Below are 141,687 nucleotides of genomic sequence, written 5' to 3'. Positions count from 1 at the left end.
GTAGTAGTGTCGATACTATTACCGATCCTGTCGAGTTATGCAACAACACTAGTGGTATTGCGATTCTCGGTGAAATATGCAATAGAGCCATCTCTATCACTTTTCTTGCTCGAATCTGTAGTTGTAGTAATGCTATTGCAGATTTCGACTAACTGCTGTGGACACTCCATCCAGAGGTAGCTTGGCATGATCAATATCAATATGTGAGTGTGGTAACACCAAGGTCTGGTGTGAGTATCTTGTTGGTGATGTGATTGTTGGTGTTGACACAAGTGTCCAGTGTGTTGACTATCACTTGAGGTGATCCCCAGACTGCAGTGGACTACTGCCTTTGGTTCTATCTTAATCTGGACCACTGGTTTGCTAGGAACCACCTTTGGATGTCAGTGAGCAGTGATACAACACATGTGCTACAATGAGAAGCAACCTATTGATTACTACTTGCTGGCTGAAACTAATGTATACTTTGTCATGGGCCTGGATGCTCAAGAAGCAGGAGGGTCACTGGTTCATATGGAAGGAGCACAGGTATCGAAGATCTAGTCGATACCAGTAGAGAGCATGGTCGTAGTGCAGTCTCCATGGAGACCATGGACTCCTATGGACTCACATGCAAAGGAGAACCGAGCCACATGCGAGGAGGGCCAGGCACAGCCACAAGGAGGACCAAGCTCAAGGAGCAGGCACAGCCACGAAGAGGACCAAGCTCAGATGGTTACCACTCAGGGGCTCGAGAGACAAGAGTCATAGGACACTGGCAAGCAGGTCCTGAGGAAGAGGAGCAGTGTCGAGGGAGTTGACACCAGGTCATGAGGAGGAGGAGCAGTGTCGAGGGAGTCGACACCAGGTCATGAGGAGGAGGAGCAGTGTCAAAGGAGTCGACACCACTCAAGAGGCACAGGGGCCCCAAGCAGGAGAGGCCCCTGAGCAGTACTCGATGAAGAAGGTACTCTCTGGAGAGAGAGCAGGAGCAGCATCGCTGGTGATGCTGTGAAGAGGTATATAACCATGCTTTCTCATCATCATAGGTCGAGTGGATCCTCATCCACTCTACTCACCATAACTAGTTATCACTTCAGCATAAGTATATATTAGTTTCAGTCAGCATAGCAGCAATCTATCAAGGTTGCTCCTCATCGTAGTGTGTGTGTTGTATCACCACTACCTGATGTCCAAAGGCGCCCATAGCAGGTTAGCGGTCCAGATCAAGATAGAACCAAAGGCAGTAGTCCACTGTGGTCCAGGGATCACTTCAAGCATCAAGTCAACACACTGGACACTCATGTTGACACCACCAACCTTATCACCAACACCATCAACCTCATTATCATCAACACCCACCAACCTTATCACCAATGTCATCAATCTCATCATCATCAACACTCACACCAGACCTTGGTGTCATCATAACATTGATATTGATCATGCCGAGCTACCCCTGAACGGAGTGTCCACAGAGGTCAGCCGAAACCTACGATAGTATATACAACGAATGCCACCTGCTGTCACTGTGCAACTTGATAGTCACCGATACTGAGACAATAGCTGTTGCACAGTTTGATAGTCACTGAGTATCTCGACAGACCGACCTGGGTTTCAGGCGCGAGACCCCTGACATACTTATGCTTGAAGTGATAACTAGTTTATGGTGTGTAGAGTGGATGAGGATCCACTCAACCACTTATGGTGAGAAGGTATGGTTATATACCTCTTCACAGCATTGCCAGTGACACTGCTCCAGCTCTCTCTCCAGAGAGTACCCTCTTCACTGAGTACTGTACAGGGGTCCCTGATGAAATGCCTCCTCCTCATCGAGCCCTGCTTGCCTGTCACTCCTGTCTGTCCTTCTTGAGCTGTGTGCCAACTCCTTTGACACTGCTCCTCCTCCTCATGACCTGCTTGCTGGTGTCCTTGGCACAGCTCTTCTTCCTTCAACTGGCAACAGTTCCCTTGACTCTTATATTGTGAACCCCTGAGTGGTAACCATCTGTATGCTCCTTGAGCTTGGTCCCCATCTTGGCAGTGCTTGATCCTCCTTGCATGTGAGCTTGGTCCTCCTCACATGTGAATCATTGTATGAACATCCTTATCACTGATCTCTGCAGAATCTGCCATATGATCATGCTTACTACTGATCTTGGCAGGATCTGTGATATCATCCTTGTTTGTACCAATTGCACTGAGATCTGTTATAGAGCCAATTCTTCTGCAGATCTTGGCAAATTCTGCTGCAACTCCTACAATCTGCCTGATCCCCTGATTCCTGCACTCCCTTCATATGAACTAATGGGTCTTCCTGCTGCCTGTGCATTCAGGCCCATGACAGCCAGGTCCAGAGCATTGAATGTGAGGGTAGTTGGAACAAAGGTCACCATCTTCATAAGGTGGTCAACCATGACAAGGATGGCAGTGAAGCCCAATGACAGGGGGAGTTGTTTGATGAGGTCCATGGAGATGGACAACCATGGATGAGGGGGAATGGGGGGAGGGATTTGAGGTGACTGTAAGGTTTGTGCCAGATGGCTTTGATGCACCAACATGTCTCACAGGAATTGACAAAGGCATTGACAAGTTTGGACATGCCTGGCCAGAAGAAGGACTGGCAAACAAGAGCAAGTGTCTTTTGGCAACTGGGGTGTCCTACTGAAGGCAAGTCATGACAATCTTGGACAATTAAGAGCTGGAGGTCCTCAACATCAGGTATGCATACCAAGTCCCAGTAGGTGAGGAGGTCCATTGAGTTGATCACAAAGCCAGGTGGGGGTGATAATGAGTGGACTTGCTCCAGGAGCAATGAGGTCCATGGGTTGTCAGGAAGGGCATCACGGATCTTGTCTGTAATGTTGGACTGTACTGTGAGGATGCCAGTAGTGGCAAGTCAGAGCTGATGAGGTTTGAGGAGGGTCTGGAAGTTGTCAGGGTTGTGCTCTTGTATCAGCAAAGGACCCTTGTCAATGGATCACATGTCGGGATGATGAGTGAGGGCATTGGGAAGACCAGCCTGCACACCAGGTTGGTACTGGATGACAAAGTCGAAGTCAGCAAGGAGTTCTGACCAGTGAGCTTGCCTATGGTTGAGTTGCTTGGTAGTAGTGAAGTACTTGAGACTGCAATGATCAGTGAGAACTTGCACTGGGAACTTGGTGTCACAGGAGCTGGTCAGCTGAAATGGAGTCTGCGCCATCAGCTGAAATGGAGTCTGCGCCATCAGCTGAAATGGAGTCTGCGCCATCTGCACAGATGGAGAGGTTAAATCGGCTGAGGGCCAGTGTAAGAGCCTGGCTCAGCAGATCCCAGGGAGATCCAGTAGATGACCATAGCTCACTGGACATTGGGGACTACTGGTGGCAGGAACAGATGGGAGGGTTGTTGAGCAGTGCCACCCTGTTGGGCATGTGGGAGGTCAATGTTGTCAATCGATGATGATCAGACACTTGATGAATTGCTAGGGAACAATCACTCTGGAAGTGTAGTCGGCTTGGTGGCTCAGAAAGGTGCTGAAGTCAGCATTACCAAGCAAGGCCTGGGCGATGTCACACACAGGTTGTGTGATAGCACTAGATTGCGATTTTGGTACAGTTTTGTATATATACTATCTTTCCATGCTACTGGATGAGTGGAGACTCATCCACTCTACAAAACCCTTCACCGTTATCATAACTGTACATTATACTACATGAACAGCAACATTCTTTATATGTTGCACATCACAATATCATCTATTGTGATCAGTACAAGTCTGAGTCTTCGTTGTCAAACAAAGAGTACTGTAGACGACATCATCGACACCTACATTGACACTGTAGCACCTCAACTACAGGTGGAACCTCCACTGCAGGCCTGGAACCTCTACCAGTCCCTATAACCTAACTGCTGCCAGCAACATCAACCAAGCACTAGCTCCATCACTAACAGTGCTATGTTGACGTCTCAACACTCATGCCGGCATTGCACTACACCATTGCTAGGAGCTGAACTTGCCACATTACCTCTGTACAGAGTGCTGACAGCAGTTAGTCGACATCCATTCCCCAGGCCTCGGGTATCATGGGTAACCATTCAGGAGAGCCTCCTCACCGGTTCTCTGAGAGGTACACTCAGTCTACCCTTCCTATCGGAACTTGCTGAGTTCCGCTGAGATGGCCCATTCCACAGGGAGTCAGGTGTTAGGCACATGACCGCTGACACTTGGCACCCTTGAGGTACTGCCACCAGTGTTTGAAGGTGGCAACAATGGTGAACATCTCTTTATCAAAGATGGGGTAATTGAGTTGTGCCAGGTCGAGCTTCTTTGAGAAGAATGCAATGGGGTGTCAAGTGCCATGATGAAATGACTGGGAGAGGATGGCAGTGACTGCAAAGTCCAATGCATCGGTTTTGACAATGATTGGCTGGGTGGGATCGAAGTGGTGCAGGATGGTGTAAGTGGTTGCATGCCTGAAACCAGATTGGGTGTTTCTGATTGGTTTCAGTGAGATCGATTGAGTAAGATCTACTCAGTATGTTTCAACTGAAAGTAACCAGACAGTTGTGTTCTGGTAGGTTTCAGCTGACCACCTTGAACACTCCATTCAGAGGTTATGCAGCACATCCATTACTCCCTGGGGTGAGAGTGTTACACTCTCCTATACAGCACAAGTGTTTGCAGTACTGTCACTTGATACTCTTTGACATTGCCTGGACTGCAATAAGCCTATCACCTACAGATGATGGGAGTTACTGGACTGCAGGTGTTTAGACACTGCCTACAATAACTGACTGGACCACAGGTGCTGAGCAACACCACCTACAGTGATGAACTGGACTGCAGGTGTTGAGAGAACACTGCCTACAGTTTGACATCTGACAGTGATACAACACACACATTCAAGATGTCATTGCAAAGGCTTCTTGCTATTGCAATGATATGTAACTAAGTAAGAGTATGTAAAGTAAAGAGTAGAGTGGATGAGGATCCACTTGTTTGCTATGGTGAAGTAGTAGTAGTATTTATGTGTTTTAGAGGTGCCACCTGTGGCACTGCTCCTACTCCTCTGGAGGAGTGTTTCCATCCTCCTCATACCCCTCCTTTCCTTGGGCTGTGTGTTGATTCTTCTTGACACTGCCCATCCTCCTCATGGTACCAATGCCAACCCTCTTGGTCTGACTCCCTCTCCTCTCAATCCAAGGTCATTCCTTGCCCCTATCTGATGGCCCTCTCTGACTGTGTGACCATCCTTATTGTCTTGTTCCTGTCCATGCAGTCTACCTTGTGACCAACCCTTATGCAATCAAGAGCACATCCCCCTATGTGGTAACCTGCTGCTTGCTCCTGAGCTTGGTCCTCTTCTTGGCTAAACTTGGACCCCCTTTAGCACATGAGACCCTTCCTTGTGCCCTATCCTACCTTTGATGATGGTGGCCTTCCCTACCAAGTCTCCCATTGCCTTCTTGTATCCTGTTGGTCCATTCCATACTGATGGGGCTTTGTGCAACATGTTTTGGTGAAATCAACCTGATGAGTGTGTTGCACTCAATTTCAGCAAAACTGATCAGAAACCCTCAATGTGGTTGATTTCCCTGAAATCAACCAGAAACCTGTGTTACAGTTGATGTCACATTTCATGCACCTTTTTTGGTGCACCACATCTTCATCTTCATCTCAGATCTTCGTGCACAGACCCGATCTTCTGTGCAGGTCCTGTGACAGATGGTGTCAGAGTTGAAGGAAGAGCAAAGCTGTTCAAAGGCTTGCTGGGCATCACTGCTCCAAGTGAAGGGAGTGCTCTGAGCCTCTTTATGCAATAACTGTGTAAGAGGGTATGCAGTTTTGGAATACTGAGGAATGAACTTCCTATAAAAGTTGCAGAAGCCAAGGAACACCTGTATGTTGTGCACCAATTTGGGGACAGGCCAGTTGGTAATGACTTTGGTTTTACGAGGGTCCATGGAGACACCTTGATCCATGACAACAAACCCAAGGAACTTGGTTTGTGCAGTGGAAAACTGGCACTTATTGGCCTTTGTGTACAGGCCCACTTGGTGAAGGCATGCCAGCACAGCAGAGACATGTCCCTGGTGCTGTTCAAGGGTAGAGGAATATATCAACAGGTTGTCAAGGTAGATGATGAGGGACCTGTCTAGCATATCCTTGAATGTGTCATTCATCAGATGTTGAAAGGAGGCAGGAACATTGGTGAGGCCGAAAGGCATGATGTTGTACTGGAATAGGCCATAACAAGTATGGAAGGTGGTCTTCCATTCATTGCACTTGGCAATGCAAAGGAGGTTATATGCACCTTGCAGATCCATATGGGTGAAGAACTGGGCTTTGCGGAGGCAGTCCAGTAGTTCATCAATGAGGGGGAGTGGGTAGCAGTTTCAAATCATGATCTGGTTGAGCCCATGATAGTCAACACAAAGGCAGGGGGAACCATCCTTCTTTTTAACAAAGAGGATGGGTGAGGCAGCTGGCAAGTCTGATGGAGATATGAATCCTTTGGCAAGGTTCTCTTCCAGGTACTCCAAGAGAGTCTTGAGCTCATGTTCTGAGAGGCTATAGATGGGTCTGAAGGGTGGAGATTTACCTTCCTCCAGTGGAATTTGATGATCATATGTGCAATGAAGCAGTAGTTTGTTGGCTTCAGTTTTGCTGAAGATGTCGAGATACTGGTGGTATTCTGGGGGGATGATATTGGAAAGGCCAGTATCATAAGTGAGAGCCATTGTGGCAACAGAGGATGTTGTAGTGGTGGTGAGAAAGTGCTGTGGCTGACTATCAGAAGGGTGGAGCATACCTGAGGTGATACAGTGAGATTGGTGAGACTTGTGGGAGGCCGTGGCATCGATAACACCGATATCGAGTGATGCAGATGGTGCCAACTGCGAAGGAGGTGGGGTAGGGCTCTGTGTGGTGATACCACCGGTTTGCCAATCTATCTTGGGATTGACTCTTTTGAGCCACAGCAGCCCCAAGATAATGGGGCAAGGACCAAGATTGGTGACTTGGAAGGTGATGTCAGAGGAGAAGAGCTCTGCGACAAGGCAGGGAAGTTGCACTTCCTTGCTGATGGTGACTTGGGTTTTGCCTTCTGCGAGCCAGAGGGTCTCAGTGAGTGGCTTCAAGGTCAGGGGCAAGGAATGGAGAGTGGCAAAGTGTAAGTCTATGAAGTTGGTGGTGGCACCAGAGTCAATCATGACATCATGTGCTGGCAAAGAGGGATGTGACAGGAAGCAAAGGGATGTAGACAGGTATTGATTGTTGGGAGGTTGTGCATCTACAGGAGTAAGTGCTGTCAGTTGGTGCTTAGCAATTTGGGCTTGTGGTGCTAAGGCAGCTGTTTTTGACAAGCCCATTAATTTTTTAACTTGATAACAGGACAGTCCATGATGATGTGCTCTGAAGGAGTGCAGTAGATGCACAAGCTGTTTGCTTGACAACACTTGTATTCATCTGGGTCAAGCTTTCCAGCAGTGGTAAGAGGAATGCAAGGGGCAGATTGGACGATTGTTGGAGCAATGGGAGGGTTGGAGACTGCCATGAGTGTGGTGTTTGCTAACCAGGTGCTCACCCTCTTTTTCTCATAGATCTGCTCAGCAATATGGTTGTCGATCTTGAGGGATCTCTGGATGAGGGCTTCTAGCTCAGTTGGTTTGCCAGAGCATCTGAGGTTGTCCTTGACATTCTCCTTGAGTCCTTGATAGAAGAACCAAGTCATTGTGTCTTCACCCCAATTAAGGGTCATTTGCAGCCAATGGAAGTGGGTGAGGTAGTTTGCTACCAATGTGGTCTGGGATAGAACCTTGATCTCCCACTTGGCAGTGGCAATACAACCTGGGTCCCCAAAGATGATGCATAGTTGGTTGACAAATAAGGAGTAGTTGGAGAGCCAGGCAGGAGGGTTGATGGCGCTAAGGTGAGGGTAGAACCACTGGTGAGCAACTCTGCACAAGAGTGTGGACAACCAGAGGATCTGGTCGGAGTTGTTGATGAAGCATCCATGGTTGAGCCATAGAAACACTTCAACCTGGGCTAAGAATGGCTCCAGGTGACCTTGCTCGCCATCAAAGGCCTCTGGTTCTTTGGAACAGAACCCTTGTTGGGCTGAGGTGTTGCCAATGGGTGATTCCTGAGCATTGTGAGCATTGAGAGCAGCGAGTAACGATTGAACTTGAGCCTCCAGGGATTCAATATGCTTGGAGTGGTTAGGAGGGGGCATAGTGTCGGTGGCGGCGCCTTATGAGGAGGAAGGGACGTCTGGATGACGAACGAAGAGAGAGGTGTGTCTTGATCGAGTGTCAAGAGGGGAGGAGGTAGGGAGATGGAAGTGATTGCGGAGAGAAAGGCAATAAAGGCAATGAGCGAGAGTGAAAGCCTGGATGGATGGGAAAACGCTGAGACCAGATGATGAGAGAGGTGATGTTGTCGAAGGCTGGTAGGGAAGGAAAAGAGATACTATCATGAACCGGCTCAGCAGTTGGCAAGGACAAGGGCGAGATGGCAAGGCAGAGGAGACTACCAGACTTCGGAAGGAGGATAGATGATCTGTAGATTGAGACAATGATTTACAATCTCTTTTCCTTAAGGGAAAAGAGGAGAAGGAAGGAGCTAACTATGTGATCAAAAGTACAAGACTCAAGGTGACAAGTCTAAGACTCTTTTTGTAGGGAAATGCCAAATCCATGTTAGATCTATGATAATTATGAGAGGGGTCATGACCGAGTTGTGACAAACACAGGGAGTGCGTCAGGCTTTGATCGCAGTGGCTTTACATATGCGAAGCTAGAGGCATCGTCTACTACTACCAGCAGGCAGGTAAACACAGTCTTTGTTCAGAAATGTGTTGCTAAGTCGACATGTATGAGTTCCATTGGAGACTCAGCATGTTCAGTGGTGCTTCATCCCATCTGAGCCTTTGTCATTTTGCTTGCCATGCAGTCTTGCCATTCATGTGGTCTGATCCTAAAGTTGTACACTCTTTCAATCATATGGCTCTTGTTGCAGCCTGGGTGGCCACATCGCTCATGGATGAAATTGCTAGTAAATTTTTGTGGGTTAGGTGGTTTGTCAAGGTCAAGTCATTCTGGTAGATTGTTCATTTCGTCATTGATGTTTGTGATAAGGGCTTCACTGTTCATCTGGCATATTTCCCAATGCCTCATGTTGAGATTAGCATATCCAATTGTTTCATGGCCATCAGGCCATTTGAGACATGCAATATCTGAATTAAATGTCACATGTACACCATCATTTGTCAAAGCTTGTACTGACATTAGATTCACACTAGCATCTGGAACATAAAATACATTGTTTAGATATACTTTGTGTCCATCATTGTCAATAATGGCTTGACCTTTAGCTTTGATTCTTATTAACATCCTGCCAGCAGTCTTCACAAAACCAGTGCCTGGGATGGGGGAAATAAGAATTGCATTATCATTTGTGATGTGATCTGTTGCACCTGAGTCAATGATCCATGCATAGGACTGTTGATCTATAGATGCTCAGTATGCTGAAGCGACAGTGCACCAAATGTCCTAGGCGGGCATCTCATTGTTGGTCAGATTGGTGGTGGTAGTGTTGTTAATTGTGTGGAGCTTGTTGTTTGGGTTCTTCGGGCAAAATTGGCTGATATGATTTTCACCTTGGCAGTAATAATATTTCCTTTGTCCATCCAGGCCTGGTTTTCCCATGCTATAGGTGTCCTGATTTGTGAACTTACTGCTGACTGCAAAAGCTTGAGTGGCCTTTCCACTGTCAATCCTATGATTTGGCTTTGTGACCATATCATCCTGTTTCTTGAAGAGGGCTGCACAGATCATGTTGTAGTTGGTTCCATGGCCATTATCATGGAGATTCATGATACAGTTGTTATATGCTGTCATGAACTTTGCTTGATCAATGAGTGTCTTGATCTTGAGTACTTGCATTAGGTTGAATCCCATGGTTTCAGCCTTGGCCCATTGCTCATCTAGGTTGGCAGAGAATTTGCAAATGTCTGCATTAAACATGTGAATCCTACTGGCTTTGTAGAGGAGGGTCAATTCTGCAATGTGTTCCATCTTGGTGAGGTCTCACTTGAGTCAAGCATATAACTCATGAATCCTCCAGGATTTGGCATTTGTGGGTTGCATGAACAGGTAGTTCATGTTATCCTGGCCAATGAGCTTGGCATTGCTTTGGATGATTGTGCAAAGTTTTGCATCCAGTCTCCAGTTGTATTTCCTATCACCTGGTTTGGTGGTGCTGTCAAGTTGCTTGAGGGTCAGGGACCATGAGGCCATTATGTCCTGGAAACAAGGGTTCCAGGCATACCAGTTCTTTGTGGTTAGCTTGGGGGTATCCTTTAGTGCATTGTTGAGTTGTGTCACTTCATGGAGGTGTCAGGGGTCTCGCGCCTGAAACCTGATATCTGTAGTAGAAACTCGTCTATTACAGATCCTATCAAGATCTGTGGTAAACAGTGACCTATTATTATTCTTGTCAAGATATGTCATAGAAGGCCTCTATGACCTTTCTCATTTGAATGTGTGATAGATTGATTGCTATTGCAGGTTTCAACTAACTGCTGTGGACACTCTGTCCAGAGGTAGCTTGGCACAATCAATAAGATGAATGTATTACAATGACACCAAGGTCAGGTGTGAATGTTGTTGTTGTTGGTGCTGGCATGAGTGTCCAGTGTGTCAACTGAGTGCTTGAGGTGATCACCGGACCACAGTGGACAACTGCCTTCAGTTCTATGATCAAGCAAGCCGGACCACAGTGTGAACCACCTTCAGTGTCAATCTATATCTGGACTGCAGTTAATACCGCCTTTGGATGATGTAAGTGAGCAGTGATACAACACACACGCTACAATGGAAGCAATCTTATGTGATTGCAACTTGCTGATGGAAACTACTAAGTATACTTATGTGAAGCTATAACTAGTAAGGTATGGTGTAGAGTGGATGGGGTTCCACTCAACTGTTATGATGAGCAGCATGGTCATATATATAGGCATGTCCCCCCAGTGTCACCTGCGACACTGCTACTGCTCCAGGAGGTCCTCTTGACACTGTCCTTCCTCCTCATGTTCCTCCTGGCCATCATGGCTATTCTGTGAAGTCACTCTTTGGTGCTGCTCCTCATCCTCCCTGTGGATGGGAACTGCTTCATCCTGGATAGGGGCCACTCCCACTTCATCTGAGTGGCAACTCACCCCCCTACTTCATCTCTCCCATCCTCCTGCTCTGAGTTCATCATTGATCCAGCCCCCTGCTTCATCAGGGTGACAGACCCCATGCTCCCACCATGTCATCCTGCTGAGGTGTCTGTGCAATCGGCACCCACATGGGATCCATTGTACAATCACAATACTACAGATCCTGGTGGAATTTGTGATACAATCCTTGTTTGTGCCAATCTGGGTGAGATCTGTCATAGAGCCTTCTCTACTACAGATCTCGATGAACTCTGTTGTAAAACCCTCAATTTGCCCGATCCTCGATTCCTGTGCTCCTCCTCATGAGGCTTCCGCTTCTCATAAGGCTTCTGCTTCTGCGCTTCTAGTCCTATGACAGGAGCAAGCCATGGCGCTTGGAGGGTAACTTGTACAAGGAGGTCTTGGCTCATTTGCACAGGGTGGATTGTGTAACAATGTTCTGAAGGGTGTTGATGTTCATTTTGTTGATGTCATTAAGGTCAAGCAGAGGTTCATTTGGTTTGCTGTTGTTGCTATTGGAATTGTCAGATGAAACAGTATCATGTTCAGCAATTCTTTGATGATCTACAGGTGCCGGGATCGTTTTGGCCTGGTCATCGGAGGAGTCCTCGAGTGAGGGGTCATTGGCGGTATGCGGTGTCATGGGACAGGATGCGCAGGAAGTAAGAAGATCCGAAGGCATATGAAGAGGAGTGCAGAAATCACATGATTGGGCTAAGTGAGAGCTTAAGGCAGAGTTCACTGAGATTGGTAGTAGAAATGGCTCTATGGCAGAACTCATCAGGATCAGTAGGAATGAGGTCATTACTACAGAGCTCAGTGGGAATGGTAATACCATGCTCATATGACAGACCTCACGAGAATTGGTTTTAGAGGCACCTCCATTGCCAATATGGCAAGAGGAGGATACTGAACAAGGGAGAGGACACCACTGAATGAAGTAGGGGCCTTGCACAACAATGAAGTCAGTGCCAGCAGGTGGGTGCCAATGACAGGAGGGTGATGAAAGGGTGTGAGTCACCACTCAGATGAAGTGGGACTGGCCCCTGACAGAGATGAGGCAGCAAGAGGTCCATCCATCCACAGGAGACAAGGCAAGTGGTGCCAATGAGTGGCATCACAAGGTGGATGGGGAGGATAGGAGGGACAAGGAGGAGGAGTAGTGTCATGGGCAACACTGCAAGAAAGGTATATAACCATGTTCCCCATCATAGTAAGTGAGTGGATCACCATCCACTCTACACCATACATTACTAGCTATAACTTGACATAGATATACTTATTATTCAGTCAGCAAAGAGTTGCAATCACAGGTAGAATGCTTCCATTGTAGCATGTGTGTTGTATCACCACTCACTGACATCTGAAGGTGGTTCTTAGTAACCAGTTGTCCAGATAACAATTAGAACCAAAGGCAGTCATCCACTGTGGTCCAGGGATCACTTCAAGCAATCAGTTGACACACTGGACACTCATGTCAGCATCAACAACATCATTCACACCAGACCTTAGTGTCTTCACAATACAATCATTGTTATTGATCATGCCAAGCTACCTCTGGATGGAGTGTCCACAGCAGTCAGTCAAAACCTGCAATAGCAAACACACTACTACATCTTCAAGTGGGAAAAGTCATAGAGTCCTTTCTATGACATATCTTGACAAGAATAATAATACACTGCACTCTACTACATATCTTGATGGTACCTGTAATAGATGCAGTTCTATTACAGATATCAGGTTTCAGGCGCATGACCTCTGACACTTCCCTGACCCTGATGCTGACTCATGGCCCAGATGGCATGACAAGCACAACGACATCCATGTCATTCTGACCAAGACGATGCTCATCATCATGTCCGTGATGCTGTGGGCTCAATGGATCAAAGGGATCGAAAAAGCGTGCCCCACATCATATGAACATTGACAAACTCAAGGCGCACGGTCACGAGTGGTACCTCAGGCATGCAGGTCAGGCTTCATACGTGCTCGCGTCCATATCTAGACTACTAATTCAAAGGGTCTCGTCACTAAGGATCGATGGAGCACACTGGATCAAGAGGGGGTGCTGGAGATTGTGATCCAGTGCGACGCCAAAGGATGACGCGGGGCCGACCGTTCTGATTGGAGATCAGGCAGAGCCGATCTGGTTAGATGACCGAACTGACCAGAGATCGAGCCGAGCTGATCTCACAAGAGATCAGGTGCAACAAAGTCCTGCTCGTTGTCATGGTAGATCATTAAGTAGGAGTACTCCCACCTTTGGCATGTGCCGCTCACATGTATATATATCTCACAGAGAGCACTAGGCTCTTGCCACATTCTTTTAGTCAATTGAGTATATACAGTATGTGCATAAACTGTCCCAAGAGTTTACATGTCACCATACATCACTCTAATGCTCAATAGCTATAAGTTGTATTGCCACACTGTCTGATATCATCTGAAAGTGCTGCTTCTTCTCTCCAAGACTGTGGAATTGATATTGACATTGACTAAAAAAATTGTGCTATGAAGAAGAGCTGAATTTTTTTTTTATTGTGGGACAGTTTATGGAGTGCTCCTTGACAACACCTTAGTACTTTGTATTCCCTCCTTTTGCCTTCAGAAATGCCTTGATGCAGTGTGGCATACTCTCTATTAGCATCCTACATGTCTCTGGAGTGATTGCTGTCCATTCAGCTTCATATCTCTTGAGCAGTTCATCCCTGGACTTTGCAATCATACTATACCATGAAAGTCACAGTTTGAGATGGTGCCAGAGGTTTTCAATCAGGTTTAAGTCCAGCAACTGCACCGGCCATTGCATAACCTTAATGCTATTGCTTTCCAACCATGTTATTGTCTTCTTTGATGTGTGTTTCAGGTCATTGTCTTGCTGAAATGTGATGTTGGTGTATGCATGCTGAAGCTGCAAATCTGAGATTGTTTTCAAAAGCTTGTCATTCAGGATATCAATGTATTGGTCTGAATTCATTGATCCCAGCACCAAGCATATACCTCCAACCCCTTCCCACATCATACAGCCCCAGATCATGATGGAGCTGCTGCCAAACTTGACCATCGGCCTGACAAGCTTGCTGTTGAAGCTGGCATTCTTAATCCAACAGAACTGCTTCCCATCTGGTCCAAAGAAGTTGATCTTTGTCTCATCAGACCATACCACATTCTTCCAATCCTCAACAGTCATGTCCTTGTGCTCATTAGCAAATTTGAAACAGGCTTTGCAATGTCTCTTGAGTAGCTTCAGTTTTTTCACTAACCTTTGTGCTTTGTAATGACAGTAATGAAGTGCTTTTCTTACTGTCATTGGGCATGCTTTGATGTGAAACATCTCCTGCAGTGCATGACATGCTTTCCTGACTGTGGACATTGAATTGAGCTCAAAATAGTGGTCCAGGAAGTGAACATGACAAGGCTGGAGTTTTCTTGGCTGGCCCCCCTTTGACTTTGGAGCATCGGCAGAGGCACTTTTGCTGATGCGAGACACCATAGACTTGCTCAGACCGAGTTTCTCGGCAACTGAATGGGTAGATTCTCCATTTTGGAGGTGAAAGAGTGCCAATCAGCACTTCTCAGGAGTGGTTTTTGTCATGATGGTATAGATATGATGGTGTCAGACTGGAAGTGCTGCCAGATCACTCACAGTCATCTGATTGAGCTGAAACTTTTTACATCACTACTTTTGATGTGTATGAAGGTGCCCACCAAGTTACATTACAAGTTTCATTGTAGTCAAAAGCCCACAAGGTCAGGAATGGAGTGGTGTTGCTATTTGGGAGCATGCTCCATAAACTGTCCCACAATAAAAAAAAATTCAGCTCTTCTTCATAGCACAATTTTTTTAGTCAATGTCAATATCAATTCCACAGTCTTGGAGAGAAGAAGCAGCACTTTCAGATGATATCAGACAGTGTGGCAATACAACTTATAGCTATTGAGCATTAGAGTGATGTATGGTGACATGTAAAATCTTGGGACAGTTTATGCATGTACTGTATGTTTCTGTCTTTTAGCAGCAATGACATCATACTTAGACTCTCCCCGATTGCCAGTATCGGGACCCAAAACTTTCACATGAACAAGTAAACTCGATGTTGAAAAGGCCGTATTTCCTGCAATGTTTCCTGCAGAAGGATGAGCAGCTCGGCTGGATGGTATGCAAACAGATCTGAGAGTGGAGAGTCTCGTCGGAAGATTTGCAAGCATGACGATGTGGATGAACAGAAAAAGAACACGAATCTATGCCCATGGATGGCGCCCAAGAAGGATCAGAGATGACTTGCGAGCTCGGTGAACCGTCGGAGAGAAAAACGGTATGACGGCAGCACAGCAGGCGAGCAAAAGCGAGACAGACGCACGTTCCATCATGTTGCTGACACCTGTCAGATCTTCGCGTTTCGTTTGGAAGAGAGGCAAGATCGGGAAAGCCGACAAAGTTTGAATTGAACCGCTGCTCCATCTTTGAACGGCTTTGCCGAGATCGAAATCCATATTAGCGAAAAAGCTTCCGTGTCACGCCGGAGATGCGCTGCGTGGTTGTAAGACATGCATCTCATCACACTCGAGCAGAACGATAACTTTGTTCACATGAGAAGGACCGGCAACAGGAGGCGATGATGGAACGAGATAGGAAGGAAATTCGGCCAGTCGGCATCTGCAACGCTATTCAATCGGCCGCAATAGAGATAAAAGAGAAGCTATCACTCGGACTAAACATGACATACTGGAGAACATGTCATCAGCGCGGCGGAAGAAGGGCGAAGCAACGTGTTCCGTTTATGCGATGTCCCTCGCTGCTGTTGGACTCGACTTGATCGAATCTGAATCCGAACCTGTGTGGTTGTGGATTGCGGACTAGATCGTCAGATCTGTCTTGCCTTGCTTCACCGAAACGTCGGCGTGGTCTGGTGTGGCCGTTGGTCGGTCTGGGCTGTGGGCTGGGCCTTGAGAATTGGCTACGGAACGCCGGACATAGTCAGGGCAACGAGCCACGGGAGTCAGGACAAATTCGAATGGAGAATCACCACATTTTTCGGCCATTTTTCGACTCGGCGACAAGGCATTGATTGCTTCAATACCTAGACCTGCTGTCACCACGGCAGCCAAGCAGTTCGAAAATGCGGAAATTTCTTGGAAAATTCAGCCCAGGCAAATACAGTAGCGCCATGGTGCGATTTTGTATTCACGACGCCCACAGTTTGTATTGCTTTTGCGATCCCTGCTGCTCCTGAGAGCGGCCTGTGCCAGCTTTGACTCCTTTTCGGACTATCTTTTCATTTTGAATTTGGATTCCTGTTGCTCGCTGGCTGAACGGCTCGAGTCGGGCTGGCTTGCTTTTTGCTTGGTGCTTGGTGGACTGCATTTGGAAATGTGTTTGTGTGTATTTGTGAGCAGACACAATCGACATGATGCGATGTGGCTGGCTGAAGGAAGGTAGCTGAGCTGCCTGCCATTCAACTGCTCATCGGAAGCGTTCAAGTCGAAACTGGCTAACCGGCCAGCGCGGCCTGTTCAGCGAACAGCAGCCAGACAGCAGAGAGACACACACACAGCACAGCACAGCACAGCACAGCACAGCACACGCAATTGGTCTGCCCACCTCTTTTCCTTCAATTCCCAGTCAATTCAGCCCACACACAGGGCAAGACTGCGTGCTGAAGCCTCCTTTTTCGTCAACTCTCACACTGCAGAGACACTCCGCTGTTCCACTTGACCGATCGCTTGCTCCTCTCCACCACCCACCACCACCAACACACTCACCTCCATTTCGTCATCATTATCATTGTCGTCTGCCCCACCATCTCCTTCTGGGTCTACGACTGATTCGACGAAACATTCCTACGCAACATCCCGCTTTCTCTCGCATCGATACCGGTGCCGATACCAACTCAAACTCAGCATTCGCAACGTTCCGCCAGCGACTCTCGGACTTTGGTTCTTTTACGCCGCTACCTAGCTTTCCGCAGCACTACCATCTCCGCATCTCAGCTTGATCTACCGACGCCTGCTCTATTCGTCATTGTCATCAGCACACTGCTCAGCACCACCATCATCATCATCGCCGTGCAACACTCAGCCAGCCGAAACATCCTGTCCCACTTCGCAGGCTGAGCTGAACCAACATCACCACTTTCCGCATCTAGTCTTCCGCACTCCAGCGAAATAGCCAAGATGGATCTTCGTGTCGGCGGCAAGTACCGCATCGGTAAGAAGATTGGTTCCGGTTCCTTCGGTGACATCTACCTCGGCATCAACATCATCTCTGGTGAAGAGGTTGCCATCAAGCTTGAGTCCATCAAGGCCAAGCACCCTCAGCTCGAGTACGAGGCCAAGGTCTACAAGACCCTTGCTGGTGGTGTCGGTGTCCCCTTTGTACGATGGTACGGTCAGGAATGCGACTACAATGCCATGGTCATCGACCTTCTCGGCCCTTCCCTCGAGGACCTCTTCAACTTTTGCAACCGCAAGTTCTCGCTCAAGACTGTCTTGCTTCTCGCTGATCAGATGGTATGTATATCACGTACCTTTCTCTCTTCTCGTCGCCATCATGCAAGCATGCTCCGCTCGACATCACCCTACCGCATGCTGCATCGGTCGATCACGACAGCCACGGTCCACTCAACATTGCTCTGCTGATCCACAAGTATGCTGACTTCCTTTTCCCCCTGCCCTTTCTTCCGCACCATGCCCTCTTCTTTTGCAGATCTCGCGAATCGAGTACATCCACTCCCGCAACTTCATCCATCGTGATATCAAGCCCGACAACTTCCTCATGGGTATCGGCAAGCGCGGCAATCAGGTCAACGTCATCGACTTTGGTCTCGCCAAAAAGTACCGTGACCCCAAGACCCACCTTCACATCCCCTACAGAGAGAACAAGAACTTGACCGGTACCGCCCGTTACACCTCCATCAACACCCATCTCGGTGTTGAACAGTCCCGACGTGACGATCTTGAGTCTTTGGGATACGTTCTCATGTACTTCCTCCGGGGCTCTCTCCCGTGGCAAGGTCTCAAGGCTGCCACCAAGAAGCAGAAGTACGACCGCATCATGGAGAAGAAGATGACCACCCCTACCGAGCTCCTCTGCCGAGGCTTCCCCTCCGAGATGGCCATTTACCTCAACTGCTGCCGATCCCTCCGCTTCGATGACAAGCCCGACTACTCTTACCTCCGCAAGCTCTTCCGCGACCTCTTTGTTCGTGAGGGCTTCCAGTACGACTACGTTTTCGACTGGTCCATCCAGCAGCGCAGCGAGGACGCCAAGGCCGAGCCCGTTGTCAATCAGCAGCAGATGAAGCAGCAGCAGGCCGCTCAGCTTCCTCGCCGCAAGGTCCTCGCTCAGGAGGGTGACGAGGCTGTCAACAACGGCATGGACACCACCCGTGCTGCTTACGGCACTGCTCGCCCTGCTGACAAGGCTTACCTTGCTTCGCAGAACATGCCCAGCTCCTCTCGCCCGCTCAAGCGCGAGGACCAGCCTGGCTACTACTAAGCAGCGCTTCGAAGAGGTCTTTCAGCGTCTCTGAGGTCTTGATGATCTCGTGCGCGCTGGTCAGTCATTCTCGCTCGAAGTGGATGACGCTGGAGAATCGGAAGGCGCGGCGTTGCCGGTCATTGCAGTTGGAGCAGGGCAGCGTTGCAGACGGGCCATGATGATTGGGTACATCAACAAAACTCAGCCACTGGCATGCTCTCCACACACTCTATGACTCGACTCTCTTTACAGCTCTTCCACTCTCAAAACAAACACACACAATCTTGACACTACACGGATCTTATTCTCTTACGGTACGGACGGTCGGGCAATTGCTTGGTTAAAATCATGACACTCTTTCTTCACATTCAAAAGTTGTGAAGATTTTTCTCAATCCATCTTTTCCTCGCGGATATGCGAGAGGGCTTCATAGGAAATTAAAGGACAGGTGTCCACAGTCATGATTTACTCAACAGACCAAGCAACCAAGGTGGTTACACGCTGCTGCTCCAGCTACAGCGACAGCAGCAACAATATCGTTTCTTCCATCCTCTTTGGCGCAAGGCTCGACGTCTTCGATATCATTCTCATACAAGATCCTAGTCAAGATCGTCACTCCTCATTTTTGCAGCATGTTTTCCCAAATCTCTCAAGTCTTTCGACTCACCGCTCGAATAGAGCTTTCCACTCAGCACATGCTTTGCATTGGCGTCTGGCCAATGCGAACAACGCCGTGCTGGTCAAGGAAAGCTTCTGCCTTCCGAAAGGACGTCGTCAGAAACCAACGCCAACTGTCCACGGTCTTTACTCCAATCACTTTTATCCACCCCGCTCCTCTCTCCACTTCCCCTCACGCGGCACTCTTCTCCCGTTCTCGTCGTCATCGCATGTTTTTGTTCTTCTGTCATCACGATGTTGATCTCTCCACTCTCAGCTTTTTCCATACTCATATGTGTTCTTTTCATTCAGTATTGCGTCTGAGGCTGTGTTGCTGAGCGAATGTGAGAACGAGTGGATCTCCACGCTGAAGTCTCTGCGTCTCCCTCTCCAAGAACCGTCTCGGCTCAAAAGGAAGTTGGCTGATTTGCGAAGAACTGCTGGCAAGGCACAAACTATTCTTCACCGCAGATGGGGAGGTAAACTCGTACATTGTTCTTGTTTCGTCCGCGGAGAACGTCAAGCGAGAACGAAGGTTTCTCTCACTCGCACAGCCTCTCTTAGCCACCGTCGCCAGTGACAAATTGTAGATGCTGCTCTCACGCACTCTTGCGGCAAGGTCAAGCACGGACTGGCACCACACACGAGAGAACAGAAGTTGAATGCATTGCTACCATCTCGACCAAAGGATCCCATCATACGGCTGAGAATCACTGCCCCCTGATCCCGGCACGGTGAATAGCCCACTCCTTCTCAACCAAATGAGTAACCTTTTCCACCGTAGCCATCAACTTGTTCGTATCCGCACTCCAATCGTTGAGCACATCTGCATTGCTTTTTTTCTTTTCAAAGTTGACCAATCCTGATGGGCGATCCATCTTAGCAAAGATTGTACCTGAGCTTACCAGGTCCGCCAACGAAGACTCCGATTGTGCTGGCGAGAGGTCCAACAACTCGGAAAGACGCTTGAGAGTGATTCGAGTGTAATATTGGGAAATGACCCTGATGTTGTGCTCGACAACACGTTTATGAAGTTCTTCCCAGCGATGGTTACCTTCTTTGGGCTTCTCGCCTTCCTTGCTAGGGGCGATCTTGGGTTTCGAAGCCGGGTTGAAAGTGGGTGATTGACGAAGGAGAGGTCCGTAGAGAGTTTCGATTCCAGGCCAACGCATCAATTCTGGCGTAGTAAAGCATTTGAGCAGGTTCTTGTGCTCGGGTACCTGATCTAGCTCTTCCATTGCCTCAACTCTCGCCATCAAGTCGCTCTGTTCGTTATCGAACTTCGCCAGCGCAAGGAAAACGACAACGTTTCGCAACGCCTCCCTTCGCTTCTCTTCATCATTTTTGACCATATCGGTATCGTAGATCTCGCGATAGTACTTGCAAATATCGAGGAACTTGTCTTCGCGCAGCGCATACTCAATCATCAACTCGTAGTATCGCAACTTGAGATCGTGATGCTTGGGGTTGTCGAAGAGTTTTGTGTTGATCTTCTTGCTGACGATAGCCATTTTGGCTAGATCGTTACGTTCGTAGTTCAAACGCATCTGTTCCAAGATGAACTCGGCTTTCTCCCGCCTATCCATGCTACCGAATGTCTCGACGGCGAGATCTTGCAACGCATTCGCAGCCTCATTCACCTTCCCTTTGGTATAAAGCATTTTGGAGAGGAGTAGGGTAACTCTAGCCCTCTCAACCTCAACAAAGATCTTTCCCTCCGTAACCGTCCTCAACAACTCAACAATCTTCATCCTCTGTTCCTCCGTCACCCCCTCATCTCCAATCCTCTTTCCTGCATCCATAAGTTCCAACACCTTTGCGTTTTGCGCACCAACCTTCTCCTTCTTCCTCTCCTCCGCAGCTTCTTGACGCTTCCTTGCATCTTGAGCTTCCTTGGACTCTTTCTTCCCCTCCTCTTTCTCCTTCTTCGCCTGTTTTTCAGCATCCTTTCTCGCTTTCTCCTCCGCAAGATCCTTCATCTCCTCATCTTTAAGCTCTTGCTCCTTCCTCCTCTCCTCTTCCGGATCAACTGCAGGGTACAAAAAGCACATTACCAACTGAACCATTCTCGTGGTCGCCATCTTCAGTTGTCCGTGCTTTTTAGACAGACTAGTCACCGTCATCGCGAACAGGTCCCAGTTTGTCTTCGCCGGAGAGGGAGTATTGCGGACCAGGAGGATAGCGAGAAGGAGAAGCCGAGTGGTGGAGTTTAGATCGGCTGCATTACGAGATTTCTTTTCGAGTGCGAAGACCTTCTCGAGGGCAAGAGGGAGCTGGGAGGAGGAAGCGAGAGATTGAGTTTCAGGGATAAGGCTATCGACTTCGGAGGTGAAGTCCGCTTCTTGTTTCTTTTCTGGGGCCGACATGTTGGGCAATGAATGCGCGTTACGATGACGTGTTGCTGTACAGGTCGGATACGTAGAGTGTGGCTGGTGTAGATAGAGAAAAGCGTGGTGTGGGTGCGGTTGGAAGTGATGAGAAGAGCAAGCGAAGAGTTGGGAAAGTGCTGGTTGACGCTGAGGCGTTTGTTCGTGTGGGCTTGTGCAGCTGCGAATTTACTTGAGAAGTGGAGAAATGGAGGCGGCGTGGCCTTCGATCACAATTCCAATTCGCCTCTCACAGCTCCAGGCTGCGACATTCCCTGACCTCAAGACGCGTCTCAAGCTCACTATATGTGTTAGTCAGCATGTGTAATCCATGTCCGACAGCAGCTCTTGCTCTAGTCATTCGAGCTTGCTCACTGCTCGTCTTGGGTACACAGCCACCGAACAGCCTCACGACGGAAAGCATGCTGTCAAAGTAAGTAGTTGAGAACGCAAAGATATTGAAAATACATGATAGAAAAGGTCAACAAGATCAAGAGACTGGCGTTTAGTCCTCCTCCGTAGCATGATACCCGGCCTTCCTCATAGCACCCAACACCCTCCTCGCCTGCGTCAACTCCTTCTCCAACTTCAATACTTCCACCTGCTGTTCCATTTCCTTCACCTTGAACTCATGCGCAGCCATCGAGGAATAATCGAAATCAGCTGCACCGTTACTTTGCCTATCAGTAATGGTCTTAACCTGCTTCACCAACGCCCTACAAGCATCTGTAACCGCCTTCGCTGCTCTCTCCAACCTATCCTGCGTCTTGGACATGAATTCAGCCTTAACCCTCGATGCGGCAACCACCTGCGCTGTAGCAGCTGAAACCTCGTTCGATGCCACGATGAGCTGTTCGAGCGAATGAGTGCCCATAATCACTCCATCTGCCGCTTCGATCAACATTGTTGTCGCAAACGCAACCGCACGGGCAGCGGAAATGAGACCTTCGGTCCATCGATTGTTCTTCTTGTAGAACTGTTGGTTGGTCGATGAACCTCTACCCTTTGCAACGATTTCTTGTTGCGACTCGGTAGCGGCTTTGATCAGTCCTGCGATAGCACGTGTGATGGCCAACGAAGCTTCGAGGATCGCATCGTGAACTTGCAAGTCGACAGCAGAGTACTTGTTGTGATCCCTCGGTCTGGAAAGCAATGCCTGCAACTTGGCAGTAGCTGCATCGATAGCGGAAGCAGCGTTCATCATCTCGCGCTCAACAATGTCTCCGATATCACCGTTGGCGTTGGCAAGCATGGCATTACCAGCCTTGAGCATGGTTTCGACGACACTGTTGAGGTTGGCGAATGCAGAACGGGCTTCCATGTTCTGGCGTGCAACAACGTCACGACGCTGAGCAGGGGCAACACCGGCCAAACGGTACGATTGGAGGTTGCCAAAGAAGCGGAGCAGAACATTACCAGTCTCGCGACCAGTACCGATGAGTTTGTCTGCTGCATCATCGCTCTGTGCGAGACGAGTGATGCCCTTGGTGCTGGTAAGCGTGTCACTGATCGTCTGAGCAAGCTGGTTGGCACGCTTGATGACTTCAACGTGCTCGCCTCCAACCTCGCCCGACAAGTAGAGCGAGAAGACGGCAGCAAACTCGTTGGTCGAAGTGGTACCCTTTTCGATCATCGACAACACATACTCGGGCGTAGCAGTCGTGTTACCGGTGCCAGAAGGCGACTCGAGCTCGTAAAGCGCATCGTCAACCTTGTCGGCACACGCCTGAAGGATTGAGTCGATGATAGCATTGAGCTTTTTGGTGTTGTCGAGGATGAGAGTATCGATTTGGGCATTGACGGCCTGATCGTTCTCGCCCTGGTTGAGCTGCATATCGTTGAGCTGCTTGATGGTGGCATCCATACCTTCCTGCATGATGGCCAACTCGGCGTCCTTCTCGTCGCGAATGCGGGCCAGCTCGGCATCGCGTGCATCCAACTCTATGCGCTTCTCCCTGAGCGAGTCCTCAAGCTCAGCAATCTGTCGGTTGAGAGTCGACATCATACCTGACAACTCGGAGCTCTTGGCATGCGTAGCATCCTCTGCACGCTCATTAGCAAACATAAGGTCACGCTTCAGTCGATCAAACTCCTCCTTCTGACTCGCCTTGATCCTATCAAGATCGAAACGAGCACGGTCTCGCTCGCGTATCATATCGGCAAGTTCGAGGTTCTTGGCCTTGACATCGCGCTCCATACGCTCCATCTTGTCGACGGCCTCTTGTGCACTACCAGCTTTGATCTGCATCTGCTTGTATTTGCCAAGCATCTCGAGGTGCTCCGTACGCAGCTGGGAATAAAGTTTAGCGAGCGCCTCGTACTTGTTGCGCCAGAGCGTGACCTGGTCTTGAAGCTGCTTAATGAGGTCATCCTTGCCTTGCATCTGTGCGCCAAAGTTCTGCCCGATGTTGACGAGTTCTGTCTCGAGAGCCTTGACACGTCGATCGTACTGTTCGAGCATGAGCTGGTCCCGTTCGTACTGTCCACGCATAGCCAGAATCTCTCGTTCGAGCTCGGCAAGACGACCACCGTGCATCTGCACCATTTGAGCACGCATGAGCTGTTCCTGTGCAAGACGTTGCTGTTCGGCCTGTAGACGCTGCTGTTCGGCAAAATCACGCTCCTGCTTGGCGGCCAGGTCGGCTTGTCTTTGCCTCTCCGCTTCCTCCTGTGCTTTGAGAGCAGCCTGCTTGTCTTCGTACTGCTTGAGCAAACGTGCCTGCTCATCGATCTCGGCTTGTGATGGACCTGGGTCTGGTGTTGGTGCCTTGGGCGTCTGTCGGGGTGGAAGGTAAGGACCTTCCTCGGGCAGCTCGAAGAGGTTGGGTGGGTCGTGGTTGAGCTTGGGAACGTTGATGAGGGAAGTGAGGAACTTGAGATTGGCGCATTCGTAGTAAAACTTGCGAAGAGAGTGATGCTGTGAGTCGTAACGCTCTCGCAATGGCTGAAGGGCATCACTGGCATCGGTACGTCGGTGCATAGCACGAAGCATAGACGTCAAGAACGTGTAGATACCGTAGCTCTCCTTGACAAGGGGTACAAGTGCCGATATACGGCACTCGTTGCTGGCCGAGCCGCGGAAGTGAGCAAAGACGAGTTTCTGGAACTGCTCGATCTGATCCTGAAGGTTCATGAGATCCATGATGGTCTCGTAGCCCTCATCCGGGTTGTCGATGTTCTTGAGAGAAATGTACTCTTCATACTCGAAGAGACCGTTGAATTCCTTGTGGTGACGATGGAAGCGGAGCTTAGCGAGGATGAAGTTGACATAGGCACGAATGAGCGAACTGTAGCCACGCATGCTATCGGCACCGACGGTACGTGCGCATGTCTCGAACCATCCGATCTGGGCCTGTGCTTCCTTGAGCACAACCTGGTGGCCTTCCTGAAGGACCTTGTGGACGAGAATGAGGGCTTTGAAGGTCTGAACTTCGTCGCTGAGGATAGGCTGTACACGGAGACCGGTCCAGATGGATTGAGATGTGCGGTAGTCCCAGGTGTAGACGATACATTTTCGAACGTGCTTCTGCTTGGGAGCTGTCTCTTCGGTGCTGGTGGCCTTTTTGATGTTGATGGAGAGCTCGGATTCGGCTTTGTCACGGTCGACGGGCCGCGTAGGCATGTGGTTGTCGTCGAAGCGGGGCCTGCGATTGCGAAGCGGCAAAGATCAAGGAGGAGTTGGATGTCAGACCAGACGATTGGCTGGTATCATCGAGTCAGGCTGGATGTACTTACATCTTCAGATTCCAGTGCCGGCGTTACGATGAGAACTTGACTTCCGCCGGTGTGGAGAAGAGGCTCGTTGAGCTACCAGTGTCGTATGTGCCGAAGCGGATAATGCAATATGATGTTGATGAAGGAATGGATTGGAAGGAGCGAAGGCGAAGTGAAGTGAAGTGGAGATAGAGAGAGCGAGGATCGTATTGAGTGCAAGGCTTGCTTGCTGCTCAGGCCAGGGTCGAGTCGAGAAGGGTAAAGGAGAAGAAGCGGTGTGACGCTTGCCGATGCTCCGATGCGATGGGCTGGGGATAGGCAGAGCGTGGATGCCAGATCGGTGCTCTTCGGTGCGTGTGCCAAAGCGAAGCGAAGAAAGGGTTCTCTCTCACACACCCTCTCTCGAGCACAAATACAGGCAAACGCGTGTTGAAAATTAGCAGTTGAAGATGCGTCGGAGTTGAGAATTTTGGTGCTTAGTTACTAATGAGTCATTTTTGAGTGCTATTTACATAAGCATATATATATGTGTGTAATTAGCAGTTACCTTCAGCCTGTGCCCATCTATGACTAGTTCACCCCTCACATCGCTCCTAAGTTGTCATGGTAATGCCTATGCATCCCACATGTGTAGCCACCAACATGTGGTTTCATATCAACAATGGTTATTTGCCCTCCATGGACCCTGTAGGCTCTGTCCAGTTCTGATGCGTCTCCAACTATAGTTACGTTTCCCTCAACTGTCTCCCTCAGCAGGGAAGCGGGGAACTGCTGAGCCACTGTACCTTGTTGTGGTGTTAGTCCCAACCCCTGCCATGCACATCATAATACTTCCTTGCCTACTGGCTTGGTAAAGATGTCAGCCAAGTTGTCCTTGGTGCCAATATATTTGATTTTGACATTTCCATCTTGCATGTTATCTCTGATAAAGTGGTACTTGGTGTCGATATGCTTCAACTTCCAATGTTGTGCTGGATCCTTACTAACCTGAATGGTGCCTGTGTTGTCTGAAAAGATTGTGGGGGTGCTGACATCAATTCCAATAGCTTTGAAGAGATGCCTGAAGAAAAGTATTTCTTGTGCAGCTTCAGTTGCTGCCACAAACTCTGCTTCCACTGCTGACAAAGCAGTGCAGCGCTGTAGTGCTGACTTCCATGTGACCAGGTTCCTGTGTACAAACACTGCTGAGCCTGATGAGCTTCTTTGTTGTGCGGTAGCATCACTTGCCCAGTTTGCGTCACTATGCGCCATTAGAAACTCTTGTTCCTTGTTGCCACCATATCGTAGATGGACATCCTGGGTGCCATCTAGGTATTGTAGTACCTTCTGCACTGCATTGCAATGCTCTTTTGATGGTTGAGTCATATAGCATGCAAGGACCCCTACTGCTTGGCTGATATCTGGGCATGTTCCATTCAAGAGCCATAGGAGCTTGCCAACAATCTGCAGGTATTCCTTTTGTTCGGCTGTGCTCACTGCTGTCTCTGGGGCTGGTATGTCTTGGAGCAGTATGCTGGATTTTCTCCTGCATTTGTCTAGGTGTTTGTCCAGTAGCTGTTTAATGTAACTGGTCTGCCTGAGGTCCATTGTCTTTTCTTTGCAATCCCTGGTGATCTTGATTCCAAGGAAGTGAGACACGTTGCCACCCTCCTCCATCTTCCACTTCTTGCCTATTTCCTCCTTGATGCATTTGACCATTTCTAGCTTTGGAGATATAATCAATGTATCATCAACATAGATAATCACTATTGCAAAGTTGTCCCCTTTTCCTCTAGTGTAGATACATGGTGTGCAATCAAGTCTATGGAAGTTCAAGCACTGCAGGAACTTATTGAACTCCATGTTCCACTCCTGTCCTGATTGCTTGAGTCCATATAACCCTTTCACTACCCGATAAGCTTTTCCTTTTGGTACCTTTGCCCCTTCTGGCAGTTTCATATAGATAACATGCTTGAGTGTGGAGTTGAGGTAGGCCATCATGATGTTGAGTTGATGGACCTCCCAGTCCTGCTCCACTGCCAGTGACAACAGGGCTCTTATTGCACTAAGTGGTGCCACCAGTGCAAAAGTTTCTTCGAAGTCTATGCCCTCTCATTGTGTGAATCCTTGTGCTACAAGTCTTGCTTTATGTCAGACAGGTACCCCATCAGCATCCAGCTTGAGATGGAGGATGATCTTAGAGTTGACGAGTTTGGTGCTTGGTGGTACATCCACGATTTCCCAAGTTCCCATGGCCTCCAGTCCATCCAACTCCTTGCATATGGCTTCTTGCCATTGCTGTGCATCTTCACTGGCGAGTGCTTCTTTCATTGTTGGTGTGAGGTTTAGGGTGGTGGTGTTCGCTCCCCTGATCATGTCTTCAACTGCTATCTCTGATCGGTTGTCTTCAGTATCATTGATCGGTTGTTCAATGGGTGCATGTTGGAGTGAGTCTTGCATGTCAAACTCTTTGATTTCTGGTTCAGGTTCGAGGTTGTTTGCCTCTGGTTTGGCACTTTCTGCTTCGAGGCTCTCAAAACCGATTTGCAGTGGGCTTTGTACTTTGGGTCGATCATGCCAACCTTTGTGTTCATGGAATGTAACTGAATTGCTCCACTGGATGGACGGCATGTGGTCTGGAGTGAAGAATTTCCATCCCTTGTGCTCATCATCATAACCAATCATGATTCCTGGTATGGCTCTTGCACCATGCTTACCTGCATGATCTTTCTTTGGGAGGTGAACCCATGTGAGGCAGCCAAAGACACACAATTGTTTTGCCAAGCCATGAGCTGTCATGTGGTGAAAGTCTTCGTATGGAATTCTGTTGGCATTTGCTGATGGTGTCAAGTTAAGTACATGTCCGGCAGCCATGATGGCATAGGGCCATAGTCCTTTTGGCACCGATCTTTGGACAAGCATTGCATGCATCTTCTCTTGGAGTGATCTGATAGTGCACTCTGCTCTCCCATTCTGTATGCTGACATATGGGGTGGTTTTCTGCCACTTAAACCCTGCTTCCCGCTTCCATTCCTCTGCTGCTAAGCTTGACCATTCCATTCCATTATCACTGTGAATACACTTTAATGTGCAATCTGTTGCTATCTCTGCTGTTTTGGTCCATGCTTTTAGGGCGGGGAATGCTTCTGCTTTGCTTAGGAGCAGTTTCATGTACATGTAGGATGAGGCATTGTCAACAACTACCAGTGTGTGGTGATAATTTGGATGTCCTTGTAAGTCTGTCATTAAGTCGATGTGTATCAACTCTAGTGGCTCCTGTGCTCATTCCGTTTTGCTGCTTGCCATTCTTGTGCATGTTTGTTTTGCTTGACTGCAACAGTTGCAGTCTCTTGCATTGTGCTTGAGCTGTGTGTCCTTTCCCAAATAATGAGCCTGGATTTGCTTAGTTTTGTTTCTGCCAGGGTGGCCGAATTGTTCATGCCATAGTCTGCTTATCGTGTGGCTTGTGGGCCTTGCTGGTGTCATGTTGTCATCAATGCCCTCAAGGGGGTCATTGAACTGTGCTGCTAGGGAGTTGCTGTGAACTTCCCATCGTTTCTGGCATCGGTTGGTCTTGCTCTTAACCATGCTTCCGTCATGTTGGAGGATTGTGTCATGGGCCTGGATGCTCAAGAAGCAGGAGGGTCACGGGTTCATATGGAAGGAGCACAGGTATCGAAGATCTAGTCGAGATCAGTAGAGAGCATGGTCGTAGTGCAGTCTCCATGGAGACCATGGACTCCTACAGACTCACATGCAAAGGAGGGCCAAGCACAGCCACGAGGAGGACCAAGCTCAAGGAGCAGGCACAGCCACAAAGAGGACCAAGCTCAAGGAGCATGCAGATGGTTACCACTCAGGGGCTCGAGAGACAAGAGCCAAAGGAACTGTCACTGATCAAAGGAGAAGGAGCAGTGTCGAAGGAGTCGACACCAGGTCATGAGGAGGAGGAGCAGTGTCGAAGGAGTCGACACAGTTCAAGAGGCACAGAGGTGCCAAGCAGGAGAGGCCCCTGAGCAGTACTCGATGAAGAAGGTACTCTCTGGAGAGAGAGCAGGAGCAGCATCACTGGTGATGCTGAGAAGAGGTATATAACCATGCTTTCTCATCATCATAGGTCGAGTGGATCCTCATCCACTCTACTCACCATACAACTAGTCAATACTTAGAAACATAAGTACTCATTAGTTACAGTCAGCATAGCAGCAATCTATCAAGGTTGCTCCTCATTGTAGTGTGTGTGTTGTATCACCACTACCTGACATCCGAAGGCGCCCATAGCAGGTTAGTGGTCTGGATATAGATAGAACCAAAGGCAGTAGTCCACTGTGGTCCAGGGGTCACTTCAAGCATCAAGTCAACACACTGGACACTCGTGTTGATGCCACCAACCTTATCACCAACACCATCAACCTCCTTATCATCAACACTCACCAACCTTATCACCAATGACATCAACCTCATCATCATCAACACTCACACCAGACCTTGGTGTCATCATAACATTGATATTGATCGTGCTGAGCTACCCCTGAACGGAGTGTCCACAGAGGTCAGCCGAAACCTACAATAGTATATACAACGAATGCCACCTGCTGTCACTGCACAACTTGATAGTCACCGATACCGAGACAATAGCTGTCGCACAGTTTGATAGTCACCGAGTATCTCGACAGACTGACCTGGGTTTCAGGCGCGAGACCCCTGACATTAGAGTGGATTGTTCAAGCAGCTCCTCACGATCACCATGACAGACCCAGACCTCAACAATAAGCTCGATAGACTACTCACTCTATTGGAAGCACAGCTAGAGCTTACCAGACAGGGTCATCAAGAGGAACGATTACAACGAGCTCAACTGAGCAGGGAGGAGACAATGGACCTCTCTCACTCAGAAGACCAAGCAGGAGGAGGAGATGAGTCTATGATAGGAGACCCACATACTCCTACTCCGGCTCCACGACCAAGACGATCAGTCTCATTCAACCTGGATGAGCAGGAGGACATCAACTATGAGTAGTATGCTTCACCTAATGGGCCAAGATATGTCAAGACTAAGCTGGACCCCTACAGCAGGACCAGGACAGACCCTTACCCCCTGGACCAAGAGGAGGACTTTAGCATCATGGCAGAGCTTAACCAGTCAAAGCCCATCGCCACCCCCTTTCCAAAGTTCAATCCCCGAGACATGGAGATCTTCATTCTAGAAGCCAAAGCATGGTTTAAGTTCAACCAGGTGTATGAGCAGTCTAGGATGATCAATCACATGGGTGCTCAACTGGAAGGGACAGCAAGAGAGTGGTGGACCTCCAAGCTCCATATTGATAGAGCTAGAGAAGGAAGGTTGTTCAATGATTGGCACTACTTCACAGGGTGACTGTCAGAACAGTTCAACCCACGCAATGCTAGGATGGAGGCATACAACAAGCTGTTGGCTCTCAGACTCACAAGTGATGCTCCTGGTGCTGCCACATGTCATGTAGAGCGGTTCAGAGACTTGGAGGGACAGGTCAATCTAGATGACAACGAGCTAGTGATTGATCTCTTCAGAGGAAGTCTCACTCACAGCATACAGGAGAAGTTCGAGAGGAATCCACCTGGGAAGAGATGGGAGTGGTACCGAGAGGTTGAGGAGATTGATCAACAGAGGATGTTACTACAGCAGTCCTCGGCTAGACACTCACTTCCAAATTCCACGTCACCTCCACTAAGAACTGGGTCTCGGCCAAATCAAAGTTCGATCCCCATCTGTCAACCCACTCAACCTTATCCAGCTTGATCACCAGCACAAGCAACTACACAAGCAACTATACAAAACCTAAACTGACCAACTAACCGACCCCTTCCTCATCATCCCACCCAACCCTCGAAGCAAGGAAGCCCTGCTCCATCTGGTATCAACACCTGTCATGTATGCAAGGGTATCGGCCATTGGGCCAGAGACTGCCCCAGCAGGAGGGTAGACCCTCTTAGCTCTTGACCCATGGGACCAAAGGTTATGGTCACCACAGCAGACCCCTTCGAGGAGGCCACCGACTCAGGAGATGGCCACACAGGCAGCACTGAGACAGGTGACCCCGAGGCCATGGACCTCAGCTCATACCAGCAACCCATGGACCCCAATCACGAGGAGGAGCATGATGATGATGATGATGAGGGAAACGTCAGTGGGGTGATGCACTGATGGCATGCATTGCTCTACAAACGTCCTCGCCATCACTCTGTATATATCAAGATTGTCAAGTATGTTTCTCTACCAGTGGAGGCAAAGCAGTACTGGAGCTCTCTGGAATGGTTCAAGACCATCCTGCTCAGATACTAGCTGATACTGGTGCTGGTTTGTCCATAGTCTCAGATTCTTTCATTAGTAAGTACCAAATACCCACAAAACCCATAAAAACAAGATCGATCCATGGTGTCACCGGGCACCAACTCTCCATCAATAGTTCTGTGAGCATGCAGGTATCTATTGGTACACACAATCTGGGTGTGGTTGAAGCTTCAGTGGCCGACACTGCTGACTATGACCTCATCCTGGGGTTCACTGAGCTATGGAGGCTCAAACCCACCATACAATGGGATACAGGCCAGCTGGAGTTCAAGACTCAGGAGCAGGACCAACCCCCAAGGAGACCCCCTGAAGCAGCAAGAGCAGGGGACCTAATCATGAGGAGACCAACCCTTCATGGTAATGAGTTTGTCTCAGCAGAGTGCATACTACAAGCAGCTCTAGAAGATGGACCCATAGGGTTCATGCTGTTGGAGGAGCCACCATCATCACTCCTGGCCTTTGGTTTTGTACCTACAGGTGCAGACAAAGGAGTTGAGATGGAGGTGGAGGTAGACAAGGTGGTGATGGCTGCAGACATACCAAAGCCATACCAACACCTGTGAGATGTGTTTGATGAGGTGGAAGCAGACAAGCTGCCCCATCATACCGAGCATGATCTCCACCTCGAGTTGATAGAAGGAGGTAAGCCACCTCAAGGGCCCCTATACCTTAAGGGACCCAAGGAGATGTCCGAGTTGAGGAGGTACTTGGATGAGAACCTCGAGAAGGGGTTCATAAGACCATCAAAGAGCCCAGCATGATCACCAGTGCTCTTTGTACCAAAGAAGGATGGAGGTCTCAGACTCTGTGTGGACTACAGAGGTCTCAACGAGATCACTGTCAAGAACAGGGCACCATTGCCCCTCATTGAGGAGCAGCTGTTCTTACTCAGGATGGCAAGGATCTATACCAAGCTAGACCTTAGAGCAGCATACAACCTCATCCGGATTGCTAAAGGAGATGAATGGAAGACAGCTTTTGGCACTCAGTTGGGACTCTATGAGTACCTAGTGATGCCCTTTGGCCTAGCCAATGCTCCAGCTCACTTCCAGTCATTCATCAATGACATCTTCCAAGACATCATTGGGATATATGTGGTAGTATACCTAGATGACTTCCTGATCTTCAGTGACACTGAAGAAGCACATGTGAAGCATGTCACTGAGGTCCTCACTTGCTTAAGGAGCAACAGGCTCTTTGCTAAGCTGTCGAAGTGTGAGTTCCACACCAAGACAGTCGAGTTCCTGGGGTACATCATCAAGCCGACAGGCATAGAGATGGACCCAGAAAAGGTGCACACTGTCAAGGAGTGGCCAATGCCAGAGTCAATCCATGACATCCAGAGGTTCCTGGGTTTTGCCAACTTCTATCGAAGGTTCATAGCCCACTTTGCTCGCATAGCCAAGCCCTTGACATCACTGGTAAAGCCTATAGAACGGTTCAAGAAGTTCGAGCTACCAGAGGAGGCCCAACAGGCCTTCCACAAGCTCATCCAGGCATTCACATCAGCAGGAGTGCTTCAGCACTTCGACTACCACCTTCCAACAAGGTTGGAGACTGATGCAAGTGACTTTGCTATAGCAGGAGTACTCAAGCAGGAGCATGAAGGACGATGGCATCCAGTGGCTTTCTACTCTAGGAAGATGTCTTCTGCCGAGAAGAACTATGAAATCCATGACAAGGAGCTCCTAGCTGTGGTCGTCTGCCTTACTCAGTGGCAACACATGCTAGCTGGACTACCAAGCCAACTGGTCATCCTCACTGACCATGAAGCCCTCAAGTACTTCAAGTCACAGAGATGCATCACAGGTTGACAGGCTCGATGGGCCATACTACTAGCAGACTTCGACTTCATATTGCAGTATCGACCAGGAGACAAAGGTGGTGAACCCGATGCTCTCACCAGAAGGACAGACATGCAACCAGCTGGTGAAGAGCAGGATCACAATGTGAGGCAACTACTGCCTCCTCGAGTGTTCAAGGAGACAGCAGACCATGACTCGACCCTGGTGGCCCCTATGCTCTCGATGGAGTCCATAGCATCAAAAGGTCTCAAAGACCTGGTCAAGATCTTCCAGCCCTTAGACCAAGAGCTACAGGAGATACATAGGAAAAAGCCCTTCGAACTCAAGGACGACCTATGGTACAGTGGAGGAAGGTTGGTTATCCCCAAAGTAACCATGCCAGGGAGGACCAACAACCAACACTCAAGGAGTGCCAAAGAGGTAGATGGACAGTCCCTCTCTGTAGAGCATCTGCGATTCATGGTGATGACCCAATGCCATGATGGTATCACTGCTGGACATGTGGGAAGAGATGCTACCATCAAGGCAGCTCAACGACATTACTGGTGGCCAAACATGACAGCTTGGATTGCAGACTATGTAGCAAGTTGTCCTGTATGTGCTAGGTACAAAGCTCCTCGTCATCATCCATATGGTTTGCTACAGCCACTAGCAACCCCAGACAGGCCCTGGGGCTCCATATCCCTTGACTTCATTGAAGGACTACCACCATCGAAGAAGTATGACTCCAAGACCTATGACTCTATCTTAGTCATTGTCGACAGGTTAACCAAGTTTGCCATACTAGCTCCAACCCATAAGACAGTCATGGCCAAACAGACTGCAGTGTTGCTATATGGACACATGGTTAGACTCTTCGGAAACCCAGATCACATGGTCTCAGACCGAGGCAGGCAGTTCATATCAGGAGCATGGAAGGCATTTGCAGAGCAAATGGGTGTGAAGCACTCACTTAGCACGGCTTACCATCCTCAAACCGATGGTCAGACAGAGAGGGTCAATCAGATCATAGAGCAATACCTCAGGATGTACTGCAACTATGAGCAGAATGACTGGGCCAACCTGCTGGACACTGCAGCCTTTGTATACAACAACACGGTCCACAACAGCATTGGTGTCTCACCATTCTTTGCATGCTATGGATGGAACCCCAAAGCTCATCCTGACATCCCTCAACGACTAGGAGTCAATGATCCAGGTCGCTTCGAGTACCTCATGGATGGAAAGGAGCATTGCAAGTACCTCCAGGAGCAGATCAGAGAGGCACAACGTAGATCAGTAGACCAGTATAACAGGAAGCACAAGGACATCGAGTTTAAGGTGGGTGATATGGTCTATATCAACCGTTGAAACTGGAAGACACGGAGACCCACACCCAAGTTAGATACCCGGTTTGCAGGACCCTACCCAGTTCAGGAACGGGTAGGACGCTGAGCTTATCGAATCACATTGCCAGCAAACCTTAGGGTGCATGATGTGTTCCATGTCTCCATGCTCGAGCCAGCAAGAACAAGTTCTCTTCCTCAACATGCTGAACAGCCCACCATACCATCACTTCCAGATGAGGACCTCGACTTCGAAGTCGAAGCACTCATCGACAAGCGTTCACACAATGGGACTACAGAGTACAAGGTGTTGTGGAGAGGGTACTCAGAAGAAGCTGCTTCATGGGAACCAGTAGAGAACCTCCACTGTCCCGACCTCATCCAGGAGTATCAGGTGTCGGAGGGGGGACGAGTGAGTAGACAAAGTAGAGAAAGGAGGAGAGAACAGGAGGAGTAGAGAGAGGAAGAGAGAACAGGAGGAGTAGAGAGAGGAAGAGGAGAGAACAGGAGGAGTAGAGAGAGGAAGAGAGAACAGGAGGAGTAGAGAGAGGAAGAGGAAGGAGGATGACGTTGAGAGAAGGAGGAAGGATGATGTTGGCGATGTTGTCGAGGAGGAGGAGGAGGAGTCAGTATGAACCAGACCAGAGCATGCCTCGATGGAGCTCGGCTCTTAAGAGGGGGGTAGTGTCATGGGCCTGGATGCTCAAGAAGCAGGAGGGTCATGGGTTCATATGGAAGGAGCACAGGTATCGAAGATCTAGTCGAGATCAGTAGAGAGCATGGTCGTAGTGCAGTCTCCATGGAGACCATGGACTCCTACAGACTCACATGCAAAGGAGGGCCAAGCACAGCCACGAGGAGGACCAAGCTCAAGGAGCAGGCACAGCCACAAAGAGGACCAAGCTCAAGGAGCATGCAGATGGTTACCACTCAGGGGCTCGAGAGACAAGAGCCAAAGGAACTGTCACTGATCAAAGGAGAAGGAGCAGTGTCGAAGGAGTCGACACCAGGTCATGAGGAGGAGGAGCAGTGTCGAAGGAGTCGACACAGTTCAAGAGGCACAGAGGTGCCAAGCAGGAGAGGCCCCTGAGCAGTACTCGATGAAGAAGGTACTCTCTGGAGAGAGAGCAGGAGCAGCATCACTGGTGATGCTGAGAAGAGGTATATAACCATGCTTTCTCATCATCATAGGTCGAGTGGATCCTCATCCACTCTACTCACCATACAACTAGTCAATACTTAGAAACATAAGTACTCATTAGTTACAGTCAGCATAGCAGCAATCTATCAAGGTTGCTCCTCATTGTAGTGTGTGTGTTGTATCACCACTACCTGACATCCGATGGCGCCCATAGCAGGTTAGCAGTCCGGATATAGATAGAACTGAAGGCAGTAGTCCACTGTGGTCTGGGGGTCACTTCAAGCATCAAGTCAACACACTGGACACTCGTGTTGACGCCACCAACCTTATCACCAACACCATCAACCTCCTTATCATCAACACTCACCAACCTTATCACCAATGACATCAACCTCATCATCATCAACACTCACACCAGACCTTGGTGTCATCATAACCAAAGCATTGATATTGATCCTGCTGAGCTACCCCTGAACGGAGTGTCCACAGAGGTCAGCCGAAACCTACGATAGTATATACAACAAATGCCACCTGCTGTCACTGCACAACTTGATAGTCACCGATACCGAGACAATAGCTGTCGCACAGTTTGATAGTCACCGAGTATCTCGACAGACCAACCTGGGTTTCAGGCGCGAGACCCCTGACAGATTGTAGCTCCAGATTCTTCAAATATCACTCGTGCACCATCTTCAGTTAATGCTGGGACAGACAATAGATTCTTGCTAAGGTTGGGAATGTAAAGTACATCTGTGAGGGGTATTTTGACATTTCCAACTTGCAAGGTCGCATCTCCTATTGCTTGTACTCGCAACCATTCATGTGTGGTGGTATCTATGGATCCTTTCTTTGGTGTCAGAGCAATGAGCTTATCCTCATCACATACCATGTGATGTGTAGCTCCAGAGTTGAGGATCCATGTACTGCCTTGATTACAGTTGCCAGTGTTGCTTATGAAAAGGGTGCACCCAAATTCCTATCCCTGCTGAGTAGAAGTTCGCTCCTGGTTGCTGATGCAATTGATTGCAATGTGCCCAGGTTGCCTGCATTTGTAACACTTAGCCAGCTCATTAGGGTTTGTGGGATCATGTCTGCCCCTGTTGTAGCCTTCTTGGTTTAGGATTTGGCTAGGTCCGCTGGCTTGGTTGGTTATATTCTTGTTGCCAGCGAGTCTGGTTGTGGCTCGGATATGGCCTGAGAGTTTGGCTTCTTGATGTTTCTTGGCAAGTGCATGGTAGGCATATTCATAGCTACAGCCCGGCTGTGCAGCTTTGAGGGAGTCTACTGTCTGAGTGTAGAGCCAGTCATCTTTGACACAGCAGTACAAGGTGGACTTCTTGAGCTTTTCATCCATGTGACTGCCCAGCCTCACAGTGTCATTCCAAATTTGATCTAGTTCCTTTCCAAGGTTGACAACATTTCAGTGTACTAGCTTGATCTCATGCACTCAGTCATGAATTGCAGACAGTTTGACTTTGTCATTGATTGTGAGCACTGCTTTGAGTTTCTTATACAGTGTGGAGCCAAGTTGTTCCTCTTTGCCTTGTTCTCGAATGGTGTATGTATGAATACTGCTCTCAGGACTGTGGTTGCATGACGACAGGATGAGGCCTAACAGATGACTGTTTAGTTCTTCATCATATTCCATTTGGTTGCTAGATATTTCCCTGGTGAGGATTTGCTTTGTGTTCTTGATGGGCCATATGCAGTCCATAAACATGGGCTCCCAGATGGCCCAGTTGTTCTCGTTGAGCTTGACAATCTGCGATACAATGCTGAGTACTGACTTAGGAATCTTTTCGACTTGGCTGGTATTTGGTTGGAGATTCATCATAGAGAAGGCACACTCCAAGATTTGGTCTTCATTCCAGTCAGTGTGCACCTCTCTGATCATTTGCATGGTGTGTTCGAGTAGAGCTATGCTGTCTACTCTGGGTGGCATCTTGATGGCAAAGTGCCTTGAAGCTGCCAAGCTTCAGACTCTTAATCAGTTGAGAATTTTGGTGCTTAGTTACTAATGAGTCATTTTTGAGTGCTATTTACATAAGCATATATATACATGTGTACTTAGTGGTTACCTTCAGCCTGTGCCCATCTATGACTAGTTCACCCCTCACATTGCTCCTAAGTTGTCATGGTAATGCCTATGCATCCCACATGCATAGCCACCAATGTGTGGTTTTGTATCATCAATGGTTATTTGCCCTCCGCAGACCCTGTAGGCTCTGTTCAGTTCCGACGCATCTCCAACTATAGTTACGTTTCCCTCAACTGTCGGCATTCCAATGGGATTCACAGGGTCCATGGAGCACAAGTGAGACATTGATGAAGCAAAGCCATGCATAGACTGTATGCATGTGGGATGCATAAGCATTGCCATAGCAACACTCAGGAGTAGTGCAGGAGGTGACAACTCAGGAGTGATATGAGAAGTGGTTCATCACAGTCCAGTATGCCTTGGAGGCAATGATTAGGTATATATATGCTCACATACATAGCATCCAATGATAGAAATGATAAGCATTATCTAGAAGTCATATGCCTGTGTACAAGAGCTTGCTAGTAGCTCAGGACAAGCATACTGTACATTGTAATCTTCAATTGATTAAGAGTCTGAAGCTCTATCAACTGAGCTGAGGAATCCACCAACAAACTATGGTAGAAGAAACCAAAACCCAAACCAGCACAAGCAGGGCCAAAGGAGGAAGAAAGGGTAAAGCCACCCAATCACAAGTCATCGATAACAAGGCCACCAACAAGACAAAAACCAAGGTGCCTGACAATGATGCCAATGAAGAAACTGACTCCAATTCAGACCTCAACAATGGTGGCAAGCAATACAACTTCTGCACCTTGGTGAAACTCCTTGAGCCAGTGCCCAAGCTTACATCACACAACTACTACAGTTGGAATGCCCACATCAAGTCTTTTTTCCAATGTGTTCCTCATGCTATGAAACACCTCTATGGAGTATATATGACAAGAAGCATCCCAAATGGAATCACACATTTGATGACACCTTGACCAATGCACTACATGGCACCATTGATACCACTGGGGAATACAATGTCAACTATTTGATCCTCGACATCATCAGGGAGCATCATGTCAGGGGTCTCGCGCCTGAAACCTGATATCTGTAGTAGAAATGCATCTATTACAGATCCTGTCAAGATATGTGGTAAAATGCTGTGTATTATTATTCTTGTCAAGATCTGTTGTAGAAGGCCTCTATGACTTTTCTTGCTCGAATGTGTGATAGATTGATTGCTATTGCAGGTTTCGACTGACTGCTGTGGACACTCTGTCCAGAGGTAGCTTGCCATGATCAATAACTACTATGAACTGATATTAACACCAAGGTCTGGTGTGCTTGTGATTGCTGTTGTCAACACAAGTGTCCAGTGTGTTGACTGAGTGCTTGAGTGATCCCCGGACCGCAGTGGACAACTGCCTTCGGTTCTATCGTGTCACAGGATCAGCGGATCAGCATATGAAGTGTGCGCCAAATTGATCTGTGGCAATCATCAGGAATCGACAATCTAATCGGGTTGGTAGTGCATATGACTTGCGAGATCAACTGCACTCCAGGATCCTGGTTAATCTCACAAGGATTGATTGAAATCAGCCTGATCAGCATGTCTCAGCAAGTTGGCTGTCATGAGCAAGCATTGGGAGATTCAGGAAGGAGGATACTGGCATTAGGAGGAGAAGCGCATGGTAATCACCACATGCAGGAGTGGGGACTGAGCTCAGCATCACATGGATGGTTACCACTCAAGGGGTATGTGCATACAGCCACATAGGACCAAGCACAGGGGCGACCACATGATCAAGGGGCTTGGCGATAGGGCCTGACATGTGGTTAAAGGATTCACAAGATAAGGTCAAGAAGATGGTCACCAGTGAAGAGAGAAGGAGCTGTGTCAAGAAGACCAGGGATTGTCTACAAGGAGGAGGAGCTGTATCGAAGGGGTCTTCACACATCACCAGGCAAAGAAGGGTTTGGAGGCAAAGGGGCAGTATCACACAAACCAATATGCTGTGTGAGCAGTAGAGGCGCAGCATCAAAGGGAGTGACACCAGCAGGAGAGAGAGTGTTGAGAGGAGGTGAAGGCCTCTCAAAAGGAGTAGGAAAGGTGTCGCAGGCGACACCAAGCGAATGCATAAATACTCTCATTCTACTATAGCATACGAGTGGATCCTTATCCACTCTACTCTATACTTTACATATGTAAGCGGTCGCGCGCCAGAGACTAGTTTTGGGTGTTATTTGATTGGTATAGATGGGATTGATTGAGTAAGATCTACTTGGTATGTTTTGACTAAACATAACCAAATGTCTCTGACTGGTAAGTCTCAGCTGACTGCCTTGAACACTCCATTCAGAGGTTGCACAGCATGTATGCTGTTCATTGGGGAGTGAGTGATACACCCTCTCCTACAGTATGAGTGTTTGTAGTACTGTTGATAATGCTCTTGGATGTCATCTGGACTGTGATATGCTAATTGCCTACAGAGGATGGGAGTTACTGGACTGCAGGTGTGAGTCACTGCCTACAATAACTGACTGGACTGCAGACATCGAGCAACACCACCTACAGTAAGGGACTGGACTGCAAGTGTTGAAGAACACTGCCTACAGTAGAAGAACTGGACCACAAGTGTTTGGAGAACACTGCCTACAGTTGACACCTAATGGTGATATGACACACATGTTTGAGGGTTGTTGCAAAAGCACTGCTATTGAAATGATATGTAACTAAGAGTCAAGTAAAGAGTAAAGTATAAAGTAAGTAGAGTGGATGAGGATCCACTTGTATGCTATGGTAGAATGAGAGTATTTATGCATTTGATTGGTGTCACCCACAACACCTATCCTGCTCCTCCTGAGGGGCCTTCATCTCCTTTTTGACACTATCTCCCCTGCTGGCATCAACCCCTATTGATGCTGCACCTCTACCATTTGCACAGCATAATGGTTGTGTGACACTGCCCCTTTGCCTTCATGCCCTCTTTCTGCCTGATGATGTGTGAGAACCCCTTCAACACAGCTCCTCCTCTTCATTTAACCAATCTCCATTCTTCTTGACACAGCTCCTTCTCTCTTCACCAGTGACCACCTTCTCGACCTTATCTTGTGAATCCCTTTAGCCACTTGTTGGGCCTCATGACCAAGCCCCTTGGTCATGTGGTTGCCCCTGTGCTTGGGCCTGTGTGGCTATATGCACATACCCCTTGAGTGGTAACCATCCATGTGATGCTGAGCTCAGTCCCCACTCCTGCATGTGGTTATCCCCATGTGCTTCTCCTCCTAATGCCAGTATCCTCCTTCCTGAATCTCCCAATGCTTGCTTGTGACAGCCAACTTGCTGAGACATGCTGATCAGACTGATCCCAATTGATCCTTGTGAGATTAACCTGGACCCCAGAGTTTGGTTGGTCTCATAAATCATATGTGCTACCAACCTGATTAGCTTTGTTGATTCCTGATGATTTGACACCAATCAATTTGGTGCACCCTTCATATGTTGATCTGCTGACCCTGTGACATTACCATAATTGCTGCTGGTCAATTTGGTGCACCCCTTCATATGCTGACCCGCTGACCCTGTGACAACATACTCTTTACTTGACTCATAGTTATGTATCATTGCAATAGCAAAGCTTTGCAATGACACCTCAAACGTGTGTGTTGTATCACCATTAGGCATCAACTGTAGGTGGTGTTCCTCAACACCTGCAGTCCAGTTCCTTACTGTAGGTGGTGTTGCTCAACATCTGCAGTCCAGTCAGTTATTGTAGGCAGTGTCCAACACCTGTGGTCCAGTAACTCCTGTCCTCTGTAGGCAATAGGCATATCACAGTCCAGATGACATTAGAGAGCATTAGCAACAGTACTATGAACACTTGTACTGTAAAGGAGAAGTGTATTACTCTCTCTCCAGAGAATAATGGATGTGCCATGCAACCTCTGAACAGAGTGTTCAAGGTGGTCAGCCAAGACCTACCAGTACAAAGCTGTCTGGTTACTTTTAGTTGAAACATACTGAATAGATCTTACTTAATTGATCTCACCGAAACCAATCGGAAACACCCAACCTGGTTTCAGGCATGTGACCGCTTACACTACTCAAGATGGCTAAGAATCGCGAGCAAGGGCTTTTAGAGCTCCAAGGCAACACATGGCAAGAAAATGCAATGATCACATCAACATCATTATTTGAAGATGTTGATGAAGATTTCAAGCAGGTTGAGGGCAAAGCCAAGATATCCAAACAACAACTATGGCATGAGCATCTAGGGCCTTCATGCTGAGACAAGACAAGAGCCATCATCAACCATTTAAAGGGCAACAATGTAGTAGACTTGAACCCAGATACTGCTCTGATATGTGAGCAGTGCATCTGTTCCAAGAGTATGGCAGCCTGAATGGGGCAAGGCAGTGGAGAGAGGTCCATTTCTCTGCTTGACCTCATCCACATCAACTTGATAGTCAATTCATCACACACAACAGAATACATGTGCACATTGGTACTGGTTGATGACCACAGCAAGTATGTGTATGTGCAGCCTTTGCTACAAAAGAGCCACACATTTCCCAAGCTCAAGACAATAGTGTTGTATCTCAAAACACAGACAAGAAAGAGCTTAAAAGCAATACAATCTGATCAAGGTACTGAATGGAGAAGCAATGATGCCCTTGAATGGACACACAATAAGGGTATAGATTGGCAAATAACAGTGGGATTCACTAGCAAACAGAATGGACATGTGGAGAGGATGAATAGGAGTCTGGGTGAGAAGATGCAAACACTGCTCATGCAGAGGAGGCTGCCAAAGAGATTCTGGCCTTATGTGATCTGGGCTGCAGCAATCAAAATGAATCTCACCCCAAGTGTCAACAACAAGTTCCCATATCAAGCCATGTTTGGGAAGTTGCCAGAGTGGCTCATGAAGCTCTTATGCATGTCTGGATGCCTAGCATGGGTAAACATCCCAAAGGTTAAAAGAGACAATAAGAAGCTAGACCAACAGGCCATAGCATCTATATTCCTGGGATACAGTCTGGAGAGGAGAGGATGGCTCTTCTACAGCCCAGACTACAGTCTTAACATATTCTGGAGCAACTCAGTGAGATTTATGGAGTCTAAATGCTGGTCCAATAGAACAGAGTGGCAACTGGTAAGCATGCAGCTGCCACCAGCACTAGCAGATGAAGAAGACCTCAATGACCAAGGGTACACAGATGAGAACCTCTTTGATGAAAGAGAAGAAGAGCCACTAGACAAATACATGGATATGGAGACAGTTGTTGGAATGGATGAGGAAGAGACCTTAGGTGAGGGTGTGGTGAAGATGATTGAGTACAGAGCCAACACTGAAACATGGGCTGACAGTACCCATTTTGGACTTATGGCAGCAAATGATAGTAAAAGACAGAACCTGGATCTGACTGTCAGCAAGGCACTGTCTGGAGAGGATAGGAAACACTGGGAGGAGGTGATGTGCAAGGAGCTGGATGGGCTGAAAGCCATGGGCACATGGGAGATTGCCAACCTTCCTCAGGGCATGAATGCTGTTGACACACAATGGGTTCTGAAGATCAAGACAGATGTGAATCTAATCCCCACAAAGTTCAAGGCAAGGCTAGTAGCACAAGGCTTCACCCAAAGGGAAGGCATTGACTACACAGAGGTGTTTGCACCCTGTGGCACCCATTCAATCCATTTGAGGAGTCCTAGCTATAGCAACTGTGCAAGACTGGGAAGTGGATTGCATTGACATCAAGCAAGCATATCTAAATTCAACATTGCACCATGATGTTTACCTGAAGCCACTGGTCAGAACAAAGGTCCCCCCTGGAAAGGCCTTAAAGCTGGTGAATGGACTGTATGGACTAAAGCAATCAGGCCAAGAATGGAACATAGAGCTGGATTCACACCTGCAAGAGATAGGTTTCCATTGCATGCCAAATGTGCCATGCCTATACTCAAGAGGAACTGGCAGCAGCATGACTGTCATCACAGCATATGTGGATGACATGCTCATTGCATCACCCAGTTGTGAGGAAGTGGATTGCACCAAGAAACAAATAATGGCTAAATGGGGGACAGAGGATAATGGACCAGTGAAGGAGTTCTTAGGTGTTAGGATCAACTGAGACAGGGCACAGAAAAGGAAGTCACTCAACTTGACAGCCTACATTAAAGTGATGGTTAGCAAATGGCTACAAATGACTGATCAGAAGTCCTGGGTACCAATGCAGGGAGTAACAAGTATTGCAGGGGACAACAAGTGTGATCCACCACAAGTGAAGTGATGCCAAGAGCTGGTGGGACAGCTGTTATGGATATCAAACACTGTGTGACCCAACATATCATTTGCCATAGGAACACTGGCAAGGTATATGTCAAGCCTGACCAATAGTGCATGGAAAGCAGCCATCCACATGGTGAAATACCTCAACCAAGCCAGTGAGTACAAACTACTCTTTGGGGACAGGTCAAGGGAGCATTCAAGACAGCCAATTGTTACATACACTGATGCAAACTGGGCCTTGGACCTGACAAACAGACATAGAAGCATGTCAGGAGCAGTGATGTATGTATATGGGTGCCCAGTTAGCTGGAGATCACACATTCAAAAGTGTGTGGTGTTGTTGGCAGTGGAAGCCAAGTTTGTTGCTGCCTCAGAGGTGGTGAGAGAGGCACTGTTCTTTTTGTACCTCCTCAAGAATCTGGAAGTCAAAGCCACTCACCCAGTATTGTGCACAGGCAGCCAAGGATGCATCCAGGTGAGTAAAGATCCTGCCAAGCACTGGAAACTGAAACACATAGACACCAGGTATCACTTCATCAGAGATCACCTTCAGGAGGGAGAGATAGCAATCAAATTTGTTGGGACAGCTGACAATGTTGCAGATATCCTAATGAAACCATTGAAGGAATTGGCCACCTCCTGGCTAGCTCAGTTGATAGGGTTGGCAATGCTGTCAAAGGGGGGAGTTGAAGATGTGCCAGCATTCCAATGGGATTCACAGGGTCTGCAGAGCACAAGCGAGACATTGATGAAGCGAAGCTGTGCATAGACTGTATGCATGTGGGATGCATAAGCATTGCCAGAGCAACATGCAGGAGTAGTACAGGAGGCAACAACTCAGGAGTGATATGAGGAGTGGCTCATCACAGACCAGCATGTCTTGGAGGCAATGATTAGGTATATATATGCTCACATACATAGCATCCAATGATAGAAATGATAAGCATTATCTAGAAGTCATATGCCTGTGTACAAGAGCTTGCTAGTAGCTCAGGACAAGAGTACTGTATGTCGTAATCTTCAATTGGTACTGTGCTCTGACTATCGCCAATCGTTGATCATCGAACCTCCTCACTCTTTATCACATATGCGCGTCAACCAACACTTACCGATTTTATGCAGCCAACGATTACACGCGTCACTCTGCGCCGCTTAGTAAACTGAGCTTCCTCTATGTCCCTCAACATCATTGCTCACGCAGAATCAAGGCCATATAGGTGCGCGCTACACTGATTACGCTGGATGATCCAGTCAGATGGAGAAGAGTTGCGATGCTACGTGTATTGAGCTGTGTAAAAGTACAAATGAAGAGTTCGAGAAATGCAGGTGCAAAGATGCGAGGGTATCGATAGAAAGATGCAGCAGTAAGACGTTACAATTCAGACGAGGTTGCGACGAGGCTGCGCAGACGGCTGCTGAGGCTAAGGATGGATCAGACAAAGACCTCCCAAGCCGAATACTTGCTGCCAGGCTCTTTGGTGCATCGCTGTCTACAGCCTTGAACGGGACAGGTGAATCGCTTGGGCTTCTTTGGCTTCTTGGGTGTGACCTCTTTCGCCGTAGCAGGGGCAGAAGCTGTTGGTCGATTGCGTGAGGATGTTCTGGAAGCCTTTGCCGGTGGCTCATCCTCTGGTAATTCAACAGCCTTCGCCTTGCCTTTACCCTTGCCTGAAGTCCTTTCGGCGACAACAGCATCTGGACCCAGCGGTGGAGCGATTCCACTGAGCTTGTCAACACACCGCCCGTCAATCACATGTCCACACGGCAACACCCAAATCCTCTCATCTCCGCTGGCGCCTGTCACAAGTGCATGGCGACAGCATGGGCAAATTGGTGTAGTATCCGGCAAAGGTCCCGTCACAACAGCCTTGTCGTCAAAGTAGGTATCTAGGTCGACCGGCGGCTCAATGATGTTGTGTGTGAAGCCAGATTCAACCTCATATGGATGAGTCCACTTTGGATCGTAATCTTGCGGAACTTTGCGTTCTGGACCCTGCTGATGACCGGCACCTGCGTTGCTTTGTAGTCCGCGTATCAAGTTGCCTATCACTTCCATGCTGTATGATGGACCAAAACCAAATCCTGCCATGCCTCCGAAAGAGAACTCCCCACTGAGGCGCGGCATGAAACCCCCATCTGACCTAGTAGGCGGGATAGCCCCACCGCCCCTCCTAGCTGCTGTTGCACTGGCAGATGGTAAAGCAGCACGATGTTGCGGTAAGAGCGGGTGCTGCGCTGCTGAAGAAGAACCGAGCATACCGATGCTTTGCGGGATGCGCGAACCTGACCCATGAGGGCCTCGGCCGATGCTATCGTGGAATCGAAGCGACGAGCCGGCGGAAGCTGATGAAGGACGAGTAGAAGAAGCTGCAGGAGAATTCAAGGGTACAGAGCGTTGAAGATGATATGTGCGTCTAATCGGCTCGGACTGTCCGGTGATGGTGAAGCTCACGTCTTCTTCATCCTCGTCATCGCTCCCAACTACGATGGGGTCAACAGCGGGCCTCGCTGCACGTTGAGCGCTTGATGATGAGGCGGTGTCTCTGCCAAAGCTATCGGAGGGATATGGATGCGCATGCGATCCGAAAGACCATTCAAGGATATGGGTGCCGGGTCCGGGCGCGGCTCCAAAGCTAGAGAACCAGTGTCTCGTGTTAGCTGGAGGTGATTCCTCGGTAAGGTCGATAACAGCACCTTGTGACCGACTCATAGTGTACAGCTGGTAAGGACGAGAAGGAAGACGTAGCGGTGATTCTGGTGGTGGTGGCGGAGGTGTGATAAGGTTCAGTTGATGCGGAAAGGTGATTTCCGAGCCGTAAGTTTGATGGATTCCCCGCTTTAGGCTGTATTGCAGTTGCGAATTGTGACCTGGCCAGAAGCTTGCTTGCTTGCTTGCTTGCTTGCTTGCTTGCTGATCGATGGAAGCTCCTAGAGGCTTGCTATCGGATGAGTTGCGAAAGATGAGTCGTGAGGAAGGACGAAAGTGATGATAGAGAGTGACTTCATTTCCGTGATGCTAGCTGGTCAAATCGGTCACCGAAGCGGTTCTTGCTTTTCCGCAAATCCCACGCTGTCTGTCCCTGTAGCGAGCCGTGAGCCGAATTCGCTTGCTAGGAAGATATTGATGAGTAGGTCTGGGAGCCTTGAAAGTTGACGTGAGAAAGAGCGGATGATGATAGCTTCGAATGTTGATGTTGTTTAGTGTATAGGCTTCAAGGTTTGTAACCCTTTGAGTGGTGGCGCGCTCGGAAAATCTCCAAGCAATTAAGTTAATGCTGCGAGGCGCAGCTCAGTTTGACTTTAGAAAGCGGGTTCGAGAGAGTGGGGTTTCAGTTTTTTTTTTGCCCTCGAAAACTAGAGTCTTCGAATAGTGAAAAAAGGCCAGAAAATTGATGCCCCCAAATGTAAGCTGTGTTTTTAGAGGGTTAATTTTCAAAGCCAACAAAGGGAGGGTAGTGTCAGCTGAAAAATGAAGCAGTTCCAAAATCCGAACCACCTGTTCCAGAATCCAAACCACCTTGTAGCTCCACCATCTTTGACACTCTCATTGCACAATCAAAGTAGATACAGTCATTATTGACACTGTGGGTTCATGCAAAACAAGCTGTGCAGGAAAAGTGGAGGCATTTGCAGGAGTACATCATGTGCAACATTACATGCAACATCATGTGAGTGAAGACTCAGGTCCAATTCTGAAAACTCTGCTGCAACTGTCCAGCTGAAGCAGTGTTTTCAAAAACTAGAGTATTTTCCAAAATGGCAGAGCTTACATAAATAATGAATATTCAACACAAGTGAAAACTCAAAAACAACTTGAGTTTCCAAAAAAAAAAAAAAAAAAAAACTGAAACCTCCTATTCTTGCTGAAATCTGTAGTAGAAGCCTCCTGTCATGGGGCCGGATGCACAGGAAGCAGGAAGAACCGAAGTCATATGAAGAGGAGCACAGGAATTGCAGGATTGGGCAAAGCGAGGGTTTAAGGCAGACTTCATCAAGATCTGCAGTAGAGAGGCTTTATGACAGATCTTGTCCAAATCAGTACAAGCAGGATCTTACAGCAAAGCCCAGATCAACCAGAAGCACCCAATTTGGTTTCAGGCACATGACCGCTTACATGGGAGAGGCCCCTATTGGTAATGAAGCAGCATGAGGACTTTCCATCTGCAAGGAGCAAGGGAAGCAGTGCTAATGAGCGGTATCGTAAGACAGGCAGGACTGTCGGGAGGGAGAGTCAAGAGGAGGAGGAGCAGTGTAGGAGGAGACCACATAGGGTAAGAGCAGTGCCGCCGGTGACACTGCGAGGACATCTATATAACACACACTTACTCTTCATCATAGTGGTTTAGTGGAGCTCCATCCACTCTACACCTTACATTACTAGCTAGAACTTCACAATAAGTATACTTAGTAGATTTGTCACCAGTAGCAATTGCAGAGCATTGCTATTATCATAGTGTGTGTGTTGTATCACCACTTGGTGCCATCCAAAGGCAGTTCATTCTGCAGTCCAGATATTGATCAACACCAAAGGTGGTTCATACTGCAGTCTGGCTCTCCCAATCATTAGAACCAAAGGCAGTAGTCCACTGCAGTCCAAGGGTCATTCAGTCACTCATTGACACACTGGACACTTGTGTCAAATCCATCACATTAGCATCAGACCTTGGTGCCACCTTATCTCAAGGTATCTATAGGATATTGATTGTGCAGAGCTACCTCTGGACATAGTGTCCCCAGTGGTCAGTCGAAACTTGCAATAACCTTCAAGCTACCACATATTCGAGTGAGAAAAGTCATCCAAAAGTCCTGGATACTGATGTTGAGCATAACGGCAATTGCAGAAAGTGATGCATGTGACTTGAAGTGGGTGAAGCAATATCAGGAGCTGGTGGGACAACTGCTCTGGGTGTCCAATATGGTATGACCCCATATCTCATTTGCTGTAGGAATCCTGGCCTGCTACATGTCAACCCCAGCTATTGGAGCATGGAGTGCAGCAATACACTTGTTAAAGTACCTCAACCAAACAAACGAATATCAACTACAATTGGGAGGAGATATGACCAAACACACAAACCAACCGGTGGTTACATATACCAAAGCAAACTGGTTGTTGTCATAGGAGCCGGATATGCAGGAGGCAGGAAGAAGTTGAAGTCATATGAAGGAGCGCAGAAATCGCAGGATCAGGCTAAATGAGAGCTTAAGGAAGAGTTTGCTGAGATCAGCAGTAGAAATGATCCTATGGCATATCTCATCAGGATCTGTGGGAATGATGTCATTACTACAGAGTTCAGTGGAAATCACAATATCATGCTGGGTACTGCAGATCTCACAAGGATTGATCAGAGAGGCACCCCATCACCAATACAGTGAAGAAGAGGTCACTGGACAAGGGGGGGACACCATCAGATGAGGCAGGGGCACCACAGGGATGAAGCTGGCAGAAGGAGGTAGGCACTGAATACAAAGAAAGGATGAAAGGGTGTGAGTCACCACCCAGATGAGGTGGGACTGGCCCCTGATGAAGATGAAGCAGCCAGAGGCCACCCATCCAGAGGAGGCAAGTGTCAGGGGTCTCGCGCCTGAAACCCAGGTCGGTCTGTCGAGATACTTGGTGACTATCAAACTGTGTGACAGCTATTGTCTCAGTATCTGTCTCGATGAGCTAGTCAGTCAACAACTATCAAGTTGCGCAGTGACAGCAGGTGGTGTTCGTTGTATATACTATTGTAGGTTTTGGCTGACCTCTGTGGACACTCTGTTCAGGGGTAGCTCGGCACAATCAATATCAATGCATAGGTTATGATGACACCAAGGTCTGGTGTGAGTGTTGTTGATGATGAGGTTGATGGTGTTGGTGTTAAGGTTGGTGGTGTCAACACAAGTGTCCAGTGTGTTGACTGATGCTTGAGGTGATCCCTGGACTGCAGTGGACTACTGCCTTCAGTTCTATCTATATCTGGACCACTAACCTGCTATGGGGCGCCTTCAGATGTCAGGTAGTGGTGATACTACACACACACTACGATGAGGAGCAACCTTGATAGATTGCTGCTATGCTGACTGAAACTAATGAGTACTTATGTTTCTAAAGTATTGACTAGTTGTATGGTGAGTAGAGTGGATGAGGATCCACTTGACCTATGATGATGAGAAAGCATGGTTATATACCTCTTCACAGTATCGCCAGTGATGCTGCTCCTGCTCTCTCTCCAGAGAGTACCTTCTTCATCGAGTACTGCTCAGGGGCCTCTCCTGCTTGGCACCCCTGTGCCTCTTGAGTGGTGTTGACTCCTTCGACACTGCTCCTCCTCCTCATGACCTGGTGTCGACTCCTTTGACACTGCTCCTCTTCCTCAGGACCTGCCTGCTAGTGTCCTATACACTGCTCCTTCTCCTTTGACTGGTGACAGTTCCTTTGACTCTTGTCTCTCGAGCCCCTGAGTGGTAACCATCTGCATGCTCCTTGAGCTTGGTCCTCTTTGTGGCTGTGCCTGCTCCTTGAGCTTGGTCCTCCTCGTGGCTGTGCCTGGCCCTCCTTGCATATGGCTCGGTCCTCCTTTGCATGTGAGTCCATAGAAGTCCATGGTCTCCATGGAGACTGCACTACGACCATGCTCTCTACTGGTATCGACTAGATCTTCGATACCTGTGCTCCTTCCATATGAACCAGTGACCCTCCTGCTTCTTGAGCATCCAGGCCCATGACAGCAAGGAGGTGTTGCCAACGAGTGGCAACACAAGGTGGATGGGGAGTATAGGAGGGACGAGGAGGATGAGCAGTGTCACAGGCGACATTGCAAGAAAGGTATATAACCATGTTCTCTGTCCTAGCAAGAGAGTGGATCGCCATCCACTCTACACCATACACTACTAGTTATAGCTTTACACATAAGTATACATTAGTATCCAGTCAGCATGTTGCAATCTCAATAAGATTGCATCCATCATAGCATGTGTGTTGTATCACCGCTCACTGACATCTGAAGGCAGTTCATAGAAACCTGTGGTCCGGATAATGATAGAACTGAAGGCAGTTGTCCACTGTGGTCTGGGGGATCACCTCAAGCATTCAGTTGACACACTGGACACTTGTGTCAGTGCTACCAGTCCTCTCACTCACACCAGACCTTTGGTGTCAGGCAATACATTCAAGTTATTGATCATGCCAAGCTACCTCTGGACAGAGTGCACACAGCAGTTAGTCAAAACCTGCAATAGCAAAGCCATTACTGCATCTTCGAGCAAGAAAAGTGATAGTGACATCTCTACTACATATCTCACCAAGAATCATAATACCACAAGTGCTGTCACATATCTTGATGGAATTCATAATAGATGTGGTTCTATTACAGATATCAGGTTTTGGGCATGTGACCTCTGACAGTTGTCAGATCCCACAAATGGGTGTAGGAGCACATCCAGCACAGTTACATATGTTTATGGATGTACAGTAAGCTGGAAGTCACACATCCAAAAGTGCATAGCACTGTCAGCAGTGGAAGCAGAGTTTATTGCCACATCGGAGGCCACATGAGAGGCTCTCTTCTTCTCATACTTGCTCAGGGACTTAGGAGTGCCAAATGTCAAGCCAGTACTTCATACAGATAGTCAAGGATGCATACAGGTGAGCAAAGACCCAGCAAAACATTGGAAACTGAAACATATCAACACCAGATACTATTTTGTTAGGGATCATGTACAAGATGGGGACATAGCAATAGAGTAAATAAGGACAGCCAAGAACATGGTGGACATGCTAACAAAGCCACTAAAAGGACTAGATACATCATGACTAGTGAACTTAATAGGCCTGGGAACACTGTTGAGGGGGGGGGAGTTAAAGATGCAACAGAATTACCAGGAGTTTAACTGACATGTGAGAAAGCCAAGTTGCCAAGAGACTGAGGGACATGCATACATGATCAATGTGCAGTGACCAATCAGGAAATGTCTATTGGGGACAACACCAAGGCACAAGGAAGACAACACTGAGGCACCACATGATACATGCAGTTAGTAGTGTGACAATAGGGCTTCTCATGGGTGGAACAAAGGTATATACATGAGCAATCCTGTAGCCATAGTTCATAAAATCTTAAGCATTGCATCTACCATACACCTGTGTGAAAGGAGCTAGAACGTAGCCTGGACAAAGTGGTGCCTTGCATAACTTCAACTGAGAGAGATGACGTTAAGCCCGAAAACAAGGAACCTGTTAGACCGACACACAGCCGCAAACACGTACGAGTCAAGAAGGATCACGGTTTTTGCAGTGTCGAACAAACTGCGGTTGGCAGCGCATTTTTCCAGAAAATTCAGGTAGGAGAACATAGATTCCAGTTTTGGAAGAAAAATGCAAGATTTTTTTGCTGGAAGAAGATTCTTTGCACGTTTTGTGTCAAACTTATAGTCATGAGGATATGGTCCTCCTTTCCTCCTTCACCACAATCCGCCTCCTTCCTGTATCCGTCTTTTGCTTCCCCCTTTCCCTCTTTCAATACCACCATCGACCACTTGTATTCGTGTACGAGTGTGTCGATTCACAGTACAAAGTGTAAGTGTCTCTTTCTTCGCAAGCTATCAAGTGCACCGATTCGCCTTCGCCCATTCCATTCCCGAACCTTTCTTCCAGTGATGACTTTTCACTCCTTTCCCCGGCCTATACGACCATGCCGAGACGATAAGGAAGCTTGTGTCGCAGCAAGCATCTATTGTATCTTTTGTGCATGCCAGCACACTTCTGTCTGATGGACATCCTTTGCCTAAGGCCTTCGTCTTCGCCAGAGACATTGCTTAAAGCGAAGCACGGACGGGCAAAGGCGATTCGCGGCTCAGCAACCAAATATCTCAGAGAACACTCAGCTAACATGCTGTTCTTTCATCATTGCCTCTCGTCGCCGCTCGCAGTCATCCTTCAACTGTTGAACCTTTCTGTTCCCTTCCTCGGGTTCACCATTCCCCACCGTTTAGCGTAAGTGTCCCTTCGCCACGACCCAACCGAAACATCTCTTTCCGCGGCGACACACGACGGCGGACGCAGGCCACCCAAGAGTCTCCGAAGATGATAAACCTGGTATCCAACCAAATTCGCAGTTTCCACTCTAGGACCCTAGCATCCCCCTGGGGGTGGGGCATTTTGGCTCTCCTTGCGAGAGATTCATATGGGTTGTTTGCGGCCATCTTCTTTGGAAGAGGTCCACGGCACGAACCCTCCTTCGTTTACGAAGGAGAGCCGGTGGGCCAGTGCCGCCTTCTCGAATCGTTTGTATCGTCTGGATCGCAGCCGGCTCTGGTCTGATGAGGGTTTGCAGACCTTCCTTGGAAGTCTGAGGGGCATTTTTACTCATGGGTTGTTCTCGTCATCCGTCCATCGTCCAACTCTTGATGTCGCGAGAGAAGCGATGTCGCTTTTGTCTTCGACTGTCCGTTCGACCACAACAGTACGCTGACTCTGACTTCTCTCTTCATCCTCTGCTCAACGCCATGCTTGGACGCTTTGCCTGAACCCACAACCAATCTTCGCACGACGAACAGCCCTCCTGTACAATAGTTTCACACGAGGCGCACTGGTCTGGACCCTCTCCTGCACGGTGCGTACCGCAGTTCCAATCCCCCATGTTGTTTGACAAGATCTTTGATCTGCCCCTTTCGCGAGGGACTTCTGTCTTTGCTTCCTCTCTGTCTGCTGCTGCCACTGTCTTCCTCTGCTCCCCCTCGATCGCTTTTCCCTCGGACGACGTTGCCGCTAACAAGATGAGCTACTCAAGTATAAACCGATGTGCACTAGGAAGAGCCGTCGTGAGCGTGCGGTCTGTGTGCTCCTTGTCGTCTCATTTGGGACACTGCGCGCGGAGATGATCTTGCTTGCTTCTGGCAGCTTGGTGCTAGACTCGTCTGGTGCTTGAGGCAGCCGAAGTAGGTTTCGTCGCTGGAGCTTTGTCTTTCCGAGGTCTTGTCTGTCGTCGAGCGAGTCCTATGTTCATCCCTTGCTCGAGCGTCTCCGCGGTCGACGGGTCCCGTTTCTGCTGTACTCTCCTGCGCTGCAGATGCTCGGACGAGCGTAGGTTGATTCGAGCTTGGAACCTCACGTCTGGACGAGATAGGCAAGTTGGGTGCCGCGTTTCGCAAGGTCGAAAGTCTGGTTTCCTGAAATGTCGGCAACATCAACCACTGGAAAAGCGAGGAGAGCAAGGGTGAATGGCCAGCAAGCAGAGATAGATAGAAATGGACAAAATCTCACCTTTTCCCTTACTTCTGGTCTGGGCCAGCCGAACTGACATCTTGGCGTTACTCGTCTTCGCACTCTTCTGTTACAACAGGCAACAGCTCAAAAGCATCGATAAGCATGTCGTTCCTCGCACGCAACTTCTTCGGCCAGGCAAGGCCAAGCCTTTCCCGACAGGCTGCCTCTACATTGGCATGGGGCATTCGACACGAGACTTCATCCGCCGCCGCCAAGACGACTGTCGCCTCCGGCTACGCATCCAGCGAGTCGGCTCCTCCGACACACTACCGCATTACACTACAACGATCAGGTATCGGCATGCCTGAAAAGATCAACCGTTCACTCCAGGGTCTTGGCCTCAAGAAGCGTCTTCAGTCTGTCTACCGCCCCATCGGCCCCGACATGGCTGGTGCTATCCTCGCCGTCAAGGAGCTGGTGCATGTCGAGAATGTGCGACGATTGCATGAGGCAGACCAGATGCTGCTGAGCGACGAAGAGGCTATCTGGATCAACGAGGTGGGCGAAATCGTCGACCCTGGCAAAGCAGCCAAGAAGGCTCCCCGGGGCTACAAGATCGTTGGCAACGTTGTGAGCGAACTTCGCGATCAGGAAATCAAGAACGGCTCTTCAGCATAAACAGCCTGATAGTCAAGGTAACTTCACTTCTCTCACTGTATTACTAGTCTTTTGCTTCACTACCGTCGTTGGCAGTGCGTGCTCTCTTTCTTCCCTACGGAATCATACCCATCTTCTAAGCATCGATCAATGTGTTCCTGTGTGTGCGTGCTGTCCAGTGAGTGTTAAAGGCCAGAGACCGGCCTGTATTGGCAGTAACTGACATCTGCAGGTTCGCATCGGCAGTTCTCGGAGGGCCTTTCAAGCAACCTGCGCATTACAAGAGTGCTTTCACACCATCTCAAGTAGATCGCGTCTAGTCATCGTGACGTGCGTCTTTCGGGAGGTACAAGCCACAATGCTGCAAACAGATCAGATGATGCGATTCGTAGGGCTAAACAATCCTATCCGATACAGTCGATTTGCTCTGCAACGGCTGTAACCGGATGACCATGACTCGGATACGGGCAATGGTGACTACCACGCGAGATAACGAGAGCAAGTGAAGCATCTTGAGTTGAAGCATGCGATCCCTCAACGATGAAGCATGTGGCGTCTCAGAGTTTACAGCTTCCACGCCGAACTCGCATTTAAACGCCGACTTAGCTCACTCAGTTTTATCGCATTACCCGGACCGACCTTCGGGTATCAGGGCAACGGACGCTGGTCATTGGATAGTCAACATAGCTTCTCCGAGGCTCCATAGTCATGTTATGGCCTCATCGTTCTAGCATCACACATATGCACGAAGGGTATTGAGATATAAATAGACACTCAAAGGACCATGTACTTAGAAAGTTCCTCATCGCAATTGATACTTGTGATTATTGACTTTGACCGCATTTGATTGATCTCGACGACGCTCTTCAACTTCTTGCCTCGACTAGACCCTAGCTTGAACTGATTCACAGACCGAGAAAGGTGCGATTGTATCGGGGAGGGGAGTCACATTGGCTGATCGGATTAGGCTACCGATCGTCAATTGCAATCGTCGATGGGTTTTACCAGAACAGAAGATTACAAAGTACGATACGCTGTTCTGGAGCCACTAACAAGCTCCTTTACCTCAGACGTATGACTTCTTGAATACTTGACATTTCTATGGTGAGATGTGACTATGTGAGCATATACAGCTCGCACGTAAACTGTCCCACGATTTTACATGTCACCACACATCACTCCAATGCTCAATAGCCATATGTCTGATTGCCACACTGTCTGATATTGTCTGAAAGCCCTGCTTCTTCTCTCCAAGACTGTGTAATTGATATTGACATTACATGCAAAAATTGTGCTTCAAAAAAGAGCTGAGAAATTTTTTATTGTGAGAAAGTTTATGGAGCATGCTCCCAAATAGCAACACCACTCCATTCCTGACCTTGTGGGCTTTTGACTACAATGAAACTTGCAATGTAACTTGGTGGGCACCTTCATACACATCAAAAGTAGTGACATGGAAAGTTTCAGCTCAATCAGATGACTGTGAGTGATCTGGCAGCACTTCCAGTCTGACACCATCATATCTATACCATCATGCTGAAAACCACCCCAGAGAAGTGCCAATTGGCACTCTTTCACCTCCAAAATGGGGAATTTACCCATTCAGTTGCTGAGCAACTTGGTGTCATGGGCCTGGATGCTCAAGAAGCAGGAGGGTCACGGGTTCATATGGAAGGAGCACAGGTATCGAAGATCTAGTCGAGATCAGTAGAGAGCATGGTTGTAGTGCAGTCTCCATGGAGACCATGGACTCCTACAGACTCACATGCAAAGAAGGGCCAAGCACAGCCACGAGGAGGACCAAGCTCAAGGAGCAGGCACAGCCACGAAGAGGACCAAGCTCAAGGAGCAGGCACAGCCACGAAGAGGACCAAGCTCAAGGAGCATGCAGATGGTTACCACTCAGGGGCTCGAGAGACAAGAGCCAAAGGAACTGTCACTGATCAAAGGAGAAGGAGCAGTGTAGAAGGAGTCGACACCAGGTCATGAGGAGGAGGAGCAGTGTCGAAGGAGTCGACACAGCTCAAGAGGCACAGGGGTGCCAAGCAGGAGAGGCCCCTGAGCAGTACTCGATGAAGAAGGTACTCTCTGGAGAGAGAGCAGGAGCAGCATCACTGGCGATGCTGAGAAGAGGTATATAACCATGCTTTCTCATCATCAATAGGTCGAGTGGATCCTCATCCACTCTACTCACCATAACTAGTTATCACTTCAGCAGAAGTATATATTAGTTTCAGTCAGCATAGCAGCAATCCATCAAAGGTTGCTCCTCATCGTAGTGTGTGTGTTGTATCACCACTACCTGACGTCCGAAGGCGCCCATAGCAGGTTAGCAGTCCAGATCAAGATAGAACCGAAGGCAGTAGTCCACTGCAGTCCGGGGATCACTTCAAGCATCAAGTCAACACACTGGACACTTGTGTTGACACCACCAACCTTATCACCAACACCATCAACCTCATTATCATCGACATCACCAATCTCATCACCAACACCATCAACCTCATCATCATCAACACTTACACCAGACCTTGGTGTCATCATAACATTGATATTGATCGTGCCGAGCTACCCCTGAACGGAGTGTCCACAGAGGTCAGCCGAAACCTATGATAGTATATACAACGAACGCCACCTGCTGTCACTGCACAATTTGATAGTCACCGATACTGAGACAATAGCTGTCGCACAGTTTGATAGTCACCGAGTATCTCGACAGACCGACCTGGGTTTCAGGCGCGAGACCCCTGACACTACCCCTGAATGGAGTGTCCACAGAGGTCAGCCGAAACCTACGATAGTATATACTACGAATGCCACCCATCGCGCAACTTGATAGTCGCCGAGCAACTAGCTCGTCAAGACCGATACCGAGACAATAGCTGTCGCACAGTTTGATCGTCACCGAGTATCTCGACAGACCAACCTGGGTTTCAGGCGCGAGACCCCTGACACTCAGCACCTGCAGTCCAGTCAGTTATTGTAGGCAGTGTCTAAACACCTGTGGTCCAGTAACTCCCATCATCTGTTACTGGACCGCAGGTGTTTAGACACTGCCTACAATAACTGACTGGACCACAGGTGTTGAGGAACACTGCCTACAGTTGGCATCCAACAGTGATACAACACACACATTTGAGATGTCATTGCAAAGCTATGCTATTGCAATGATATGAGTCAAGTAAAGAGTAGTAAGATAAAGAGTAGAGTGGATGAGGATCCACTTGTATGCTATGGTGAAGTGGTAGTATATATGTTTTTGGAGGGTGTCATCTGTGACACTGCTCCTGCTCCTCTCAAGGAGTGTTCCTGTCCTCCCTCATCTCCTCCTCTTCTTCGAGCTGTGTGTTTGGCCTTCTCAACACTGTCTGTTCTCCTCATGGTTCCCATGCCAATCCCTTGGGCCAGCTCCCTTCCTCTCTCAATCCATTGCCATTCCATTGGCCCCTAACTGATGGTCCTTCTTGACCATGTGACCAACCTTATTGTCCTGCTACTGTCCTTGCAGTCTACCTTGTGACCAGTTCTATGTGATCACAAGCATGTCCCCCTCTGTGGTAACCTGCTGTGTGCTCCTGGGCTCAGTACTCTCCTTGGCTGAACTGGGACCCTCTCCCATGTGAAACCTCTCCCATCATCCTAACCTTGCCCTTGATGATGGAGGCCTTCTCTGCTCATCCTCCCATGGTTTCCTTGTAGTCCATTGGCTCATTCTGTCTTGATGGAAGCTTCTTGCAATGCATTTGGTGAAATCAACTGGGTAGTCTTATTCTGGTTGATTTCAGTAGAATCAACCAGACAAGTGTGATGTGGTTGTTGTCAGGGAAATCAACCAGAACACAGGTTTCCAGTTGATTTCGCAATTTGAGCACACAAAGCTCCTCATACCTCATTTTGGATCTTCCTGCGCAGTTTCCATGACAGATATCTCGGCTTTGCCCTCAACCTGCTCGAAATTTTCATCGACATCTTCAAATAATGATGTTGACATGATCATTGTGTTTTCTTGCCATGTGTCACCTTGGAGCTCTAAAAGCCCTTGCTCACAATTCTTAGCCATCTTGAGTAGCATGCTGTTCACTAAATGTATCTGCCTGCTGGCAGAGTCCAGTGTCACTTGTGCTCCTTCATCTGTCAGGAAATTGGTTGACAAGAGGTTAACATTGAGATGCCTAACATACAATACATTCTGGAGAAACACATCTCCATAGTTTGTTGATAGGTTGGCATCTCCTATAGCTGTCACTTCTAGAACCTCGCTTCCAGTGGTGAATATTCACTTTTGGTAGGTTCTAGGACTTATGAGCATGCTATAGGTGTTGAACATGTGATAACTGGCCCCTGAGTCTAAGATCCAATGGGTTTTTTCTTTTGAGTCTAGGGGCCTCTGCCAACTTGGTGTGAAGGAACACCAGATTTCCTAGTTGGACTTGGCAAGGGAGGAGTTCTTGGGAATGGTTACCAAGGCATCGCACTGCCTAATTCCATGTCTGGATTGTTTACAGATCCAGCATCAAATCTTTTGGGGCCTAGCAGCAACTTTGGCACTGGTGCAGTCTTCATCCTTCTTGTCTTTCTTGTCCTGGTCATCACTGCCATCAATTCTGGCACTGGCTTGGCAAGGATCAACCTTCTGAGTGGGGTTACTCTCGATTGCCAACTGCTGAGTGGTCAAGGCAGTGGCAAGGGTGCTGAAGGTGGCTAATGGTGGCGACCGTCTCTTTGTACATCGGGTGGCGAATGGTGCATTTCTATAGGTTTGAGAACAGGGTGTTGTAAGCGGTCGCGCACCTGAAACCAGATTGGGTGCTTATGATTGATTTCGGTGAGATCAATTGAGTAAGATCTACTTGCTATGTTTCAATTGAAAGTAACCAGACAGCTTCGTTCTGGTAGGTTCCAGCTGACTGCCTTGAACACTCCATTCAGAGGCTGTGTGGCACATCTGTTACTTCCTGGGTTGAGAGTCTTACACTCTCCTATACAGCACAAGTGTTTGTAGTACTGTCGATTGATGCTCTTCAATGTCATCTGGACTGTGTTAAGCCTATTGCCTACAGATGATGGGAGTTACTGGACTGCAGGTGTTTAGACACTGCCTACAATAACTGACTGGACCACAGGTGCTGAGCAACACCACCTACAGTGATGAACTGGACTGCAGGTGTTGAGAGAACACTGCCTACAGTTTGACATCTGACAGTGATACAACACACACATTCGAGATGTCATTGCAAAGGCTTCTTGCTATTGCAATGATACATAACTAAGTAAGAGTAAGTAAGGTAAAGAGTAGAGTGGATGAGGATCCACTTGTTTGCTATGGTGGGTAGTAGTAGTATTTATGTGTTTTAGAGGTGCTGCCTGTGGCACCACCCCTACTCCTTTGGAGGAGTGTTCCTGTCCTCCTCATACCCCTCCTCTCCTTGGGCTGTGTGTTGAATCTTCTTGACACTGCCCATCCTCCTCATGGTTCCCATGTTGGTCCTCTTGGTCTGACTCCCTCTCCTCTCAATCCATGGCCATCCCTTGGCCCCTATCTGATGGCCCTCTCTGACCATGTTACCATCCTTATTGTCTTGTTCTCATCCATGTGGTCTACCTTGTGACTAACTCTTATGCAATCAAGAGCACATCCCCCTATGTGGTAACCTGCTGCTTGCTCCTGAGCTTGGTCCTCTTCTTGGCTAAGCTTGGACCCCCTTTAGCACATGAGTCCCTTCCTTGTGTGCTATCCTACCTTTGATGATGGAGGCCTTCTCTGCTCATCCTCCTGTGGTTTCCTTGTAGTCCATTGGCTCATTCCATCTTGATGGAAGCTTCTTGCAATGCATTTGGTGAAATCAACCCGATGAGTGTATTCTGCTCGATTTCGGCGAAACCGATCAGAAACTGTTGGAGATTACGATCCAGTGCGATGACAGAGAACGACACAGAGCAGATCTGATCGGAGATCAGACAGAGCCGATCCAGTGAGATGACTGATCCGATCAGGGATCGGGTGCAACACAGTCCCACACGTTGTCATGGTAGATCATTAGGTAGGAGTACTCCCACCTTTGGCATGTGCTGCTCACATGTATATATATCTCACAGAGAGCACTAGGCTCTCACCACATTCTTTCAGTCCATTGAGTATATATGTTTCTGTCTTTTAGCAGCAGTGACATCGTACTTAGACTCTCCCCGATCGCCAGTATCAGGACCGAAACTTCTTCAAACTTCAACAGAAACCTCCGACATGGTTGATTTCCCTGAAATCAACCAGAAACCCGTCTTACGGTTGATGTCACATTTCGTGCGCCTTTTTCTGGGTGCACCACATCTTCATCTTCAACTCGGATCTTCCTGCACCGACCCAATCTCCTGCGCAGGTCCTGTGACAGGTGTCATTGGCAAATGGTTTTCCCAACGAACTACTCTCCGTCTGGATAGACCTGATTTCCTGGATGAGCTTTTGAGCATCAGAGTTGAACATCCTAAGCTCACCTAACTGAGTGATGAGTGCAATTTGGCAAGAGGTGGCAGTGGCTTTGTGGGTCAAGCCATTCTCAATCTTCTTCCAGACCTGATGGAATGTATGATGTGTCATAGAGCCGGATGCGCAGGAGCAGGGAGAATAGATGTCATATGAGGAAGAGCGCAGGAATCGCAGGATTGGGTGAAATAAGGGTTATGGCATAGTTCATCGAGATCTGTAGTAGAAAGGCTCTATGACAGATCTCATCCAAATTGGCATGAATGGGGCTGTATCATGAATCCTGTCATGGGCCTGGATGCGCAGGAAGCAGGAAGATCCATCGATTCATATGAAGGTAGTGCAGGAATCGAGGGATTGGGCAGATTGTGGGACTTGCAGAAGAGTTCACCAAGATCTGTGAAAGAAATGGCTCTATGGCAGATCTCACCAAGATCAGCATGAGCCAAGACAGTATCATGAATTACACCAGGATCTGTAGTAATGAAGATTGTATGACATGTTCTGCAGAGATGAGGGGCAAGGACAATCGTACAACAGATTCAGTATAGACTAAGTGGTGTCAGGGGTCTCGCGCCTGAAACCCAGGTCGGTCTGTCTAGATACTCGGTGACTATCAAACTGTGTGACAGCTATTGTCTCGGTATCGGTGACTATCAAGTTGTGCAGTGACAACAGGTGGTGTTCGTTGTATATACTATCATAGGTTTCGGCTGACCTCTGTGGACACTCCGTTCAGGGGTAGCTCGGCATGATCAATATCAATGTTATGATGACACCAAGGTCTGGTGTGAGTGTGGATGATGATGTATGGTGTTGGTGATGAGATTGGTGATGTTGATGATAATGAGGTTGATGGTGTTGGTGATAAGGTTGGTGGCATCAACACGAGTGTCCAGTGTGTTGACTTGATGCTTGAAGTGATCCCCGGACTGCAGTGGACTACTGCCTTCGGTTCTATCTTGATCTGGACTGCTAACCTGCTATGGGCGCCTTCGGACATCAGGTAGTGGTGATACAACACACACACTACGATGAGGAGCAACCTTTGATGGATTGCTGCTATGCTGACTGAAACTAATATATACTTATGCTGAAGTGATAACTAGTTATGGTGAGTAGAGTGGATGAGGATCCACTCGACCTATGATGATGAGAAAGCATGGTTATATACCTCTACTCAGCATCGCCAGCGATGCTGCTCCTGCTCTCTCTCTCCAGAGAGTACCTTCTTCATCGAGTACTGCTCAGGGGCCTCTCCTGCTTGGCACCCCTGTGCCTCTTGAGCTGTGTCGATTCCTTCGACACTGCTCCTCCTCCTCATGACCTGATGTCAACTCCTTCGACACTGCTCCTCCTCCTCATGACCTGATGTCGACTCCTTCGACACTGCTCCTCCTCCTCATGACCTGGTGTCGACTCCTTCGACACTGCTCCTCCTCCTTTGATCAGTGACAGTTCCTTTGGCTCTTGTCTCTCGAGCCCCTGAGTGGTAACCATCTGCAAGCTCCTTGAGCTTGGTCCTCTTTGTGGCTGTGCCTGCTCCTTGAGCTTGGTCCTCCTCGTGGCTGTGCCTGCTCATTGAGCTTGGTCCTCCTTGTGGCTGTGCTTGGCCCTCCTTTGCATGTGAGTCCATAGGAGTCCATGGTCTCCATGGAGACTGCACTACGACCATGCTCTCTACTGATCTCGACTAGATCTTCGATACCTGTGCTCCTTCCATATGAACCCGTGACCCTCCTGCTTCTTGAGCATCCAGGCCCATGACAAAGGGCATGTAAAGTATAGAGTAGAGTGGATAAGGATCCACTTGTATGCTATAGTAGAATGAGAGTATTTATGCATTCGCTTGGTGTCGCCTGCGACACCTTTCCTACTCCTTTTGAGAGGCCTTCACCTCCTCTCAACACTCTCTCTCCTGCTGGTGTCACTCCCTTTGATGCTGCGCCTCTACTGCTCACACAGCATATTGGTTTGTGTGATACTGCCCCTTTGCCTCCAAACCCTTCTTTGCCTGGTGATGTGTGAAGACCCCTTCGATACAGCTCCTCCACCTTGTAGACAATCCCTGGTCTTCTTGACACAGTGTCATGGGCCTGGGTGCGCAGAACGAGGAAAGACCGAAGTTCATATGAAGGTAGCACAGGAATCGTGGAATCGGGTAGATTGTAGGAGCTGTGACAGAGTTCACTGAGATTGGTAGTAGAATCAGCTCTATGGCAGATCACAGCGAAATTGGCATGAGCATTGTCAATATCACGAATCCCACCAGAATCTGCAGTAAGCGAGATCATGTGGCAGATTCCACAGAGATTGGTAGTAAGGAGGTCTGTACAAAGATTCACATGTGAGAGGGATTGAGCTCAGTGACAAGCAGTCGGTTACCACTCAGGGGCCCACAGGACAGGAGTAGAAGAGAACTGTCGCTGGTCAAAGGAAGGAGAGCTGTGTATAGGACACTGGCGAGAGGGACATGAAGAGGAGGAGCAGTGTCAATGAAGTCAACACAGCTCAGGAAAGACAGAAGGGACAAGGTTCGATATGGAGGAGGGGCCTCCTTGGAGATCCCTGAACAGTACTTGATGAAGAGGGTACTCTCTGGCGAGAGAGAGCAGGAGCAGTGTTGCTGGCGACGCTGTGAAGAGATATATAGGCATACCTTCTCATCATGAATGGTCGAGTGGATCCATCCACTCTACTCACCATACAACTAGTCAATACTTTAGAAGCATAAGTACTCATTAGTTTTCAGTCAGCATAAGTTGCAATCAATAGATTGCTTCTCATTGAAGTGCATGTGTTGTATCACCATTTCCTGACATCTGAAGGCGGTTCTTAGCAAACCAGCGGCCTGGATATCGATAGAACTGAAGGCAGTCGTCCACTGTGGTCTGGGGATCACCTCAAGCATAGTTGATGCACTGGACACTTGTGTCGACACCACCAATCCATATTCACACCAGACCTTTGGTGTCATCAGCAAGTTCACATAGTTATTGATCATGCCAAGCTACCTCTGAACGGAGTGTCTGACAGTGGTCAGTCGAAATCTGCAATAGCATCATCACAACTACAGATTCGAGCGAGAAAAGTAATAGATATGGCTCTACTGCATATCACATGAAGAATCGCAATACCACAAGCACTGTCGCATAACTCGACAGAATCGGTAATAGTATTGATACAACTACCGATCTCAGGTTTCAGGCGCGCGACCGCTGACACACAGCTCCTTCTCTCTTCACTGGTGGCCATCTTCTCAACCTTATCTTGTGAATCCCTTAACCACATGTCAGGCCATGTTGCCCAGCCCCTTGATCATGTGGTCACCCCTGTGCTTGGTCCTATGTGGCTGTATGCACATACCCCTTGAGTAGTAACCATCCATGTGATGCTGAGCTCAGTCCTTGCTCCTGCATGTGGTTATCTCCCATATGCTTCTCCTTCTAATGCTGGTATCATCCTTCCTGAATCTCCCAATGCTTGCTCGTGACAGCCAACTTGCTGAGACATGCTGATCAGGCTGATTTCAATCAATCCTTGTGAGATTAACCTGGACCCCAGAGTCCAGTTGATCTTGCAAATCATATGCTCTACAAACCCAATTAGATTGTCAATTCCCAATGATTGCCACAGATCAACTCAGCACACACTTCATACGCTGACCCTGTGACAAGTAGCATGCCGTTTGCTAAATGTATCTGCCCGCCAGTGGAGTCCAGTGCCACTTGTGCTCCTTCATCTGTCAGGGAATTGGTTGACAAGAGGTTAACATTGAGATGCGTAATGTCAGTGGTCACGTGCCTGAAACCTGATATCTGTAGTAGAAACACATCTATTACAGATCCTGTCGAGATATGTGGTAAAATGCTGTGTATTATTATTCCTGTTGAGATCTGTGATAGAAGGCCTCTATGACTTTTCTCATCCAAAGATGTGATAAGGTGATTGTTACTGCAGGTCTTGACTAACCACTGTGGACACTCCATCCAGAGGTAGCTCAGCACAATCAATAACTTGTATGAACTTTACACTGACACCAAGGTCTGGTGTGAATGAGATTGTTGGTGGCACCAACACAAGTGTCCAGTGTGTTGACTGAGTGCTTGAGGTGATCCCCAGACTGCAGTGGACGACTGCCTTCAGTTCTATTGTTATCCAGACCACTGGTTTGCTATGAACCACCTTTGGACATCAGTGAGTGGTGATACAACACACACACTATGATGGAAGCAATCTACTTGTGTTTGCTACTTTGCTGACTGAAACTAATGTATACTTGAGTAGAAGTGATAACTAGTTTGTATGGTGTAGAGTGGATGGGGATCCACTCGACCACTTATGATGAGAAGGCATGATTTATATTCATCTTTGCAGCATCACCTGCGACTCTGCTCCAGCTCTCTCTCCAGAGAGTACTGTCATGGGGCTGGATGCGCAGGAAGCTAGAAGGTCCGTCAAGCTCATATGAAGGGAGCGCAGGAATCAGGGGATCGGGCGGATCGTGGGATTTGAGGCAGAGTTCACTGAGATCGGTAGTAGTACCAACTCTATGACAGATCTCACTGAGATTGGCAGGAGGGAGGATAGTATTACAAGCCCAGGATCGGCTCGAGGGAAGATGGTACTATGGATCACACCGAGATTGGTGATAAGAGAGGGGGTATGGCAGATTCCACCAGAATCAGTAGTAGGAGAGATCCTATCACAGATTCCATGGAGATCAGCGATAAGGATGGTCATACAATGAGCTCCCATGGGGGGAGCAGGACCAAGCGCCACCAAGAGGGGGACCGAGCTCAGGAGCATGCAGCTGGTTACCACACAGGGGGGCCATGAGATTAAGGCCTGAAGAGCCATCACTGGTCAAGAGAGGAGGAGCAGTGTCAAGGGGACCAGCAAACAGGGCATGAGGAGGAGGAGCAGTGTCAAAGGAGTCGACACCTAGCTCGGGACAGACAGGGGGGTTAAGCAAGCAAGGCGATGAGGAGGAGGCACCTCATCAGGGGCCTTGGCACAAGTGCTTGATGAAGAAGGCACTCTCTGGAGAGAGAACTGGAGCAGCATTGCTGGTGACACTGTGAAGATGTATAAAACCATGCCTTCTCACCAGAATGGTCGAGTGGATCCTCATCCACTCTACTCACCATATAAACTAGTATTACTTCAGAAGCATAAGTACATTAGTTTTCAGTCAGCATAGTAGTAATCAATAGATTGCTCCTCATTGTAGCGCATGTGTTGTATCACTGCTCACTGATGCCCGAAGGCAGTTCATAGCAAACCAGTGGTCTGGATCAGATAGAACCGAAGGTAGTAGTCCACTGCGGTCCAGGGATCACCTCAAAGCAACAGTCGACACACTGGACACTCATTTCAGTGCCACCAACAATCACTCTCACACCAGACCTTGGTGTCAGTACAAGTTCACATCATTATTGATCATGCTGAGCTACCTCTGGACAGAGTGTCTGACAGTGGTCAGTCAAAATCTGCAATAGCATTCATACAACTACAGATTCGAGCGAGAAAAATAATAGAGATGGCTCTACTACATATCCTGCCAGGAATCGCAATACCACAAGCGCTGTCGCATAACTCGACAGAATCGGTAATAGTATCGATACTACCACCGATCTCAGGTTTCAGGTGCGTGGCCTCTGACAAGTACTTCCTTTGTCGAGTACTATGGTAGAGGTCTCTACCGATGCTTCTTCCCATTGCCGAGCCCTGCTTCTCTTGCTCCTGAGACAACGGGAGCCAGCATGATCTCATCGCTGATAGGGGTCACCCCACTTCATCCTAATGACAGTGCATGCCCCTCTCCTTCATCTACCTCCTGACTTCAGCACCCATCTTCTTGTGCTGATTTCATTGTCTTGTAAGGCCCCTACCTCATCTGGTGGCGACCTCAACTGTACTTGCCCCTAATCCCACTGGAGCTGTCATATGATCATCCTTGCTACTGATCTCCAGGGAACATGTCATATGATCCTGTTTGCTACAGATCCTGGCAGAATTTATGATACCATTGTTGCTCATGCTGATCTAGGCGAGATCTGTCATAGAGCTGTTTCTTCTACAGATCTCAGTGAACTCCACCACAAGTCCCACGATTTGCCCGATCCTGCGATTCCTGCGCTCCCTTCTCATATGATTTCAGTTCTTCCTACTTTCTGCGCCACCGGCCCCCATGACACTTAACATACAATATGTTCTGGAGAATCACATCTCCATAGTTTGTTGATAAGTTGGTGTCTCCTATAGCTGTCACTTTTAGAACCTCACTTCCAGTGGTGAATATTCACTTTTGGTAGGTTCTAGGACTAATGAGCATGCTATAGGTGTTGAACATGTGATAACTGGCCCCTGAGTCTAAGATCCAATGGGTTTTTTCTTTTGAGTCTAGGGGCCTCTGCCAACTTGGTGTGAAGGAACACCAGATTTCCTAGTTGGACTTGGCAAGGGAGGAGTTCTTGGGAATGGTTACCAAGGCATTGCACTGCCTGATTCCATGTCTGGATTGTTTACAGATCCAGCATCGAATCTTTTGGGGCCTAGCAGCAACTTTGGCACTGGTGCAGCCTTCATCCTTCTTGTCTTTCTTGTCCTGGTCATCACTGCTGTCAATTCTGGCACTGGCTTGGCAAGGAACGACCTTCTGATCAGGGTTGCTCTTGATTGCCAACTGCCAAGTGGTCAAGGCAGTGGCAAGGGTGCTGAAGGGGAGTTGGATAATGGTGGCAACCATCTCTTTGTATATTGGGTGGCAAATGGTGCATTTCTGTAGGTTTGAAAACAGGGTGTCATTAGCAAATGGTTTTCCCAACAAGCTACTCTCCATCTGGATAGACCTGATTTCCTGGATGAGCTTTTGAGCATCAGAGTTGAACATCCTAAGCTTGCCTAACTGAGCAATGAGTGCAATTTGGTGAGAGGTGGTGGTGGCTTCATTGGTCAAGCCATTCTCAATCTTCTTCCAGACCTGATGGAATGTATGATGCTCCCTGATGATGTTGAGGATCAAATAGTTGACATTGTATTCCCTGGTGGTATTGATGGTGCTGCATAGTGCATTGGTCAAGGTGTCATTGAACATGTGATTCCATTTGGGATGCTTCTTGTCATATACTCCATAGAGGTGTTTCATAGCATGAGGAACACACCAGACAAAAGACTTGATGTGGGCATTCCAACTGTAATAGTTGTGTGATGTAAGCTTGGGCACTGGCTCAAGGAGTTTCACCAAGGTGCAGAAGTTGTATTGCTTGACACCATTGTTGAGGTCTGAATTGGAGTCAGTTTCTTCATTGGCATCATTGTCAGGCACCTTGGTTTCTGTCTTGTTGGTGGCCTTGTTATCGATGACTTGTGATTGGGTGGCTTTACCCTTTCTTCCTCCTTTGGCCCTGCTTGTGCTGGTTTGGGTTTTGGTTTCTTCTACCATAGTTTGTTGGTGGATTCCTCAGCTCAGTTGATAGAGCTTCAGACTCTTAATCAATTGAAGATTACAATGTACAGTATGCTTGTCCTGAGCTACTAGCAAGCTCTTGTACACAGGCATATGACTTCTTGATAATGCTTATCATTTCTATCAATGGATGCTATGTATGTGAGCATATATATACTTGATCATTGCCTCCAAGGCATACTGGACTGTGATGAACCACTTCTCATATCACTCCTGAGTTGTCACCTCCTGCACTACTCCTGAGTGTTGCTATGGCAATGCTTATGCATCCCACATGCATATGGTCTATGCATGGCTTTGCTTCATCAATGTCTTGCTTGTGCTCCACAGACCCCGTGAATCCTGTTGGAATGCCAACACATCTTCAACTCAGGGTCCTACAAACCAACTGATTTGCTTTGCATCTTACCAAGTTGAAATAAGATACACTGATCTAGAGGCCACAGTCAGGCACTCTTTACAGTCGAGTGTGTCTAAGAAAAAGGGCTTATTATTTTGGGGTGAGAGAGGCTACAGAACATGTGTATATATACCTTTATGGCTAACTGTGCTTGCCCTTCAAGTCACTCCTAGAGCCATAGTCCAGTGGGTCTCCTTCATAATCACTGCCTTTTCAACACCCCTATTCATTGCCTTGGTGACACTTCATAATTGTCACCCAGACAACACTTCATAATTGTTGACTTGACAATGCAACTCCCACACACATTGGTGTCAGACCTCGAGCATAGGCTGCATATGCTCCCATGAGCTTCGCATCCACCTCATCTCTGTCTGCACTTTGCATCGCCTCTGTCTCCCTGCAATTAATGCTCCGATCTAACACGTCGACCGTTGGAAATACCGAAGTATCTTCAACTTTCCACCTGTCCGCTACAACCATACCATTCTCATCTCTCATCCGACTCGCAAGCTGGCACGATGATGGAAGTCCGAGCTGCACAAGTAGCCCCTTCATCCTCTCCGTCGGCGTCAACAGGACCAAGCACCGTCGACAGCAGTATGAGCCGTACCAGCTCCAAGGAAGATCCTGCCACGACAAGCGCCAGAGAATGGAAGCGATTGTTCGGTTCTCTGCAGTCCCATAATCACCACTCTTCCACGCCTACCTCTTCAAGAACAACAACGAGCAGATCGAGTACTGCAGACACTTCAACTCGCGGTCGTGGTCGTGGAGCCAATCCTAGACCAGCCCCCTCGACGAGAGGTGGACGAGCACAAACAGCACGTCGATTACTCGATTCCCCCACATCCACCACCTCCCTCCTCCCCGCTCCTCCGTCCGATTCGATCTCCCGCATCAGGCACAAAATCCTCACAACACCTCTTCCACCTGACTCTTTTTTCACCCCAACCGCAACAACCTACCGCAGCGTAGTATGGAAACTCCTGCTCGAAATCCGAACACTCGATCTCCCTCTATATCTTTCCCTTGTCGCAAAGGGCAAATCTCCTTCGCATGAGAAGATTCGGAACGATACTTTTCGAACCCTAGCCACCGACCAGGGGTTTAAGGAGAGGGTTAAGGAGGAAAAGCTGATCAGATTGCTAGATGCTTTTGTATGGAAGCATCACCGAAACGACGATAGTGCCGACGAAGGGGATGGAGTTGATGGAAATGTATATGAATTCTCCTATGTGCAGGGGATGAATGTTTTAGCGGCCCCATTCCTTTATACTTGCGAAAGCGAAGTGGAAGCATTCGCTTGTTTCAGTAGGTTTATTGAGTTTTGTTGTCCGTTATACGTTCAACCGACTCTTGCTGGTGTCCATCGTGGGTTACAGGTAAGTCCCCTCCCCTCCTCATCCTCTTCCTTATCTTAGCAACTACTAACCTTAACACATTCCTTTCGTTGCGAATGGTAGCTGTTGGACAAATGCCTATCCCTACTCGATGAGCCCCTCTATACCCATCTACGGTCCAAGAATCTTTCGGCAGAAATCTATGCCTTTCCTTCAGTAATGACTTTGTGCGCCTGTACACCACCTCTCCCTGAAGTCCTACAACTTTGGGACTTCCTCTTGGCATTTGGTGTACATTTCAATGTGCTTTGCATCGTTGCTCAGCTTCATATCATGCGGGTTGACTTGTTGGAGAGTAATAGCCCGATGAAATCGCTTAGGAACCTTCCAAAATTGGATGCAAGAAAGATTATCAATGCCACAGTGACACTAGCGAGGGATATTCCCGAGGAGCTGTTTGAAGAGTTGGTTAAACACCCTTATCATCTGGATAGCGTCGCTGGGTTGGGATGAAGGGAAAGATTGCAAGAGCAGGAGCAAGGGTGGTTGGTGTCGGTGGATGTGCCATCGATTCAGTTTTCGTATTTGTATACCCTTTCTTTGACGCAATTCGCATTGTCACCCTCTCTTTTGATCGTCTGATTTCAATCAAAGGCTGTGCTCCTTCACAATCGCCTTGCACTTGAGGCCTGCACTTCTTAGCTTTGTGAGCACACAATCTTCGTGGATGAGCTCGGTCAGTAGCAAGCGATGCATTTGTGATAAAACAAGTTTCGAATTCAACAGAACCTATTCGTGCAAATGGGAAGAAGCTACAGCACAGTGGAGAAAGAACTTTCTTGAAAGTTAAGTAGAAACGACATAAAGACCGCCGATAGGGGAGAGTGGCGGCACCTTAGGGAGGTTGGAAGAGAAAAGATGCATCGGGATGATATGTACAGAAAAGTGTGTGTGTGCATGTTTGGTGGCTGGAAAGGAAGGTTATTGATAAGTATCAGCTTGAGTGCTGAGCGGTATGAGTGTGATGTGTCTGTCTGATCTGAAGGTTTCTGTTTTTCCGATGATCCGTCCGATGAGGAGATTGCAGGGGACCGTCTGTGCTTCTGGTTGCGGCTCTGCCGATGAGAGGAAGAGACAGCTTTGCCATCCATTTTGTTGATGGTTGCAGATGGCAGCAATTGCTGGAGGAAGCAGTCGTCAGAGTCTCTTTCCCCTTTATGCCGGACGCCTTGATTCGAACGTCGAATGGTAAGCCATCGCTGCCACCTCGCATCACTTCGCCAAAACACCCCTTAATCAAGTGTAACCTTCATCGACTCGAGCGGGATGGGCTGGAAGTTGTGAACATCAATGCCGCGCGAAAGTAACTCTGCCTCGGCGTGCTGAGGTACAAGTCGCGAAATGAGGTCGGGTCGAACAGAAAGCTCCTCCTTGGTCCAGTTGAAGAGAGGCGGCACTTCACGGCCGTTGGGCATGCGGACCTCACCTGCTCGAAGCTCGTCGAAGAAAGGATGGCAGAGAGCCTCGACTGCTGTAAGACGGGCGCTGGGAGTGTACTCGAGAAGTCGCGAGATGAGGTCGATGGCATCGGGAGGTGTGCGAGGACGGAAGACCTTGGAGAAGGGGTGCGGTCGGATCTGAGGGAATTTGTGCTCCATGTAGTTGGGGTTCATAGTCTTGATCTGTTCTCGCGAAGGTGTACCGAGAACTTTGATGATCTCCACAAGCTGGTCGATACCGCTCTCGCCGGGGAAAAGAGGCTGTCCTTGCATTAGTTCGGCCATAACACATCCTGTGGACCAAATGTCGATGTTGGTGGTGTAGTTGGTTGCTCCGAAAATCAGCTCGGGAGCTCGGTAGTATCTGGAGCAAATGTAGCTGACGTTAGGCTCTCCTGCAATTAGAATCTTGGCGGAACCAAAATCGCAGAGCTTGAGAATACCGGTGGAAGGGTCGAGCAGCAAGTTCTGAGGTTTGATGTCACGGTGACAGATGCCGATCGAGTGGATGTAGGCCAGACTTCGTAGCAATTGGTACATGTAGAGCTTGATGAGGAGTATGGGCATGGTCTGCTTGAGCTTGGCGTAGTGTCGTGAGGCTCGGTAGACGGTCTCGGGGACGTACTCGAGGACAAGGTTGAGGAAGACTTCATCCTTCTTGTCGCCATTCGAGTAGAAGAAAGCCTTGAGATCGACTACGTTGGGGTGCTTGACAATCCTCATGATCTGAAGCTCGCGGTTCTTGAAGCGCTTATCTTGCAAGACCTTCTTGATGGCAACTTCATCGCTCTCTTTGCTGGGACCTTCGGCAGATTCTGAGCCGGCTGGTGCTACGAGTTTTGCCTGGAAAACAACACCGAAACTTCCGTTCCCGATGACTTTGCAGTTGGTGTAGGCGATCTCTCGTTGCTCAGCGGTCTTGCTGTCCGAGGCAAGAACCTTGATGACGTTGTTGGGATCATCGAGCGCTGTGATGCGAAGCAAAGCGAGCAGATTGCCCGATAGAAGGAGTCATAGAACACGAAAGGAGGCAAGACGTGAGTCAGCAAGGTATGCTCTACGAATCCACAAACACTTGTTGCACAGCTCGACTCGCAAATCCACTCGAGCACTTTGCACGAGTTAGGCCATGAGCATGCTGCGAGCTACAACAGGTTGTGTCTCGCACTTCAAGAAGCAAGGAAGGCGCGGCAGCAGCATCCTGAGCGCCAGTTGACGGGGGCTGAGTCGATGATGCGAGCGGGCTAGAAAAAGGAGGGATACCTACGGTTGAGCTTGACGCCATTGAGCGGCGCGTTGGACATGGTCAAATGTGAGCAGCGACAAAGGCTACGTTATGAAGCAATGACCGTTGTTTTGTTGTCTGAGATGCGGCCAAGAGGGGATCCTAAGGCTGGACACGACAATGTTCGTCGACTGCGAGAGATTGGAAATGTGCGGTGCGCAAGACGACAGACGAGAATGCGATGAACTGCGGAGGATCCGTGGCAAGTCGGCTTCGAGGTTCGGGTGTCGTGCGGTGGGGGCTATAAGCGGGATGTTGCAGTAAGATTGGGATGAGAATAGGCGAGATGTGCGGACACGAGCGATGCGAAGTACCACGCGTGAAGGAGATCACGAGATCGAGATGATGCGCAGTAGGAGAATGCGATTGACGCGCGAGATTTGTGTGCCTGTACGGGTTGAATCGAGATGATGGAGGAGAATGAATGGAGATGGTGAAGAGCAACGAGTGGTTCACGCGGACCGTGGAGTGTGAGCGTGAGCGTGATCGTGGAGCGTGCAGAGTACGGGTAGAGGGCGAGTCAACAAGAGAGTCGAAAGTGGAGCTTGACTAGCCAATGAATGGATTGCGCAGAGAGAGAGACCAGACCGGCAGACCAAGTCACAGACATAAAGACAGAGCTCAGGTTTGGAAGGGGCCAGCCTCCTTTTTCTCTGTCCGCTTTGACAGACTGACTGACTGATCTGAAGCCAGCTCGAAAATGTAGAGCCCTTTTTTTCTTTCTCCTTTTTCTCCCCTTGTCCTGCGCGAGATACCAAGGCGGAAACAGACAGGGAGAGCTTGGGACTCTTTGCAATCTGCACTTCGCAGAGCAAAGTGTCGAATTTAAAATAATAATAATATAATAAAATAAATGCCCAGTCAAGTGTATTCGAGGTGTATCTGAAGTGTTGAACTCTCTCTCTGAGCTACAGCCACCTCTTTTTTCTGTTTTTGTTACTTTTCTTTTCGCCATACTCTTCCTTGCCTTGATTCACCACTACTCAAGAGGGCTGTTTGAGGCAAAAACAACATAGCGAGAGTGGCTGGCAACAATCGCTTCTTGCTGCTATTACATGTCTCGGCCTCTTTCATTGATTCTTCGTCTTTTGCTTACTTGACAAGAACTGCAAGCACCTTACTTGCGCTGCGAGACGGGGAAATGAAGCTGTTCCAGCTTGCAGAAATGAGCAAGAGATGCTTTGCCAAACACGATTGCTGTCCATCAACTGGAACAACGGCGAGGAAGAGAGCTCCCTGTTGCTGTTGGTGGTTGGTGTTGCTGTCGAAGAGGAGAAAGCGAAAGCGAGAGCGAAAGGGTCGGGTATCCGTGCATTCCATCTTGTTGTCAGCCTCTGCACAGCGGGCTTTTGAAGTTGAAGTAGATAAAAGCTACACAAAGCGTAGAGACCTCAAAGGCAGTGCTTACGGCCGAGTAAAAGGCTTGAGCATCCGAGCACGAACCACATGTGTCACAACCTACTCAAGACAAATGCTTTGTCTTGCTCCGCAGTTGAGGCGGCTCTCTGCCGCTCCTCTTTTGTATATATAGACTCCTTCTCATTCTTCGCTCTCTCTCTCTCTCTCCATCATCATCAATCATACGAAACTTCAACTTTTGAGCAGTGTTTGGGTGGCCGCCTCTCAGACTGATGCTGTTCTGCTGCCATTTTGCAAAGCAGAGAGTCAAAACCGAAATGCATCTCAACAAAATGCAACACGGCACATGGCCAGAGCCCTTTGACATCTGCCCCTTAGAAGACGGGGCCCAGAACCAAATTGGACTTCATAAAAAAAAAACAAGCTCGGCTCCATCCACTGCACACAACACAGGTCTCAAGCTTGCAACCTCACAAGGGTCCCTGCAGCTGAGCTTTGCAACAGTAGGGGGTTTCAATTTATTTTTTTGCCCTCGAAAACTAGAGTATTCCAATACTCAAAAAAGCTCAGGAAATTGATGCCCCCAAATGTAAGCTGAGTTTTCAGAGGGTGAATTTTCAAAACCAACCAAGGGAGGGTTGGAACATGAAGTGTCAGCCAGAAAAAAAAACCAGTTCCAGAATCTGAACTACCTTGTAGCTCCACCATCTTTGACACTCTCATCACACAATCAAAGTAGATACAGTCATTCATATTGCCATTTCTATGTCTGTGAAGCCAGTTGAACATCCCCTGTATGCTGTGAGCCCTCCGCCTGCTGCCTCTGCCTTTGTCTTCTTCATCAAGATTCACTTGTCATAGGACCGGATGCACAGGAGGATCTGGAATCATATGAGGAGTGGCGCAGGAATTGCAGGATTGGGCAAAGTGAGGGTTTACAGCAGAGTTCATTGAGATCAGTAGTAGAGGGGCTCTACAACAGATCTTGCCCAAATTGGTACAAGTGGGAATGTACAGTGAAGGCTGCCAGAATCAGTAGTATCATGATCATACAACAGATCTCATGGAGACTGGTGAAGGGACACTGATACCACAGACCTCACAACAGGACAGGTGGCAATGACATCTGAGTTCACTGCCCCAATGAAGCAGGGGCCTGGCCAACAATGAACTCAGGGCAGGAGGAGGGGGTGAGATGAAGAAGGGGGCAAGTTGCCACTTGGATGAAGTGGGAGTGGCCCCTATCAATGATGAAGCCACATGCAGACCACCCATTTGCAGAAAGAATGGGAAACAGTGCCAATGAGCAACATTGCAAGGTGGACAGGGCAAGAGAGGAGGAGCAGCATCTGAGGAGACCTCCTAGGGTGGAAGCAGTGTGTCATGGGCCTGGATGCTCAAGAAGCAGGAGGGTCACGGGTTCATATGGAAGGAGCACAGGTATCGAAGATCTAGTCGAGATCAGTAGAGAGCATGGTCGTAGTGCAGTCTCCATGGAGACCATGGACTCCTACAGACTCACATGCAAAGGAGGGCCAAGCACAGCCACGAGGAGGACCAAGCTCAAGGAGCATGCAGATGGTTACCACTCAGGGGCTCGAGAGACAAGAGCCAAAGGAACTGTCACTGATCAAAGGAGAAGGAGCAGTGTAGAAGGAGTCGACACCAGGTCATGAGGAGGAGGAGCAGTGTCGAAGGAGTCGACACAGTTCAAGAGGCACAGAGGTGCCAAGCAGGAGAGGCCCCTGAGCAGTACTCGATGAAGAAGGTACTCTCTGGAGAGAGAGCAGGAGCAGCATCACTGGTGATGCTGAGAAGAGGTATATAACCATGCTTTCTCATCATCAAAGGTCGAGTGGATCCTCATCCACTCTACTCACCATAACTAGTTATCACTTCAGCATAAGTATATATTAGTTTCAGTCAGCATAGCAGCAATCTATCAAGGTTGCTCCTCATTGTAGTGTGTGTGTTGTATCACCACTACCTGATGTCCAAAGGCGCCCATAGCAGGTTAGTGGTCTGGATCAAGATAGAACTGAAGGCAGTAGTCCACTGCAGTCTGGGGATCACTTCAAGCATCAAGTCAACACACTGGACACTCGTGTTGATGCCACCAACCTTATCACCAACACCATCAACCTCATTATCATCAACACTCACCAACCTTATCACCAACATCATCAACCTCATCATCATCAACACTCACACCAGACCTTGGTGTCATCATAACTGAAGCATTGATATTGATTGTGCCGAGCTACCCCTGAACAGAGTGTCCACAGAGGTCAGCCGAAACCTATGATAGTATATACAATGAACGCCACCTGCTGTCACTGCACAACTTGATAGTCACCGATACCAAGACAATAGCTGTCGCACAGTTTGATAGTCACCGAGTATCTCGACAGACCGACCTGGGTTTCAGGCGCGAGACCCCTGACACAGTGTTGCAGGCAACATTGTGAAGACGCCTATATAACCATGATTTCTCGCCATAGTAGTCGAGTGGATCCTCATCCACTCTACACCTTATCTTACTAGTGTCATGGGGCCGGATGCGCAGAAGCTGGAAGAGTAGGAGTCATATGAGGAGGAGCGCAGGAATCGCAGGATTGGGCAAATCGAGGGTTACAACAGAGTTCATTGAGATCTTTAGTATAGAGGCTCTATGACAGATCTTGTCCAAATTGGCATGAGCAGGATTGTATCATGAATCCTGCCAGAATTGGTAGTATCTTGATTGTAGGATAGATCTAGCAGGAGCCAGTGAGAGGATGCCAAATTCCACAGGTCTCACAGCAGGACAAATGTTGAAGACATTGGGTTCACCACTCTGATGAAGCAGGGGGCCAACCTGGTGATGAACTCAGAGCAGGATGGTGGGTGAGATGAGTGAGGGATGTGAGTCACAACCCAAATGAAGTGGGAATGGCCCCTGTCGATTATGAAGCAGAACAAGGACTGTCCATCCACAGAAAGCAAGGGGAGCAGTGCCAACAAGCAGCATTGTGCAAAGACAGGACTGATAGGAAGGACAAGAGGAGGAGGAGCAGTGTTAGAGGAGGACTCCCAGAGCAGAAGCTGGGTTGTAGGTGACAGTGCAGGAATGGCTATATAAACATGCTTCTCATCATAGGAGTTGAGTGGATCACCGTCCACTCTACACCTTACATTACTAACTATAGCTTCACAATAAGTATATTTAGTAGATTTGTCACCAGTAGCAATTGCAGAGCATTGCTACTATCATAGTGCATGTGTTGTATACCACTTGGTGCCATCTGAAGGCAGTTTATTCTGCAGTCCAGAGTTTGATCAACACCAAAGGTGGTTCATATTGCAGTCCAGCTCTCTCAATCATTAGAACCAAAGGCAGTTGTCCACTGCAGTCCAGGGATCATCCATCATTCAGTTGACACACTGGACACTCATGTCAAAGCAACATCATTAGCACCAGACCTTGGTGTCATCTCAATGTATCTATTGGTTATTGATTGTGCCAAGCTACCTCTGGATGGAGTGTCCACAGTGGTTAGTTGAAACCTGCAATAACCTTCAAGCTACCATCCATTCAAGCAATAAAAGTCATAGAAGGCTTCTGCAACAGATTTCAGCATGAATAATAATAAAGGGCTTTTACCACAGATCTCGCTTGGATCAGTAGTAGTTGTCTTTTTACTACAGATTTCGGGTTTCAGGTGCATGACTCCTGACAACGAATTATAACTTCACATAAGTATACATTATGTTAGAGGTCACATGCCCAAAACCTGATATCTGTAATAGAAACATGTCTATTACAAATCCTGTCAGGATATGTGACAACACTTGAGGTATTATGATTCTTGTTGAGATATGTAGTAGAGACATCTCTATTACTTTTCTTGCCCAAAGATGTAGTAATGATTTTGCTATTGCAGGTTTTGACTAACTGCTGTGGACACTCCATCCAGAGGTAGCTCAGCACAATCAATAACATTGAATGTATTGCAAGACACCAAGGCCTGGTGTGATTGAGATAGTTGATGTCATTGACACAAGTGTCCAGTGTGTTGACTGAGTGCTTGAGGTGATCCCTGGACTGCAGTGGATGACTGCCTTCAGTTCTATCATTATCTGGACCACTGGTTTGCTATGAACTGCCTTTGGACATCAGTGAGTGGTGATACAACACATGCACTATGATGGAAGCAATCTAATTGATTGCAACTTTGCTGACTGGAAACTAATGTATACTTATGTGAAGTGATAACTAGTTATGTATGGTGTAGAGTGGATGGAGATCCACTCAACCACTTCTGATGGGGAGGCATGGCTTATATTCATCTCCACAGGGTCGCCTGCGACCCTGCCCTGGCTCTCTCTCTCTCCAGAGGGCACCATCTTCGTCAAGTGCTGTGGTAGAGACCTTCACCAGTGTGTCCTCCTTACTGACCCCACTTCTTCTGCTCCTGGGTTGAGGAGGGCCAGCATCACCTCATCACTGATAGGGGTCACCCCACTTCATCCCAATGACAATGCTTGCCCCCTCTTCCATCTACCCCCTGACTTTGGCACCCATCCCATGTGCCAACTTCATCATCATGCAGGGTCCCTACCTCATCCAGTGGTGACCTCAAATGTCTGTGTCACTAATCCCTACTGGTTCTGTTGTATGATCACCCTTGCCACTAATCTCCACAGAATATGCCATATGATCTTGTTTACTACCAATCCTGGTGGGATTCATGATACCATCTTCTCTCATGCAGATTTGTGTGAGATCTGCCATAGAGCTGTTTCTCTTGCAGATCTTGGTGAACTCTTCTGCCAGTCCCATGATCTGCCCAATTCCTCGATTCCTGCACTCCCTTCATATGAGTTGATGGATCTTCCTGCTTCCTGCGCATCCAGGCCCATGACAGTTGTCAAGCTAGGTCATGAAGTAGGATGCTCCCACACTTGGCATGTGCCACACTAATGTATATATATCAAGCCAAGAGCACTAGGCTCTCACCACATTCCTTTAGTCAATTGAGTATATATATTTCTGTCTTTTAGCAGCAGTGACATCGTACTTAGACTCTCCCCAATCGCCAGTATCAGGACCCAAACTTCCACAGGTTATGAGCCCAAATAGCCGATATGCTACCAAATCGAAGAAAACATCAACATGTTGAACCCCAACTACTCATTGTACAAATACTATGTTGAGTTGATCGAGGAGCTGCTCCCTTGCCTTCCAGACATAGTACAAAACCATTATCATAGATTAATCAATGATAACACCTATGGTACACCAAAAGAACCAAAGGTTGGACTGATCTTCAAATACACCAGAAGGACAAACATCAGGCAAGTAGTGACACCCCTCACTATCATGATTGAGTGTGTTGCCACACTCTACCATGCAATGCATGATCTCAGCCCCTTCCATAGCCACTTTGAGCTTGAATGGCAAATGAGAACATGTGTGACCTTGTTCATCGGCAACAAAGAGAGGGATGCAACCCACATCCTCCACTTCATGACTGAGGATCCAAGGTGAATTGAAGTGGAAGCTGCTGCTCTGGAAAAGGAGTTCAACGTGGAATTGTCTGAGGGGGAAAACAAAGCCTCTGAGGTAGTGTCAGGGGTCTCGCACCTGAAACCCAGGTCGGTCTGTCGAGATACTCAGTGACTATCGAACTGTGTGACAGCTATTGTCTCGGTATCAGTCTCGATGAGCTAGTTGCTTGGCAACTATCAAGTTGCACGATGACAGCAGGTGGCATTCGTTGTATATACTATCATAGGTTTCGGCTGACCTCTGTGGACACTCTGTTCAGGGGTAGCTCAGCACAATCAATATCAATGTGTAGGTTACGATGACACCAAGGTCTGGTGTGAGTGTTGATGATGATGAGGTTGATGGTGTCAGTGATAAGGTTGGTGAGTGTTGATGGTAATGAGGTTGATGGTGTTGGTGATAAGGTTGGTGGCATCAACATGAGTGTCCAGTATGTTGACTTGATGCTTGAAGTGATCCCTGGACCGCAGTGGACTACTGCCTTCAGTTCTAACTATATCCAGACTGCTGACCTGCTATGGGTCACCTTTGGACATCAGGTAGTGGTGATACAACACATGCACTATGATGAGGAGCAACCTTGATAGATTGCTACTATGCTGACTGAAACTAATATATACTTATGCTGAAGTGATAACTAGTTATGATGGGTGTGTAGAGTGGATGAGGATCCACTCGACCTTTGATGATGAGAAAGTATGGTTATATACCTCTTCACAGTGTCGCCAGCAATGCTGCTCCTGCTCTCTCTCCAGAGAGTACCTTCTTCATCGAGTACTGTACAGGGGGCCCCTCTGGCACCACTCCTGTCCTCCTTGAGCTATCGACTCCTTCGACACTGCTCCTCCTCCTTGCTATGTACCCTTGTGCCTCTTGAGCTGTGTTGACTCCTTCGACACTGCTCCTTCTCCTTGCTATCCTGCTTGTTTGGCACCCCTGTGCCTCCTGAGTGGTGTTGACTCCTTCAACACTGCTCCTCCTCCTCAGGACCTGCTTGCCAGTTTCCTATACACTGCTCCTTCTCCTTTGACTGGTGACAGTTCCTTTGACTCTTGTCTCTTGAGCCCCTGAGTGGTAACCATCTGCATGCTCCTTGAGCTTGGTCCTCTTTGTGGCTGTGCCTGCTCCTTGAGCCTGGTCTTCCTCGTGGCTGTGCCTGGCCCTCCTCGCATATGGCTCAGTGCTCCTTTGCATGTGAGTCCATAGGAGTCCATGGTCTCCATGGAGACTGCACTATGACCATGCTCTCTACTGGTATCGACTAGATCTCCGATACCTGTGCTCCTTCCATATGAACCAGTGACCCTCCTGCTTCCTGAGCATTCAGGCCCATGACACGTAGCATCGTCCAAAGGGGGAAATACTACGCAGGACTCAACAACAGACGAAGCTTCCAATCTGGAAGAAGAGCTGGACATGGCATCGTCCGAGGGGGCAAACATTGTGCCTGCTGCAGCAGGTGATGGTCTCACCATCACTGGTCTGAGCTTTGTCAATGCTGCGGCTGCTCATTGTGGACTCCACATCTCATTGTTATCTGTCTCCCATCTCACTAGCATAGATGTGAGGTTCAACATCAAGATTGATGATGAGCAACCTCTTCCCAAGCCACCAGAAGGCACACCCAATGACATTCTGGAAGCACTCACGATGGATGGCAACAAACCCAATGCTGGTGACTACAATTGCATCAAGGATATGTACAATACAAGCAAGTTCAAGGCGAGCAAAGCACTTAGCAGTGCTCATGAGATGTATGGTGATGGCAAGATGGATCACCACCTCTTCACTGACATTGCCACCATGGACAAGCCCTGCGAGCCCTGTCTCCAAGCAATCATCGGAGGAGCCATCAAGACCTTTGTGGATGCCAAGGACATGGACACCTACACTTGTCGTGAGCATCTTGGTGTCACTGCTGCCATCACTCACTTCAACTTCCCTGCCATGATCCCCCTCTGGTCTATCCCCATGCCTAACGTCACTGGCAACACCCTCATCCTCAAGCCTTCCAAGCGAGTCCCCAGTGCCTCTATGATCATCGCAGAGCGCTGCAAATGCGCAGGAACACCCAAGGGTGTGTCCAACCTTGTCAATGGCACTATCGATGTCATCAACAATATCTGCAATGACCCTTGCAACAAAGATGCCTCTTCTGCTACTCTCCTCAATACATGCACCAACTACTGCTTCTATGTCTCGCCAGACCACATCGCAGGTGCATTGGATCGATTCACCCAATCCTTCCTAGAATCTCTCTTTGACTCATCATGCTCAGAGCGAGAGACCAAGACCACCAACAGCAAGCACAAGAAGAGTCCCCAGAGTGACATGTGGTGTAGTTTCCAGCTCGGCAAGATTACCATCTCGACTCTTAAGGACTACATGGATACTCAGGACAAGCTCGCTTCTGGTTGGATCGCCCATAAGTCCATCCTCTTCGACCTCGTTTCCAAGCGTATTACCGCCGAGGTCAAGAAGGACGGCAAGCTTCTGGTTCTCATGACAGCCGACCCCGTCCTCTGGGTTGTCAGCTCCGATTTCTCTCACAGTCACAGTGAATCCGAAAATCATGCCAGTGAAGTGTATCAAGATGCTCCCACTGTTGATGATCCATTCCGCTCTATGAACGGTGTGAGCACATCCGCAGAGACCAGCGCAAACAAGGGGGGTATTGGAGGTAGTGGTGTTCGCGCTGTTCAGTGGTGTGGTGACAATACCATCGCTCAAGTTACGGCCAACACCAACACTGGCCCGACAAGTGCTACCCTCTCGAGTGCCACTCGCCGCCCAGGCAGCAATGATATGATGGAGCACAGCAACATCCCATTCCCCATCACCCTCATTGAGAAGCTGATCAAGTGGCAATCAATACATGACAACAACCTGCCAATCAGCACAAATTACAATGAGGTGGCCCGACTCAGCGAGCTAATGTTCTGCTTCAAGGAGAAGAGTGAGCTTGCCAACAAGGCCGAAGGGTTTGTCAAGCATGCAGAATGCCTCAAGCTGATTCACGGACAGCATCTCATCCTCATTGCTGTCGGCCAAGTTTCATACCTGACCATGAAACTCTTTGTCAAGCTCAGATGATTGCAACAGACAGCAGGACAGTAAAGTCATCGATGTGCTCAAGATTGTTGGTGAGGAACATGTGATGATCCGGATCATATGTTTGCTTGTCATGTGCACGGCAACAACAGCACAAATTGAGTGCGACGTTTGGCTATGCAATTGCATTGAGGGGGGAATGGGTTCTACCATGCAAATGCTCAGCCTCACCCCCTGATACTGGCTTGATGCTGACCTGTGCCATCGGCAACGAAGATCAAGAGCTGCCTGACCGCAGAGTCAACCTCTCCTCTCGAGTCGCACACAGCAGCACCATCACCAGCAACACTCGCGTCAGCCCTCTTGCTTCGGCTCCCCGCACTGCTCAACCCGCCTCACCCAAATTCGACATTAACCTCAAGTCTTCGCACCATGTCGCCTCCAACGACGCATACGCAGCCGGCGATGTCTTGGTGATCCCCTCTGCGAACCAGATGTCTGGCCTCGGCTACCTCATACATCAGCTCAGCAACAAGAACAACAAGACGAAGGTCAAGCATGAGTTGCTGGAGCCTGACCTCGAAGCTTGCACCGAGCTACGCAGCACCCGGAAGCATTGGTTTGACTGTCGCCTTCATCGCACCATTGCTGAGCGCAAGGCTACGAGCAACAGTGCTCTGATGGGAACGATTCACAACGCTAGGCGGTGGCTGTCACGTACACCAACGGAAGGTGTACCTGAAGGCCAACTCACACCAACACGTCAAAGCCATCTAACTTGAGATCAGCCACAGCAGGCAACTCGTCCTCCACAGCGGCGTCCACATTCAACTCAGTGGCCTCGTTGCAATCGTTGGCCTTTGGAACAGAGGACCATTACTGCTTTGGAAGCTGCTCTGTCAGATCCAATTGATTTGTTGATGGATCCTGGCTCAACCATCTCGATGCTACCTGCTTCACGCATGGAAGCGATCATGACTCGACCTGGCCTATGTGTACACAAGGTAGTAGGGGAGTCGATTGTATACTCTATGCCGTGCGATAGCAAGCCCAACATACAACTCACTCTACCGGACAACATCAAGGTGAACGTTCTTACAAGCCAAGGCACCAGCTTCACCTACGAGCACCGTGACCAGCTCGGCCATTGCGATCTCCCCCAACCTGCTATGCAGAGCCTTAACACACAGAAGCTCTTAAAGTTCCAACGGTACCTTGCAGCCAGATGGAGTGCAAAGGAAGCAGCGTACAAGGCACTGTATCCCAGGCATGTGATCTCTCGGAAGGACCTTAGTGTTCAGAAGTCAGGCACCAACGTCGATAACACTGTCCCCATTGTCAGCATTGATCTCGCTCAGCTTGAGTCGCAGGGCTTCCGTACAAAGAAGACTGAACACAGTCTCTCTGATGAATGGCGATCAAAGCATTCTGTAATGTCGTCCATCCCGAAGCAGCACCTGAGCCTGCCTCACAACGGAGAGTATGTCGCCTTCCGGATGCTTGTATCCAAGGAGCCGCATCGTATGAACATTAACAAACTCAAGTTGCGCGATCATGAGTGGTGGTCCACTTCGAGCACAAAGGTCAGGCTTCATGCGCGCTCGCGTCCGTATCTAGACGACCGATTTGAAGGGTCTCGTCACTAAGGATCGATGGAGCGCACTCGATCGAGAGGGGGTGCTGAAGTTTATGATCCAGTGAGACGCTGAAGGATGACGCAGAGCCGATCTGATCAGAGATCAAGCCGAGCCAATCTCATCAGAGATTGGGTACAACACAGTCCTGCTCGTTGTCAAGCTAGGTCATGAAGAAGGATGCTCCCACACTTGGCATGTGCCACACTAATGTATATATATCAAGCCAAGAGCACTAGGCTCTCACCACATTCCTTTAGTCAATTGAGTATATATATTTCTGTCTTTTAGCAGCAGTGAAATCGTACTTAGACTCTCCCTGATCGCCAGTATCAGGACCCAAACTTCCACACCCATGAGTGGGAGCATCTTACTGTCATGGGACCGGGTGCGCAGAAGCAGGAAGAATAGAAGTCATATGAGGAGGAGTGTGTAAGCGGTTGCACGCCAGAGACTTAGTTTTGGGGTGCTATTGAGTTTGATTGAGTAAGGTCTACTTGATATGTTTCACCTAAATGTAACCAAGTGTCACTGCCTGGTAAGTCTTGACTGACCACCTTGAACACTCCATTCAGAGGTTGTGCAGCATGAACATTGTTCATTGGTGAGTGGGTGATACACCCTCTCCTACAGTACGAGTGTTCATAGTACTGTTGATAATGCTCTTGGATGTTGTCTGGACTGCAATATGCTAATCACCTACAGAGGATGGGAGTTACTGGACTGCAGGTGTGAATCACTGCCTACAATAACCGACTGGACTGCAGGTGTCGAGCAACACTGCCTACAGTAAGGGACTGGACCACAAGTGTTGACAAATACCACCTACAGTAAGGGCACTGGACCACTAGTGTTGAAGAACACCACCTACAGTTGTCAACTAACAGTGATACAACACACACATTGAGAGTCATTGCAAGAGCACTGCTATTGCAATGGTATGTAACTGAGTAAGTAGATAGAGTAAGTAGTATAGTATGTAGAGTGGATGAGGATCCACTCAACCTTTGATGATGAGAAAGTATGGTTATATACCTCTTCACAGCGTCACCAGCGACGCTGCTCTTGCTCTCTCTCCAGAGGGTACCTTCTTCATCGAGTACTCTAGTTTGTATGGTGTAGAGTGGATGGGGATCCACTCAACGGCTATGGCGAAGAGTGAGGTTAGAATCGAGAAACATGTGTTTCTAAAAACACTTGAAAATTGATACCCCCTAAAAGCTTTTTAATGATCTGCATCTCACATATCCTTCTTTGGATCTTAAAGGCTTGATTGACTCTCTCACATGTCAATGCTGTTCGAGTGGAGTGACAGACTTGGATGGTAGGATGTGGTTTTATTGATGACAATGAACAGTATGTACAGAGGGATGGATACCAACCAATAATGAGCCAACTAAGTTTGGTGCTTTTATATGTCTTACCCTGTGGATGATTCAGTAACATATTGGAGTGAAAGAGGAGTCTGAACATGATGAGGCAGCATAAAGGTCCATACAGCAATAGAGCTCAGGTTCTATCTCCTGTTGGCCCTTATCTCCTCCTGATACAGTCATTGGACAGCCCGAGGTAGTTGACCTGATACAGTCAACAGATGGGCCGAAGTGTTTGGCTTGATACAAACATCGGTCAGCCCTGATGTCTGGCCTGATACGAGCTGATACTGTTGGAAGATTTAACTCTGATCAACACTTATTGGGAGATATCAGTCCAAGTATAGTGTTCAAGCTTTTGAGCTAAAACACTATACTATATTGACATAAGGGGGTATCAAAGTTTTTGCATTTTTAAAAACATGGGTTTTTTGAAGAGTGTGTTTTTCAAAAAAACACAAAAGCTTATATAAGCTGTGCAAAGGGAAAAAAAAACTGTGTTTTTAAAAACACAGGTCAGGAGACAGTATTGTGAAAACATGGAAGGGTTATCACTCCACATCTTCTCTCTGCTCCTCACTCTTGTCACTCTTTTGCTCACTCCCTCTTCCTTGCACTCTTTCAACATGACCTCCTCCACTGATGATTCTCATCACATCTCTGCAGAGTTGTTATGCCAGTCCACTACACCTACAATCTCTGCAACTCACATTGAAAATGTGCCTGCACTGTCTCAATCTGGTTCTACAAGCACTTCTGACATCCACACTTCCTGTCCAACTCAAGCCTCTAGATCTGCCACAGGCAAGAAGAACTTCACATGGTCAGGTGCCAATGTTCTTCACCTTGTCACAATCCTCTACAACAGCAAGTCCTACCAGTGCACTCTGCTGCCATCTTGAGAATCAGCTGAGAGTGATCCAGCCCTCAAACTTTGCATACATCCCATTTTTTGGGAGATCTCCAAGATGTTTTTCCCAGGTGCATCTGTCAATCCCAATTGCATCAAGGCCAAGCTGAGGTGGCTGCTAGAGACATACTACAGGGAGAAGAAGAAGCTTTCACTCACTGGAGCTGGTATGCTGCTGGAGGACATGGATGCATCCAACCTGGTAAGTTTTTGCAATCTTCCTTGCTTGCAATGGTATGCCTGAATGCTGATTCATACTTTCAAACAGTCCTACATATCTTGCATTGCCCTGTCAACAAAGTACACTTGGTTCAAAAAGATGCACAAGATGATGAATGGCCAATTCTATGCCAATCCCACAGCACTTATCACAACTCCCAGTCTTGACTTCACCAGTGATGACAAGGCTGACATGCCTTCCTACAGCTCAGCTGACATACCCATGGATCTTTCTGGAAGTGAGCCATATGATCATGGCACTCACAGCCATGGTTTGCCTCCTATTCTTGACTTGATGGAATCCACCAACCAACCCCCCCCCCCCCACTGCTGTTGCATCCACTTCTGGTGCATCCATTGCTGGCACTGGTGATGATGACATCTTTACCACACCTTTGCCTTCACCTTTGCAGGCTTGACCACCTTCCTCCACTGCTGGTGGCTTGGATGTCTTTGATTCCACCTCTTCTCAATCTTCAGCCCAGCTCTCTCCCAGCACCAAGCACAAGCAAGGTGCCCTTGATCACAAGTGCAACACACTTGCTGAAGCTTTCTATCATTCTTCCATTGATACCCTTCAGATCTGCCTGCAGCTTGAACAGGAACACACCAGATGCAAGAAAATACTGGAGGCTGAGCATACCAAGCATGAGGAGATGCACATGCAGCATGAGAGGGAGGAGAAAGAGTGTGATGAATGCATTCATGTGTGTGATCATGAAATGGTGATGGAGATGGTGTGCCTCCTTGCTTCTCAGGCCAGCAGTGAACAGGATGCTCATCAGAACACCAGCAACAACAACAACATGGACTCTTCATTCAATCTTCCTGTCCTGTAGCATTACATGTACCATCATCCAGTCTCAATGCAAAGTCATTTCTGAATGTTTTTCTGTAGAGTGCAAGTATGAGGTGAATAAAAATGATGTGCAGTGCAGTCAAGAAATGATGTGCAGCACAGTCACATAATGAGCTCCAAAGCATTTAAACAAAAATTTTTACTCTCACACCTCTTCCATTACTACCACCACTCAACTCTGCAACCTTTTGGCATCACTCTTGTTGCCATCCCCCCTCTCCATGCTCCCTCTCCAACCCCCTTCCTCCTTCCAGCCATGGTGCACTACAGCAACAAGCAAGTAATTCTCAATGACATTGTCTGCACTCTTGAGCTCTCTATACCTGTGGAGGTCATCCAAAACACTGACAGAGTGCAGCACTCCTGCAGCACTGACATTGACAACTTGGATGATGATGGTGACCCACTTCCACTCTCATGACACCTTGTCTGCTTGTGCACTTTCATATGAAAGCAAAGGTACATGATCACATGTTACACTCCTCTTGGCCACACTGATAAGCTTATCCACCTTCTCAACAGGTATGAATCAAGCAATCATAGGATGTATTGTGGACTTGTTCATATGTCCCCTGAAGCATTCAACAATCTTGCCATCTGACTCCAGCAAACAGAGGCTTTCCAGTGGAACTACAGCAGCTCAGCTGTGATGTCTCTCAACAGAGTGCAAGAGATCCTTTCAGTGGCTCTGTACAGACTAGGCCATTCTGGAAATGGAGGTGGTGAACATGACACTGCTTTGCAATGTGGCTGCAGTGTTGGGAGCATTGTTGGATACACCAATCACACAGTTGCTGGCCTCCTTGAGCTAAACAATGAGGTCATGCAGTTTGCTTTGGAGGGAGAGAGGCAACATGCTGCTGCCTGGGTGTGCAATACATCTGGGGTTGAAGAGTGAGGTAAAGGCTGGCTTGTGGTGGATGGCACACACATCCCTCTTGCCTGGAAGCCAGGAGTGCTCAGTTGAGAGCACTTCTGCTACAAAGGCTTCCACAGCATCAATGTAGTGTTGGTGATCCTGACACACTCACTGCAGATTGTCAAATCAGTTGTTGGACAGCCTGGCAGCATTCAGGATTCAAAGGTTTGGGCCTCAGGCAGCAACATCCTCAAGAAGCCTCACCTGTACCTTGATGAAGGTGAGTTCATCTGGGTTGATGGTGGATATGGCCATTCTGCCTTCAAAGTTGGACCATTCTCTCACATTGCTGCCAACAAGAGTCAAGACCTTTGACACTTCAACTACATACTCTCTCAAGTCCAAGTATGAGTTGAACATGCCATTGCATACCTGAAGAACTGCTTCCAGTGCCTTACAGGCTATCATGGTAACATCTACCATGTTGAGGACCACATCACTGCTGCCAAGACAATCCAAGCATGCATTGTTGCACACACCTTTGCAAGTCAATATGACCATCCTGCTGATATTGCCAACCTGCTGTTGCCCTCTTTCTCTGAGGATGAGGTGAATGAGGTTGTTCAAAGCCTCCAACTTGATGCCAGGGATACACAAGAGCTCAGGAGGACAAGATGCACAAATCAGCAGGGATACAAACTGGATCTTGCCACTGCAACACAAGGAATGTCACAGTATGCAGTGTCAAGACTTCAAAGTTCTGCTGCACATGATCTTCAAGAGGAAATGTTCTAGGTGCTGTTCAGATCCACTGGGTGCAATGAGGAAGACACTACTGCATTGTCTTGACATCATGAGAAGACTACTGTGGACTACAATGCCATGACTCAAAGTGCTTCAGCTTGGAGACAGGAGCAAGTCTTGACACAACCATTCTTGATCTGACAGGCACTCTCTCTTCTGCTGTTCAATACAACCCTTCTTACCACCATATGAAACATTACATTGAGTGCATTGTGTGAAGAGGAAAGCAAGATATAAGCAAGCAATGGGTGATAGCAATGAGAGCAGGACAAGTAACATATGCTCACTGTTAGGTTACATCTCTTATTGGCCATATGACTTCATCATGTTTTTGGAAACTCACATTTCCTTGGGGGGGTTCAAATTCAGTTGAAGATGCGTCGGCATCTCAAGCAAGATGCACGTGTCACGGCCGAGACACTGAGGTGCAGGAGGCTTACTTAAGCGAGAAGCATGAATGAGATACACGATCGTTGCCATGGCGACAGCTTAGTGGCACCCAGTATCATAGCAACACAGGAGTATGAATGAAGTAACACGTCCTGTCTCGGATAGGACTATAGCGGCGAATAGAGTATATATATATGCATTTGTCATTTAGGTCCACACTATATAAAATGGTAGTATTATATAGAACATACGGCTGTGGTAAAGGGAGTCTGATCGTGACCCCGATAATGCCGTATACTAATTGTTATCTTCAATTAATTCCCTCCAAAAACGCGCTTTTCAAAAAACCCGCATTTTTAAAAAATGCAAAAACTTTGATACCCCCTCTTGTGCGTTGCTGGATCGTTTTCTTCAGCACGCTCAGTCGCTCAGTTGGTGAGGGGGACAGTTGAAGCATGTGACCTCTTGGGAGTATGTAACTTCTACTCCAAGCTCACATTTAACGCCAACCTCCCTCACTCGGATATAAACCACATTATCAGTTGAAGCATGTGGTGTCTCGTCGTAGAAGCATGCGACCACTCGGAGTATGCTGTCGCTGGGAGTATGCAATCTCCAATCGCTGAGACACCACATCCAATCACCAACCTTGCACATCGGGTTTAGCACGTTATTTAGACCTACCCTTGGACACTAAGACACCGGTTGATAGATAAACGACGTAGTCTCTCCTAGTTCGCTCATGCTGTCGGCCTGATCATACCAAGCATCACACACGCATACGATAGACATTGAAACATATATATAAACAACCTGATCATCTTGTAGTTAGTAAGCTCCTATTATCGCAATCAACACCTGTGATCATCGACTTTGACGCACGATTTGATTGATTTAGAACAACGCTCTTCAACTTTATCTGAATTGATTACCGCAATCGGCATTGGCATGCCGGCTGATAGATAGCCGAAACACACAGTATCTCCGTAATCTCCATACTATGCCTCAGTCTCATCGTCCTCGTAAGACACATATATATACACTAGTGATCGTCATGTCCTTAGCTATGCTGCTTATCGCAATCGATACTTGTGATCATCGACATTTGACGCACGTCCTTCAACAGAGACAAATGTTTTCTTGACTAGCTACAACAGACCTTGGAGCAGAAGCATCCTATTCTCGCACAAACCAACGAGTGTTTGTCCCTCATCCCGACCGAGATGAACGGCACATACGCCAAGTAGCGCTCCACTGGCACTTTCTCCTCCTTCGTCAGTCTCATCAGCGGTGGTAGCACCGAGCCTCAACACCCTCGAGCTCGCATGTTTTGCGTTGTCTGACGCCGGCGAATAGTACAAGAAAAGATTCCCAGCTCCTCTCGTCTCACCGCTACTACCTGAACCAGTGACCCGAGGTGCACTCTCGAATGCCAATACTACGTATTCCCCCTCTTCTCCAGCTCTACCTGGACGTCGATGGATGTAGACTCGTTGAGCATCGTGTTTGGAAGCAAGCACAAATGCAAGCGCTGGCATTGTAGCAACGTGTTCCCATCTTTGTCCAGAACGGGTGAAGATTGCACCATCAAGATCGTGTTTAACCACAACACACTCTGCTGTGTTCTGGCCGTTAGAGGGAAGGGTGGTGGCTAGGAGTGTGAGCTCTTCGTCCTTCGAAGATGTGATCAGAGTATTGCCGGTGGTGTTGCGGGCGATGGAAGAGACGACAAAGTTGCGTCCTACGTTGGCGTCTTCCTCTTCCAAATTGTCTTTGAGCAGACTGGGCTGGTCCAAAGAAAGGCTTGTGCCACCACTCGAAGGGTTGAAGCCTGTACGATCCAAGCCGTACCCATTGCCTGCCGGGGACTCTTCTTCGACGGTGTACTTTTGCAGGCCTTCGAGCATATTGATTAGCTCAGAAGGATCCATTGTTTCAGGTACGTCGTCTTCGTTGTCCTCCGGATCGTCTTCTTCTTCCTCGCTATGCTGCTGGTCGACGTGCTGTCCTGTAGCCATGCGTTCGAAGTTGGCCTTGGCTTGCTTGAAGGTCAGTTGTGTGTTGCTCACGTTGGTTCCTTCTGCAACTTCAGTGATGCGGTTGCGATGTGAGGGTTGGCTGCCTGTACGATTAGCAAACACCTGCATCCACCGCGTCCCTTCATGCTTCTTCTCCAAATGTAGCGTCAACACGCTCATCCCTCTCGCCCTCTCCACTGTCCACAGACTCCCCGTTGGATCGATTTCGGCGCATGTCGGGCGGGACACGTATCGACCTGATGCGATCATCCGTGCTGCGTGTGTCAGATTATCCTCATCCTTCTGCTCGGCTGCTGCTCCGGTGTCAAGCTCAGTGATCTTCGCGGAAGAAGCAGAGGGAGCGTCGAGGAGATCAAGCGCGTCTTGAGTAAAAGAGAGGCTGAGAGCGCCGAGCGAAAAGTGCGCTCGGATGTGAGACTTGTTGATCCATGATGGAAGTGTGAAGGCGATAGTCACTGTGTCGGATGTTTGCGCCCATGAGAAGTGCGGAGCTCTGCGTCTGCCTCTCGATGCTGTGGTTGTTTGAGCGGCTGGTGCAGCTATTGGGAATGATTCGTTGGGCTGTGGCATATTTGTGGCGTTGCCTGCGTGGAACTGCTTGCCCTCTGGCTGGTGGAAGGGAGCTTCTGAGCCAAGAAGCACCTCCTGCTCTCCCAGTGTGGCCGTTATCAGTGGCTCCTCGCCTTCGATGCTCCAAAGCAGTTCAGCAGTCTTGGTGTCTTGCGCGTCATCTTCCTTCTCTGTCATCTCGTCAAGCTCGAGCAGCTGCACTTTGAACACAGTTTGGCTGGATCCTGGCTTTGCTGCCTTCGAATCATTTGTCTGCTGCGAGGCCCCACTCTGGAACCCAAGCCCCTGCATACCTGCTTTTCCTGATACAGAGGCTGCGACTGTCTTCGTACTCTGAATCAGCAGCCTCGCCTTACCATCGATTCTCTTGCACGCCTTGATTGTAGCTCCCCTGTCCGCGTCCTCGACGAGTGGTAGCCTCCACTTTGTCTCACTTTCGCTGATCCATCGAACGCCACCGTTCTCGCCAACAAAGATACTTTGAGGCCTGATCAGCACCACTGTCCCACCACCCGAAGCCACCCACTCTGTCGGCCATACTGACGCTAGCGACGACAATCTTTGTTCCTCCCCTGAAAGACGATGCACTGGATGACCAACAACCTTGTCCCTACCCGCATCATAAGTGAGCACCACTACAAATTTATTCGCATCGATGTATGCTGCGAATGGCTCAGTCTGGTCTCTACGGCCTGACGAAGGTACAAGCACTTGATGCAGAGCTCGTTCCTTAGTCTTCTTATAGCCCAGACCTGCGAACGTCAGCTTACCCTCCTTTCTGTCTGCACTAGGACTGGATTGGTATAGATCGGTCAGACGAGGTGGTCGACTGGGCAATCCGTATGATCGTACGCTATATGATGAGGAAGAGGGGTCATCTTGAACAAGCTTGTATGCTTCAAACTTTGGATTGAGTTTTGAGTGGTCGACTTCGAAGGACACGTTGCGGCTCTCAGGATGCAGTTTTGACAATGATGGCTCGAACGGTAGGGGTAGTCGATGTGCTTGCGAGTAAGCCATAGCGTCTCAGACTCCAGCCACCTGGAGGGAAGAGTGCGTATGATGGCGAGAGAGTTGGGGGAAGCAAAAAAAAAAAACAAAAAAAAAAAAAACAAAAAAAAAAAAAAAAGAGGGCTCATGCCTCCACAGCTCCGTGTTCCGAAAAAACTCAGTTGCTGTCCACGCGATTGCACACATCAGAGGAGTGCCTCACATGCTCACTGCACACGGGACCTGTCGTCGGACGCTCATATCAGACGCTCATAATGTTCGCGAGACTGCCTAGATATCGGTAACAGTAAACATGCGCACAACCGAATCACACGCAATCACACATTGAGAGATGTTTTGCAAGGGTATATTGCTATCCAATAGAGAAGATCATGAAACCGCACGCCTCCTCGACGGCTGTTCTACTACATACATCAAATCGAAATCGAAAGCTTTCTGTGCATTACTGCACTTACTTGGAGCCAGTAGCGCCCTGAACAGCGCCCTTAGCCTGAGCAGCAGCGTCGCTCAAAGCCTGGCTAGCCTGCTGACCGGCGTTCTGAGCGGTCTTCTGTGCCTCACCAGCCTTCTGCGAAGCAGTGTCAGCGGCATCGCTAGCGAGGTTGCTTGCACTCTTCTGAGCCTGACCAGCCTGCTTGCTGACCTCGTCAGCGACTTCACCGGCCTTCTGCTGACCAGCAGCGATCAAGTGCGAGACGTTCTCGACAATGTGGCCGGCGGTAGCACGGACCTGGTTGACGAGACCGGAAGCGTTGTCCTCAGCGGGCTTGATGTACTGGTTGGCAGAGTCGAGGGTGTGGGAGGCAAGGTCACGGGCCTGGTTAGTCAAGCCGATGAGGGACTGCTTGGCCTGTTCGGCGGACTGCTGACCTTCCTTGGCGGCCTGGTCGGTGGTCTTGGAGGCCTGGTCGGCGGCGTCGTTAGAGGCAGACTTGGTATGGTCAGCGGTGTTCTGAGCGAGGTCCTTACCCTGGCCGAGGATGGAGCCTGCGGTCTGCTGAACGTAGGCAAGGGTGCCTGCGAAGAGCAAAAGCGGAACAGAAGGAGGAAGAAGTGTCAATAATGTGATTTCACAGAAGCGCGATAAGGCATGGCTGCATGCGAGAGAAACTTACTGGAAGCAAGTTCAGAGGCCTGCTTGGTGAGCGAGTCACCATGCTCCTGAGCCGGGAACGAACGGTCGCCAGCCTTGTTGGAGACGTCGTTGCCGAGTTGCGAAGCCTTGTTGGAGGCGTCGTTGCCAAGGTTCTGAGCGTCCTTGGAAACGTCGTTGGTGTTCTTGTTGGTACCGGGGATCTGCGACATGTTTACTATGTAGTGGAAGGGTGATGTATGTGTATGTGTGCGTGTGCGTGTGTGTGCGTGTGTGTGTGTGTGTGTGGACGGATTATATGTTTTGGTTGATGATGATGGTGAGTTGAGAAGTGACGATAGTATTTGTATCTTCTCTGCTTTCAATAGTGTTGTGTCTGGCTATGGCGGGATTGCTTTGGATGAAAGCCTTGGCTCAACAACTGCAACGCAATCACAGTCAGACAGCGGCTGGAATTCAACCCTCGACAGGGGGAAGGCCAAGTTTCAACCACGTTCTGCACAGCGTTCATGAGACAACTCAGCTTCGCTCGCTCTCACTATTTTGCCGCATCGCCATTTACAGTCTTTCTATGCTGTGCCGTTCGGAATCACAGTTCAGAGTGGAGGAAGGCTAGGCTATTGCACTGACTGAATGCCCGTCCGTGCGCAGCCGCTGCATGAGATTTCACACGCGGATCGAAGCTCCAAAAAGTGTAGATTTCCACACTGATATGACGCAATTACGCGTGTGAAATGCCAAAAATCCCTCTTTGCTTCTTTCGTGCCGCCGTGCCTGCCGTGACTGCCATGCCTCTCTCTTGTTTTCGCCGCTGTGATCTCACATCACCTTTTTCCTGCTTATCGTGGATGGCGTTGCCGACAGCCAACTCATGCATGCAACTAGCCGTCACTATATTCACTGCTGTCACTGCGACTTTGCTTGGCTGCAACGAGATGCGAGATGACGGTCAAGCACTGAAAAGCTACCCTGACTGCCCAGCAGGTCCCTCGACGCCGATCAACTCAGTCACGATCACACCGTCCCATCTTCCCTTGCCTTCCGGAAAGCAAGGTCTTGGAAGACCGGCCTTGTGAAATCAACCCTTGTTTCTATTTGTGATTCGCCGAACCCGTCTCTCTTTACCGGCTGAGCTGCAAATTTCTGCTGAAGATAACGGTCCAGCTGGGCACGATCTGATGACGGGTTGGGGAAAGTCGATCTGATCGGAGATCGGGCGGACCGATATGATGGAGTTTGAGGACCGTTGGGGTCCCATCCGGTGTCATACTTCCTCATTAGTTGGGATGATCCCACAATCAGCCACAAACCACAAATGTATATACAGTATGCACATACACTGTCCCAAGATTTTACATGTCATGATACATCACTCTAATGCTCAATAGCTATAAGTTGTATTGCCACACTGTCTGATATTGTCTGAAAGTGCTGCTTCTTCTCTCCAAGACTGTGGAATTGATATTGACATTGACTAAAAAAAATTGTGCTATGAAGAAGAGCCAATTTTTTTTTTATTGTGGGACAGTTTATGGAGTGCTCCTTGACAACACCTTAGTACTTTGTATTCCCTCCTTTGGCCTTCAGAACTGCCTTGATGCAGTCTGGCATGCTCTCTATTAGTATCCTACATGTCTCTGGAGTGATCACTGTCCATTCAGCTTCGCATCTCTTGAGCAGTTCATCCCTGGACTTTGCAATTGTACTATACTGTGAAAGTTGCATTTTGAGATGGTGCCAGAGGTGTTCAATTGGGTTCAAGTCCAGCAACTGCCCTGGCCATTGCATAACCTTAATGCTATTGCCTTCCAACCATGTTTTTGTCTTCTTCAACATATGTTTTGGGTCATTGTCTTGCTGAAACATGATGTCAGTGTATGCATGCTGAAGCCACAAATCTGAGATTGTTTTCAAAAGCTTGTCATTCAGGATATCAATGTATTGGTCTGAATTCATTGATCCCAGCACCAAGTGTATACCTCCAACCCCTTCCCATGTCATACAGCCCCAGATCATGATGGAGCTGCTGCCAAACTTGATCATCGGCCTGACAAGCTTGCTGTTGAAGCCAGCATTCTTAATCCAACAGAACTGCTTCCCATCCAGTCCAAAGAAGTTGATCTTCATCTCATCAGACCATACCACCTTCTTCCAAACCTCAACAGTCATGTCCTTGTGCTCATTCACAAATTTGAGACATGCTTTGTAATGCCTCTTGAGTAGCTTCAGTTTATTCACTAACCTTCATGCTTTGTAATGACAGTAATGAAGTGCTTTTCTTACTGTCATTGGGCATGCTTTGATGTGAAACATCTCCTGCAGTGCATGACATGCTTTCCTGACTGTGGACATTGAATTGAGCTTGAAATAGTGGTCCAGGAAGCAAACATGACAAGGCTGGAGTTTTCTTGGCTGGCCCCCCTTTGACTTTGGAGCATCAGTGGAGGCACTTTTGCTGATGTGAGACACCATAGACTTGCTCAGACCAAGTTTCTCGGCAACTGAACAGGTAGATTCTCAATTTTGGAGGTGAAAGAGTGCCAATTGGCACTTCTCTGGGGTGGTTTTCGGCATGATGGTATAGATATGATGGTGTCAGACTGGAAGTGCATCTGGATCACTCACAGTCATCTGATTGAGCTGAAACTTTCCATGTCACTACTTTCAATGTGTATGAAGGTGCCCACCAAGTTACATTACAAGTTTCATTGTAGTCAAAAGCCCACAAGGTCAGGAATGGAGTGGTGTTGCTATTTGGGAGCATGCTCCATAAACTGTCCCACAATAAAAAAAAATTTGGCTCTTCTTCATAGCACAATTTTTTTAGTCAATGTCAATATCAATTCCACAGTCTTGGAGAGAAGAAGCAGCACTTTCAGACAATATCAGACAGTGTGGCAATACAACTTATAGCTATTGAGCATTAGAGTGATGTATGGTGACATGTAAAATCTTGGGACAGTTTATGTGTGTACTGTAGATAATGAGCGGAGAGCTTGAGGCTACTGCTATGTTCTTCCCTTATAGGGGGTATCAAAGTTTTTGCATTTTTTAAAAATGCGGGTTTTTTGAAAAGCGCGTTTTTGGAGGGAATTTGAACCCCCCCAAGGAAATGTGAGTTTCCAAAAACATGATGAAGTCATATGGCCAATAAGAGATGTAACCTAACAGTGAGCATATGTTACTTGTCCTGCTCTCATTGCTATCACCCATTGCTTGCTTATATCTTGCTTTCCTCTTCACACAATGCACTCAATGTAATGTTTCATATGGTGGTAAGAAGGGTTGTATTGAACAGCAGAAGAGAGAGTGCCTGTCAGATCAAGAATGGTTGTGTCAAGACTTGCTCCTGTCTCCAAGCTGAAGCACTTTGAGTCATGGCATTGTAGTCCACAGTAGTCTTCTCATGATGTCAAGACAATGCAGTAGTGTCTTCCTCATTGCACCCAGTGGATCTGAACAGCACCTAGAACATTTCCTCTTGAAGATCATGTGCAGCAGAACTTTGAAGTCTTGACACTGCATACTGTGACATTCCTTGTGTTGCAGTGGCAAGATCCAGTTTGTATCCCTGCTGATTTGTGCATCTTGTCCTCCTGAGCTCTTGTGTATCCCTGGCATCAAGTTGGAGGCTTTGAACAACCTCATTCACCTCATCCTCAGAGAAAGAGGGCAACAGCAGGTTGGCAATATCAGCAGGATGGTCATATTGACTTGCAAAGGTGTGTGCAACAATGCATGCTTGGATTGTCTTGGCAGCAGTGATGTGGTCCTCAACATGGTAGATGTTACCATGATAGCCTGTAAGGCACTGGAAGCAGTTCTTCAGGTATGCAATGGCATGTTCAACTCATACTTGGACTTGAGAGAGTATGTAGTTGAAGTGTCAAAGGTCTTGACTCTTGTTGGCAGCAATGTGAGAGAATGGTCCAACTTTGAAGGCAGAATGGCCATATCCACCATCAACCCAGATGAACTCACCTTCATCAAGGTACAGGTGAGGCTTCTTGAGGATGTTGCTGCCTGAGGCCCAAACCTTTGAATCCTGAATGCTGCCAGGCTGTCCAACAACTGATTTGACAATCTGCAGTGAGTGTGTCAGGATCACCAACACTACATTGATGCTGTGGAAGCCTTTGTAGCAGAAGTGCTCTCAACTGAGCACTCCTGGCTTCCAGGCAAGAGGGATGTGTGTGCCATCCACCACAAGCCAGCCTTTACCTCACTCTTCAACCCCAGATGTATTGCACACCCAGGCAGCAGCATGTTGCCTCTCTCCCTCCAAAGCAAACTGCATGACCTCATTGTTTAGCTCAAGGAGGCCAGCAACTGTGTGATTGGTGTATCCAACAATGCTCCCAACACTGCAGCCACATTGCAAAGCAGTGTCATGTTCACCACCTCCATTTCCAGAATGGCCTAGTCTGTACAGAGCCACTGAAAGGATCTCTTGCACTCTGTTGAGAGACATCACAGCTGAGCTGCTGTAGTTCCACTGGAAAGCCTCTGTTTGCTGGAGTCAGATGGCAAGATTGTTGAATGCTTCAGGGGACATATGAACAAGTCCACAATACATCCTATGATTGCTTGATTCATACCTGTTGAGAAGGTGGATAAGCTTATCAGTGTGGCCAAGAGGAGTGTAACATGTGATCATGTACCTTTGCTTTCATATGAAAGTGCACAAGCAGACAAGGTGTCATGAGAGTGGAAGTGGGTCACCATCATCATCCAAGTTGTCAATGTCAGTGCTGCAGGAGTGCTGCACTCTGTCAGTGTTTTGGATGACCTCCACAGGTATAGAGAGCTCAAGAGTGCAGACAATGTCATTGAGAATTACTTGCTTGTTGCTGTAGTGCACCATGGCTGGAAGGAGGAAGGGGGTTGGAGAGGGAGCATGGAGAGGGGGGATGGCAACAAGAGTGATGCCAAAAGGTTGCAGAGTTGAGTGGTGGTAGTAATGGAAGAGGTGTGAGAGTAAAAATTTTTGTTTAAATGCTTTGGAGCTCATTATGTGACTGTGCTGCACATCATTTCTTGACTGCACTGCACATCATTTTTATTCACCTCATACTTGCACTCTACAGAAAAACATTCAGAAATGACTTTGCATTGAGACTGGATGATGGTACATGTAATGCTACAGGACAGGAAGATTGAATGAAGAGTCCATGTTGTTGTTGTTGCTGGTGTTCTGATGAGCATCCTGTTCACTGCTGGCCTGAGAAGCAAGGAGGCACACCATCTCCATCACCATTTCATGATCACACACATGAATGCATTCATCACACTCTTTCTCCTCCCTCTCATGCTGCATGTGCATCTCCTCATGCTTGGTATGCTCAGCCTCCAGTATTTTCTTGCATCTGGTGTGTTCCTGTTCAAGCTGCAGGCAGATCTGAAGGGTATCAATGGAAGAATGATAGAAAGCTTCAGCAAGTGTGTTGCACTTGTGATCAAGGGCACCTTGCTTGTGCTTGGTGCTGGGAGAGAGCTGGGCTGAAGATTGAGAAGAGGTGGAATCAAAGACATCCAAGCCACCAGCAGTGGAGGAAGGTGGTCAAGCCTGCAAAGGTGAAGGCAAAGGTGTGGTAAAGATGTCATCATCACCAGTGCCAGCAATGGATGCACCAGAAGTGGATGCAACAGCAGTGGGGGGGGGGGGGTTGGTTGGTGGATTCCATCAAGTCAAGAATAGGAGGCAAACCATGGCTGTGAGTGCCATGATCATATGGCTCACTTCCAGAAAGATCCATGGGTATGTCAGCTGAGCTGTAGGAAGGCATGTCAGCCTTGTCATCACTGGTGAAGTCAAGACTGGGAGTTGTGATAAGTGCTGTGGGATTGGCATAGAATTGGCCATTCATCATCTTGTGCATCTTTTTGAACCAAGTGTACTTTGTTGACAGGGCAATGCAAGATATGTAGGACTGTTTGAAAGTATGAATCAGCATTCAGGCATACCATTGCAAGCAAGGAAGATTGCAAAAACTTACCAGGTTGGATGCATCCATGTCCTCCAGCAGCATACCAGCTCCAGTGAGTGAAAGCTTCTTCTTCTCCCTGTAGTATGTCTCTAGCAGCCACCTCAGCTTGGCCTTGATGCAATTGGGATTGACAGATGCACCTGGGAAAAACATCTTGGAGATCTCCCAAAAAATGGGATGTATGCAAAGTTTGAGGGCTGGATCACTCTCAGCTGATTCTCAAGATGGCAGCAGAGTGCACTGGTAGGACTTGCTGTTGTAGAGGATTGTGACAAGGTGAAGAACATTGGCACCTGACCATGTGAAGTTCTTCTTGCCTGTGGCAGATCTAGAGGCTTGAGTTGGACAGGAAGTGTGGATGTCAGAAGTGCTTGTAGAACCAGATTGAGACAGTGCAGGCACATTTTCAATGTGAGTTGCAGAGATTGTAGGTGTAGTGGACTGGCATAACAACTCTGCAGAGATGTGATGAGAATCATCAGTGGAGGAGGTCATGTTGAAAGAGTGCAAGGAAGAGGGAGTGAGCAAAAGAGTGACAAGAGTGAGGAGCAGAGAGAAGATGTGGAGTGATAACCCTTCCATGTTTTCACAATACTGTCTCCTGACCTGTGTTTTTAAAAACACAGTTTTTTTTTCCCTTTGCACAGCTTATATAAGCTTTTGTGTTTTTTTGAAAAACACACTCTTCAAAAAACCCATGTTTTTAAAAATGCAAAAACTTTGATACCCCCTTATGTCAATATAGTATAGTGTTTTAGCTCAAAAGCTTGAACACTATACTTGGACTGATATCTCCCAATAAGTGTTGATCAGAGTTAAATCTTCCAACAGTATCAGCTCGTATCAGGCCAGACATCAGGGCTGACCGATGTTTGTATCAAGCCAAACACTTCGGCCCATCTGTTGACTGTATCAGGTCAACTACCTCGGGCTGTCCAATGACTGTATCAGGAGGAGATAAGGGCCAACAGGAGATAGAACCTGAGCTCTATTGCTGTATGGACCTTTATGCTGCCTCATCATGTTCAGACTCCTCTTTCACTCCAATATGTTACTGAATCATCCACAGGGTAAGACATATAAAAGCACCAAACTTAGTTGGCTCATTATTGGTTGGTATCCATCCCTCTGTACATACTGTTCATTGTCATCAATAAAACCACATCCTACCATCCAAGTCTGTCACTCCACTCGAACAGCATTGACATGTGAGAGAGTCAATCAAGCCTTTAAGATCCAAAGAAGGATATGTGAGATGCAGATCATTAAAAAGCTTTTAGGGGGTATCAATTTTCAAGTGTTTTTAGAAACACATGTTTCTCGATTCTAACCTCACTCTTCGCCATAGCCGTTGAGTGGATCCCCATCCACTCTACACCATACAAACTAGTTATCACTTCTACTCAAGTATACATTAGTTTTCAGTCAGCAAAGTAGCAATCACAAGTAGATTGCTTCCATCATAGTGTGTGTGTTGTATCATTGCTCACTGACATCCGAAGGCAGTTCATAGCAAACCAGTGGTCCAGATAATGATAGAACTGAAGGCAGTCATCCACTGCAGTCTGGGGATCACCTCAAGCACTCAGTCAATGCACTGGACACTCATGTCAGCACCACCAAACAATCTCATTCACACCAGACCTTGGTGCCAGTGTAAAGTTCATACAAGTTATCAATTGTGCCAAGCTACCTCTGGACAGAGTGTCCACAGTGGTCAGTCAAAACCTGCAATAGCAAAACCCCTATTACATCTTTGGGCAAGAAAAGTCATAGAGGCTTCTCTATGACATACCTTGACAGAAATAGTAATACACAGCATGTTACCACATATCTCAACAGGATTTGTAATAGACACATTTCTATTACAGATATCAGGTTTTAGGCACAAGACCTCTGACATTAGAGTGGATCATTTAAGCAGCACCCCACAATCAACATGATGGACGAGAGCCTGCACAACAAGCTTGAGAGGCTTCTCTCCCTAATGGAGGCTCAGGTGGAGCTCACCAGACAAGGTCAACATGAGGAGCACCTATGCTGTGCTCACCTGAGTGAAGAAGAAACAATTGAGCTCTTGCACTCAGAAGATCAAGTGGGAGGGGACAAATCCATGATAGGAGACCTGCCCACACTGACCCTGGCATTGTGACCAAGGCAATTGGTGTCATTCACTGACTTGGACAAGCAGTCCAGTGTCAATTATGAGAAGTATGCTTCCCCCACCAGGCCCAAATACTTCAAGCCCAGGGTGGACCTGTACAACCAGCCTAGGATGGATCCTTATGGCCTGGAGCAAGAGGATGATGCTAGTGCAACAGGAGGTCCTGACCTCTTGCAATCAAAGCCAATTGCCACACCATTTCCCAAGTTCAACCCCAGAGATGTGGAGATCTTCATACTCGAAGCCAAAGCCTGGTTCAAGTTCAATCAGGTCTATGAGCAAGCATGCATGATCAACCACATGAGTGCTCAATTGGAAGGGAATGCTTGTGAATGGTGGGCCTCCAAGCTCCATATCAACCAAGCACAAGAAGGGAGACTGTTCCATGGCTGGCACTACTTTACTGAGTGCCTGGCAGAACAGTTCAATCCTCATAATGCTAGAATGGAGGCCTACAACAAGCTGTTGGCTCTCCGTCTCACTAGTGATGCACCAGGTGCTGCTACCCACCATGTCAAACACTTCAGAGACTTAGAAGGACAAGTCAATCTAGTTGACAATGAGCTAGTCATGGATCTGTTCCAAGGCAGCCTCACATGCAGCCTGCAAGAGAAGTTTGAGAGGAACCCACCTGTGAAAAGGTGGGAGTGGTACCAAGAGGTCAAAGAGAACGACTGGCAGAGGATGCTATTACAGCAGTCTGCTGCTAGGCACCCAAGTGCCACTCCACTGTGACCAAACCCAGGAGCCCAGCCTATGCCAGCTCAGAGTTCACTCCCAGCTCGCCAGCCGGCACAGGCCACTACAGGAAACCCTGGCTGGCCAACCAATCGGCTTTTGCCCCATCAGCTGGTTCAGAACCAAAGCCTGAAGGGCCCTCCAATGGCCCATACCAATGCCTGCCACCTGTGTAAAGGCCTCAGACATTGGGCAAAAGATTGTCCAAACAAGAAGCTGGACCCCTTGGGCCCATGACCCATGGTGTCAGAGGTCTCGTGCCCAAAACCTGATATCTGTAATAGAAACGTGTCTATTACGAATCCTGTCAAGATATGTGACAACATGTGATGTATTACTGTTCTTGTCGAGATATGTAGTAGAGAAGCCTCTATGACTTTTCTCGCCCAAAGAAGATTTTGCTATTGCAGGTTTTGACTAACTGCTGTGGACACTCCATCCAGAGGTAGCTTGGCATGATCGATAACTTGTATGAACTTTACACTGGCACCAAGGTCTGGTGTGAATGAGATTGTTTGGTGGTGCTGACACAAGTGTCCAGTGTGTCAACTGAGTGCTTGAGGTGATCCCCAGACTGCAGTGGACAACTGCCTTTGGTTCTATCATTATCCAGACTGCTGGTTTGCTGTGAACCACCTTCAGATGTCAGTGAGCAGTGATACAACACACACACTATGATGGAAGCAATCTACTTGTGATTGCTACTTTGCTGACTGAAAACTAATGTATACTTGAGTAGAAGTGATAACTAGTTTGTATGGTGTAGAGTGGATGGGGATCCACTCAACGGCTATGGCGAAGAGCGAGGTTATATAACTGTCTCTCTCAACGTTGCCCCGCAACATTGTGCCCCCCCCCCTCTGGGTGTCTCTTCGGCACTGCTCCTCCTCCTCCTCGTCCTTACTATTCCTCCTTCCACCCTGCAATGCTGCTCATCAGCATTGTGTCTCATGCTTCCTGCAGATGGACAATCTTCGCATCGTCTCATCATCAATAGGGGTAATTCCCACCTCATCTGAGCAATAGTTTGTACCCCTTTTCATCTAACCTGTCTCTCACCCTTGGACTCATTTGCCAGGCAGGTCCCCTGCTTCATTGGTGGCAGACCCAGATGTCATTGCCACCCATCAATGATATCAATGTCCTTTCGCTGGTTTCAGTGAGATCTGTTGTATGATCACAATATTACTGATTCTGGCGGTTTTTGTTATAAGCTCCCACTCTTACCAATCTGAGCAAGATCTGTTGTAGGACCTCTCTACTACCAATGTTGATGGGTTCGGCTTTTGGACCCTTGTTCGGCCCGATCCGACGATTCCTGCGCCACTCCTCATATGCTTCCAGATCCTCCTGCGCATTCGATCCTATGACACATGGGACCAAAGGTCATGGCGACCACAGAGGATCTCCTCGAAGAAGGAGCCCCAGACCCAGGAGATGAGCAGATGGGCAAACCTGAGATGGGTGAACCCGAAGACCTAGACTTCAGCCAGTGCCAGACACCAATGGACACTGGCCATGAAGAGGTCCAAGATGACAGTGACAAGGGAAACATCAGTGGGGCAATGCACTAATGGCATGCATGGCCCTACAAACCTCATTGCCATCCTTATGTACATATCAAGATTGCCCCTTGTGTTTCTCTACCAGCAGAGGAAAAGCAGTATTAGAGCTATCCAGGATGGTCCAAGACCATCTGGCTTGCATACTTGCTGACACCAGTGCTGGTTTGTCTATAGTCCCAGATTTTTTCATCAGTAAGTACCAAATCCCCACAAAACCCACAAAAACAAGATCGATACATGGTGTCACTGGACACCAGCCTGCCATCAACAGTTCAGCAATGATACAAGTCACTATTGGCAAGCACAGCCTGGGAGTAGTAGAAGTCTCAGTGGCCGACACTGCCAACTATGACCTCATCTTGGGTTTCACTGAATTATGAAGGCTCAAGCCAACTATACATTGGGAAACAGGCCAGCTAGAGTTCAAGGCCCAGGAACAGGAATGACCACCAGAAGCAGTGGCAACTGGGGGTCTACACATGAAGTCAGCAGAATTTGTCATAGAAAGTAATCTATAACCAAATTCAGTGAAAACAACTGTAAATCGGGAGTTGGAAAAATTTGTCATAGAGAATAGTCTATCACCAAATTCAAGGAAATCAATTGCAGCCAGCACCTATGGTGAGAAGCCAAAGTACCCCACCCTAAATGGGAATGAGTTCATCTCAGCAGAATGACTGCTACAGGCAGCTCTCAAGGATGGACCCATTGGGTTCATGCTGTTGGAGACCCCACCCTCATCACTCCCAGCTTTTGGGTTTGTCCCTGCCAGCACCAACAAGGGGGTTGAAATGGAGGTGGAAATTGATAATAAGGTATTGGTGGAGGACATACCAAAGCTGTATCAACATCTGTGAGATGTGTTTGATGAGGTGGAAGCAGATAAGCTGCCCCATCATACTGAGCATGATCTCCATCTTGAGTTGATGGAAGGAAGCAGGCTGCCCCAGGGCCCATTGTACCTCAAGGGGCCCAAGGAAATGGTCGAATTGAGGAAGTACTTGGACAAGAACCTTGCAAAAGGATTCATACATCTGTCAAAGAGCCCAGCAAGATCTCCAGTGCTCTTCATGCCAAAAAAGGACAGAGGTCTCAGGCTGTGCATGGACTATTGTGGCCTAAATGAGATCACTGTCAAGAACTGGGCGCCGTTACCCCTCATCAAGGAGCAACTGTTCCTGCTTTGGAAGGCAAAGATCTACACCAAATTAGATCTGCAAGTGGCATACAATCTCATCTGCATTGTGAAGGGAGACAAATGGAAGACAGTGTTTGGCACACAATTGGGACTCTATGAGTACCTAGTGATGCCATTCAGCCTGGCAAATGTGCTGGCCCATTTCCAATCATTCATCAATAACATCTTCCAGGACATCATTGGAGTATATGTAGTTGTGTACTTGGACGATTTCCTAATCTTCAGTGACACCAAGGAAGCACATGTATGGCATGTCACAGAAGTTCTTGTTTGATTAAGAAGTAATCAACTGTTTGCCAAGCTGTCTAAGTGCGAGTTTCACACCACTATGGTTGAGTTCTTAGGGTACATTATCAAGCCCACTGGGGTGGAGATGGACCCAGAAAAGGTGCAAACTGTCAAGCAATGGCCAATGCTGGAGTCAATCCATGACATCCAGAGGTTCCTAGGCTTTGCCAACTTCTACTGGCAATTCATAGCTCACTTTGCCCAAATCGCCAAGCCTTTAACCTCACTGGTTAAGCTGACTGAATGCTTCAAGAAGTTTGAGTTGCCAGAGGATGCTCAGCAGGCCTTCCACAAGCTCATACAGGCATTCATGACAGCTGGAGTGCTAAGGCACTTCAATTACCATCTCCCTACAAGGTTAGAAATGGATGCGAGTGACTTTGCCATTGTGTAGCTTTCTACTCCAGAAAGATGTTGTTGGCAGAGAAGAACTACAAGATCCATGACAAGGAGCTCCTGGCAGTAGTAGCTTGCCTCACCCAGTGGCAACACATGCTAGCAGGACTGCTGAGTCAGCTAGTTATTCTCACAGATCACAAGGTGCTCAAGTACTTCAAGTCACAGCACTGCATCACAGGATGACAAGCAAGATGGGTGGTATTGTTGGCTGATTTTGACTTCATGCTGCAATACTGACCAGGAGACAAGGGCAGTGAACCTGATGCACTCACCAGACAAGTTGATATGCAACCTGTCAGCAAGGAACAAGAGCACAATGTGTGGCAACTGCTGCCTGCTTGGGTATTCAAGAAGGTGGAAAATGAAATTGGTAAAAGAAGCAGGATACAGCAAAATCCAGCAGAAACCATAGTAGTGAGCACAATATTACAGATTTCAACAGAATTGGCCTTAGCAGTGTGTTTGGATGATGATTCTGTATTAGTAGCTCCCATGCTCACAATGGAGTCTATAGCAATGCAAGAGCTCAAGGAGTTGACCAATATCTTTCAGCCCTTGGACCAGGAGTTGCAGGAGATACATGTGAAGAAGCTGTTTGAAGTCAAGGATGGCTTATGGCACAGTGGTGGTAGATTGGTCATCCTGAAGGTAACCATGCTGGGAAGAACCAATGACTGCCAGACACAAAGTGCCAGAGAAGTGGATGGTTGATCCCTCTCTGTCAAACACTTGCAGTTCATGGTGATGTCCCAATGTCATGATGGCATCACAGCCAGACATGTGGGACAAGATGCCACCATCAAGGTGGCACAATGGCACTATTGGTGGCCAAACATGACAGCTTGGATTGCCGATTATGTGGCAAGCTGTCCCATGTGTGCCCAATACAAAGCACCTTGCCATTGACTGTATGGCCTGCTCCAACTGCTTGCCACACTGGACAGACCATGGGGCTCCATCTTGCTGGACTTCATTGAAGGACTGCCACTATCAAGAGGGTATGATTCCATACTGGTCATTGTTGACAGACTGACCAAGTATGCCATCCTGGCCCCAACTCATAAGACAGTCATGGCAAAACAGACTGCCATGTCAATTTGGGGACATGTGGTCAAACACTTTGGATTCCCTGATCATATGGTCTCAAACTGGGGAAGACAGTTCATCTCAAATGCATGGAAGGAGTTTGCTGAGAGCATGGGTGTTAAGCATTTGCTCAGCATGGCTTACCATCCACAGACAGATGGACAAACAGAGAGAGTCAATCAAGTAGTAGAGCAGTACCTACAGATGTATTGCAACTATGAACAGGATGATTGGGCCAATCTGCTCCAAACAGCAGCCTTTGTGTATAACAACACAGTCCACAACAGCATTGGCATCTTGCCATTCTTCACATGCTACAGATGGAACCCCAAGGCCCATCCTGACATACCTCAGCAACTAGGGGTGAATAATCCTGATTGTTCCAAGTACTTGGTTGACAGCAAAGAGCATTGCAAGTACCTCCAAGACCAGATCAGAGAGGCACAACATTGAACAGTGGAACAGTACAACTGGAAGCATAAGGACATCGAATTCAAGGTTGGCAAATTGGTGTACATCAATTGCCAGAACTGGAAGACAAGGTGACCTATGCTGAAACTGGATACCAGGTTTGCAGGACCTTACCCAGTCCAGGAATGGGTAGGCTGCTGAGCATACCACATCACTTTACTGTCATGGGCCTGAATGCTCAGGAAGCAGGAGGGTCACTGGTTCATATGGAAGGAGCACAGGTATCAGAGATCTAGTCGATACCAGTAGAGAGCATGGTCATAGTGCAGTCTCCATGGAGACCATGGACTCCTATGGACTCACATGCAAAGGAGAACCGAGCCACATGCGAGGAGGGCCAGGCACAGCCACGAGGAGGACCAAGCTCAAGGAGCAGGCACAGCCATGAAGAGGACCAAGCTCAAGGAGCAGGCACAGCCATGAAGAGGACCAAGCTCAGATGGTTACCACTCAGGGGCTCGAGAGACAAGAGTCATAGGAACTGTCACTGGTCAAAGGAGAAGGAGCAGTGTATAGGAAACCGGCAAGCAGGTCCTGAGGAGGAGGAGCAGTGTCGAAGGAGTTGACACAGCCCAGGAGGCACAGGGGTGCCAAACAAGCAGGATAGCAAGGAGGAGGAGCAGTGTCGAAGGAGTCGATAGCTCAAGGAGGACAGGAGTGGTGCTAGAGGGGCCCCCCTGTACAGTACTCGATGAAGAAGGTACTCTCTGGAGAGAGAGCAAGAGCAGCATCACTGGCGACGCTGTGAAGAGGTATATAACCATACTTTCTCATCATCAAAGGTCGAGTGGATCCTCATCCACTCTACACACCCATCATAACTAGTTATCACTTCAGCATAAGTATACATTAGTTTCAGTCAGCATAGCAGCAATCTATCAAGGTTGCTCCTCATCATAGTGCATGTGTTGTATCACCACTACCTGACGTCCAAAGGCGGTTCATAGCAAACCAGCGGTCTGGATATAGATAGAACCGAAGGCAGTAGTCCACTGCGGTCCAGGGGTCACTTCAAGCATCAGTCAACACACTGGACACTCATGTTGACACCACCAACCTTATTACCAACACCATCAACCTCATTATCATCAATGCTCACCAACCTAATCACCAACACCATCAACCTCATCATCATCAACACTCACACCAGACCTTGGTGTCATCATAACCTACATATTGATATTGATTGTGCTGAGCTACCCCTGAACAGAGTGTCCACAGAGGTCAGCCGAAACTACGATAGTATATACTACAAATGCCACCCATTGCACAACTTGATAGTTGCCAAGTGACTAGCTCATCAAGACTGATACCGAGACAATAGCTGTCACACAGTTTGATAGTCACCAAGTATCTCGACAGACCAACCTGGGTTTCAGGCGCGAGACCCCTGACATTTACCAGCAAACCTCAGGGTTCATGATGTGTTTCATGTATCCATGCTCGAACCAGTGAGGACTAGTTCACTTCCACAACAGTCTGCACAGCCAGTCATACTGGCACTCCCAGATGAGGAGCTCGAATTCGAAGTCAAGGCCCTCATTGGGAAGCACACAAGGGGACAGAGGGTGGAATATAAGGTGCTGTGGAGGGGGTACCCAGAAGAGACAGCTTCTTGGGAACCTGTGACTAACCTCAACTGCCCAGACCTCATCCAGGAGTATGAGGCTTTGGGGGGGGAGACGAGGCTAGCACAAGGAGGAGCACGAGGTGGAGGCAAAATCGGTGAATGAGAGTTGGGACCAATTTCGAACGAAATCTGTGGAAGAAGACACATAACTACAGATTCTGCAGGAATCAGCAATATAGGGGCTGTATGACAGATTTCATAACAAGTAGGAGGTGACGACCTCTCATCACACACAAGGAGGGTCAAGGACGAAACGACTCTCAAGCAGGGTCATGAGCAATCTCATAAGAGGCAGGCCACAGGCTCAATCAGATCAGGAGGAACAAGAAATTGGAAATGCAGCTATGTCACTACATGTAGACATAGCCGGAGGGGACAGAGGGAGCAGCACAGGCCACATGAGTCCACTGCTTGTCAACCGTGGGTTCCACCCACGCGTTGATAGGGTCGGGAGGACCACTGTGTGGCATAGTCCTGCAAGTTGATAAAGAAAGCATAGACAGAGATATAAAGTATAAGAACGTTGGCACACTTAACATGAATAGACTAAGTTGTACTTACAGAGCTGTTGTGATCCATGTCTTGAAGAATTACTCCAGCACCAGTCTGCTGCAAGATGGTCTTCTTGATGTTGTTGTATTGTTCAGTGAGCCAGCAAAACTTAGTTTTTACTCAACCAGCACCACCAACAGTAGACTTGTCTGGGAACAGCTCCTGCCATAACTGACCACAGATAACATCTTTGTTTGCCTTCAGACCCTTTTCCTGTTCCACAGTCAAATGTCCAGGCAATAGAACATGTTTGTATTGATCAATATTGTAGATGATATCAACAAGGCAAATTATATCACTAGGCAACCAATTGAAGTAGGCAATACAATCTGTGTTGTTGAAACTGCTGCCATGAGTACTGGCTTGATGGCTGTGAGCTGCAGAGATTTGATTTGGGCAGGTAGAGGCTTGGCAAGGCAAAGAACTGGCAGATGTGGTGGTATTGGAACCAGAAGGAGAGGAGGAGGGCAAAGGGGAAGTGGGAGAGGCTGCTGGCTGAGTTGACTCAGCCCCAGTCAAGGTGTGGAAGTTGCAGAAGGGTGGGGCTGCCAAGAGCCATCAAGGTTGGACTTAGCTGGCATTGTGTTGTGCTGCAAAGCAGCTGAAGACTGGTCTGATCCATGTCTGGGTGCTGACAGGGAGGAAATGCTACTGAAGATGGTGATAGAAGTGAAGCAAGGGCAACCATAACTCAAAGCATGAGAAAGTGTAGATAGTGTGGAAAGTGGAGCTCAAGGGCCATGCCCAGGGTCATGTTACAATCACATGATATCAGCATGTGACAAAAACTCCTGCTGAGAACTCAAATAGTCAGAAACCTGGGCTTGTGGCAAAAATAAGTACAGTTTTTCAAAACTTCTGAGTTTTTCTTTCCAGGCAGAGCTTACTTAAGCAAAGAATTTTCAAAATCCAAAGAAGCTGTGAAAACTTGGAGTTTTGAAAACTCAGAGAAAACTGAAACCCCCTACTGTTGTGGAGTGAACTCTGTTCTGCATTTTCACAATACCATCTCCTGACCTGCATTTTTAGAAATGTGCACATTTTTTTTTCCACTTGGCGCAGCTTATGTAAGCTTTTGCGCTTTTTTGAAAAACGCTCCAGAGGGGGTATCAATTTTCGAGTGTTTTTAGAAACACGTGTTTCTCGATTTTGACGACTTTTTCCCATTTTTGAACACCCCTTTTTGGAGCATCCAAAAAACACATGTTTCCAAAAACACATTTGCAGCAAAGGTGACATTTGGTTCGATTTAACATGTATGTTATCAAATCCATTGTTGGTAAAGAAGGAGGGAAGCAAGTGGTTGTGCATCCATGCATCTGCACTTCATTTGACACACAGTAATGAAGGACATGATGCACCAGTGTGATGAAGTGAAGCAAGTGGATGCACATCCATGCATCTGCACTTCATTTTGGAAAGTGACAAAAAAGTGAGTCCATTTTACCAGGTCCAGAGGCATGTTTTTAGAAACATGTGTTTTTTCAAATTTGGGTGAGCTTATGTAAGGTTTTTGTGCAAAATAAAAACTTGTCAAAATCGAGAAACATGTGTTTCTAAAAACACTCAAAAATTGATACCCCCTCAGGGGGTTTTAGTTTTTTTTTTTTTTTTTTTGGAAACTCAAGTTTTTTTTGAGTTTTCACTTGCATCGAATATTCATTACTTACGTAAGCTCTGCCATTTTGGAAAATACTCTAGTTTTTGAAAACACTGCTTCAGCAGTACTGATGCAGCAGAGCTTTCAAAATTGGACCTGAGTTTTCACTCATGTGATGTTGCACATTGTCATGGGACTGGATGTGCAGAAGCCAAAGTCAGATGAAGAAGAGCACTGGAATCGCAGGATCAGGAGAAATGAAGGGTTAAGGCAGAGTTCACTGAGATCTGTAGTAGAGAGGCTCTATGACAGATTTCATCCAGATCAGTACAAGCAGGATTTTACAGTAAAGCTCACTAGAACCTGTTGAATCCTAATCATACAACAGATCTCACAGAGGATGCCGACCTCACGGTCTGCACAAAAAGGCAGTCATCCACTGCGGTCCAGGGATCACCTCTCATTCAATTGGCACACTGGACATTTGTGTTGAATCAACCTCATCAGCACCAGACCTTGGTGTCAGCACCACATACCTATAGTTATTGATTGTGCCAAGTTACCTCTGGATGGAGTGTCTGCAGTGGTTAGTCAAAACCTGCAGTAACAATCAAACTATCACATATTCAAGCAAGAAAAGTCATAGAAGGCTTCTATGACAGATCTCAGCAAGAATAATAATAAAGGCCTTTTACCACAGATCTCGATAGGATCAGTAGTAGTTGCAATTCTACCACAGATTTCAGGTTTTAGGCATGAGACCTCTGACACATGATGTTGCACGTGATCTACTTGCGCAAATGCCTCCACTGTTCCTGCACAGCTTGTTTTGCATGAACCCACGGTGTCAATAATGACTGTATATACTTTGATTATACAACAAGAGTGTCAAAGATGGTGGAGCTACAAGGCAGTTTGGATTCCAGAACTGCTTCATTTTCTGGCTGACACTTCATGTTCTGGCCAACACTACCCTCCCTTTGTTGGCTTCAAAAATTAACCCTCTAAAAACACAGCTTACATTTGGGGGCATCAATTTTCTGAGCTTTTTTGAGTATTGGAAGACTCTAGTTTTCGAGGGCAAAAAAAAAACTGAAACCCCCTACCCTTCGAAAAATCCGCCTTCTTAAAAACGCAAAAAGTTTGATACCCCCTCTAGGTCGTACACAGCCTCACCTAGATGCTTGAAATAGTAGCTCTGATCCTTCCATGTGATCGTTTTGATACCATGCATAGGATGTTGCTACCATGTTGTGATGTCTAGAAATAGCATGCTTGTTGTGATTCATGGTGTCTATTGATGTGGTCTACTGCTGTAGCGCCAAATCCTTCTCATTCGCCCCCACGTCCAGCATTCTACGCGCCAACTCAAACAATCTCTCTTGCCCTTCACTCCATTCCTTCCCTGGGTTCCTAAAGCTAGCCTTCATCAACCTCCCCAATCCCTCCCTCAATGTCTTTAGCGCCACAAGAGTCTTCGGATCCGCGCTGGCGATCCTAATCCTCTGCCTGTCAATATACAAACTATTACTCGACAATCTAAACTCTCCATCACCACAAAGCATATACACCGCTTTATCGTCCGTCCAACCTGTCTCCCATGCATACAACTTCTTACTCTGCATCATGGTGTAGTAGAGCATATAAGAGCTTGAGCTGCTAACAAATTCGCTCATTTTCGTTTTGAAGTTGACGGAAGAGGGGTGGATGGAAGTGGGTTGATTATTACCGATCGTTTTGAGCTGGTAAGTTTTGGAATCGATGTTGAGGAGTTTGGGGTATAGACCGGCTGCTAGGGTGGCATGGATCATGGCGAGAGAGGAGGAATTGACGTCAAGATATGCAGGGATGGTCATGAATCGAAGTTTGGAGTAGTTGGCGGATCCACCGGAACGGTAGCGAAGTTTGTCGAGTTCTTGACGGAATGCATCGTCGACAGAGACAAAGCCGGCATCGATGAGGTATGAAAAGTACTGCTGGCGAAGCTCTTCGATTTGAAGCAGGTTTTGGATGCTGAGGAAACTGCGGTTGCAGAAGGTACGGTGGTGGTTTTGAGCTGTACTGCGTCGGAAGCCGTTAAAGGCGTTGGCGATGGTGAGGAAATCCGAGTCGCCAAGCTTGAAGCTTTGCTTGGCTCGATCTGCTTCCAGCTCCTTACCGAAGGGTGTCATGAAGGGTGACTTGGAGTTGAGCGCTGCAGCGATCGTCAATGCTGGGTCGAGACACTTGAATAGAGTTGCTACGAGTAGGAACTTGCCCATATGCACATCGAGTGGCATTTTGGACAGATGTCTACCCAGGTGTGTGATTTCTTCCTTCGATGTCAGCGCCTTTACCTCAACAAGTGCGGCAATGGCACGCTGCACATTAGCCGGGCTCGGCGGTTCAAGAGCCTGCGAGAGTGCATTCTCGATCGAGTTGCCGATCTTGATCTTCATGATCTTGAGCTTGAGTGCAAGACCTTGCAACGACAAACGCAGCATCTCCGGCAACGGGTGCTCATCGAGGTACGAGTCGTGACGATACTTGGTGAAAAGGTGGAAGCAGATACCTTCCTGCACACGACCAGCACGACCGCGTCGCTGCTTAGCGTTGCTCCTGGCGATAAAGCATTCGACTAGGCGTGAAATTTGTCGCTTCTCGTCGTATCGCATCTCTGTGTGCTTGCCTGAGTCAATCACACAGGTGATATCGGGGATGGTGATACCGGTCTCGGCAACGTTGGTGGCGATGACGATCTTGCGCACACCAGGAGGTGGCACGTTGAAGACAGCGCCTTGGTTCTCTGACGAGATAGTCGAATGCAGTGGGAAAAGCTGGAAGCCAGGTCCACCGAAAGTGGGGTGATCGACAAGCATGTCGTGGCACTTGCGAATCTCTGCAAGACCAGGCATGAAGATGAGTGTAGCCGCGCTGAACGACTCCAGATCCTTTTCGAGACATACCCGCTCAAGGATCTTGATGATGAGATCATGGTTGATGACGTACTCGTTCATCCTCCCGAGCGTGTCGATCGTCTTGCTGCGATAGGCTTTGCCGAGACTGCCCATGCTAGAACCTTGGCCGTCAGGGTCATTGTCGTCATCGTCAAGCAGGGCAGGATCATCATCTTCTTCTGGCGCTGGTGCTTGAGCAAGAAGCTGCAACTTACTCTTGTTGCCAGGAGCGTTCTGTTTGCGTGCGTTGCCATCGCGATAGCCGCGCTTGGGTCGGAATGCATATGGTGAGTCGTCCTCGATGATGTAGTCGCTCATCTCAACGGCATCTTCCAGGTAATGAACGTTGACAGGGAACGTGCGACCAGGAACAGCAATAGTCGGGCACCCACCACAATACTTGCTGATGCGCTCAGCATCGACAGTAGCAGACATGAGAATGACCTTGAGATCCTTTCGGTGCGCAATGAGTGTCTTGAGAATGACGAGCAAGAAGTCGGACTCAATCGATCGTTCATGCACCTCGTCAATGATGACGTGTGTAATTTCGTTGAAGGCTGTTCCCTCGAGCATACGCAGGACGATACCTGTTGTAGCGTAGACCAGGCGCGCATTCTTGCCGACGTTGCTCTCGAGTCGGATCGCGTAGCCGACCAAGCTGTCGTTGCTGCCGACACTCTTGCGTGGCTCACCCAGTTCCTCACTGACACGCTCAGCGAGAGAAATGGCCGAGATACGCCTAGGCTCGGTGACGTAGATCTTGCAGTTGCGGCCTTGTGACATGCAGTGCTCTAAAATGTAGGCGGGCACCTGAGTCGATTTACCACAGCCAGTCTCACCACTGAGGACGAAGATCTGATTATTCTCGACGAGGTCGAGAATCTCCTGGCGATGGTTGGCGATGGGCAAGCTCTGACGACCCGGAAGCATCTTTTGGTACGAAGGTGATGCAATGCGGTTGCTAAAGTACTCGGCAATCTCTTTGGCCCGCGCCTCGGACGGTTGGGGTGCAGAAGCAGCCGACAACTCTCCCAATTCGGTCTGTTCCGCTGCTGCAGAAGCGTTGCCAGGTGCAGTCTTTCCCTTTGCCTTCTTGGCCGCTGCAGCCTCCTCCATCCTGACACGAACAACATCACGCACACGCTGAAAGCGAGTACGGCTCTTTCGGTCTCGCTCATCTTTTTGCAGGTTGGTGAGTTCCTCCCACCATTCGCGATAGCCAGGAGGCAGTGCGCGCTGGACCGATTTGTCGCGGTCGATGCAGAAGAGCGCTACCGTGGCGACAAAGTCGTCCGACTGAAGCTGGGTCGCGCATCCGACAGCTGTGAGCGTGTACTCGTCGACGTAAGATGGTATGCCGATGCTGATAGGGGTCTTGTTGGGAACGACTTTACCTCCGTTCCATCGGATAGTGAGCTTGCTGCGGTGCAGACGACCACCCGAGGGGATGACGGTGAACTTGTACGTCGAATACGGGTCAGCTCGCTTAAGAGCATCCGAGAGCATGACACGAGGCGTTTTGCCTCCATCACCACTCTTTGCTCGTGCTGGCAGGTCACGCACGGTGACGGTCACACCGGTGTCGGCGTCTTTGTCCTCGATGGGGCCTTCATTGAGCAAGTCACCGAACATGCCGCCTTCATCATCGGAGCCAGCATCTGACTTCTTCTCATCTGGCTTGTCGTCCTCCCCTTTGTCAGGAGACTCGCTTTCCTGCTTTCCCTCCGTGGAAGTCGGCGCCTTATCCTTTGACTCTGCATTGTCGGCCGGAGCTGCCTCTACTGTTGCTGGAGAAGCGGACTCGATGCCAGCAGCTGCCTCAATCTCTCGTCGTCGCTGCTGACGCTTCTTCTCCTCTTCCTCCTCTGCCGCTTTGAGCTGCTTCTCGATCTCTTCTCGCTGACGAAGCACCTGTCGGAAGCCATTCGTGGCAGACTTCTGGTCGAAGAACGCACCGCGCTCGCACTCGCGCATGAAGTCTTTGGTGCGGCCAAGTACCCTTTCGAGTCTGGCATCTTCTTGCTTCATTTGTGATTCGCCGTCCTTGCCGAGCTCTTTCTTCCACTTGGACTTTTCCTGATCGATGCGAATCTGCATCGCCCGCAGGATCGACCACGTTGCAGTGGGCTTTTCAAGTGTGTCGATTTGATTCGAGTCGAGGTCATCACTGAGCCGCAGGATTAGGCGCTCGCACGACTTCTTAAGGGTGTCTACCTTCTCCTGGTCGACCTTGGGCTTAGAAGTCCGAGGTGCAACTTTGGATGCTATTGTCGCTGCAGAAGCGGCTGGTGTGGGCCCTGGTGAAGCTGCTCCTGGAATAGCCTTGGTGGGGCCTGCCTGCTCATTGCGTGCGAAATTGTTCTTGCCAAGTGATTCTACTCGAGTGAAATCGTAGCCGTGGTATACTGGCGGTCGGCTCTCATCGTATTCGTCATCATCCTCATCCTCATCCTTGTCATCAGCCGCACCGTTGAGCGATGGGAAGTCCTTCTTGTTGGTCTCTTTGCCGCGTCGCTTTTTAGCTGCTTTGCCCTCGCCAGCTCGAATGGCATCCTCCAACGACTCTTCATTGAGAGCCAGATACAGGTACGACAAGCATTCTTCAACGTCCGGAGAGAGAGCGTTCGAGAGCGCGTCTTCGACCTGTGCTGACGAGAAGCCCAGCTTGAGGAGGATCTGGTAGGTGGTCAGTGCTTTGGTCATGACTTTGTCTTCGGACTCAGTCCATGCTGAGGTGGAAGATGAAGCTGCTCCAGAACATCCGGCGTTGTTGACCGACAGCTTCTGCAGATCCTTTGTCAGGGTAGCCATGGCCAGAGGGGTATGCGAAGAGCCGATACTGATTGGTGTTGCGCTACCCGAGAGTGTTGTGGTACCTGAGGTGGCGGTGACTGGCGTAGCGGTAGAGTTTGTAGGGCTGCTCAGGTTGGCTGATGGGGCTTCTGTGTCCTGTGCTCCAGTGCATGCGTTCAAGGGTGCTGCTGCCGCCTTCGCCTGCTTGCCGAGGTCAGCTGCAACCTCGAGCACCTGATCACGTAGCTCCGGATCCATCTCGAAGTTGGGCAGTGTCTTAGCAAGTCTCCGGTCATACTCGATAGCTTTGTGCTGGCGCGAGACTTCCTTCTCGACCCTGTCCTGAAGCTTGTCGACGAGGTTTTGGAGCACCTGCTCTTCCTCCTTTTCAGGGTCGAAGTGATCAGCTCCGCCCGGCTTTCCGTCGGCACCGGTCGACTTGGCCGCAGAAAGGTTGACTGCAAGGCTTTCGTCGTTGATCTTTTCGTAATCGACTGCAGCTGCTGAGTTGGCGGTCTTGGTGGTTGCAGGCTTTTTCGCTGCTGCTGCTGGAGGTGGATCCTGCACTTTCTTGGGGGTCGAGGTAGTGGCATACCCGCGCTGGACGGTGCCTTTTAGGGTGGGCCTCTTTTTTCCCATCTTTGGCCTCCGTACTTTCTGCAAAGAGCTAAGAAGCGGCCATAAATGGTCAAAGGGTTGATATTATGGTGCAAAAGCAAGCAAAGGAGCCGCTCTCAGCAAAGCTGTCACTCGTCACACGAACGTGCACTTCTCTGAAAGCTGAGCTGTGCTCCATCTTGAGGTTTTCTTCTCAGTTGAAATTAGGTACGCCGCTCTAGAGGCCACTATCAGGCGCTCTTCGCAGCCGGGTGTATCTAAGTGAGAAGGCTTAAATTTCAATGGGATGGTAGTTACTAAACAGGAGTATATATACCTTAACATCCAACTACACTCACTCTCCAAGTCATTGTCCATGGACCATGTATCTCCTTTCATGACAGTTCTCATGTCAACATACCCCCTGCATACCATGGAATCAATCCACAAGCATAGGCTGCATGTGTTACCACAAGCTTTGCATCTACCTCATTCTCTTTGGTGCTTGGCGTCTTTCTGGTTCCCTGACTCTGAGTACTCTGATTTAACATGTCAACCTTTTGAAATACCGATGTATCTTCAACTAGCGGGTTTCAGTTTTTTTTATTTTTTTTTGCCCTCGAAAACTAGAGTCTTCCAATACTCAAAAAAGCTCCAAAAATTGATGCCCCCAAATGTAAGCTGTGTTTTTAGACTAAGAGTTAGGGTAGTGTTGGCCAGAACATGAAGTGTCAGCTGGAAAATGAAGTGTTGGCCAGAAAATGAAGCAGTTCCAGAATCCAAACCACCTTGTAGCTCCACCATCTTTGACACTCTTGTCACACAATCAAAGTAGACACAGTCATTATTGACACTGTGGGCTCATGAAAAACAAGCTGTGCAGGAAATGTGTAGGCATTTGCACAAGTACATCACATGCCACATAACATGCAACATCACATGCAACATCACATGCAACATCACATGAGTGAAGACTCAGGTCCAATTCTGAAAACTCTGCCACATTGCTACTGCTGATGCAGTGTTTTCGAAAAATAGAGTAGGGGGTTTCAGTTTTCTCTGAGTTTTCAAAACTCTGAGTTTTCATGGTTTTTTTGGATTTTGAAAACTCACTGCTTAAGTAAGCTCTGCCAGGAAAGAAAAGCTTGGAAGTTTTGAAAACCTCTACTTATTTTTGCCATGAGCCTGGGTTTCTGAATATTTGAGTTTTTAGCGGGAGTTTTTGTCATGTGCTGATATCACATGATTCTAACACAATTCTGCACACAACCCTTGAACTCCACTTTCTGCACTGTCTACACTTTCTCACACTTTGAGTTACATCTGTCCTTGCTTCACTTCTATCACCATCTCCAGTAGCATTTCCTCCCTGTCAGTGCCAGGACATGGACATGCCATCCCCTCATGACCATATCAACAACAATACACTATTCACAGCTTTGCAGAAAGCCTCTGGATTGGCTCCAGCATCAGAGCAGTCTTCAACTGCTTCACAGCACAACACAATGTCAGCTCAGTCCAACCTTGATGGCTCTCATCAGCCCCACCCTTCTGCAACTTCCAGCACCTTGGCTGCGGCTGAGTTGACTCAGCCAGCAACCTCTCCCGCTTCCCCTTTGTCCTCCTCCACTCCTTCTGGTTCCAATGCCACCACATCTGCTGGTTCTTTGCCTCGCCAAGCCTCTACCCACCCAACTCGAATCTCTGCAGCTCACAGCCATCAAGCCAGTACTTGTGGCAGCAGGTTCAACAAAACAGAACATATTGCCTACTTCAATTGGTCACCTAGCAACATAAATAACCTCATTGATATCATCTACAATAATGATCAATACCAATGTGTTCTATTGCCAGGACATTTGACTGTGGAACAGGAAAAGGGTCTGAAGACAAACAAAGACATTATCTGCAGGCAGATATGGCAGGAGCTGTTCCCAGATGAGTCTACTGTTGGTGGTGCTGGTCAAGTAAAGACTAAGATTTGCTGGCTCACTGAACAATACAACAACATCAAGAAGACCATCTCACAGCAGACCAGTGCTGGAGTACTTCTTCAAGACATGGATCACAACAGCTCAGTAAGTACAACTTAGTTGATTCATGTTAAGTGTGCCACTGTTCTTATACTTTATATCTCTGTCTATGCTTCTTTATCAACTTGCAGGACTATGCCACACATGAATTGATTGCTCGAAGCCACCCTTGGTTTGAGCACTGGCATGAGATGATGACCAACCATGCACAGACTGGTCCAGTTGTTCTTCTCACTGGTCACCCATATGATGCCCCCCCTGCCTCCTCTCAGAATAACTCAGTTGATGCTGATGTGAACATGGACAATGCCAGCAATGCTCACTACCCTCAGTGATGCAACATTCCTGGCATGAAATCCATTCTTGAGGAGTCACAATATGATCCCATTGGAGCAAGAGTTATCTTGTCTTTTTCTTCTTCAGTTGCAGCCACCCCAGCTGCTGCTTCATCTTCATCCTGCTCACCCTTCCCTTCCTCATCCAACCCATCTTCGATTGGCCCCACCCCCTTCACCATTACCCCTATAGACACTCCTGTCAGGGGTCGCACACCTGAAACCTGAGATTGGTAGTAGTATCGATACTATTGCCGATTCTGTCGAGTTATGTGACAGAGCTTGTGGTATTGTGATTCCTGGCAAGATATGTAGTAGAGCTGTCTCTATTACTTTTCTCACTCGAATCTGTAGTTGTATAAATGCTATTGCAGATTTCGACTGACTGCTGTTGGACACTCTGTCCAGAGGTAGCTCAGCATGATCAATAACGATGTGAACTTGTACTGACACCAAGGTCTGGTGTGAGAGTGATTGTTGGTGGCACCAACATGAGTGTCCAGTGTGTTGACTGTTGCTTGAGGTGATCCCCAGACCACAGTGGATGACTGCCTTCAGTTCTATCTAATCTGGACCACTGGTTTGCTATGAACTGCCTTCAGACATCAGTGAGTGGTGATACAACACACATGCTACAATGAGGAGCAATCCATTGATTACTACTATGCTGACTGAAAACTAATGTACTTATGCTTCTGAAGTAATACTAGTTTATATGGTGTGTAGAGTGGATGGGGATCCACTTGACCATTTGTGACAAGATGGTATGATTATATATCTCTTCACAGTGTTGCCAGTGACACTGCTCCTGCTCTCTCTCTCCAGAGAGTACCCTCTTTGTTGAGTACTGTACAGGGATCTCCAAGGAGACTCCTCCTCCTCATCGAGCCTTGTCACTCCTGTCTTTCCTGAGCTGTGTCGACTCCATCAACACTGCTCCTCCTCTTCATGTCCTTCTCACTGGTGTCCTTTACACAGCTCTCCTTCCTTTGACCAGTGATGATTCTCCTTTACTCCTGTCCTGTGTGCCCCTGAGTGGTAACCAACCACATGTCACTGAGCTCAGTCCCTGTCTTGGCAAGACTTGGTCCTTGGCCTGGCAGAGCTTGGTCCTCCTCGCATGTGAATCGTCATATGGACATCCTTACTACTGATCTCCACAGAATCTCCCACATGATCTTGCTTGCTGCAGATTCTGGCAGAATTCGTGATATCAATGATGCTCATGCCGATTTCGCTGAGATCTGTCATAGAGCTGATTATACTGCCAATCTTGGTGAGCTCTGCCACAAATCCTACATTCTGCCCAATCCCTTGATTCCTGTACTGCCTTCATATGAACTTTGGTTCTTCCTTCTTCTCTGCACATCCAGGCCCATGACAACTCCAACCTGCCAGCACTCATCCAGCATCGCTTTTGAGGCTGATGAAGTGGATGATGGTGATGGTGGCTCTGTTTTCTATTCTCCAGCCACAGGTACAACACCCAAGAAGTCTCGACCCTCCACTTCCAAGAGCAAGTGAGAAGAGCTGTCAGAAATTGTGTGGGCCTGCACCCAAGACATGCTTCAGGCAAGAATCAAGGTTGAGGAGGAATGCACAAAGAGGGTGGAAATGCACATTCAATTTGACAGGGAAGAAAGTGAGAGACAAGAGCACATGCAAACTGAAGAGCATGGTTGGCTCATGGAGATGGTGCAGATGATGAACCCTAATCTACCCTTTGGCAACATTGCAGGAAGTAGTCAAAGCAATCTTGAACTTGACCCACTGGTTCTTGCCATGGATCAACAGGACAACAATGATTCAGCTTGTGAGTAGACCATTTGGCAAGAATGGTGTTCCTTTTGAGTTCTCCAAGTTCTGTTCCTGTGTTTCCAACTTGTTGTACCATTGCTCTCTGTAAAGCTAGCTCTCAATATGTAAGACTAGCATACCCCATACCCAGTCTTCCATGTAATCTCTCAAATGTAGATTGCTTCAATGTGATGAATTGTTCCACAAACAAGATGCTGATTGGTGTAAGTGTGGAAGAATGATCTTGGTGGAGGAATGCTGCATGTAGCCCTGGTTCCAAGCATGCATGTTGCACCAAACTCAGATGTGCAGAACTCAGCTGAGTTGTGTTTGTAGCTTTGGACTCTCTTTTGGACCACATCATCCTTGTTCAACTGAACTCATCAATCATCAATCTCCTATTTCTGGCCCTCTACTTCAACCATGGTGTGCACTTCTGACAAACAGCACCTCCTGGACAACATTGAGACCACCATCATGCACTCATTGATGGTGGAATCCAAGATGCAACTTGATCTGATGGATGTTGATGCCACTTGGCACCCTAATGATGACCTTGAAGAATCTGATGATGACATGTTTGATCAAGCTGTCTCATTCATGCTCATCAGGACTTATGACATCATCAGCCAGTCTCAATACACAGTTGAATGCCTTCAACTGCCACAATGAAGGGATCCCCTCATCAACATGCTTGATCAATATGCTGTCATCAACTGCAAGCTCTTTTGAGGGGCTGTTCACATGACCCTAGATGCATTCCAAGCTCTCACTTACAGGCTCAGCACAACCAATGCCTTCAGATCAATATCAAGCTTTCAGCATGTTCAGCAGCAAGTGGCAGTTGGTCTATATCAGCTTGGACAGTCAGGAAATGGTGGTGGAGTTTGTGATGTTGCATTTGCCTGCAGTTGCAGTCAGGGCTCAGTTCACATGTGGACAGATAGGACTATTGCAGGCCTATACAAGCTGAACAGCAAGGTAGTAACCTTTGCAACTGAAGACAAGTGTGCTAAGGCAAAAGCATGGGTTGCTGATAAGAGTGGAGTCAAGGAATGGTCTAGAGGATGGTTGGTGGTAGATGGTACACACATCAATCTTGCTTGGAAGCCAGCACTCAATGCTTGCAAGCATTACTCATACAAGGGTGATTATACATTCAACATTGCCCTTGTCTTCCTCCCTCATTCCTTGCACATTGTCAAGTCAGTGGTTGGACATCCTGGGTCATCACATGATGTGCAAGTCTGGGCTTCAGGCAGTGGTATTGTTGCCAAGCCTCATTCACATCTTGATGAAGGCAAGTTTGTCTGGGTTGATGCTAGTTATGGCTACTCCAGCTACACAGTTGGACTGTACAGCAACACTGCAGCTGCAAAGAGCAGAGATCTCCACTACTTCAACTATTCACTCTCCCACATTTGTGTCAAGGCTGAACATGGCATTGCCTACCTCAAGAACTGCTTCCATTGTCTCATGGGATTTCGAGGCAACCTGTATCGAGAAGAGGACCATGAGAAAGCTGCACATATGGTCCAGGCTTGTATCATTGTGCATACATTTGCAAGCCATTATGATCAACCAGATGAGGTGGCAGAATACCTTAAGGCATCAGAAAATCTATCTGAAGCTGAAGTGCTGGAGACCACATCAGGGATGGAAGCATATCAGCAGGCTACTGAAGATGCAAGGATACAATGAAGGGAAAACCAGCAGCAATATGAACAGGAACAGGCTGCTGCCATGGAGGGCATGTCTCAGAACTGAGTCCAGAAGTTCAGGCAGGAGAAAGCACTGGATCTTAGGGAGGAGATGCTCACTGCACTCTTTGCTTCTCATGGTCACCCTTTTGAGGACACAACAGCAGAATCTCAAAGGATGGGAATGACAACATTGGCCTTTGCTGAATGGCAGGAGAGACAAAACTGATGGCATGAGGCTCACAGAAGACAGCAATCAGAACAGGTGTGATGTAAGCTATTTGCTTTAGCTTTTCAATCAAAGGTTTTGGCATTGTTCAGTATAGTGTTCAACAATGTCTGATATGATCACTTTGATCTTGACCTGGTGTAGGGAATCAGAGATTGTTTTTACCAGCTGAGTCAAGTGAAACACCAAGATGCAAGTGTCACAGGCCTGTGCAGTTTCTTGGGGCATCAAAAATTGGGCCCAAACATATTTTCAAAGTATTGTGTTTTCAAAACTCAGAGATAACTGAAACCCCCTAGTATTTTCCAAAATGGCAGAGCTTATGTAAGTAATGAATATTCGATGCAAGTGAAAACTCAAAAAAAAAACTTGATTTTCCAAAAAAAGAAAAAAAAAACTGAAACCCCCTACTTTTTCAAAAAGTCACACCACAATGCAGTCAAAATGCTCCACATTCGATTTCTTCAAGTCTGTTACACCGACAAAAACCTTATGCTAATTTTGTCCTTGAGAAAAAATAGATCGCACGGGTCCTGATGGCTGGCGATCGGTAAGAGTTGGAGCATGATGTCACTGCTGATTTAGACAGAAACATATATACTCGATTGACTAAAGAAAAGGAGTGTGGCGGGAGCCTCTCGCTCCCTGCAAGATAAGGGCTGTTCAACACATGTGCTTTTGTAGCTTTACCCTAAAGTGTGCAGTACCAAAAAGCAAATTTGGCAGAGAGTTGCATTGATCCTGTAAAGCACTCCAAGAGGAACTTTATGCTACTAATTCTTCAGAAGCAGTATTTTTTTTTGTTTCCCACTCTGCAAACCATAACCATGCCACAATACAGTCAGACCACTCTCAGTTGGCAGTCAGCCCTTGCAACAGTGACAAGTCTCCTTCTTTCCAGCTCACCTGTCATTCCATCTGTCTGCTCTGCTGCACAGCAACCCAACTTGATTTCAACTGTTGCAACCATCAGGCACATTGCAGATCAGCTATGGAGCACATGGTATCTTGCAGACCAAAGGGTGCAGCAGAAAGACAGGGTTTCAGACAACATTCTTTCCTTGCTTGACAAGTTCCATCAGAATGATAGACAAGCCTTCTGCAGGTTGGTCAGAATGTGGCTGGAAGCATTTGATTGCATCCTTAAGCAGATCAGGTATCACAAGGTCTTCAAGGCCAACTCCAGAAACCCAAATTTCCAGCTTGCTGTCTTCTCTACAGAATGGGATGACATGGAAATGGTGCCAGCATCCAAGATGTTGCTCATATACTTGGCTTGAGCATGGGTTCAGTTGTCAACTATAGCAACAATGTGACAGCTGCTCTCTTTGATGCATGCAGCCAGAGCTTAACTTGGGTAACTGAAGACGAGAAGATCAAGTCCAAGGACTGGGTACTCACCAAGACTGAGATTCCTGAATGGCAACATGGCTCTGCAATGGTAGATGGAACACTGGTACCACTACAGTTCACACTGGGCATTTTGATTGGAAGAAGAACTACAGCTTGAATGTTCAACTAGTTGTTTTGCCACACAACCTCAAGATCATTGAGTATGTTGTTGGCTGCCCTGGATCTACTCATGACAGCAGCGCTTTTGCCAAGTCTGACATCTTCAAGAATCCTTGCCATTATCTCACCAAGGGAGAATGGATTTGGGCTGACCTAGGGTATGGGCTATCTGAACACATAGTGTCTCCATATGGGCACTAAGCCTCTCTTGCTTCTGATGATTTCCAACAATTCAATAAGGCAGTAAGCAACATCAGAATCTGATCAGAACATGCTATAGGCTATTTGAAGGGCCGCTTCCAAGCTCTCAGAGGGATGCAGCCACTTATCCAGGACAATGATACACACACTTCAGCTTGCCAGACAGTGATTGCAATGTTGGTGGCACACAATATTGCCTTCGAGTTTGATGCTGTTGATGATTATTATTTCTATGCGGGACAGGACTTGAGTGCCCCTGAAGCTACACAGTTGACACAATCCATCCAGCATCATCAAGAAGAAGAAAAACCAGTTGTACTTGGAGGAACAGGCATTCCTTAGCAGATTTGTGTCAAGGCACCGCCGGGATAAAGATTGGAGGCTTAAAGCCAGGCTTGTCCATGAAGCACTTCACAAGGCACTGTTCAGGGGAAGAGGAATGATATTCAGACAGACAACAGAGGAGTCACAGCTACAGGAGAAGACAAAAGAGCACTTGCGCCAAAGATGAATGGTCTATGTGTCCTTCTGTATCACTTGTCCAATCAGCTCCCTCATGAAGGCCTGCATCTGCTCATCTCGCCTTGCAGCTATATTGTCCATCTTTTCCAACATGTGCTCCATAAAGGAATGCTCTTCCTGATGCAATGCCATCTGATGCTCTGTCTGAAGTTGCACAGCCTTGAGATTGTTGTCAGAGATGTGAACCTGTGACTGTGACAGAGCAGCAATTTGGTTGTCATGAAAGATGGAATGTTTTCGCTTCTTTACAAGCTGTTCCTTCCTTGCATCAAGCTGAGACCTGATGTGTTCTGGCAAGAGAATAGAAACATTGCTATGGCTGCTTGATGCAGATGGTGCAGGCATATGGCATAGAGGGGTGTGTTGGTGATGCTCATTGAGTGACCCCATGCTTGGGAGAAGATTGTCATCACTGTTTGAGTCATCCACCTCAATGCCAAGGCTCTGACTGGTGGTGTCAGAGTGGCTGTCGAGCTGTAGATGTGAAAAGGTGTCATTGAGGCTGCGCAGGAAGATCCGAAATGAGATATGAGGAGCCTTTTGCGCACAAAATTGGGAAACCAACCAGATCATGGGTTTCCAGTTGTTCTCACCTGACAATGACTGTGTTGCATCTGTCTGGTTGATTCTGCTGAAATCAATCAGAATACAACTATTGTAAGCGGTCGCGCGCCAGAGACTTAGTTTTGGGGTGCTACTGAGTTTGATTGAGTAAGGTCTACTTGATATGTTTCGCCTAAACATAACCAAGCATCACCACCTGGTAAGTCTTGACTGACTGCCTTGAACACTCCATTCAGAGGTTGTGTGGCACAAAAATTGTTTGTTGGTGAGTGGGTGATACACCCTCTCCTACAGTATGAGTGTTCATATTACTGTTGATAATGCTCTTGGTCGTCATCTGGACCGCAATATGCTAATCACCTACAGAGGATGGGAGTTACTGGACTGCAGGTGTGAATCACCACCTACAATAACCAACTGGACTGCTGGTGTCAAGCAACACCACCTACAGCAAGGGACTGGACTGCAAGCGTTGAAGAACACCACCTTGTCACGGGCCTGAATGCTCAAGAAGCAGGAGGGTCACTGGTTCATATGGAAGGAGCATAGGTATCGGAGATCTAGTCGATACCAGTGGTGAGCATGGTCATAGTGCAGTCTCCATGGAGACCATGGACTCCTACAGACTCACATGCAAAAGAGGACCGGGCCCATATGTGAGGAGGGCCAGGCACAGCCACGAGGAGGACCAAGCTCAAGGAGCATGTGGATGGTTACCACTCAGGGGCTCAAGAGACAAGAGTCAAAGGAACCATCACTGGTCAAAGGAGAAGGAGCAGTGTATAGGAAACCAGCAAGCAGGTCCTGAGGAGGAGGAGCAGTGTCGAAGGAGTCGACACAGCTCAAGAGGCACAAGGGTGCCAAGCAAGCAGGATAGCAAGGAGGAGGAGCAGTGCTAGAGGGGCCCTTGTACAGCACTCGATGAAGAAGGTACTCTCTGGAGAGAGAGCAGGAGCAGCATCGCTGGCAATGCTGTGAAGAGGTATATAACCATACCTTCTCATCATCAAAGGTCAAGTGGATCCTCATCCACTCTACACACATCATAACTACTTATCACTTCGGCATAAGTATATATTAGTTTCAGTCAGCATAGCAGCAATCTATCAGGGTTGCTCCTCATTGTAGTGCATGTGTTGTATCACCACTACCTGATGTCTGAAGGTGGTTCATAGCAAACCAGCAGTCTGGATTAAGATAGAACCGAAGGCAGTAGTCCACTGTGGTCTGGGGATCACTTCAAGCATCAGTCAACACACTGGACACTCATGTTGACACCACCAACCTGATCACCAACACCATCAACCTCATCATCATCAACACTCACACCAGACCTTGGTGTCATCATAACCTACATATTGATATTGATCGTGCCAAGCTACCCCTGAATGGAGTGTCCACAGAGGTCAGCCAAAACCTACGATAGTATATACAATGAATGCCCCCCACTGTCATCGCGCAACTTGATAGTCACCAAACAACTAGTTCATTGAGACTGATACTGAGACAATAGCTGTTGCACAGTTTGATAGTCACTGAGTATCTCGACAGACCGACCTGGGTTTCAGGCGCGAGACCCCTGACACACCTACAGTAAGGGACTGGACTGCAAGTGTTGAAGAACACTGCCTACAGCAAGGGCACTGGACCACTAGTGTTGAAGAACACCACCTACAGTTGTCAACTAACAGTGATACAACACACACATTGAGAGTCATTGCAAGAGCACTGCTATTGCAATGGTACATAACTGAGTAGATAGAGTAAGTAGTATAATAAGTAAAGAGTGGATGGGGATCCACTCATATGCTATGGTAGAATGAGAGTATTTATGCATTTGGCTGGTGTTGCCCACAACACCTATCCTGCTCCTCTTGAGGGGCCTTTGTCCCCTGTTTGACACTGTTTTGTCCTGCTGGCATCAATCCCATTGGTACTGTGCCCCTACTGTTTGCACAGCATAAGGGTTATGCAACACTGCCCTCTTGCCTTCATGCTCTCCTTCTGCCTGATGATGTGTGATGCCCCCTTTTGACACAGCTCCTTCTCGACTTTATCTTGTGAATCCCTTTAGCCACTTGTTGAACCTCATGACCAAACCCCTTGGTCATGTGGTCACTTCAACACAGCTCCTAGTACTTGCTCATATCGGCTGACTTGTTGAAGCATACTGATCTGACTGATTCCAACTGATCCCCAATGAGATTAATCTGGAACCCAGGGTTCAATCGATCTCATAATTCATATGTGCTGCCAGCCCAATTAATCTCATTGATCCCTGATGGTTCAGCACTGATCAATCTGGTGCTCCCTTCATATATTGATCCATTGTGCACCCTTCATATACTGCTCCGTTGCACGACATTCCCATGACTGCCATTGATCAATTTGGCGCACTCTCTTGCGCTATCCTTCTGACCCTGTGACAACTATCTGGTTGATTTCACCAATCACACTGCAAGAAGTGGCCACCGGCATGGAACGAGCTGCTGGACTACAAGGAGACAATGGGAGATTTGGTAGGGAAGATCTCCTTGGTCAAGGGGGAGGCCAGGACAGTGGGAAAGGTTTCACATGTGAGGAGAAGGTCCAAGCTCAGCCAAGAGAAGGACCAAGCTCAAGAGCAAGTGGCAGGTTACCACAGGGGGAACATGCTCTTGATTGCATAACCCAGTCACAAGGTAGACTGCATGGACAGGAGTGGAACAATATGGATGGTCACAAGGTCAAGGAGAGCCATCAGATAGGGGCCAAGGGAATGGCCACAGATTGGGAGGAGAGGGAGATGGGCTGAAAGGACCAACATTGGTACCATGAGGAGGATGGGCAATGTTGAGGGGAATGGCACACAAGGAGAAGGAGGAGGACAAGGACACTCCTCCAAGAGGAGCAGGAGCAGTGCTGTGGATGACACCCTCTGAACACATAAATACTACTACTTCACCATAGCATAAGAGTGGATCCTCATACACTCTACTCTTTACTTTATCTACCCTTACTTAGTTACATACCATTGCAATAGCAAGAGCCTTTGCAATGACATCTCAAATATGTGTGTAGCATCACTGTTGGATATCAGAACTGTAGACAGTGTTCCTCTCAAACACCTGCAGTCCAGTTTCATCACTGTAGGCAGTGTCACTCAACACCTGCAGTCCAGTCAGTTATTGTAGGCAGTGTCTAACACCTGCAGTCCAGTAACTCCTGTCTTCTGTAGGCAATAGGCATATTGTGGTCCAGGTGACATTGAAGAGCATCAATTGACAGTACTACAAACACTCATGCTGTATAGGAGAGTGTAACACTCTCAACCCAGGAAGTAAGGGATGTGCTGCACAACCTCTGAATGGAGTGTTCAAGGCAGTCAGCCAGAACCTACCAGAACAAAGCTGTCTGGTTACTTTCAATTGAAACATACCAAGTAGTTCTTACTCAATTGATCTCACCAAAATCAATTGGAAACACCCAATCTGGTTTCAGGCACCCGACTGCTTACAAAAGGCAGGAAGTTGGCTACAGGGAGACTCTTGCAAGAAGCCACTGGAGAAGATGTCAAGATTTTGTGCTGGCTGCTGGTTGATGTATAGTTGGTGGAAATTGTCAAACCATGGTTCTTCCTGCAGAATCCTGTTCCACTCTCTGAGAAGTGGACTATCTGTATGAAGGTCAGATAGTAAGAAGCCTTGACCTCTCTGGCTCATCCAGTCATACCATGTCTTGAACCAGTCCTTCAAGAATTTGACTTTCTGAAGCACCACCTTTGCATCAGGTGGGTCATCAGCTCATAGCTGGAGTCCAATCTCCTTTGCAATTGCAGTCTTGTTGGCTCCCTGCACTGCATCATTGCTTTGATTGTGTATGAGGATTGCTGCCCAGTCAGCATGTTGTCATGGGCCTGGATGCTCAAGAAGCAGGAGGGTCACGGGTTCAACAGGTATTGAAGATCTAGTCGAGATCAGTAGAGAGCATGGTCGTAGTGCAGTCTCCATGGAGACCATGGACTCCTACGGACCCACATGCAAAGGAGGGCCAAGCACAGCCATGAGGAGGACCAAGCTCAAGGAGCAGGCACAGCCACGAAGAGGACCAAGCTCAAGGAGCATGCAGATGGTTACCACTCAGGGGCTCGAGAGACAAGAGCCAAAGGAACTGTCACTGATCAAAGGAGAAGGAGCAGTGTCAAAGGAGTCGACACCAGGTCATGAGGAAGAGGAGCAGTGTCGAAGGAGTTGACACCAGGTCATGAGGAGGAGGAGCAGTGTCGAAGGAGTCGACACAGCTCAAGAGGCACAGGGGTGCCAAGCAGGAGAGGCCCCTGAGCAGTACTTGATGAAGAAGGTACTCTCTGGAGAGAGAGCAGGAGCAGCATCGCTGGCGATGCTGAGAAGAGGTATATAACCATGCTTTCTCATCATCATAGGTCGAGTGGATCCTCATCCACTCTACTCACCACAACTAGTTATCACTTCAGCATAAGTATATATTAGTTTCAGTCAGCATAGCAGCAATCCATCAAAGGTTGCTCCTCATCGTAGTGTGTGTGTTGTATCACCACTACCTGACGTCCGAAGGCGCCCATAGCAGGTTAGTGGTCCGGATCAAGATAGAACCGAAGGCAGTAGTCCACTGCGGTCCGGGGATCACTTCAAGCATCAAGTCAACACACTGGACACTCGTGTTGACGCCACCAACCTTATCACCAACACCATCAACCTCATTATCATCAACATCACCAATCTCATCACCAACACCATACATCATCATCCACACTCACACCAGACCTTGGTGTCATCATAACATTGATATTGATCATGCCGAGCTACCCCTGAACGGAGTGTCCACAGAGGTCAGCCGAAACCTACGATAGTATATACAACGAACGCCACCTGCTGTCACTGCACAACTTGATAGTCACTGATACCGAGACAATAGCTGTCGCACAGTTTGATAGTCACCGAGTATCTCGACAGACCAACCTGGGTTTCAGGCGCGAGACCCCTGACACATGTCCTGAAAGGATGTCAACTAGACATTGCTCTTCAGCTCAAGTCCAGTCCCTGTGCCTCCTTTTGTGAGCATCAGCTGCTGGTGTTGCTTGAAGTGCAAGTTGGTGTTCTTGGGTTGCCAACATGATTGCTGGTTGTGGTGTGCTGTGTAGTCAGAAAGGTTGTGCACAGAGATGAATCAAGGTATATTTGAATCCAGGCTGACCTTTAGTTGCAGCATTTTGAATTGCTGTGATGGTGCTATTCTAAGTCAAAGCTCAAGTCCAGAGGGGGACTTGGCTGTTTCAGCTTTTTTGAGTACAGAAACTCCCAAGTCCCCCTCTCCATTTTCAAGAGCAAAATCCAGGCTGGTTGAACATACCTGCTGCTTTACTCTAATTTCTTTAGCCTCGCGCGACGGCTTGAACATCCCTATATATATACAAACTGGGTGGCATATGCCAAGCGTGGGTACATCCTACTTAATGACGAGGTCTGACAACAAGTGGGTGTAGGTTGTACCCAATCTTCGATCTTCGATCAGATCATCCCTCACCCGATCCATCTTGTAACTGCTTATGTCACCCTATATCATTTCACTGGATCGTTCTTTTCAGTAGTCCTGACATCCGAAAGTCCAACTCTTCGCGGCGGCCTGACTTGCGAAAGGGCACATTCCAGATTGCTCACAACGGTCCGCCTAATCGCAGTAGCAACACCTTCTCTCCTCACAACTACGGTCTTGCCTACTTTCGAGACTGCATCACAGCAAAGATGGCGTCCACACCAGGATCACCTCCGCCAGACCGGCCTTCTGCACCCCCAGCTTTGGCTATCGTCAGGTCAAACGCTTCCAACCTTCCACGCAACCTTCCGGTCAAACGATACGATGGCGACCCGCTCGGACGAGTCGACGTGCAACATGCACTCCTATGCCATCTGTTCTCCGATACTAGACGGGTCTTCACGAATCCACGACCAGGTGATCGATCCACTGCTGCAACAGCAAGTGGTTCTGGAGCACCGGCGAGCCCAGCCAACGTTCCTGCCCCTGTCTACCCCTACGGCATGTCAGCTGGCTGCGTAAGGCGCAGTGACGAGACCGAAGAAGAGTTCAAGCAGTGGCAGGAGAATCGAGACCGCTACCTTCGTTGGAAGAAGCGTCTCGATCGCAAGGAGAAGCTGGAACGTAAAGCCGCAGCTGCTGCTGCCGCTGCCGAGTCCACCGTAGAAAACGCAAACGGTGACGCTGGAGACGACGGCAACGAAGAAAGAGACGAGCTGGCTGAAGGAGGGAACGAAGCTGAAGCAGACGCAGCAAAAGCCGACGCTGACGACGATGACGAACATCTCGGCGACGAAAACGAGGCGCTCGACGAAGACGAATTCCCAAAATCGGGTGCAGCAAAGCTCACTTTCAAAGAACTCTACATCGAATCCCTCCTAAACAGCAGCAAGTGCACCAAGTCCATGCGGGACAAGATCCTCGCCGACGAAGAATACGCAGAAGACTTTGCCAAAGTCTGCTTGCTCGTCAACGTCGGTCGCATCAACACTACACTCGCTTTCTACCCGGAAATGAAGACCGTCTTGCGCTCCTACCATCCCTTACCGTCGATGCAAAACAACGAGAACACGCGAAGGAACATGCAAGATGCACCACGAATGAAGTCGCTACTCAAAGGTGTGCTCATTGATACCGAACGACCTGCTCCACCAACAGCCGGTCCATCAGCTGGACAGCCGGTCAGAGCGCAGAAGCCCAATGCGCTGAGCGAAGAGGCACCGTCGGACTTCAGAGAGGTGATCAAGCGGTTCCGTGCGGGTACTGTTCCGCCGACGAGTGTCGTCACTTTGATCTTCCTGCTATCACTGCATGCGAGTGAGGTGACGGATATGCATTTCCCTACACCGCATGATTCGCATTCGCTCTTCTACCCACATGCTGACCACCCACTTCCATCGAGACAGAGAGCAAACGCGTTCATGTGGTTGCTGTACCACTATCTGGAGGGTCCCGCTACAAAACCTCCGGGAGAGCTGCCGAATCCTTTTGACGATGAAACATCGCTCAATACCGCCAAAGAGGCTGCTGAAGCATATGCCAATATCTGGACTGAGGAGGAGAGGAAGAAGCGAGCCAACCAGCCATGGAAAGGGGTTGTCAATCCTGAATGGCAGAAGTGGAAGCAGTCGCAGGAGAAGGACAGTACGGAAAAAGAGGCTGATGTCAAGAAAGAAGGCGTGAGCGGGGAGGGTGTGAAGAAAGAGGCCGACAAAGATGGTGATGTGTCTATGGGTGATGATGGAGAGAAGGAAGTGAAGAAGGAAGGAGAGAAAGAGCCTCCTTCGCATCTTCATCGATTGCTCGTACCCACTTTGCAGACCATCTCGCATGAAGAAGCAGCAAAAGAAAACGTCGACACGGAGGAAGAAATCAGATGGGGCAAACAGATGCAATCTGAACGAGCCGCTTTCTTAGCGAAATTCCAGGAAGAAGAAGCCGCAAAGAACTCTGCTTCTGCCGGCTCTCCTGCTCCTTCTGCCGGCACTTGGCAAGGCAAAGGTCGTAAAATTGGTGGAGCTTCTTCTGCTGCCGCATCTACTGCTGGTAGTGCTGACCGCGGCTCACCGTCCGAAGCCGATACGAGTCGCAACAAGCGCCGAAATCCTGGTGCAGCAGCAGGTGACGTCTCTAAACGATCTCGCATGGCTAGTCCTATCGACTTTGATGATCCTTCATCAGAACCCGAGGCTGCCGAGTCCGCCACTGCTGCTGTCTCAGCTAACCCTCTCATCAGCGATCCATACCTCAATCCTAACATCGCCATCTCCGACCGCATTCGTCCTCCGCTCTGGGATCTGGATCTATCGATTCCTCCGCAGTACCAAATCTCTCACTCTCTGCCGCGCATTGCTTGGGCAAGGATCTTGGATCGCGCACAAAGGGGCGTGGGAGACGCATGCTACGAAAGCGACGAAGACGAGTTCGCAGAGTCAGAAGCACAAGAACCGGAGCATAGCAGGTCAGAGATCTGTAGAATTTTGACAGGATTGCAAGGGGTGGTAAGGCATGATGTATTCGAGAGGGATAATCATGGGGTGCGGCTGAAGTATGGTGGCTATGAACAGAGCGGGGAGGGAGAGGGTGCAAATGGGGATAGAGAGAGGGGCTACGAGGGGTATAGGGATAGGGAGAGGGCGAGGGTGGAGCTGTATTCGAGTAGCATACCTGTTGCTAGTGGAAGGGGAGGGGTGTATGGAGAGGAGGAGGAGAGCGGGGGAAGAGGAAGAGGGGAAGACGTCGATGACTTGGAAGAGGCACTGTTGGGCGGTGATGATGGTGCGAAGAGGAGAAGTGTTGGCCGGAATGGGTATACGTCTGTTCGAGCGTGAGGCTCGTAACCTGCGTCAAAAAGTTGAAGCATGTGACACCTCGGCGATTGATGCATGCAAATGCAACCTTCGCCGAGCCCACACACCAAATCACCAACTTCGCTCACTTGGACCAATTGTGTTGTCCAGGCTGACTGTCGAAGCCCAAGATGCCAGTCACCAGGCAGCTGGTGTTTACCTCCTCAACCTCACACTCACTCTCCCATGCCATTGCCTTATTGGCCCTTAGCATAACACATGCACATGAGAAGGATTGAGACTTATATAAGCACCTGATTCAACATGTACCTAGAATAGTATTACTCATTGCAATCAACACTTGTGATCATTGACTTTGATGCACTTCCAATTGATCTTGATGATGCTTTTTAAGTGATTAAGAGTCTGACTGCTCTTGCCACATGATCCTCAACACCATGCCTTTGCAACCAAATGATCCACATCCCACCAAAGACCCCTCACTTGAGGACCCCTCTGATGATCAGGCCAAAACAATTCCAGTACCTGCAGAACATCAAAGAACCACTGAATCTGATACTGACTCCTCTGATAACTCCAACAGCAATGACAGTGAACCAAATGAACCCCTACTTGATCTTAATGACATCAACAAAATGAATATCAACACCCTCCATAACATTGTCACACAATCTACCCTATGCAAACAAGCCAAGACCTCATCATATAAGCTACCTTCCAAATGCTGTGGTTTCCTCCATGAAGTGACCCAACTCAATGACACACTAAAGGACACCCCCAAACTAACCACAAAGAACTGGTATGCCTGGAACCCCTGTTTCTGGGACATATTGGCCTCATGGTCCCTGGCCCTCAAGCACCTCAACAGCACCACCAAACTGGGTGATAAGAAGTATGACTGAAAACTGGATGCAAAACTCTGTACAATCATCCAGAGCAATGCAAAGCTCATCAGTCAAGATAATGTGAACTATCTGTTCATATGACCTGCAAATACTGAATCATGGAGGACCCATGAATTATATGCTTGACTCAAGAAGGACCTCACCAAGATGGAGCACATCACTGAATCAACCCTCCTCTAGGAGGCCAGAAGGATCTGTATGTTTAATGTGGATGTTCATAAATTCTCTGCTGACTTGAACAAGCATTGGGCCAAGGCTGAAGCCATGGGTTTCAATCTGACAAGAGTCCTCAAGATCAAAACTCTCATCAACCAGGTGAGACTTGTGACTGCATACAATATTTGCATCATGAATCTGCAAGATAATGGCTGAGGAACAGACTACAATGCAATTTGTGCAGCTTTGTTCAAACAACAAGATGACATGGCTATGAAACCAAGCCATAGGACTGATGGCAAGACCCCACAAGCTTTCATTGCTAATGGGGAAATCACAAATCAAGATGCCTACAGCATGGGAAAACCAGGTCCCAATGGTTGTCAAAGATGCTATTACTGTCAGGGAGAAATCCACATCAGTCATTTCTGCCCTAAGAACCCAAACAGCAAATCCCAATCCAAGATCAACACCAATCCCACCCCCAGGTTGATGAACAATCAAACACCCATCTAGGAATTCTGGTGCACCATTGCATCAGCATATCACACCCCTTTGAGACAGCAACCCAATACATGGGTCATAGATTCAGGGGCAACTGACCATATCACAAATGACAATATGATTCTCATTTCCTCATCTCCATGCACCAGATTCATGAAAACCACTGGTGGAATGCTAATTGGAATCAAGGCTAGAGGACAAGCCATTGTCAACATTGACAGACACAAAGTATATCTTAACAATGTACTTTATGTTCCAGAAGTAAGTGTAAATCTAATGTCAGTGCAAGCTCTAACAACTGACAGTGTACATGTGATGTTCAACCTAGATAATGCACACCTTAAGTGGCCCAATGGTCATGAGGTGAAAGGGTATACCAATACCTGTATGAGGCAGTGGGAAATCCACCCAACAAAGCCAGAAGCTCTTATATCAACAATAGATGATGAAATGAATGACCTACCGGAATGACTTGACATTGACAACCCACTGAGACCACAAAGTTTCACCAGAGATTTCATCCACAAATGATGTGGTCACCCTGGTCACAACAAAAGCCAAATACTAGAAAACATATACAACATCAAGATCAAACCATATGAATGTCAAGATTGCATGGTGAGCAAGTCAACAAAAGCAAACATATACAACATCAAGATCAAACCATATGAATGTCAAGATTGCATGGTGAGCAAGTCAACAAAAGCACAGACGGGACAAAGCCATGGTGATCATGCCAAGCACCCATTAGAGCTTATACATGTTGACTTGGTGACACTTTTTTTGACAAAAATGGAATCCACCTCTATACTGGTGGCAGTGGATGACACATCCAGTTTCACATACACCAAGCCCCTATGCTCAAAGGCCAATGTGCTACAAGTATTGAAAGAATGGATTAACTATGCTGAAACCCAAACTGGACACAAACTCAAGACTCTCCAATCTGATAACGGAACAGAATGGATAAATGCAAATGCAATTGCATGGCAGAACAATGCAGGGTTTAGATGGCAGAAGACATCAACATACAACAGCAAGCAAAATGGAAAGGCAGAATGGACAATAAGGATGATCAAAAACATGATGATGGCAATGATGTGATCTCATAGCCTACCCCAGACTTTCTGGCCATTTGCAGTCGAAGTGGTGGTTTTCACAAAGAACTTGATACCAAATGTCCAAGGTTGCATTTTGTATCATGTATTCTATGATAGAGATCCCAAGAAACCATTCAGCATGCTGTCATGGGCCTGGATGCACAGAAAGCAGGAAGACCTGTCAACTCATATGAAGGGAGCGCAGGAATCAAGGAATTGGGCAGATCATAGGATTTGCAGCAGAATTCACTGAGATCAGTAGTAGAGACAGTTCTATTACAGATCTCATTGAGATCTGCACAAGCAAAGTTGATATCATGAATCCTGCCAGAATCCACAGTAAGCACAATTGTATGGCAGATTCTGTGGAGATCAGTGGCAAGGATGTCCTTTTGACAAATTCACATGCAAAGAGGACCAAGCTCACATGCGAGGAGGACCGAGCTTTGCCAAGATGGGGACCAAGCTCAGAAGCATGCAGACAGTTACCACTCAGGGGTCACAAGATAGGAGTCAAGAGAACCATCGCCGGTTGAAGGAAGAAGAGCTGTGTCGAGGACACCAGCAAGCAGGTCATGAGGAGGAGGAGCAGTGTCGAAGGAGTCAGCACACAGCTCAGGAAGATTAGGAGCAGTGCTACAGGGACTTCTGTATAGTACTCAATGAAGAAGGTACTCTCTGGAGAGGGAGAGCTGGAGCAGTGTCACAGGCGACACTACAATGGATGTATATAAGCATACCCTCTTGTCATAAGTGGTCGAGTGGATCCCCATCCACTACACACCATATAAACTAGTTATCACTTCAGCATAAGTATACATTAGTTTCAGTCAGCATAGTAGTAATCAACAGGTTACTTCTCATTGTAGCACATGTGTTGTATCACCACTCACTGATGTCTGAAGGCAGTTCCTAGCAAACCAGTGGTCCGGATTAAGATAGAACTGAAGGCAGTCATCCACTGTTTTCTGGGGATCACCTCAAGTGTTAGTTGACACACTGGACACTCATGTTGACACCACCAGTACTCATACTCACACCAGACCTTGGTGTCATCACAAGTTCACATTGTTATTGATCATGCCAGGCTACCTCTGGATGGAGTGTCCACAGTGGTTAGTCGAAATCTGCAATAGCATTACTACAACTACAGATTCGAGCAAGAAAAGTGATAGAGATGGCTCTATCACATATTTCACCAAGAATCGCAATACCACTAGTGTTGTCACATAACTCGACAGGATCGGTAATAGTATTGACACTACTACAGATCTCAGGTTTCAGGCATGCGACCGCTGACACTTTGCTTTGCACTTTTGGATGCCTTGCCTGGGTACATGTGCCTAAGATGAAAAGGAAGAAGCTTGATGACCCTGCTATACCTGCCATCTTCATCAGATATGATGAAGAACACAAGGGGTGGAAGTTCATATCCCCAAAGCACAATCCAACAGTTTTTTGGTCTAATGCAGCTAAATTCCTGGAGAGTAAATCATGGGAGGATTGTACAGAGGTGATACCAGGTCATGACATGGATCCTGAATACCACATGGAGGATATTGAAGACATGGGTTATACTGAGCATGACATCCATGATGAGGAACAACAAGGACCAATTGAAGACATACTTCAACCAGATAATGAAAGTGATCAAACAACCCAGGAAAATCAACATGCTCTCATAATGACTGCAGCACCAACAAAAACGGGAAATAGCAATAGTCTCCATATGACCCAGCAAGTGCATCCATGGGCCCATCTGATGACAGTTATGGCAGCCTGAAAGATCTACCAATCACACTCACCTCCACCAGGTGAATTGTATCAGTTCCAACAGAAACTTTGCCATCAAGGAAAGATATCAGGACCACCACACACTGCACATCACAAAATGAGTGTGAACATGGCTAGCATTGTAAACCTTAAACCAACAGTAAAAGAGGCACTCACCAGACCAGACCAATCCCACTGGCATGAAGCAATCTGTGCTGAGCTGGAAGGCCTTGAAAGCATGCATGTCTGGGAAGTAGTTGACATGCCACCAAAAGCACACCTCATCGATTTGAAATTAGTACTCAATGTCAAGACAGATGCAAATGGGGTGCCATACAAGTTCAAGGCAAGACTTTGTGCTCTAGGGTTTTCACAGAGAGAGGGCTTGGACTACACAGAGATCTTTGCTCCAGTGGTACCTAGGGATGCAATTTGAACAGTACTCATATTAGTAGCTAAGCTCGATTGGGAACTGGTTTCCATAGATGTAAAACAAGCATACATCAATGCAAGACTGGAACATAACATCTATCTGAAACCACCCAAAGGTACAAATGCCCCCCCTGGAAAAGTGTATAAGTTACTCAAGAGCCTCTACAGCCTCAAACAGTCCAGACAAGAGTGGTACAAAGAAATGGACTC

At 48.1% G+C, this 141,687-nt stretch overlaps 25 protein-coding genes across 25 annotated transcripts; 13 read left to right on the top strand and 12 right to left on the bottom strand.

Moving 5' to 3' along the window:
- Positions 1–6,360: 6,360 nt before the first annotated feature.
- UHO2_00473 (uncharacterized protein) lies at positions 6,361–8,198 on the bottom strand (the record flags this gene model as incomplete). The annotated part of the gene is made up of 2 exons (XM_041557093.1): positions 6,361–7,404; positions 7,551–8,198. The coding sequence occupies 2 exons, from the start codon at positions 8,196–8,198 to the stop codon at positions 6,361–6,363; spliced, it is 1,692 nt and encodes a 563-aa protein (XP_041413027.1).
- A 9,162-nt stretch (positions 8,199–17,360) lies between these two features.
- Positions 17,361–18,684, top strand: UHO2_00472 (putative casein kinase-1 hhp1; the record flags this gene model as incomplete). Its single annotated transcript, XM_041557092.1, has 2 exons — positions 17,361–17,696; positions 17,893–18,684. 2 exons carry the CDS (start codon positions 17,361–17,363, stop codon positions 18,682–18,684), a joined length of 1,128 nt encoding a protein of 375 aa, XP_041413026.1.
- A 1,349-nt stretch (positions 18,685–20,033) lies between these two features.
- Positions 20,034–21,689, bottom strand: UHO2_00471 (putative RPN5 - 26S proteasome regulatory subunit; the record flags this gene model as incomplete). Its single annotated transcript, XM_041557091.1, has 1 exon — positions 20,034–21,689. One exon carries the CDS (start codon positions 21,687–21,689, stop codon positions 20,034–20,036), a length of 1,656 nt encoding a protein of 551 aa, XP_041413025.1.
- A 505-nt stretch (positions 21,690–22,194) lies between these two features.
- On the bottom strand, positions 22,195–25,311 carry UHO2_00470 (uncharacterized protein; the record flags this gene model as incomplete). Its single annotated transcript, XM_041557090.1, has 1 exon — positions 22,195–25,311. One exon carries the CDS (start codon positions 25,309–25,311, stop codon positions 22,195–22,197), a length of 3,117 nt encoding a protein of 1,038 aa, XP_041413024.1.
- A 914-nt stretch (positions 25,312–26,225) lies between these two features.
- UHO2_00469 (uncharacterized protein) lies at positions 26,226–28,256 on the bottom strand (the record flags this gene model as incomplete). The annotated part of the gene is made up of 3 exons (XM_041557089.1): positions 26,226–27,174; positions 27,223–27,410; positions 27,546–28,256. 3 exons carry the CDS (start codon positions 28,254–28,256, stop codon positions 26,226–26,228), a joined length of 1,848 nt encoding a protein of 615 aa, XP_041413023.1.
- Positions 28,257–30,129: 1,873 nt separating this feature from the next.
- Positions 30,130–31,161, top strand: UHO2_00468 (uncharacterized protein; the record flags this gene model as incomplete). The annotated part of the gene is made up of 3 exons (XM_041557088.1): positions 30,130–30,398; positions 30,426–30,755; positions 30,792–31,161. The coding sequence occupies 3 exons, from the start codon at positions 30,130–30,132 to the stop codon at positions 31,159–31,161; spliced, it is 969 nt and encodes a 322-aa protein (XP_041413022.1).
- A 204-nt stretch (positions 31,162–31,365) lies between these two features.
- On the top strand, positions 31,366–35,933 carry UHO2_00467 (uncharacterized protein; the record flags this gene model as incomplete). Its single annotated transcript, XM_041557087.1, is given in 8 exon segments — positions 31,366–31,545; positions 31,618–31,625; positions 31,643–32,272; positions 32,534–33,522; positions 33,556–34,838; positions 34,918–34,940; positions 34,985–35,255; positions 35,529–35,933. 8 exon segments carry the CDS (start codon positions 31,366–31,368, stop codon positions 35,931–35,933), a joined length of 3,789 nt encoding a protein of 1,262 aa, XP_041413021.1.
- A 1,027-nt stretch (positions 35,934–36,960) lies between these two features.
- On the bottom strand, positions 36,961–37,926 carry UHO2_00466 (uncharacterized protein; the record flags this gene model as incomplete). Its single annotated transcript, XM_041557086.1, has 2 exons — positions 36,961–37,383; positions 37,459–37,926. 2 exons carry the CDS (start codon positions 37,924–37,926, stop codon positions 36,961–36,963), a joined length of 891 nt encoding a protein of 296 aa, XP_041413020.1.
- A 4,940-nt stretch (positions 37,927–42,866) lies between these two features.
- Positions 42,867–43,769, top strand: UHO2_00465 (uncharacterized protein; the record flags this gene model as incomplete). The annotated part of the gene is made up of 1 exon (XM_041557085.1): positions 42,867–43,769. One exon carries the CDS (start codon positions 42,867–42,869, stop codon positions 43,767–43,769), a length of 903 nt encoding a protein of 300 aa, XP_041413019.1.
- Positions 43,770–45,738: 1,969 nt separating this feature from the next.
- Positions 45,739–47,016, bottom strand: UHO2_00464 (uncharacterized protein; the record flags this gene model as incomplete). Its single annotated transcript, XM_041557084.1, has 1 exon — positions 45,739–47,016. One exon carries the CDS (start codon positions 47,014–47,016, stop codon positions 45,739–45,741), a length of 1,278 nt encoding a protein of 425 aa, XP_041413018.1.
- A 7,641-nt stretch (positions 47,017–54,657) lies between these two features.
- Positions 54,658–55,173, top strand: UHO2_00463 (uncharacterized protein; the record flags this gene model as incomplete). The annotated part of the gene is made up of 1 exon (XM_041557083.1): positions 54,658–55,173. The coding sequence occupies one exon, from the start codon at positions 54,658–54,660 to the stop codon at positions 55,171–55,173; it is 516 nt and encodes a 171-aa protein (XP_041413017.1).
- Positions 55,174–68,078: 12,905 nt separating this feature from the next.
- UHO2_00462 (uncharacterized protein) lies at positions 68,079–69,077 on the bottom strand (the record flags this gene model as incomplete). The annotated part of the gene is made up of 1 exon (XM_041557082.1): positions 68,079–69,077. One exon carries the CDS (start codon positions 69,075–69,077, stop codon positions 68,079–68,081), a length of 999 nt encoding a protein of 332 aa, XP_041413016.1.
- Positions 69,078–70,022: 945 nt separating this feature from the next.
- Positions 70,023–71,357, top strand: UHO2_00461 (uncharacterized protein; the record flags this gene model as incomplete). The annotated part of the gene is made up of 2 exons (XM_041557081.1): positions 70,023–70,886; positions 70,968–71,357. 2 exons carry the CDS (start codon positions 70,023–70,025, stop codon positions 71,355–71,357), a joined length of 1,254 nt encoding a protein of 417 aa, XP_041413015.1.
- Positions 71,358–72,136: 779 nt separating this feature from the next.
- Positions 72,137–73,647, bottom strand: UHO2_00460 (putative glycogen synthase kinase 3 alpha; the record flags this gene model as incomplete). The annotated part of the gene is made up of 2 exons (XM_041557080.1): positions 72,137–73,311; positions 73,611–73,647. The coding sequence occupies 2 exons, from the start codon at positions 73,645–73,647 to the stop codon at positions 72,137–72,139; spliced, it is 1,212 nt and encodes a 403-aa protein (XP_041413014.1).
- Positions 73,648–87,135: 13,488 nt separating this feature from the next.
- On the top strand, positions 87,136–88,564 carry UHO2_00459 (uncharacterized protein; the record flags this gene model as incomplete). The annotated part of the gene is made up of 4 exons (XM_041557079.1): positions 87,136–87,424; positions 87,506–87,708; positions 87,775–87,997; positions 88,206–88,564. The coding sequence occupies 4 exons, from the start codon at positions 87,136–87,138 to the stop codon at positions 88,562–88,564; spliced, it is 1,074 nt and encodes a 357-aa protein (XP_041413013.1).
- A 669-nt stretch (positions 88,565–89,233) lies between these two features.
- On the top strand, positions 89,234–90,238 carry UHO2_00458 (uncharacterized protein; the record flags this gene model as incomplete). Its single annotated transcript, XM_041557078.1, has 3 exons — positions 89,234–89,452; positions 89,621–89,723; positions 89,904–90,238. The coding sequence occupies 3 exons, from the start codon at positions 89,234–89,236 to the stop codon at positions 90,236–90,238; spliced, it is 657 nt and encodes a 218-aa protein (XP_041413012.1).
- Positions 90,239–91,785: 1,547 nt separating this feature from the next.
- UHO2_00457 (uncharacterized protein) lies at positions 91,786–94,266 on the bottom strand (the record flags this gene model as incomplete). The annotated part of the gene is made up of 1 exon (XM_041557077.1): positions 91,786–94,266. One exon carries the CDS (start codon positions 94,264–94,266, stop codon positions 91,786–91,788), a length of 2,481 nt encoding a protein of 826 aa, XP_041413011.1.
- Positions 94,267–94,708: 442 nt separating this feature from the next.
- Positions 94,709–95,562, bottom strand: UHO2_00456 (uncharacterized protein; the record flags this gene model as incomplete). Its single annotated transcript, XM_041557076.1, has 2 exons — positions 94,709–95,274; positions 95,373–95,562. The coding sequence occupies 2 exons, from the start codon at positions 95,560–95,562 to the stop codon at positions 94,709–94,711; spliced, it is 756 nt and encodes a 251-aa protein (XP_041413010.1).
- Positions 95,563–100,490: 4,928 nt separating this feature from the next.
- UHO2_00455 (uncharacterized protein) lies at positions 100,491–101,919 on the bottom strand (the record flags this gene model as incomplete). The annotated part of the gene is made up of 4 exons (XM_041557075.1): positions 100,491–100,849; positions 101,058–101,280; positions 101,347–101,549; positions 101,631–101,919. 4 exons carry the CDS (start codon positions 101,917–101,919, stop codon positions 100,491–100,493), a joined length of 1,074 nt encoding a protein of 357 aa, XP_041413009.1.
- A 1,357-nt stretch (positions 101,920–103,276) lies between these two features.
- Positions 103,277–104,415, top strand: UHO2_00454 (uncharacterized protein; the record flags this gene model as incomplete). Its single annotated transcript, XM_041557074.1, has 3 exons — positions 103,277–103,336; positions 103,529–104,199; positions 104,247–104,415. The coding sequence occupies 3 exons, from the start codon at positions 103,277–103,279 to the stop codon at positions 104,413–104,415; spliced, it is 900 nt and encodes a 299-aa protein (XP_041413008.1).
- Positions 104,416–107,330: 2,915 nt separating this feature from the next.
- On the top strand, positions 107,331–109,228 carry UHO2_00453 (uncharacterized protein; the record flags this gene model as incomplete). Its single annotated transcript, XM_041557073.1, has 5 exons — positions 107,331–107,647; positions 107,793–107,887; positions 107,931–108,337; positions 108,425–108,564; positions 108,634–109,228. The coding sequence occupies 5 exons, from the start codon at positions 107,331–107,333 to the stop codon at positions 109,226–109,228; spliced, it is 1,554 nt and encodes a 517-aa protein (XP_041413007.1).
- A 5,107-nt stretch (positions 109,229–114,335) lies between these two features.
- Positions 114,336–119,396, bottom strand: UHO2_00452 (putative DNA/RNA helicase (DEAD/H box family II); the record flags this gene model as incomplete). The annotated part of the gene is made up of 1 exon (XM_041557072.1): positions 114,336–119,396. The coding sequence occupies one exon, from the start codon at positions 119,394–119,396 to the stop codon at positions 114,336–114,338; it is 5,061 nt and encodes a 1,686-aa protein (XP_041413006.1).
- Positions 119,397–120,739: 1,343 nt separating this feature from the next.
- Positions 120,740–121,722, top strand: UHO2_00451 (uncharacterized protein; the record flags this gene model as incomplete). Its single annotated transcript, XM_041557071.1, has 2 exons — positions 120,740–121,432; positions 121,519–121,722. The coding sequence occupies 2 exons, from the start codon at positions 120,740–120,742 to the stop codon at positions 121,720–121,722; spliced, it is 897 nt and encodes a 298-aa protein (XP_041413005.1).
- A 2,730-nt stretch (positions 121,723–124,452) lies between these two features.
- On the top strand, positions 124,453–125,220 carry UHO2_00450 (uncharacterized protein; the record flags this gene model as incomplete). Its single annotated transcript, XM_041557070.1, has 1 exon — positions 124,453–125,220. One exon carries the CDS (start codon positions 124,453–124,455, stop codon positions 125,218–125,220), a length of 768 nt encoding a protein of 255 aa, XP_041413004.1.
- An 8,786-nt stretch (positions 125,221–134,006) lies between these two features.
- Positions 134,007–136,628, top strand: UHO2_00449 (uncharacterized protein; the record flags this gene model as incomplete). The annotated part of the gene is made up of 1 exon (XM_041557069.1): positions 134,007–136,628. One exon carries the CDS (start codon positions 134,007–134,009, stop codon positions 136,626–136,628), a length of 2,622 nt encoding a protein of 873 aa, XP_041413003.1.
- Between the last annotated feature and the right edge of the window lie 5,059 nt (positions 136,629–141,687).

The sequence above is a fragment of the Ustilago hordei genome (genome assembly GCF_900519145.1).
Source record: "Ustilago hordei strain Uho2 genome assembly, contig: UHO2_contig_01, whole genome shotgun sequence".
NCBI classification, from domain to species: domain Eukaryota; kingdom Fungi; phylum Basidiomycota; class Ustilaginomycetes; order Ustilaginales; family Ustilaginaceae; genus Ustilago; species Ustilago hordei.
The sequence above is the reverse complement of the archived record's forward strand: the minus strand, read 5'-3'. Positions and strand labels throughout refer to the sequence as shown.